Source organism: Myxine glutinosa, chromosome 1 (assembly GCF_964187855.1).
Source record: "Myxine glutinosa chromosome 1, kmMyxGlut1.1, whole genome shotgun sequence".
Lineage (NCBI taxonomy): Eukaryota > Metazoa > Chordata > Myxini > Myxiniformes > Myxinidae > Myxine > Myxine glutinosa.
Genome location: NC_136261.1, coordinates 414,594,522 through 414,716,417, shown reverse-complemented (window position 1 = coordinate 414,716,417; position 121,896 = coordinate 414,594,522). Strand labels below are relative to the sequence as shown.

Genomic DNA, 121,896 nt, shown 5'->3' with positions numbered 1-121,896 from the left:
TAAAATGTACAAAAATACCGAATTTAATGAAGAAATGCCGGTAACAGAATAATACACGGCAAAACTAAAATTCATAAATGGGATGTCCCCACACAGACTCGTATACCACACAAGGGGAAAAACAACTGGTGAAAATAAATGTGTGTGTGTGGGCACTTAGCTCTGAGCGTCTCCTGAACCCAGTCGGGAATCGTCCAGGCCCCAAGCACGGCACAGGCCCTGGCGGGAAGTAGGCCTCAGCGCGCTCTCGTTCACACACCGCCGCAGCACAGGGTGCCGAGTCCGCCGCTTCCCAAAGCACAAACGAGCCAATGGAAGGACAATGCGGCCACTCAGCCGATCGCCCGGACCAAGAAGAAAGAATGCACGAGCAGGGACCGTCTGCAGGAACTCAGTACACCCCTGGCGACAACCGTGACTGTTCACTATCAACGTCCCAACTCAAGACCTCGTCCCAATGCAAGAGGAGGGAAAATGTCGGAACACGACCATTCGACACCAAACTCACAGCCAAGAGCTCGTAACTTCGACCGTTCGTTGAGACTGTCCCACCGCAAGAGAACAAATATCGACTGTTCACTTCCAGATCCAGAAACCGAGAGAGAAAATGAGCCACCGTTCTCTATGGAATCCAGAACGAGAAGAGAATAATAAGCGACCTTTTGCTATAAAAACCAGGACGAGAAGAGAAAATGTCGGTCCTCTCACTCCTTTGTACTCAAGGCTCTGACGTCATCTTGCGCCGCCCGTGCCTGCTCCACCAATCCAATAGTCCCATATTAGCAGTCCTTGCTCGAACCAATTCTGGACCAATCCCTGCTCTTTGGGGGCGTGGCCCCACAGACCTGCCTGCTTGATGTGGCGATGTCGCGGCTGGCAGCACCCGCGGTATTGTTCCATCTCTTGCTTCCAGTTACTTTTATTCAGTGTTATTAATGCGTGATTTCTTAGCTTTGTGTGTGTGTGTGTGTGTGTGTGTGTGCATTGTCATAAAGAACAGAGGGAAAATAACAGAGGCAATTACATATAGGGGATTAATCACCCATAATCCCTAACTAATTAGCACAACTGCACCCCTCATGATGGGAACAAAGATACACATACATGACATACGGTCTACCGGATCTATACTTGTGGTACATGGTGGATATTCTTCTTTATCGTGACATTCGGAGCATGGTAATCTATACACTTCTACCTGGCTCTAAGGCCGTGAGTAGATAATAAATGTTGTTCCTGGGACACCCCCAAATCTCCATTCACTAACATGTAAATTTTCCTCTCACCCTCACTTTCCCTCATTTCCCCCTTAACACCTCTATTTCTGCCACCCTGATCTTTACAAACCTTTTGGCCTTTTGACATACCAGCTATAGCACCTATCCTTAATGTTGTTCATTAGACCACTCAAACAATGATCCTACGAATATTTGCTCCCTCTCACTCTCTTAATATCATTGATCTCTAGTGGACCACTCAAACATCGATCCTACAAATATTTGTTTATGTGTGGGAAATAATTTAATTCTCCTACAACTCTCATCACCATCTAATAAATTAACAAAATATATGTTTGAGTTTGGTTCTTTATCAAGATATTTTAACTGAGCTAAGATAAAATGGTAAACCTCCCTCAATGTTCTTGTTTGAGTGCCTCCAGTGCCACACACTTTTTGGTAGGCTCTGCCCACTTTTTGTTAAGCTCCGCCCACTTTTGCCAAACCCCACCCACTTTGTTAAGTCACACCCACTTTATAAACTCTCAACATTGTATCATTTCCAGTTAAGACATTACATCATTTCCAGTTAAGACACGCCCAGGTTTGCCCAGGGAATTTCCACAGGAAATGACACACACCCAGCCCTTTTTATAAAAGGCACCGACCACACAGGCTTTTTCAAACACGCTTTCTGCTTCACTTGAGAATGGACTACTGTGCTGAAATGGAATGGGATAACTTTGCCATTCCTTGGAGTCCTGCTACCTGTGTGGAGCTCAACCTTCAGATTGATGAACTGGACTCCAACCTCTTATCAATGGAGATGGAGTCTTATCAATGGAGTTTATTTATTACTTGCAAAATCGAAGATTTTTCAAGTATATTGGTCGGTTGTGTTTGTGACTCTGTTTGTTACTTGCAAAATCGAAGATTTTTCAAGTATATTGGTCGGTTGTGTTTGTGACTCTGTCTGTCTGTTTGTTTGTTTGCTTGTTACTTGCAAAATCGAAGATTTTACAAGTATATTGGTCGGTTGTGTTTGTGACTCTGTCTGTCTGTTTGTTTGCTTGTTTGTTTGTTTGTCACCGGCCTACAGGTCACAATTTTCAACCGATCTTCACCAAACTTCACCAAGTGGTAGAGTTGGTCAAATGCCAGAAGCCTATTGTTTTTGGGGTCAATAGGTCAAAAGGTCAACATAGGCCAAAGGTCACCAACTTTGCTAAATTTCTAAAATCCTCAATTTTCATCCGATTGACTTGAAATTTGAAGCCCACTTGCATATCTGGTCATTGAATTCAACCACCAAGAATTTTTGAGGTCAACGTAGGCCAAATGGTCAACATAGGCCAAATTTCTAAAATCCTCAATTTTCATCCAATTGACTTGAAATTTGGAGAGGACTTGCATATCTGGTCACTGAATTCAACCACTAAATAATTTTGAGGTCAACATAGGCCAAATGGTCAACATAGGCCAAATTTCTAAAATTCTCAATTTTCATCCAATTGACTTGAAATTTGGAGAGGACTTGCATTGAATTCAACCACCAAGTATTCTTGAGGTCAACATAGGCCAAATGGTCAACATAGGCCAAATTTCTAAAATCCTCAATTTTCATCCAATTGACTTGAAATTTGAAAAGGACTTGCATATCTCGTCACTGAATTCAACCACAAATTATATTTTAGGTGAACATCGGTCAAAAGGTCAACATAGGCCAAATTTCTAAAATCCTCAATTTTCATCCAATTAACTTGAAATTTGAAGAGGACTTGCATATCTCGTCACTGAATTCAACCACCTAGTATATTTGAGGTCAACATCAGAAGGTCAACATAGGCCACATTTCTAAAATCCTAAATTTTCATCTAATTGATGTGAAATTTGAAGAGGACTTGCATATCTGGTTACTGAATTCAACCACCAAGTATTTTTGAGGTCACCATAGGCCAAAAGGTCAACATAGGCCATCATGTATCATTGGAAAACTTTTGGGGGAGGGTGGATTTTGCAAGTATCGTGCTATGCATGACGTTTTCTTGTTTGTTTGTTTGTTTGTTTTTTCACCGGCCTACAGGTCACAATTTTCAACCGATCTTCACCAAACTTCACCAAGTGGTAGAGTTAGTCAAATGCCAGAAGTCTATTCTTTTTGGGGTCAATAGGTCAAAAGGTCAACATAGGCCAATGGTCACCAACTTTGCTAAATTTCTAAAATCCTCAATTTTCATCCGATTGACTTGAAATTTGAAGACCACTTGCATATCTGGTCATTGAATTCAACCACCAAGAATTTTTGAGGTCAACATAGGCCAAATGGTCAACATAGGCCAAATTTCTAAAATCCTCAATTTTCATCCAATTGACTTGAAATTTGAAGACCACTTGCATATCTGGTCACTGAATTCAACCACCAAGTATTTTTGAGGTCAACATAGGCCAAATGGTCAACATAGGCCAAATTTCTAAAATCCTCAATTTTCATCCTGCTGAACCGAGCTTTGATCAAGATTGTAAATTTAAATCTTCATGAAATGGACAATTTGCTGTATCAATGGTAAACTTTTGGGGGAGGGCGTATTTTGCAAGTATCGTGCTACGCATGACGTTTTCTTGTTTGTTTGTTTGTTTGTCACCGGCCTACAGGTCACAATTTTCAACCGATCTTCACCAAACTTCACCAAATGGTAGAGTTGGTCAAATGCCAGAAGCCTATTGTTTTAGGGTCAATAGGTCAAAAGGTCAACATAGGCCAAAGGTCACCAAATTTGCTAAATTTCTAAAATCCCCAATTTTCATCCGATTGACTTGACATTTGAAGACCACTTGCATATCTGGTCACTGAATTCAACCACTAAGTAATTTTGAGGTCAACATAGGCCAAATGGTCAACATAGGCCAAATTTCTAAAATTCTCAATTTTCATCCAATTGTCTTGAAATTTGGAGAGGACTTGCATTGAATTCAACCACCAAGTATTCTTGAGGTCAACATAGGCCAAATGGTCAACATAGGCCAAATTTCTAAAATCCTCAATTTTCATCCAATTGACTTGAAATTTGAAAAGGACTTGCATATCCCGTCACTGAATTCAACCACAAATTATATTTTAGGTGAACATAGGTCAAAAGGTCAACATAGGCCAAATTTCTAAAATCCTCAATTTTCATCCAATTGACTTGAAATTTGAAGAGGACTTGCATATCTGGTCACTGAATTCAACCACCAAGTATCTTTGAGGTCAACATAGGCCAAAAGGTCAACATAGACCAAATTTCTAAAATCCTCAATTTTCATCCAATTTACATGAAATTTGAAGAGGACTTGCATATCTGGTCACTGAATTCAAACACCAAGTATTTTTGAGGTCACCATAGGCCATCATGCCACATTGAAAGCTTTTGGGGGAGGGCGTATTTTGCAAGTATCGTGCTACGCATAACGTTTTCTTGTTTGTTTGTTACTTGCAAAATCGAAGATTTTACAAGTATATTGGTCGGTTGTGTTTGTGACTCTGTCTGTCTGTTTGTTTGTTTGCTTGTTACTTGCAAAATCGAAGATTTTACAAGTATATTGGTCGGTTGTGTTTGTGACTCTGTCTGTCTGTTTGTTTGCTTGTTTGTTTGTTTGTCACCGGCCTACAGGTCACAATTTTCAACCGATCTTCATCAAACTTCACCAAGTGGTAGAGTTGGTCAAATGCCAGAAGCCTATTGTTTTGGGGTCAATAGGTCAAAAGGTCAACATAGGCCAAAGGTCACCAACTTTGCTAAATTTCTAAAATCCTCAATTTTCATCCGATTGACTTGAAATTTGAAGACCACTTGCATATCTGGTCATTGAATTCAACCACCAAGAATTTTTGAGGTCAACGTAGGCCAAATGGTCAACATAGGCCAAATTTCTAAAATCCTCAATTTTCATCCAATTGACTTGAAATTTGGAGAGGACTTGCATATCTGGTCACTGAATTCAACCACTAAGAAATTTTGAGGTCAACATAGGCCAAATGGTCAACATAGGCCAAATTTCTAAAATCCTCAATTTTCATCCAATTGACTTGAAATTTGAAAAGGACTTGCATATCTCATCACTGAATTCAACCACTAATTATATTTTAGGTGAACATAGGTCAAAAGGTCAACATAGGCCAAATTTCTAAAATCCTCAATTTTCATCCAATTAACTTGAAATTTGAAGAGGACTTGCATATCTCGTCACTGAATTCAACCACCTAGTATATTTGAGGTCAACATCGGAAGGTCAACATAGGCCACATTTCTAAAATCCTAAATTTTCATCTAATTGATGTGAAATTTGAAGAGGACTTGCATATCTGGTTACTGAATTCAACCACCAAGTATTTTTGAGGTCACCATAGGCCAAAAGGTCAACATAGGCCATCATGTCACATTGAAAACTTTTGGGGGAGGGCGTATTTTGCAAGTATCGTGCTACGCATGATGTTTTCTTGTTTGTTTGTTTGTCACCGGCCTACAGGTCACAATTTTCAACCGATCTTCACCAAACTTCACCAAGTGGTAGAGTTGGTCAAATGCCAGAAGCCTATTGTTTTGGGATCAATAGGTCAAAAGGTCAACATAGGCCAAAGGTCACCAACTTTTCTAAATTTCTAAAATCCTCAATTTTCATCCGATTGACTTGAAATTTGAGGACCACCTGCATATCTGGTCACTGAATTCAACCACCAAGCATTTTTGAGGTCAACATAGGCCAAATGGTCAACATAGGCCAAATTTCTAAAATCCTAAATTTTCATCCAATTGACTTGAAATTTGGAGAGGACTTGCATTGAATTCAACCACCAAGTATTCTTGAGGTCAACATAGGCCAAATGGTCAACATAGGCCAAATTTCTAAAATCCTCAATTTTCATCCAATTGACTTGAAATTTGAAAAGGACTTGCATATCTCGTCACTGAATTCAACCACAAATTATATTTTAGGTGAACATAGGTCAAAAGGTCAACATCGGCCAAATTTCTAAAATCCTCAATTTTCATCCAATTGACTTGAAATTTGAAGAGGACTTGCATATCTGGTCACTGAATTCAACCACCAAGTATCTTTGAGGTCAACATAGGCCAAAAGGTCAACATAGGCCAAATTTCTAAACTCCTCAATTTTCATCCAATTGACATGAAATTTGAAGAGGACTTGCATATCTGGTCACTGAATTCAACCACCAAGTATTTTTGAGGTCACCATAAGCCATCATGTCACATTGAAAACTTTTGGGGGAGGGCGTATTTTGCAAGTATCGTGCTACGCATGACGTTTTCTTGTTTATTTATTTATTTAGTTATTTAATTTTTATTTTTATTTTTAAAATACGACTCGTGTAAGAGTTAGCAAAGTTTCTTTTAATATTCATAGAGCTTGATTTATACATGAAAAATATTGTATTAAATTAATACATTGTTATTTTCTCTCACAGGAAATTGTATCTGAGATACGAAATGAAAATACTGCTTTTAACACAACTTGGAATGAAGTTATTTTTTTGTTTGAAGACATTTTGAACAGCCAAGACACACAGAACGAGTTCTACCTTGATGACCCAGCCAAAGAGTTATACCTTGGAGATCCACAAAATCATGAAAAAGAGTTCTACCATGATGATACTTATTGTGAGTTATCAAAACAAAACCCACTGAACAAGTTCTACCTTGATGAGCCAGAATACAAGTTATACAATGGAGACCCACAAATTTATGAAAATTGGGAAAGGAGAGTTCTCCCTGATGGTCCACAGTTATACGATGTGAGACTCATCACAGAACCCCTAAAAAATTGGGAAAGGAGAGTTCTTCCTGATGGTCCGCAGTTATACTATGTGAGACTCATCACAGAAACCATAAAAAATTGGGAAAGGAGAGTTCTCCCTGATGGTCCACAGTTATACTATGTGAGACTCATCACAGAAAACCTAAAAAATTGGGAAATGGGAGTTCTCCCTGATGGTCCGCAGTTATACTATGTGAGACTCATCACAGAAACCCTAAAAAATTGGAAAAGGGAAGTTTTTCCTGATGGTCCGCAGTTATACTATGTGAGACTTATCACAGAAACCCCCAATATTTCTGAAAATTGTGGTTCCACCTTGGAGACTTGGAAAGATGGTTATATTTTTGGAGACTCAGAATGGGGGTTTTGTTTTGATGACTCGGAATGTGATACCTATCCTGGAGGCTCAACAGGATTGTGGTTATGCAATCTCCCTTGCTGGATTTGCTGGAAAGCAAATCCAATGGAAGGAAATCTCATTTCCTTTCACAAAGCCCGAAACAAGTGTGTGTCCACCCTCAGGAGAGCCAGGAAACAATATCTCTCCGTCCTCAGGACCGAACTCTCTTATCTGTCTCCCTCTTCCAAATCCTGGTGGCGTCTGGTAAAATCTGTTTCTGGTGTTTGTTCCCCCTCCATCCCCTCCCTCACCTTAAATGGCCACACGGCTGACTCCGCACGTGAAAAAGCTGAATGCCTCAACTCTGTGTTTGCCTCTAAATCTTGTGTCCCAAACCCATCCCTCTCTGTACCCACCGTACCCAGTCGTACCCAGCTGCTCCTGGACTCTGTGTCCTTTCCTCCTGACAAGGTGGAAAAGTTTCTGTCAACCCTCGACTCTGATTCTGCAACTGGACCTGACGGCATCAGCCCACGGGTCCTAAAATCATGTTCTTCCGCTCTTTCACTCCCTCTCTCTGTTCTCTTCACCCTCTCTTTTGCTCAAGGTCATCTTCCATCTGCTTGGAAATCTGCCAACATCACCGCTTTGCACAAAAAAAGATCCCAGCAACTACAGACCAATCAGCCTTCTCCCAATTATCAGCAAAGTCATGGAATCCATCATTGCTTCAGATATGAAATCTTTCCTCTTCTCCAATGGCTTGATCTCTGATCATCAATTTGGTTTCAGACCTGGACACTCCACTCTGGACATGCTGCTTCTGCTTTCTCAACAATGGATGGAGGTCCTCAATGCCAAACAGGAAATTAGAGCATTCTCCCTTGACATATCACGTGCCTTCGATACGGTCTGGCACCCCGCTCTGCTCACCAAACTCTCCTCTTTTGGTATCCATGGAAATCTCCATGCATGGCTGGCGGACTTCCTCTCTAGTCGTAGTCAACGTGTGGCCCTGAATGGGTTTCTCTCATCTCCTCTTCCTGTTCAGGCTGGAGTTCCCCAAGGCAGTGTTCTGGGCCCTGTGCTTTTTCTGGTCTTCATCAATGATCTCTCTGACTCTCTTGAAAATCCTCTCTATCTCTTTGCTGACGACTCTACTCTCTGTCGCTCCATTCTTCATCCCTCAGATCGGCAGTCTGCAGCCTCCTCACTCTCTGCAGACCTTGACAAAATCACAGACTGGGCAAACAAGTGGAACATGTCTTTCAATCCTGACAAATCTCACACTCTTACGATGTCTCTCCGAAAAGACCGACTGGACAACCCTCCCATCAACTTTCTGAATAATCCTCTCCAAGAAGTTCTGTCACTCAAGCTTTTGGGTCTCACTATCTGCCATGATCTTTCCTGGAAAAACCACATTTCAAATCTGGCCTCCAAAGCCAGTCGCCGACTGGGCATCCTCCGTGGTGCGAAGTCCTTCCTTGGCACACCTGAGCTCCTCACCACATACAAGGCTTTCATCCGCAGCTCAATGGAATACTGCTCTCCCCTCTGGGCTGGTGCTCCTGCCTCACACCTAGCTCGCCTTCACGCTGTTGAAAACAAAGCATTCAGAATCATTGGAATCTCCCGCGATGAAGCTAACTCCAAGGGCCTCTCACTCACTCACCGCAGGCAGGTTGGTGGTCTTTCCGTCTTCTACCGACTCCTCTCTGGCCTTGCCCCCCCAGCTCTCTCTGGGCTCTGTCCCACAAATATTCCTACAGGTCGCACAAGATCTGCCTGCAACCCTCTTTTGGTTAAACTGCCAAAATCAAGACTCTCTGCTCACCTTCACTCCTTCATTCCTCTTTTCTCCCGCCTCTGGAACAAACTCCCTCACTCTCTTCAATCCCACTCCACCCTCCAAGTGTTTAAAACAGCTGTTCACCACCATCTCTTATCTTCCCCCATCCAAAACCTTGATCCTTTCTACCCCCGCTAATTTCACCCCAATTCCACTTTTTGAAATACCAACTTCTGTCCTGGAAGTCCTTGGTGTCCTTGTGCTTTATACTTCTCCCTCCCCCCCCCCCCTCCCTTCCCATGCCTCCTCCCCCGGGGCCCTCTCCCTTCCACACATCTCCCTGCTCTCAGATGTTGTGTTTGTGTGCTTCCCCTTTTCTCCCCATCTTGTCTTCCGCTCCCTCTTTTTGTGTATTTTGTTTGTCTGGTCGATTTGTTTGTGAAGTAAATGTTAGCTCTTTCACGGGCCTCGATTCAGTATACAAAAAAAAAAAAAAAAAAAAAAAAAAAAAATTCCTTGGGAACTTGGAAAGTTGGTTTTATTTTGGAGACTCTACCTGTGGGGTCCATCTTGGAGACTCTTTGGATTCTAAAGCAATGAACAATGTTCATTGTTTAATGACGTCTGATTTAAGGTAAGTTCAGTTCATTAAAAATCAATTAAATTATATGTTATTTAATTCAATATTAGATAAGTAATATTATTTTTTAATTTTTTTACATATACAGTATTTCAGCAATATCAAGAAAATTCGGGGAAGAAAATGCTGGAAAATTCTTTTTTCCCATTTCTCCCTCTTCAAACTTGAAAACATTGCAAGACAGAATTGGGAGAAGAGGGAAAAAAAAAAGATTATGTTGGGGTTGGGATTTTGAATGTGAGGGTTAGGGATGGGTTAGGTTAGGGATGGGGTTGGGTTAGGGATGGGGTTGGGTTAGGGTTAGGGTTGGGTTAGGGATGGGGTTGGGTTAGGGTTGGGATTTTGAATGTGAGGGTTAGGGATGGGTTGGGTTAGGGATGGGGTTGGGTTAGGGTTGGGATTTTGAATGAGGGTTAGGGATGGGTTGGGTTAGGGATGGGGTTGGGTTTGGGTTCTGGATGTGAGGTGAATTTTTGAATGAATGCCATACCTCACAGACTCATTTATCTTATATTAATTATAATTGAATTGTTTCAAAAAAGTTGGAAAAAGATCAATATAATTGGAAGGTTAGACAAAGAGATGGAGATAAGAACCTTTTAAATGGTTGATGTAATGGATACAGTTGTTTAGACTTACAAATTTGGTGTTTTAATGTGGGGGTTAAGGGTTCAGTTGGGGTTAGGGTTGAGGTTGGGTTAGGATTCGTATATTATTATGACTCACTCACACACACACCAACAAACAAAATTGTGTGCAGAAGTTAAGCCCCAACTGAAAAGTTGAGGGATTCTGTGTTTGGGGTTCACAGATCTCAAGAACGTATCCCCATTACACACACACACACAAAAGTTAAGCCCCAACTGAAAAGTTGAGGGATTCTGTGTTTGGGGTTCACAGATCTCAAGAACGTATCCCCATTGCACACACACCCAAAAGTTAAGCCCCAACTGAAAAGTTGAGGGATTCTGTGTTTGGGGTTCACAGATCTCAAGAACGTATCCCCATTACACACACACAAAAGTTAAGCCCCAACTGAAAAGTTGAGGGATTCTGTGTTTGGGGTTCACAGATCGCATGAACGTATCCCCATTACATTTTATTATTTATTTATTGTTTTCAAGGGTATTATCTGCTTACTTGTATTTTTAGTAATAGTTAAGCCCCAACTGAGAAGTTGAGGGATTCTGTGTTTGGGGTTCACAGATCTCAAGAACGTATCCCCATTACACACACACACAAAAGTTAAGCCCCAACTGAAAAGTTGAGGGATTCTGTGTTTGGGGTTCACAGATCTCAAGAACGTATCCCCATTACACACACACACAAAAGTTAAGCCCCAAATGAAAAGTTGAGGGATTCTGTGTTTGGGGTTCACAGATGTGTAAAATGAACCCAAGATTTCTTCTCCATTTAAATCATATAATTTGTAGGTCCAAGGGACTGTATCCATTACATCAACGATTTTAAATAATTCATTCGTCCATTTTTTTGTATAACCTCTCAAAATGGCTTTTCCATCTGTATATTCTTGCAATATCACCAACTTTGAACTTGGGTTTTCTCAAATAAATCTCCTTTTCATATTCTAATTTTGTAAATGTTTCCGATGGTTTTGATTTTGTTGATGAATGAACTGTATTGTTGTAATTATTTGCAATATCCTGAATTAAATACACCCATTTTTGAGAACCGAGTTGTGTGAATTTTTTATATAGTCTCTCTTTCAAAGTACGATTAAAACACTCAATAACAACTGCCTTTCCTTCATTAAAGGTGCTGTATAATTTAATACCCTCCCCCTTAAGAAATTTCATAAATATTTTGTTATAGAACTCTGTTCCCTCATCAGTCCATAACTTCTTTGGTTTCCTTTTATCCCTATCAAATATTAGCTTAAAGGCTAACATTAAAGTATCACCCCTTATATTTTTTAAAGGAACAACCCAGGCAAATCTACTCCTCAAATCAATAACAGTTAAAGCATACCTGTATCCCTTATCATTACTTAGTTCGATTAAATCAGCGGACCATATGTGGTCGGTGTATTCAGAATAAACTTTCCTTCTTTTAAACTGTGATTATAGGTTTATGTAATTCATTAGCCAAAAGCTCCTCAGTCTTGTTTACATCATTAGAGCCGAATAGTTTTTTGAGGGTGAATAACCAAGACCAAGTTTCAATTTAGCACTTATCATTTTTTTTCACAATAAACCTATCAACTTTCTCTCTCAATGTAGGATTTCGTATCAAAGACAAATTATACAACATTTCTCTGTCTGCTTCATGTTTTTCATCCAATGTAATGGTATTCCCATAAGCAATATCACGCTTCATACACACTTCATCAACCCTATTTATAGGCTTAGACCAAGGTTTAGGAATCGTCAGCCTCATCTAATCTTTTATCCAGGTTTGTTCCAGGACCACATAAAGAATATCCAGGTAGATGTAGTTCCCGAGGAATTCCAGTTGTTGTAAATTTACTTCGTGACAGAAACTTTTGTATGTCTCCTCCACTTTTAGGAGAGATGATTTGGCACTTTTTAGAGCCACACACTTGACATATTCCTTTTTGATAAACTCTATTATTTTTAGCTTTAACATAAGAGATATTTTTAGATTTAGTTTTCTTTTTACATTTGAGACAATAACTCATATTTATTTATCAGAAAAATTCCGACAGAGTATCAAAACCTTTTTGGTTTTCAACACATACATTTCTATCTTAATTTTTAAAACATAAAGAATCCTTAGGAATGCCTTCACTCTCTCCTCAATTTATTTACAAATAAAAACTAACTAAAGTCAATAACACCAACATCATCAATCACATAATCTTTTCCTTCTTCTTCTTCTTCTTTATCCCCACTTTCTCGTTTAAATCTCCTCCCTGAAAGTGAAGACATTGACGTCGTTATTCTTGAAAACAATATCTTCCTAAGTCATTAATTCTTTATTTTCCTCTTCGGTGCGTTGAGATTGATTTATTTGACCTAATACCTTCAATCTTTCATTAATCTCAGGAATGGTCATATTTTTATATTTTTCCTCCCTCTCTCTTTCCTCCCTTTCCTCCTTCTCCCTTTCCTCCCTCTCCTCTTTCTCCTTTTTCTCCCTCTCCTCCTTCTCCCTCTCCTCCATCTCCCTCTCCTCCTTCTCCCTCTCCTCCTTCTCCCTCTCCTCCTTCTCCCTCTCCTCCTTCTCCCTCTCCTTTTTCTCCCTCTCCTCCTTCTCCTTTTCTCCCTTTCCTCGTTCTCCTTTTTCTCTCTTTCCTCGTTCTCTTCTTCAACTCCTTCCTCATCCCTCGCTACCCTTGAGTTTGAGCCCCAAAGAATATTATACATATACTCATCTGGATTTTGAGATATTCTTGTATCTATTATTATTTTTCTCATAATAGGATACAAATAAGATTTGTTGATGATTTCTAAAATAGTTTTATATTTCATAACTTTGAGAAGTTCATTTTTATTTAATATTTTAAACAAGTCTCTCTTTGTGGGTTTAACAATATCAGTACAAGGCCAGTTTTTAATGACAAAATTTCCATGTATATGCTCCAAATCATAAGGTATGTAATACTGAGCACCCTTTTGTTGTAGGTATCCCCGAATACAAAAATTATAATTCTCTTGTAGTTCTTCCTGTTCCTGCCTGCCATTGTTCTTCTGCCTGCCATTGCCATGTTCTTCCTGCCATTTATGTATCAGAAATATATGTGAGATTAATATTATGATTGGTAATACCACCCCATCTTCCCACTACCAAATCGGTTTGTATTCCTCGGCTTTCTATCCTTATCTCATTACCTTCCTTCTTTGTCATGCTAACCATCGCTATACTATCATATATTTTTCTTTTCTTAAAATCATGTATTTGTTGTTTACTAATTGTACTTCCACATAAATCCTTATCCGAACCAAGTGGATAATATTCTTCTTTACGAGACTGATTAAAATCATGTAGGTCTTCTAGGTTTATTGAAAAAGACCAATTATACCCTAAATCAGGCATATCATACCCCCATTTATTAATTCGCATATTAACTACATGTCCTTCTTTATAAAAATTCAATTGTAAGCAGATAGTTAAATTGAATGAGGAAAGGTGTATGGTCAGTATAACCAGGTGTTGTGGTTGTAAATTTTACTTGTTTAACAAAACGTGCTGTTTTATTTAAAGATATATATTGTGATAAACCACCGAATCTAATTAAGTCATTCGCATCTGTAGGGTTTGGATAATTGGTTAATTTATAGGTATTCTTCATATTAATATTTTTACTTACACTATATTTTTGTCGTTCAGCCTGTGCCTTTGTATAATAATTTGATAAATCAATATCCTGAGAGGATTCTCCAAAGATAGAACCATCTTTTCCGACATAAGTCATTTATATTAGATTAAAAATGACATCATAAAAATTTTCATTATTGTTGAGTTGAAATAATACATATAAACATAATTGGCCACAACATTTAGAATTAATTTCTTGAACTTGAAATGTTTGATAAACACCATTCTGTAAGAATTGTATTACTTCAACAGGTGGTGGCATACCATAACGATCAAAATAATATTTATCCTGACTATTATGAATACAAACCCAATGAGAACCATTCTGTGTCTAAATTCATAATAATATTATTTGTATTCTTGGACAACTTTGTTAATTCATCTCTCATACGGATTACCACATTATCAATTTTTAGTTTTTTACAATATTTAGCTAGTTCTATATTTGACGTTGTATTCTTTCCAAATTGTTTAAACTATTTATCCATTTATTTATGAGAAAGATACAATCCATTACCCCGTTTAGTTAGTTTAACACCCGCTTGAGCGATAGAGGAAAGCATATCTCCAACTAACAATCGAGCTTTATCAGGTAGGCTTTCAAGCTTTTCAGCAAAATCTACAATTACACCACTTCCACTAATTTGTTTCTCCAACTCCTTGTTATGTCTTTCCAATTCTTTTTGAGCTTTTAGCTGTGCCTTCCTTTCGTTAGCAGTTTTTACCGCTGCTGAAATACCACCAGTCAATGCTCCCGCCGCACTTAAACCATAAAATAAAGGAATTAGAAACGGGAAAATCCTCCACTCGTTTCCCTTGTTGAATATTTCTTCAACATAGGTTTTGTCATTTTAATTTTAAGTGATCCAACATCATTTAGTGTTTTCACCTGCTCTCTTGTGAGTAAAACATCAATTCTTACTGCTCCTTTTCTTTGAATTGTATTAACATTAATAAGACAAGGCTTTTGATTTTGAATACAAGATGTTAATTTATCAAGATTGATTTGATGAACATATACCGGTTCTTTCCTACTCATTTATTTATGAGAAAAAATCTATGTGATATTAATCATAACACCATTATCTGTATTAATCTGTAATTCTGTTTCTTCCAAAAGCAAACCATATGTATTAACCTCTTCACTCTCCCCTCTTTCAATGTATAGAGAAGTAACCACTCTATTAGACTTTAGTTTCTTTTTGAGAACTCAGGTCAATTGTGTAGATCATATAAAGTTTTTGAAAGGCAACCATATCCAAAATAGGATCATTATTACCACTGCTTTCACACACCTTTTGGTTAGACTTGTAGGCTTCCGCATAATCATTTTTTTCCCAATCAATTTCCAATCTATCTCGCGGATAAAATGTGCCATCAAGAGAAACCCGAAGTTGTTTCACATTAGCATTATCACTCAGCGCATTATTCTTATCAGTACCGTCCTCTCCATCTGGTTAAAAAAAAAAAAATGAGCCATAGGTATCGTGGCTTTCCTTGAAGAACACCCAAATTCCAAGTGTAGGTAGTGTCTTCCAGTTTAACGTGTTGACATCTTCTTTTAAGGTATGATACATTTAGCGGGGTCTTTGAGTTAAGTCTTTTATTTAACATCTCTTCCGTTTTAAGATGAGTATATTCACTGATATACCAACACAAATCATTAATAACAAATTTATTATTGTCGCCAAAAGCATTTTCAGCCCCAAAAAGCAATCTATTTACATTATCATTCCTTTGTAGATGAAATCAAATTTTAAGACCATACAAAACTTTGTCATAATCACAAAATCCAAATATACCTTTAAGAGGTACTGCTACGGTAAAACTATTCTCTGCTTTTGCATCATCATTATACATTGCCTTCCTTTGACTATAACCAGGGCCAGCGTTTGTACCCGTTGACATATCAGGAATAAAACCTTCAACAGCTCCCTTACCCATTCTATCACTAAACGAATATAGTGTAAATTTCATCATTTCAGATGTAGCAGAGACATAATCAACCGCTTCAACCTCTTGTGTTCCAATATACAGGCGGACACTATCAAACATTCTCCAGAAGAAATCATTTACGAGTGTGGCATTAGTATTATTCGCAGCCTTAGTGAATTTAAATTTACACAGCAAGAAACTATCAGCTAGATTCAAGTAAGTTTGTTGATTATTTATTTCAAAACTTTTTGTTCCGTTTGAATTCCAGTCTGTTCCTGTTATAGCATTTACCTTAAAATAGTCTTCCTTTTTAGTGGAGTTTGAAATGATAATCGTATCATCCAAATCATAGATACTATCAATCGCTTCCATACTTGTATTTGTATAGCATTAAAATCGTTGAAACCCTGACCCAAGTATTTGAATGATTTTTTGTCATTCTTGTGAAGATAGTTGAGTTCTACCTTTTTAAATTTCTTTGATTGATTGTAATTTATGAGAGTCTTTTGAGCATCTTTTATACTCTTAGTAGCACCTGCAACTGAGCCCACGGCAGAAGCAGTTGAACCACTTAGGTCTTTATGTTTAAGGATGGTTGAACCAATACCCATTAGAGTATCAATTATCCCATCTCCTTTATTTCTAACTTGATGTCCCACACCCCGTTGTCTCTTTGGTTTATAGTATCCTCTACCAAGAAACATACCTTCACCCTTTTAGTATGGTGAAAGGAACATCCCACCCCCTGTAATTATTTTATATTTTCCCAACTCGTGTTTTCTCACAATAACCATTATTTATTTATTGAAAAACTTCACGTCGGTGAATTCTGATGGATATAATTTCTTAATTAAAGGAGATCATATGATTATCTTGATCGGTTATCCTAAAATTTACCCTGTATATGGTTTTTCCTGACACAGGTAAATAGACAAGATTTTTTGGTTCCATATTAAATTTATAACCAATCGGGGTTGAGTATGCGCTGAATGAAAATATTGTATTTGTTCTTATTCCATCGTTATAAGCACCATCAATCAAATCACAATGAATTAATACTGAATTTATACCGGAGGATATTTGAATGACATTATCACTGTAAAACGTCCCGTTAGTCTCAATCTTTTTTGAAGAGAAACCCAATAGCTCTCTAAACGATTTTTCAATCGTGAAATCAACTTTATAATTATTTTTAAGTTTAATAGTTGATTTTGAAGTGTGTTTTTGAATATCTATTACAATATTTTTTGGTTCATCACCTTGTTCTTTCATAAGGCGAGAGACTTCAGAAGATATTTGAGAAATCTCGTAAGCTCCGGGTGAAACGGTTATAGTTTTATATCCACTTCCTGGATTATAACTAAACTTGTTGTTTTTCTCTGTGATATTAAACAAGGAATTATAAGTTTCCATCGACAATAAAGATGCCTCATATTCTTTTATGGGGTCAAGTTGTAGTGGGTAAGGGAATGATGCTGTGTAATCACTCGTTGTGAAATTAAAACTAAGAATTGTGCTTCTCATCTTATTTAATATCTAATAAAATATCTTTGTATTGACATTTATTAATTATTTTCATATTCATCAACTGGTCTAAAATGGCGGATGTTTCATTAAAACAATTGTTGTTTCCAGCCTTCTTACTACCTAACAACAATAATAGCCTATTAACTAATTGTGATGGGTCGTTTGGAAGAAAGTTAACACCCGAACCAAGCTTACTTAAAGCATCAATAATATGTTTCTCCTTCTCATTCTTCTTACTTTTACCAGCAACAGAAACTCCATAATCAAGTGCATTTAGCAACTCAATATACTCTCTATCTTCCTCTCTTTCCATATCAAGTGGTTCCTCAAAATATTTTGAACCGCTGAATCCGGAGATTGTTCGAAGAAACATTAATCTTGGAGTTAATTCAACATTTGGTTTAAATATCAATAACTTTTCTTTCACAAGATGGAACTGTGCTGGTTCTTCTGTTGGAATGAGACCTGCTCTGGTTTTTTAACCCGCCGAATATTCATTGTTTTGTAGAGCTTCCACAACATAATTAGGGGGTTGATTTACCTCCTCCAGTTTCCGAAATAATCCTTCATCATCATATTCTAATTCTCCAAGTTCTTGCTCTGTCATTTGACTAAAATCTTTGAGCATTTGAAGTTTTTTCGGAGTAAATTCTACCGTGGGAACTGTAGATGAAATCGTTTGTTGAGTTTTTAAAAGTGGTTTAAAAAATTTCTCTTGTTTTCTTTCAAAGGCTTCTTCACCGGTTAGTTTCTGTCTCCGTTTCTTCTTTATCTCTTCCTGTTGCTTTACAACTTTTGAAACCAACTCTTGATGTTCTTTAAACTTTCTTGCTCTTTCTTCGGTATTCATTTTCTGTATTTATTTATTGAAAAGTAGAATTTAATGAATTGTAAAGGTCAATGGGAAAATTTTCCTTTTCTTCGTCATTATAGTAAATGTGTTGAATTCTTTATTGGTATTAATACAAGTTGTTATTTCTTCTTCACTAATACTTGTATCTCTGCTTTTCATACATTTGCGTTGAGTCTCCTCATCGATATCAAAACCGAATGATAAAATCTTAACTCCGTCACCATGCAAATGTTTAATAATTTGTCTCATTCCTTCAGAATTAGTTTCTAAAATCCCAAGACTGTTAGATTTTACTTTATTTAACTCACTCTTACAATGTGCATATTTTGTAGAACCAAGAGAGACCACCTCAAATATTTGACCTTCGTTCCTCAATCGCATATGTTCCTCCATTGAAATGTAGTAATAATCTTTCCCTTCTACTTCTCCTGGTCGCATTGCTCTGGTTGTCGTACCTACAAAACGAATCATAGGGTTTTTAAAATAAAAAAACTTACAATCTTTTCATTTTTACTATTCAAGAGTTTAGATTTATGAAAGTTCTTTCCTGAAGCAGATTTACCCACAAGATTAATAATAATAGTTGTCATTTATGTGTGTAAAATATCAGTTAGTATCTCATCTTGTTTCACAACAATATATTTATATTTTCCAATCGTGTGTTTCATATAATTTTCAGATTCCTTCTTACTACATAATGTAGAACAATTATCTCTCCAAAAATTATTTGTATCCATTGAATTCAACTTAAATAAAATAAAAGTATTAGCATTGTTTCTTATTGAGCGCCGAGGGAGTTGAAAATATGACTGACTAAGATAAATACAATTACAAGAAGAATGTCTCCCTCTTGTATAGTAGCTATCCATTACTGTTTGGTTTCTCTCATTAACACAATCATCAAAGATAACGAGGTTCTTTTTTTATTTATCTCAATCTTGGGGTGAAGGTATATCATCCGTATTATCACTGAGAATACAAGTTATGGGTTTTGGTTTTGATTTTGATTTCTGTGTGTTACAAAATAATTGTATTATATCTTCAATATTATAATCATTTCGTTTGTTTTGAAGTTTAAATAAACCGATGATGTCTTCCTTTTTAAGACCCGCATTAAAACCCTGTGAGAGTACTTGATACTCGGGTTGAAAACTTGACTTCGTAAAAATTATTAAATTATCATAATCTAAAAAATTAGGACTAAGGAGCATCTTTAAAAGCAAACAGGTTTTTCCACATCTGCTTGAACAAACTATTAGACATCTCAATGAATTTGGAATATTTTTATGGTTATTAAATTTTATCTTATTTTCCCAAACGGGTAAAAAATCATTCATTTATATATTTGGAAAACAAGTCATCTAACTTTTTTGAGCTATTTTAGAAACTCTATATTTTATCCTGAGTTCAGGTTTAATTCCAAAATAATTCATTATTTTATTTATATAGTATCTTGTCTTAACATTTCCATTAAAATTATTTTGAATAATAAATATCATTAAACCCTTATACATTTCCTCAATACAAATAGTCTCTTCCCTTGAAGGAAATGGTGTATTATCATCACAATACTTAACATTCATCTCTCTTATTAATCTTGTAAAGTAATTCATTTTTGGTTATAATTTAAAAGAGTTATATATATTTTTATTTTTTTTATTATCATTAATGAAAATTAAATCACAGAAAATACATTGTTTATATGAACCCTCATTATTAAGCCCTATTCTATCACAATGGTGACAGATTTCTAAATTATCATATGGAGAGTCTGGAAATTCGAAATCTCCTTCTGCCATATTTAAACAGTAAATTTTTACTTAAACTAAACGCAAGTTTTTTTTAGCTAATAAATACAATGTTTCAAAGCACAAAAGACAAATTTCAAACAATCTCTACTTCGGTGGAAGATATAGAAAAATATGTCAAAGATGTTAAATTGAACAAAGATAAATATGGAAATTTTTGGGTAAAACAAGTTATGGAAAATAACATGAGCCCCTCTATTTCATTTAAAGGAAGAGCTCTAACTATACCTGGAAAGACATCCATTAAAGTAAATCTAACAAAAGTTTCTCCTCTACTCCTGGCAATTTATTCAAAGCTTGAAAAAGTGATCGATCGCGATACTTTGAAAAAGAATGATAAGACCATCAACAATACTCGTGGAGAAATTTGTATTTACTTTAATAATCCAAATGGTGTAGATCTAAGTAAAATGAATGATGTTAATATTTCTGGTGAAATGTCATTTCGTTCTATGATAGTCAGAGATTATTTAAAGATAACTTTTGATATTAAAAATGTGGAGATTGAATCCATTAATGAAAGAAAGTATATAGATATTGATGGGAATATTTTTCCTGCTAATTAAATGAGTGATAGTTCCTGCTCAGAAGTTTCCTCATATACTGAGAGTCTCTGTGATACAGAGAGTCTCTGATCCTGTGATACGGAGAGTCTTCAAAACTAAACTTCAGTAGATAGTTTTGATTCAGAGTCTTTGCTCTTGTGATAGTTGTGACAGTAGTTTTATTGATGACTCAGATGTCTCTGATTGTGAGATTGATTCTGAATATGACCCCAGTTCTGATATCGATTGGGAGATGTAAAGGTGTTTTACAGACTTGGCATTTAATATGGAATTTTTTTTTCTTGACTTGGGTTTACTTTCTTACTCAGTATATCACTCTGGTGAGTTTCTTTTACACTTTGGTGATTTATTTGTTAAAAGAACCATGTCACTGATTGTCTGTCGCAGCAAGAAGTCAACAACAGGATTATATCACAGGTGGCGTGGCAAAATGTACGGACAGGTGCATTTGATGATTGGCTTCACAGTCGGGTATACAAGGGTTGTTGTGTTCTGTATTAGTGGAAAACAACTGCTGCACGTCTCCAAAAGTTATTGCCACTTCCTCTGGAGATGGTCCGTCAACTCGACAATGCGGTTTGTCATGGAGTGGTGGCTTTACGAAATTACGGCATGAAACAGCGTGCTCCCGGCTGTTAAATGCTTCCAGCACGGAATACGGACGTTAATGTCCGGGCTTCAAGTAGTCCACGGGTAGGACAAAGAGAACTCAATAAACACCATTGTGTTTTAATCGGCCTCTAGGGGTAGGCACGATGATTTATTGGCTCGATCACAAAACCATGGATGGTAACAGAATGGAATACACCGCACAAAGCCTGCAGGAACTGTCGTCACCAGAAGCTCCAAACAGGACGCAGGTAATATCACTCACAGTTCCAATCTACGATCTCCGGGACTCGGATGGTAACAGAATGGAATACACCGCACAAGGCCTGCAGGAACTGTCGTCACCAGAAGCTCCAAACAGGACGCAGGTAATATCACTCACAGTTCCAATCTACGATCTCCGGGAATCACTCGTTCTCTTCCGGAGTTACTCACTCGTAAAATACAGAACTATAAACGATCAGCACAACTCGGCTGTCGTGAGGCTTAACGAAAGTCCCTCTTTCTATTTTCCTGCGTGAGGCCTCGACACCTTCGAGTCGCGTCCGTGCCATAAGATGGCGGCCGCGCTCTTTTACCCTCCACCAATCGCGTGCCGAATCGCCACCCAATCGCGTGAGGCTCAAAGGAGGTCACGTCACGTGGTGGGCGGGGCACTAATTTGGGTGAGAACAAGGTGGTTTCTCACAGTCCTCCCCACCTAAGTAAAAACCCGTCGGATAGACGGCGTTTTTGAAACCAGTATTTGTAGTAGGTGCAAATCACATGGCAATATGATGTCGCGTCGCGACCGGCAGTATGGCATCACTCAAGGTCAGGTGTCAAAGATCCTGAAACGCAATGCTCAGAGGGGTGTCCCTACTCCAATCCCGAGGCCAGGACGTCCCCGCAGAACCACAAGGAGGGATGATCGCCAGCTGCACCGGTTAGTCCGCAATGGCCGTACCAAGTCAGCTAATCGGCTTAGATCTGAGTGGCAGCAACTGACAAATGTGCCTGTATCCAGAAGGCTAGTCAACCAACGACTGGTTCAAGCAGGCTATCGTGCCAGGCGTCCCCTGAGAAAGCCACGCCTGACCAGACAACACCACCAGCGCCGATTGCAGTGGGCCAGAGAGCACCGTCAATGGCAGCCAGGACACTGGAATCACGTGATCTTCAGTGACGAGTCTAGATTTCTGGTCTATCGTCAAGATGGCCGCGTCCGAGTGTGCAGACAAGTGCATGAAACCGACAACAAAGATTGTATAGTGCCAAGTGTCCAAGCTGGAGGTGGTGGGGTGACCGTTTGGGCTGCTTTTCATGCAGGGGGCAAAACTGACCTGGTTGTTCTGAATGGAAACCTGAACCAGTTCAAGTACAGGGCCATTCTGGAAGAAACATTGCTTCCATTTGCTCGTGCAGCCTTTCGAGGAAACATTGTCTTCCAAGATGACAATGCACGGCCTCATCGTGCTCGCATGATCCAACACTTTCTTGCTGACAACATGATCCAACACTTTCTTTCTTGTGGTGTAGAGCATATGGAGTGGCCTGCCATGTCCCCGGATATGAATCCATTAGAGAACTTGTGGGCAGAATTAACGCGTCAAATCGACCACTTGGACCAGCAGCCTGCCTCTGTGCGTGAATTGCAGCAGGCTATTGTCACTGCATGGCAAGCGATTCCTGTCCAAACCTTGGCAAATCTCGTGAACAGCATGCCTCAACGTGTACGTGCTCTCCTGAATGCTCGTGGGGGTTACACGAAGTACTGAACTGTAATTTTACTATCCATAATCCCAGTCGTAATTTAACTTTTGTTTAAATTTTTTTTGGCTAATGTGCAAAATAAAGAGATACTTCTGGAAAACGTACAGAAGTTTAACACAGCACTGTCTGTGAATTGAGTTCGATATCAGTTTACATCACTTTCAAGGATCAATTTATTTGTTTTGAAATGTCAAATGTGGTTTTTGTTTCTTTTAAAGGTCACATTAACAAAATCTAGAATAATTTCAACATAATTCCAATGAACTTTTGGTTCTAAGACATCTTGAAAAGTAAGTTCGACCCCACAAAAAAAAAATTCCATATTAAATGCCAAGTCTGTAGTTTAAGTAAAGTTATATATATAAAAAGCCTGTAAAAAGGCAGTTTCTTCTCTATGTGTTTTACTTTAAGCACAGTTTCATCTTTTAAAAAGCCTCTAAAAAGGTGTTTTACTTTAAGTATAATTTTGCTCTATAAATATGACCAAAGCAACGTATTGCAACGTTTGTGAACAAGAATATAAACAATACAAAAGACATCTTAAAACTAACAAACACACATTTAATCTACTTCACCAACTAGCTCCTGTTCAGAAGGAAACAAAACACTGTTCTGTCTGTAATAAAAAATATCCTCAAGAAAGGCTTCGAAATACATCTTAAAACAAATCTACATTTATCAAATTTTATCACAACTAAAAACTCTGATGGCACATTCAAAGGACATATCAAAATAAGAGTCTTTAACTTCAAACCTCCTGAAGCAGAGCCTATAGTTGATGCTATAGAAATAGTTAAACCTGCTGTTCAAACATTGATTGAAAAAACACTAAAATAAATGAAACCACTTAAATTTTATGTGGGAGTAAAATTAGAAATGACAAAGGATGAAGGAGTTATAGATACACCATACATGAGAACTGAGCCACACTTTATATCTTCATATCAAGATTTTAAAACATCAGGAGTCTATGATGAACTTATTAAACAAGAGCAAGATGTGGATAATTCAATCGTTGGAAGTGGATTCAATATAGGAAAAATTATTTACATAGACATTCATATTCTTAAATCAGATCCTCTAAAAGCTTCTTCTTACATCGATTTACCCAGTGTTATCAAAAATAGAAAAGCAGTTATCAATATCAAAAATAAAGACTAAATGTTTTCTCTGGTCTATTCTAGCACACTTACATCCTCCACATTTTCATGATGAAAGAGTATCTCATTATAAAAAATATGAGAATACATTAAATACAAAAGATCTAAAGTTTCCGATGACTTTAAATGATATTCCTAAATTTGAAAAGTTAAATAATTTATCAGTTAATGTTTATGGTCTAACAGAAACAAACAACATTCAGGTTTTAAAGCTTTCTGACAATATTGTAAACAACTTCATATTAATCTTCTATATTTTAATTCAGAGGAAAATTCACATTATACATACATCAAAGATATTGCTAAATTAATAAAACCACAAATATGTAAAAGAACAAATAAAATATATGTTTGTTTGCATTGTCTTAACTTCTTCCATACACAAGAAAGATTAGATAAACATTCAAATTATTGTGGTGAACAAAAATCAACGGTAATCAATATGCCTAAAGAAGGCTCAAATATCTCATTCAAAGATGAAAAGAAAACAATAAAACCACCATTTGTTATATATGCTGATTTTGAAAGTATTCTAGAAAAAATTGACACCGTACAACCAAATCCAAAGAAGAAAGATGGTACAGGAAAATCATACACAAATAAATATCAAAAACATACTCCTTGTGGTTTTTGTTATTTTATCAAATCATCCGTTGGTGATGAATATAACAAGTTAGAGGTGTATAGAGGCTCAAATACCCCAGAGGAGTTTGTGAAACGACTAGAAAAAGACTGTGTTCGATTAACCAAGATAATGAGAGAAACCAATAAACCAATGTCCTTGACAAGTGAAGAGAAAAGGGAATTTAGAAAAAACAATGTTTGTCATATTTGTGAGGAAAAAATTGGTGAAGGTCTAAAGGTTAGAGATCATTGTCATCTCACTGGGAAATATAGAGGTCTGGCTCATCAAAGTTGTAATATTAATTATAAACTCCCCTCTTTCATTCCTGTCTTTCTTCATAACAACGCTCATTATGATACGCATCTATTTATTAATGAACTTTCAAAGACATCTGGACACATTTCAGCAATTCCTAACACGGATCAGAAATACATTTCATTCACAAAAACAATTCACACATCTCCTATTACTCATCAGATTTCTTGATACATTTAAATTCATGGCAAGTCCATTGAAAAAATTGGTTAATAATCTTAAAGAGTTTCCATGTCTTTCCGAATATTTTTCTGATAAAGATTTACTAACACAAAAGGGAATTTACCCCTATGATTATATGGATTCATTTGCGAGATTTAATGAAACACAACTTCCTTCAAAAGAAAATTTTTACAACAAATTAAACAATAAACATATATCTGACAAAAATTATTTACATGCTCAAAATGTTTGGAAAAAATACAACATCAAGAATCTTGGTGAGTATCATGATTTGTATCTCAAAACTGATGTGCTTTTATTGGCTGATGTATTTGAGACCTTTAGATCTGTTTGTCGCACTGGATATGGATTGGATCCTGCTCACTACTACACAGCACCTGGATTGGCTTGGAGTGCAATGTTGAAAATGTCCAAACAAGATTTGGATTTGATAACCGATGTTGATATGCTCTTGATGATTGAAAAGGCAAAAAGAGGTGGAATTTCACAAGTCTGCTCGAGTAGATACGCAAAAGCAAATAACAAATATCTTCGAAATTATGATTCAACGAAAGAGAGTTCTTACTTGATGTACTATGACGCAAACAACTTGTATGGCTGGGCAATGTCTCAAGCTCTTCCTTATGGTAAACTTAAATGGGTAAAGGAAAAGGACAATCATAAAAAGGTTTTACAAGATGTATGTATCTCTACACAAAAATAATTGGATGATTCAAAGGTTGGTTATTATTTTGAGGTCGATTTAAAATATCCTGAAGAACTTCATATCAAACAAAGATCTACCATTTGCTTCTGAGAAAGAAAGTCCAAAGAAAGAATGGCTGAGTGATTATCAACGATTGTTTGATATAAAAGGTGAATCAACAGAAAAATTACTTACTACAATATACAACAAGAAAAATTATGTTGTACACCAAAGAAATTTGCGACAATGTCTTTCAAAGGGTCTCCATGTTGAAAAGATACATAGGATTCTCAAGTTTAATCAGAGTCATTGGTTGAAAGAGTACATTGATTTTAACACACAATGCAGGATTGGATCAAAGAATGATTTTGAGATAGACTTTTAAAAGTTGATGATTAACTCTGTATTTGGAAAAACGATGGAGAACATGACGAAAAGACAAAATATCAGACTCAACATCTTGGGGACAAGCATCAAAATTGATTAATAGACCGAGTTTTTAAAGAGCTGAGGTCTTAACTGAGAACTTTTGTGCGATCCATTTGTTCAAAGAGTATTGAAATGGCCAAACCTATACTTTTTTTTTTTTTTTTTTTTTTTGTATACAAGATCGAGGCTCGTGAAAGAGCGAACATTAATCACACAGAAAGACAAACCGACACATAAAACATATAACATCGGGAGCGGTAGACAAGATGGGGAGAGAGGGGGAAGGACAAACACACTGGTTTCTTTAAAATGAGCCATAGGTATCGTGGCTTTCCTTCCAGAACACCTAAATTCCAAGTGTAGGTAGTGTGTTCCAGTTTAACATGTTGACATATACTTTTAAGGTATGACACATTCAGCGGTTTCTTTGAGTTAAGTCTTCTATCTTTCTTTCTCTCTCACTCTCATCTCTTTCGTTTTAATATTAGGAGTATATTCACTAATATACCAACCCATTTTATTACTAAAAAAATTATCATTACCACCAAAAGCATTAGCATCCCCAAATAGTAATCTATTTACATTTTCATTCCTTTGTAGTTGAAATCGAATTTTAAGTCCATACAAAACTTTATCACAATCACAAAATCCAAATATACCCTTAAGGGGAACTGCTACGGTAAAACTTTTCTCTGCTTTTGTATCATCGTTGTACATTGTCTTTCTTTGATTATAACCAGGGTCTGTGTTTGTTCCCATTGACATATCAGATATAAAACCTTCAACAGCCCAGTAGTAGGAGAATGGGGGTTCTGGCTCACATAAAATTTGACATTGAAGTCAATGGGAAAAATGAAGGAAATGAATTGACCCCTACCCCCTCTCTTGAAAAATTACACCCATTTCTACCTCTTTTTAAATTAACTCCCCCATTTTTTATTATGCTCATACAGAGACCCAACGAATATCTGATCATGTTTTATCTCCCTGATAAGATCCGTCCTTTTATCAGAGAAATCACCATCTAAAATATTGATAAATATGACATTAGAATTTAACTCTCGGTTTAGGTATCGCTGTTGAGCCAATATGAAATGATAAACTTATCTTAATGACCTCATCTGACCCCCTTCCGAACCACATATCATTTTGAGATTATAGAAAATTATTTTCCTATTTAGGACTCCAGTCCGCATACCTTGTCTTTATTTCTTGACAACCATCAAAGTTCTCAGTCCATTCAAGGATATTGCCTCTGAGAGCCTCTAACTTACCCGTATTTAAATTTATTCGTTTATTTGTTTCATCTGCTCTTGCCCCTGTTATTTTTTTCAATGAGACTTATTTGATATTTTTCACATTCATGATGTTTTCCATTTAAATGCCAAGGTTGTTGTTTTCTCCAATCTTTGGTTTGGTTATTGCTTGGTTCTATCATATATATATATTAGTAAAAAAGGCGGCGGCAACCCGTTAAAATTCCTTTCCCCTCACCCCCCTTTTTATCTCATCACTTGTACTTATCACTTATGTTTATCTTAATATAGTTTAACACTTATACTTATCACTTATATTTATATTAACACTGAACCCATTAAAATTCCTTACCCCTCACCCCCCTTTTTTATCTTATCACTTGTACTTATCACTTATGTTTATCTTAATATAGTTTAACACTTATACTTATCACTTATATTTATTTTAACACTTATAACCATAAGGGAGACTATCAATTCCATTTTCTAAAATAAACCTCTTATCATCAAAAGCTCCAAGAGCTTTCTTATGTACTTCTTCTGAATATAATTGATGTTTATAACTTTATATCGCATTCCTTTTTCTGAACAATTCACCAAACTTTGCCAAACTGCATCAAATTCATACAAGGGATCTGATCATCACTCTGTTGCTGACAGGCACACATTGATGTGCATCTCAACTCTAAATAGCGACATTTGCAGTGTCGAGTTGGCATGCAGCACTCACATTGCTTCTGGCATGCACAACAAATCATCTCGAGGCAACTTTCTGGGATTGGACTCGGTGACATCAGAATAGGCTCTCCTCCTGAATCACCACGTTTCCATCCCATTTCCACAGGTGCAGGAAGATCAGGGTTTTTTTTGGGGTTTTTTTTGTATACAAGATCGAGGCTCGTGAAAGAGCAAACATTCATCACACAAAAAGTCAAACTGACACAAAAAACACAAATTAAGGGGAGCGGTAAACAAGATGGGGAGAGAGGGGGAAGGACACAAACACAACGTTTGAGAGGAAGGAGATCGAGAGAACTGTGGGAGGGAGAGGGCTTGGGGTGAAGGTGGGAGGGATAAAATATATCGACACTGCAAGGACTTCCAGGAAGGAAGTTGGAATTTCAAAAAAGTGTATCTGGGGGTGGAAATTAGCGGGCGTAGAAAAGATCAAGGTTTTGGATGGGGGAAGATAAGAGATTGTGGTGAACAGCTGTTTTTAAGACCTGGAGGGAGGAGTGGGATTGAAGGGAGTGGTGGAGTTTGTTCCAGAGGTGGGAGAAAAGGGGAATGAAAGAGTGAAGGTGAGCAGAGAGCCTAGATTTTGGCAGTTTAACTATAAGAGGGTTGCTGGCAGATCTTGTGTGACCTGTAGGAATATTTGGGGGACAGAGCACAGAGAGAGCTGGGGGACCAAGGCCGGAGAGGAGTCGGTAGAAGACAGGAGGGCGACCAACCTGCCTGTCGTGAGTGAGTGAAAGGTCCTCGGAGTTAGCTTCATCGCAGGAGATTCCAATGATTCTGAAAGCTTTTGTTTCAACAGCGTGAAGCCGTATGGCAAAATGAGCATTTCTCCATACCATGGCTTGATAGTATACTCACATCAAATGGAAATTAAGAGCATCACTTGTCGGTGACAATGCTTCTGGTTTACCTGTCTTGGAGAACAACATATGTCTTGCTGAATCAACAGAGGTTGTTCTGTGCACATTATATATTCTGCAGACAAACGTTTCTGCAGATTTGATTGTCTCCTCTGTGAGTTCACCAATGAATGAATGAATGAATGATCGTTTTAAGGCCATTTTTCCCCGCCAGAGTGGGGGTTAGCCTTGCGGGCCCCACCATGTTTGAGGCAATGTTTTTATGGCCGGATGCCCTTCCTGACGCCAACCCTTGGACGCCTCTTACGATGCGCAGGAATAAGGTGGACCTATTCTAAACCAGGGTACACACCAGGATCATTCATCCCAGCAAGCTGGTACTCAATTTGCCGACCTCAGAAGGATGACAGGCTGAGTCAACCCCCCTGGCGTAAATTCAGCGATCGACTGGGATTCGAACCCAGGATCCTAGGATCCCAAGCCAGTACCCTAACCGCTAAGCCAACACCAGGCTAATATGTGAGTTCACCAATGCCCAAGTTATTCAGAAATTTATGGTGCACTTTGAAGACTTTCCATCATGTTTGTTTGGTGTGATTTGCAAAAAAGGAGGTGGTGTGACACCCAGTTAATGCGTGGAATGGTAGCAGTGCTGTGGACAAAGTTCTCGGTAGATTGTTTAGATTAGATTACCACATAGAGCTGCATGTATATACATGAGAAAAAATGCTTTACCCAAGAATGTGTCCAAAAATGGCAATTTGGCGGCTATTTTGTGTATGCTAATGAGAAGGTCAAAAACTCTAAATTCGGCTTGGGAAGCACGTTAATCGAATTCAACATACCCTTATTATGTTAAAAAGTGAGGTTTCCAACTTTTACCCAAAAGTGCACCGAACATTCACATTTCTCAGAAATCCGTCTAGTCTATTAGTAACTAGAACGCCACTCAGTAGAGCGCATACTCGCGCCGTGGGTGGCCGCTGCTGAGCCCCATCTTCCAATGGTAAAAAAATTCCTTCAAAAAATTCCTGGATCCGGAATAATATCCTGAGCTTCACCAAAAACTAATCAATTCTTCCTTATCCCAAGGGCAATCAGCCCACCAACTTTCATCCAAATCCGTTCAGAACTTTTCCAGATATCTTGTTCAGAAACACACACGGATGGACACGATCGAATGCATTAGTCCCTAGCGGGAGTAATTATCGAGCTGCCTGCTGCGAAGGTCTCTTATCTTGTATAATGAGGTTTAATAATCATGCACTTAGTAACATGGAGATCGCCCATTGGCCCAAGGGATGGAGGGGTGCAACTGTTGGACGTTTGTTATGTAATTACGTCGATCAAATATACAGATATCTCATGGTGTACAATGAACAATGTTCAATGAATGAACAATGAACGGAGCAAAGTACAGAGATATCCTTAATGAAAACCTGAAACAGAGCACTCAGCACCTCAGACTATGTCATGTCAAAGGAGACGAGATCAACGAAGACTTTCTGTTCTGCAAGCCTATTACAACAACGATGAAAGCAGCTGACGTGAAGAAGCTCATGGACGACTTCTTCAGAAGCAATGGCCTCTCGTGGGACATGGTGTCTGCAGTTTGCTCTGACGGAGCTGCAGCCATGCTGGGATGCAAATTCGGTTTTGGAGCACTGGTGAAGGCCGATGCACCACACATCGTCATGCACTGCGTCCTGCACAGACACGCACTGGCAGCAAAAACCCTGCCTCGAAAACTGGCCAATGTTCTGAAAATCGTCATTGAAACTGTGAATTAAGTGCGAAGCCATGTTCTGAATCATCGCATCTTCAAAGAGCTGTGCAATGAAATCGACTCTGAATTCGAAGTCCTTCTCTACCACTCTAACGTTCGACGGTTATCACGATGGAAGGTAGTCAGCCCTGTTTTTGCCTTGCGTGTAGAATTAGCCCTGTTTTTGCGAGAACACCAGCATTGCCATGCAACGCACTTCCAAGATTCAGAGTTCACCCTCACCTTGGCGTACTTGGCTGACATCTTCAACGCACTCAATCATCTCAATTGCCAGATGCAGGGTGGTGGAGTGAATGTCATCGAATCTGAAGAAAAGCTGAGCGCTTTCCGAAAGAAGTTACCGTTGCGGAGGCGGCAAACAGAGAACGACAACTTCGCGAACGTTTCGGTACTGGACGAGTGCGTGAACGGGATCGAAGATGAGTCTGAAGTTGGAGGCACTGCTGTACCGGGGGAGCTGAAGCAAGCGAATGCCACGCACTTGGATGAGCTGGGAAAGTCATTCGACGTCTACTTCCCCGACCATGAGCAATACCCAGCATGGGTGCAGCAGCCATTTACTTTTGACATGGCAATGGCAGTTGTCAATGACCAATACCTCGACGACCTCATCGAACTACAGCAGAGCCAGACTCAACAACAACTCTTCGGCACAACAATGCTCTCAATGTTTTGGTGCCACCAAATGGAAGAGTATCCTCACATCGCTAAAATTGCCCTTGAGATCCTCACTCCGTTCGTTACAACGTATCGCTGCGAGCATGCGTTTTCGAAATTGGTGGACATTAAAACAAAGATAAGGAGCAGGCTTGCATGCGAAAATGATTTGAGGGTGGCCCTTGCCAAAACAAAACCACGCATTTTCCAGATCACCTCCCGAAAAGAAGAACAGAAAACGCATTAAGATGTAATTTTTCTTTCTTTTTTTTTGTCAAATTTGAGGGTTTACGCGAGTGTTCGGTGGGTTTCGTTAGGGTTCGGCGCCTTTAAAAAGGTGAAGAACCACTGTCCTAGAACCTAACGGATGTCGTCACAAGACGAGGAGAAACACGAACTACACGAACATCGCCATTGTCCAAACTGTTTGTTCACGCATGCGCAGGCGCAACATAGCAATACATCACAAAGCTCGTTTTTCGCTCACCTACACTTTAGTCCGGTCGGTAAATGTATCGATCGAGCAGTGTCCATAGGTAAGTGAGGGAGTGGCAGAGAGTGTGTATGTATGTGTGTGTGTAAGTCAGTCAGAGTTGTGTGAGTCAGTCAGTGAGTTGTGTGTGTCATTCAGTGAGTTGTGTGTGTCAGTCAGTGAGTTGTGTGTGTCAGTCAGTGAGTTGTGTGTGTCAGTCAGTAAGTTGTGTGTGTGTGTCAGTCAGTGAGTTGTGTGTGTCAGTCAGTGAGTTGTGTGTGTCAGTCAGTGAGTTGTGTGTGTCAGTCAGTGAGTTGTGTGAGTCAGTCAGTGAGTTGTGTGAGTCAGTCTGAGTTGTGTGGGTCAGTCAGTGAGTTGTGTGTCAGTTAGGGAGTTGTGTGAGTCAGTCAGCGAGTCAGTCATTGAGTGAGTCATTGAGTCAATCAGTAAGTCAGTGAGTGATTGAGTGATTGTGTGTCAGTGAATGTGTGTGTGTATGTGACTGAGTAAGTCAGTCAGTCAATGAGTCATTCAGGGAGTGATGTGATGATGGATTCGATGACCTTGCTGATGATTGGGGTCAGTCAGGGAGTGATGTGATGATGGTTTCTATGACCTTGCTGATTATTAGGGGAAGTCAGCGAGTGATATGATGGATTCCATGACCTTGCTGATGATTGGGAGCAGGCTGATTGGTCTGTCGTTGCAGGGATCTGGTTTTGGATTTTTTTTTTTGAATAATTCTTCCCTCTTGGTCTGGCCAGTGGCCACATCGACTTCGACTTGAATCTCAACTTTGGGGTTTGTTGGAGAGGGGGGGGGGTGGGGGAGAGGTTCTTTCCCCTCTTCCTTTCTTTAGAAGTCTGTGTTCAAAGGTATTCCATCCATTAACAATGCATTACCATTGATGTTGAGACAAATGTGGTGGCAACAATCTGTGTGGCCTTTCTTCCACGTTAGGACCTGTATAACCGAGGTGCTTGGCAGCAATCAGTGATGTCATGAAGTGCAGTCATGCCATGATGGTAAATGTTGTGCAAGGTTTTCAACTGGTTAGATCAGGATTACTTCTGGGGATATGCGCACTCAAAACTCTTCATTGACTGATAATTGACCATAATGTTCCATTACATATTCACAAAAACACAGACGGTGCATTTGTGCTTTGAGGACCTCTCTTTATTGTGAAACTCTTCACAAATTCAAGTTTCATGAAAAACATAGGCAGGAGTCTTCTTCTGATAAACGATTTTACAACAAGGGTGTTCTGCTAATATCACACGTGGCAATGAAACATGTACTTCAGCTAAGATTGAGTAAAAATTGATGTTCAAACTGCCATGGCAAGATCCCATCGGAGCATAACCAAAAAGGGACAAAAAAAATCAACTAAATCAATGAGAAAACAAAATTCCTAAACATTGGTCACAATCAAAAAAGGACCAAAAAAAAAGAAAAAAAAAAGGAAGTTCACCCAGATCCTTTTTCAGTAAAAGATCATTCATTCATGAACTGGTTTGTGAAACTTCATTCTTATAGCTTTGTTCCAAGCGCTCGTTTTAGAATCCCCACTGAACCTCTGACAGCCTCCACTGTAGTTTGTTTGTTGTCATATTCCCTGGAATGCTTTATTAGTACTGTTAGGCTTTTCTTGATCATCCAGATTCCCTGTTGCTCCAAATATCACTGGTACATATTCAGGTTTCTACAATTCCGAAATCTTCTTCACCTAATTTTTCATATCCTGCTATTTCAGATTTCAGCTCTCCTGTGTGGATCTTCATATGTGATTTCAAGCTGACGTTATAGGAGAAACCTTTGTCGCATATCGAGCATTTATGTGGACGTTCTCCTGAATGGATCCTCATATGTGATTTCAAATTGCCTCTTTGAAAGAAACCTTTATCACATATCAAGCATTTGACAGGATGATCTCCTGTATGGATCGTCATATGTGATTTCAAGCTGACGTTATAGGAGAAACCTTTGTCGCATATCGAGCATTTATGTGGACGTTCTCCTGCATGGATCCTCATATGTGATTTCAATTCGCCACTTTGAGAGAAACCTTTATCACATATCGAGCATTTGTGAGGTCGCTCTCCTGTATGGATCCTCATATGTGATTTCAATTCGCCACTTTGAGAGAAACCTTTATCACATATCGAGCATTTATATGGACGTTCTCCTGTATGGATCCGCATATGTGATCTCAAATGGCCTTTTTTAAAGAAACCTTTATCACACATCGAGCATTTGTGAGGTCGCTCTCCTGTATGGATCCGCATATGTGATCTCAAATGGCCTTTTTGAAAGAAACCTTTATCGCATATCGAGCATTTGAGAGGATGCTCTCCTGTATGGATCGTCATATGTGATTTCAAGCTGACGTTATGAGAGAAACCTTTGTCGCATATCGAGCATTTATATGGACGTTCTCCTGTATGGACCCTCATATGTGATTTCAAATAGCCTTTTTGAGAGAAACCTTTATCACATATCGAGCATTTGTGAGGTTGATCTCCTGTGTGGATCCTCACATGTAATTTCAAATTGCCTTTGCGAGTGAAACCTTTGTCGCATATCGAGCATTTGTGGGGTCGCTCTCCTGTATGGATCGTCATATGTGATTTCAAGCTGATGTTCTGAGAGAAACCTTTGTCGCATATCGAGCATTTGTGTGGTCGCTCTCCTGTATGGATCCTCACATGTAATTTCAAACTGTTGCTATGAGAGAAACCTTTGTCACATATCGGGCATTTGTGAGGGCGCTCTCCTGTGTGTGTATCCTCATATGTTTATTCAAATTGCCTTTTTGAGAGAAACCTTTATCACATATCGAGCATTTGTGAGGGTGCTCTCCTGTATGGATCGTCATATGTGCTTTCAAATTGCCTTTTTGAAAGAAACCTTTATCACATATTGAGCATTTGTGAGGACGCTCTCTTGTATGGATCTTCATATGTTTATTCAAATTGATTTTTGTGAAGAAACCTTTATCACAGACAGAGCAATTGCGAGGGTGTTTTCCAGTGTGGATCCTCATGTGTATTTTGATGATACTCTTTGAAGCAAAATCCATTCTGCATACATTACACTTATAACGTATTCGCCTTTTTTGCACCTTTTTGTGTTTGTTTAATTTAATATTAATATTGGTGTTGCGAGGCCCAGACTTGTATTTTACAGGAAGTGAGTCTTGATTTCGTGATTGTTTCTTCAAAAAAGGCTTCTTTTCTGTCAAGCTGTGACTGGACCTCATTTGTCCCATTTCACTTCTGGATTGTTCTACAGAAACAAAGAACACATTTAATTTTTTGTCAAAATCAAAATGCAAAATATTTAACACTTTTCAGAAAATTTTAGATTTTCTCAACACAAAAGATTTGTTAATTTTTGTGAATTTTTTTACGTTTCCACTCACCAGTTGCAAAAGAGGAGGCACTTCTGTTTGTCATGTGAATATCATCTGAACCTTCCTTTGCTGAAGCACATTTTGAATCTTCTGTGACAGATGAATCGTTGTTGTGTTGTCTGCCTTCCGTATTTACAGGATGGACATCACCTGTGTACAAATCAGCATCAGTCTTTTGCAGGTAAATGAGATTGAAAACTATCTTTAGAGTTCATCGATCATGTTACGCCATGGAATGTGCACTTCAATTTAAATATAACAATGAAGTTAAACATTGTTAAAAACAAAAATTCCGGATGTGAAGCACCATTGAAACAGTCCGCTACATGACCCTGATACAGTGTATCAGTGATACACCACCCTATTTAACATGTCGAAGTACTGCTAAACTGGAGGATAGTGGAAGTAAAAATAAGGCGATTTGTGTTCAACAGTGTTTGTGTTTAATTCAATTTAAATAAAATAAAGATTGTAAAATTAATCAAAATAAATTTCTGGAATTTACTGGCGGTAAAAGTTTCTCAAAATATCCTTTCACACAGCTCGGAACAAGTGCGTATCGACCCTCAGCAGAGCCAGGAAATAATATCTCTCCACTCGCAAGACTGAACTCTCAAACTTGTCTCCCTCCTCCAAGTCCTGGTGGTATCTGGACAAATACGTTTCTCGTGTTAGTTCCCCTCCAATTCCCTCCATTTCCTGAAATTACTACACACTGGACACAGCACGTAAAAAAGCTGAATGTCTCAACTCTGTGTTTGCCTTAAAATCTTGTGTCCCAAAACCATCTCTCTCTGTACCCACGTTAACCAGTCGTACCCAGCTGCTCCTGGATTCTGTGTCCTTCTTTACCGACAAGGTAGAGAAGTTTCTGTCAAACCTCGACTCTGATTCCGCAACTGGACCAGGCAGCATCACCCCACAGGTCCCAAAATACTGCTCTGCCGTGCGGTCGCACCCTCTCTCTGTACTATTCACCCTCTCTTTTACTCAAGGTCATCTGCCATATACTGGGAAATCAGACAACATTACCGCTTTACACAATAAATGTGCAAAAACAGATTCCTGCAACTACAGACCAATCAGCCTACTCCCAATCCATATTCGCTTCTGATATTAAATCCTTCCTCTTTTCCAATGGCTTGATCTCTGATCATCATTTTGGATTCAGACCAGACCACTCTACCATGGACATGGACATGCTGCTTCTGCTGTCTCAACAATGGATGGAGGTCCTCAATGCTAAACAGGAATTAAGAGCCGTCTTCCCTTGACATATGTCGTGCCTTCAATGCAGTCAGGCACCCCGCCCTGCTGATGAAACTCTCCTCTTATGGTATCTATGAAAATCTTCACACATGGCGTGGATTTCCTCTCCAGTCAAAGTCAACGTCTCGCTATGAATGGAATTCTTTCATCTCCCCTTCCTGTCCAGGCTTGAATGCCTCGAGGAAGTGTGCTCGGCCTTGTGCATTTTCTTGTCTTCATTAATGATCTCTCCAACTCGCTGGAAAATCCTCTCTATCTTTTTGCTGATGACTCCACCCTCTGCCGCTCCATATTACAACCCTGAGATTGGCAAGCAGCAGCCTTTTCACTCTCTGCAGACTGGATAAAATCACAAACTGGTCAAACAAGTTGAACATGTCATTCAATCCTGACAAATCTCACACCCTCACTATTTCTCTTCGTAAAGATTGTTTGGAAAACCCGCTGTCACTCAAGCTTTTTGGTCTGACTATCTGCCATGATCTTTACTGGGAAAACCACATTTCCAAGCTGGCCTCCAAAGGCAGCCGCCGACTGTGCATCTTCTGTCGTGCGATGCCCTTTCTTGGCACTACTGAGCTTCTCACCACATACAAGGCGTTCATCTTCAGCTTAATGGAGTACTGCTCGCTCCTCTGGGCTGATGCTCCTGCCTCATACTTCATGCTGTAGAAAACAAAGCTTTTAGTATCATTGGTATCTCCCATGATGAAGCCGATTCTGAGGGATTTTCACTTTCGCACTGCATGCAGGTTGGTGGTCTTTCTGTCTTCTAATGGTTCCTCTCTGGCCTATCTCCCCCTACCCTGTCTGTACTCTGTCCCCCAAATATTCCTTGAGGAGGCACAAGATCTGCCAACAACCCTCTTCTGGTGAAACTTTCAAATGCAAGACTCTCTGCTCACCTTCACTTTTTAATTCCTCTTTTCTCACGCATTGGAACAAACAGTCAAACACCCACACTCTCTTCAATCCCACTCCTACCTCGAGGTCTTTAAAAGCAGCTGTTCACCACCATCCCTTGTTTTCCCCCATCCAAATCCTTGATCTTGTCTACCTCCGTTAATACACCCCAAATCCACCTTTTTCAAATTCTGACTTCTTTCCTGAAAGTCAGTCATGTCCATTTGTTTCATAGCATTTTATCCCCACTCCCCCACCCCTCCACAAATCTACCAATGTCACTGTTCTCTACTATTATTGTGCATATGTACTTTCCTCTCTCTCCCCCTCTCGTCTACCGCTCCCTTTATTATATATATTTTGTGTGTTAACTATTACACGAGCCTCAACTTTGTATTAAAAAAATAATGAAAAAAATAAAATTGAATGGCACTCAGCAGCGCATCCTTTTGACTTCAAATGTAGTTGGTGGTTGAATTCAGTTCGTTGATAGGAAAATCTTCTTCAAATTTCAAGTGAATTGGATGACAATTGAGGATTTTAGAAATTCGAATAGGTCGTGGACCTTATCGCCGATGCTGATCTGAAAAATAGTTGGCGGTTGATTTCAGTTCACCGATATGAAAATCCTATTCAAATTTCAAGTCAATCATATGAAAATTGAGGATTTTAGAAATTTGAAGAATATGGTTGACCTTTGGCATTTGTTGATCTTACGACGTATGTTGACATAAAAATAGTTGGAGGTTGAATTCATTCAGCAAATATGAAAATCCTCTTCAAATTTCAAGTCAATCAGATGAAAATTGAGGATTTTAGAAATTTGAATTGTTGACCTTTTGGCCGATGTTGATGTCAAACATTGTTGATGGTTGAATTCAGTTAGCTGATATGTGAATCCTATTCAAGGTTCAAGTCAATCAGATGAAAACTGAGGATTCTAGAAAATAAAAGTGGTTGACCTTTGGCCTATTTTGACCTTTTAACATCAAAAATAAAGACGATTCTGTCAGATCACCAACTCTACCGTTTGGTGGTTTCATGAAGATCGGTTTAAAACTTTGACCTGTAGACGAGTATAAGTGAGCAGACAGACAAACACACAAACTGGAGTGATCAATATACCTGTCAAAAAAGGATTTTTTGCCAAGTAACAAATAGACAGACAGACAAGGGTGACATGACATGTGACATTGTGACAAGGGTGACATTCGTGACATGCGCATTGGAGAGTCTGCGCATGTGCAAGATTGGAGGTCACGCCTCTTCAAAGCTGTCCATGCGCGCACGGTTTCGAAGTTAAGTAATTTTTCACAATTGTGTTTTTGTCAAAACTGTATCTTTATTTCGGTGAGTGTACCTATTGGCGTGTCTTTAATAGGATTCTCGGTGTTGGTTTTTCATACCTGTGTACAGAATCGTCGGTTAGTTCGTGTCGCATATTCTGAGGCCTAGTGTAGTAGGCTACCGTGTCCGATATTGGCTTGAGGCTTTGTTTTTGTCTTAGCGGTTCTTTGATTGCGCTGCAATTACTTTCGGTCTCTGTTTTTCCTGATCTTTTCACCCCCATACTTCCTTGTTTTAAAATCTCAACTCAAAAAAACAAACAAAAAAAAAAACAATTCCTTCTCTGTTCTTATCCGTTTGTTCGTTCTTATTTGTTCGTTCATTCTTCGACCACGTTGTTAAAAAAATGTTTAAACTGTCCCCTGAAGAACTGTATTCTGTCGTATACTATAACACCTTTTTCTTCTTCTTCTATAAAAGGATGCTTTCGACTTGCTCACCAAATCTATTCATTCCAAAAAAAAATTCCATCTCTTACAGTGCCTCTTTCATACATTCCCTAAACTCTCCAGCACTCCACCCATCCTTCAGCGTCCTCAAATGTATTTTTGACTCGAAGGTCTCAAGAAACTCATTTTGCAATAAATGTTCGTTTCCCATTAATCGTACACTTATCAAAATCCAATCTCACCCCTCCCCTCCAAATCTTCCCCATCACCCCTTCCCTCCAAAACTTCCCCATCACCCCTTCCCTCCAAAACTTCCCCATCACCCCTCCCCTCCAAATCTACCCCCTTGCCCCTCCCCTCCAAATCTTCCCCATCACCCACCTCTTTCAAATATTCCCCCTTGCCCCTCCCCTCCAAATCCTCCCCATCACCCATCCCTTTCAAATCTTCCCCCTTGCCCCTCCCCTCCAAGTCTTCCCCATCACCCCTTCCCTCCAAAACTTCCCCATCACCCCTCCCCTCCAAAACTTCCCCATCACCCCTCCCCTCCAAAACTTCCCCATCACTTCTCCCCTCTAAATCTACCCCCTTGCCCCTACCCTCCAAATCATCCCCATTACCCATCTCTTTCAAATCTTCCCCTTGCCCCTCCCCTCCACATCTTCCCCATCACCCATCCCTTTCAAATCTCCCCCCTTGCCCCTTGCCCCGTCCCTTCTAAACTCCCCCCACACCCCTCCCCTCCGAGACTCTCCCTCGCTCCTCCCCTCCTAGACTCCCCTCTCACCCCTCCTCCTCAAAGCATCCTCCCCACTTCTTCCCCCTTCCAACTTTCACCTTCATCTCCCTCAACCTTCTGCCTCACTCTTCCCCCTCCTCAAATAACACCTCACTGCGCCTCACCCAATCACCATCAAACCTTTTGTCCGCCCCATTCTTCCCTTTCTCCAAGCTATTCTGAAATCTGACACACCTTCAACAGCTCTCCCTACCTCTTCCTCTTCTTCCACATCTTTCCCTACCGCCCCCCCCCCCCCCGCTGTTCTGTATCCGATGCTCCCCCTTCCTCTTCTTTAACAGTATGGACCTCAAACATCCGGGGCCTTTGCTCAAACTTGACTGATCTCTCCATACAGGTTGCTTCTGACAAACCAGACATGATCTGCTTTACAGAAACTTTCCTCCTTCATGATGTCTCTGATTCCTTGGTATCTCTCCCAGGTTACTCCCTCCTCCGGTATGATAGACCTGAGCCTCGTCCTGGAGGTGGGGTTGCTATCTTTATAAAAAAACTCTCTTCCTCACTCGCCCTGCACTGCCCTCTCTCCACCTCACCCCCAGGAATACCTTTGGCTACGGCTTCCCCTTCGCTCCCACCTTTTGTTCATATGTGTGTTGTACCGTCTACCAAACAGTGATGACTCCATCTACATCTCGCTGTCTGATAATATGGACCAACTTCTATCTACCCATCCCAACTCTCTCTTCCTCATATGTGGTGATTTCAATTGTCACCATGCCAGTTGGCTGGGTGTGGGTACCTCTCTCACCAGCCATGGCTCTTCAGCAAAGGACTTCTGTGACTCACTGGGACTGACACAATCTGTCAATTTCCTAACCCGGATCTCAGTCAACGGAGCATCTTCTCTTCTGGACTTGGTTATGACTAACTTCCCTGAAAATGTCTGCTGCTCTTCTTCTGCTCCAATCGGCTCATCTGATCATGTGCTTGTTAAAGTGGACATCTCTCTGACCATTCTCAGAGAGCCTCCTCGGCATCGACGAGTCTGGCATTTCACTCAGGCCAACTGGCATGGTCTTCAAGCAGCCATCAATCATCTGGACTGGTCTCCCATCTCTACCGCCTCTGACATAAACTCATCCTGGGAATTCTTCCAAAGTAAATTGCTCTCTCTCATGCACAGATTTATCCCATCTCGTCTTCAGTTGTCATATCCTTACTCCCATCCATGGTACACGGAATCTTGTGGTGAGGCTATTGCCCAGAAACAACTTGCTTTCGTCTCCTGGAAAGCAAATCCAATGGAAGGAAATCTCATTTCCTTTCACAAAGCCCGAAACAAGTGTGTGTCCACCCTCAGGAGAGCCCGGAAACAATATCTCTCTGTTCTCAGGACCGAACTCTCTTATCTGTCTCCCTCTTCCAAATCCTGGTGGGGTCTGGTCAAATCTGTTTCGGGTGTTTGTTCCCCCCCCTCCCTCCCCTCCCTCACCTCAAATGGCCACACGGCTGACTCCGCATGTGAAAAAGCTGAATGCCTCAACTCTGTGTTTACCTCTAAATCTTGTGTCCCAAACCCATCCCTCTCTGTACCCACCATACCCAGTCGCACCCAGCTGCTCATGGACTCTGTGTCCTTTCCTCCTGACAAGGTGGAAAAGTTTCTGTCAACCCTCGACTCTGATTCTGCAACTGGACCTGACGGCATCAGCCCACGGGTCCTAAAATCCTGTTCTTCCGTTCTTTCACTCCCTCTCTCTGTTCTCTTCACCCTCTCCTTTGCTCAAGGTCATCTGCCATCTGCTTGGAAATCTTCCAACATCACCGCTTTGCACAAAAAAGGTGCAAAAACAGATCCCAGCAACTACAGACCAATCAGCCTTCTCCCAATTATCAGCAAAGTCATGGAATCCATCATTGCTTCAGATATGAAATCTTTCCTCTTCTCCAATGGCTTGATCTCTGATCATCAATTTGGTTTCAGACCTGGTCACTCTACTCTGGACATGCTGCTTCTGCTTTCTCAACAATGGATGGAGGTCCTCAATGCCAAACAGGAAATTAGAGCTGTCTCCCTTGACATATCACATGCCTTCGACACGGTCTGGCACCCCGGTCTGCTCACCAAACTCTCCTCTTTTGGTATCCATGGAAATCTCCACCATGGCTGGCGGACTTCCTCTCTAGTCGTAGTCAACGTGTGGCTCTGAATGGGTTTCTCTCATCTCCTCTTCCTGTTCAGGCTGGAATTCCACAAGGCAGTGTTCTGGGACCTGTGCTTTTTCTGGTCTTCATCAATGATATCTCTGACTCTCTTGAAAATCGCCTCTATCTCTTTGCTGATGACTCTACTATCTGTCGCTCCATTCTTCATCCCTCAGATCGACAGTCTGCAGCCTCCTCACTCTCGGCAGACCTGGACAAAATCACAGACTGGGCAAACAAGTGGAACATGTCTTTCAATCCTGACAAATCTCACACTCTTACGATGTCTCTCTGAAAAGACCGACTGGACAACCCTCCCATCCACTTTCTGAATAATCCTCTCCAAGAAGTTCTGTCACTCAAGCTTTTGGGTCTCACTATCTGCCATGATCTTTCCTGGGAAAACCACATTTCAAATCTGGTCTCCAAAGCCAGTCGTCGACTGGGCATCCTCCGTCGTGCGAAATCCTTCCTTGGCACACCTGAGCTCCTCACCACATACAAGGCTTTCATTCGCAGCTCAATGGAATACTGCTCTCCCCTCTGGGCTGGTGCTCCTACCTCACACCTCGCTCGTCTTCACGCTGTTGAAACCAAAGCATTCAGAATCATTGGAATCTCCCGCGATGAAGCTGATTCTGATGGCCTTTCACTCGCTCACCGCAGGCAGGTTGGTGGTCTTTCCATCTTCTACAGACTCCTCTCTGGCTTTGCTCCCCCTGCTCTGTCTGGGCTCTGTCCCGCAAATATTCCTACAGGTCGCACAAGATCTACCTGCAACCCTCGTATGGTTAAACTGCCAAAATCAAGACTCTCTGCTCACCTTCACTCCTTCATTCCTCTTTTCTCCCGCCTCTGGAACAAATTCCCTCTCTCTTCAATCCCACTCCACCCTCCAGGTCTTTAAAGCAGCTGTTCACCACCATCTCTTATCTTCCCCCATCCAAAACCTTGATCTTTTCTACCCCCGCTAATTTCACCCTAATGCCACTTTTTTGAAATACCAACTTCTGTCTCGGAAGTCCTTGGTGTCTTTGTGTTTTATACTTCTCCCACCCCCATCCCCCTTCCCATGCCTCCTCCCCCCAAGCCCGCTCCCTTCCACACATCTCCCTGCTCTCAAATGTTGTGTTTGTGTGCTTCCCCTTCTCTCCCCATCTTGTCTTCCGCTCCCTCTTTTTATAGATTTTGTTTGTCTGGTTCATTTGTTTGTGAAGTAAATGTTAGCTCTTTCACGAGCCTTGATTCAGTATACAAAAAAAAAAAAAAAGGGGAAAACAAAACCTCCATCAACATTTGGTGGAGGAAGTAAGGATACCTGTTTTCAGAAACTCGTTCAGGAACTCAAGTCAAAGCTGAGATGAACCGAGTCAGGTCATGTGACATGGCAAAGTTAAATGCACTGACACCATGAGGATCTGTGCTGTGAGAGAATCCATTTATCTATTTATTATACCGTTGAGCGGAACCATGAGTGCACGATGGCTAGTGGCATGAGCGATCGGTGAGGCAAAACATCCTGTCTATCTGTTAGCACACACTAAATCAAGCCATTTAAGGAAACTAAACAAAAACAGCCAGGATGGAAAACCACATACCAAAGAACAGGTACGTATTTAGAAGCACACAAGATTCAATAATAATGGGGCACAAATTTACAAGCACATCAAACAATAACCAAACATCAAGAAAGGCACAAAAGAGCAGATCTTATCTTACCCGTACCAATTATTTCCCACTAAGGCATTCTTACTTATTTATTTGTACAAAAGACATGGCTCCAACAGAACAATTAAGGAAAAAATATAGAGAGGAAGTAAAGAGCACAAAGAGGTTGAGCAAAGTATATGGTAGACCTCTGACTCATCCTCGGCGCGCGTCGATGGACATGTGCCAATCCCGCAATGGGAAGGCAAACAAGGAAAAAGGGAGGGGTAATGAGAGCAGAATGTGGTGAGTTTTAATGAGAACAGTGTGGGCAATGTAGCTTTAGTATTTAGAGGAAGATAGGGAAGAGCGAATGAATAGTTAATGTGACGTTGTTGTTATTGTTGTATCAAGGGTTTTATGGCCGGCCTTGTCAAAAAAAAAAACATAGGGAAAAGCCACAGGAGGCAATCACAAACGGGGGGAAACTAACTTTAATCCCTACCTAGTTAACATAGCTTCACCCCCCATGTGAAGACGCAAAAACAATCTTAAGCGCCTGTTTCCCTACTTAATACATTGGGGTGCCTCCTACGCATCCACGGTCCATGCTGCACCAATACAATTCTGCCTCTATGATGGTATTTCATCCCATACCCCCACAAACGTAACAATATCAACTCACTCTTCTCTGTGCACGTGCGGTCGTTAAAAATTCACAGCCAAAGAACTGTTTATTTACGGATTCATGTTCCGATTCGGGTTCAAAATATAATATATATATATAAAATAACCACCTTTAGAGGCCATTTTTCCCCGCAAAGCTGGGGTTGGCCTTTTTCGGGAACCGTGGTTGTTGTTGTTTTTCGGTCCCCTTTTTGAAGCAATGTTTTACGGCCGGATGTCTTTCCTGACGCCAACCCTTTTTGCCACCTTTAACGACAAACAGGGAATTACCAGTGAACTGGTACTCAATTAGCCGACCTCGGAAGGATGACAGGCTGAGTCAACCCCCCTGGCGTTAATTCAGCGATCGACCGGGATTCGAACCCAGGATCCTTGGATCCTAAGCCGGCACCCTAGCCGCTAGCCCAACACCAGGGGTTCAAAATATAATATTAAATTTAAATAAGTTGTCCACATTTGTAGACAGACAGACAGACGTGAACCAATTGCTTAACCCCACTTGTCACTTTCAGTTTGCGAGGTAATTAAACAGCTACCTGCAAGCACAACATAGGAATCCAAAAAGCCTTTTGCGTCCAAGACACAAGAAATGCCAATATTATGGACTGCGTGTTCCAATTTGCAGCAACCCTGGCTGACATCACAGTTAAACTGAGATTTTTGCCCATAACTTTCATCCCATCTGAAATTACCACAAACACTTGAGGATTCCAGAAAGAAAAAAAATTGTTGACCTTTGGCCAATTTTGACCTTCTAAAATAAACAAGTACAAAAAGTTTGAATTAAAACAAAAGCCGCGTCGATGTGACACAATGCCTAGATGCAGCTGTGCCTATAACGTCGATGTTATAGGCACAGGACATTCCTTTTGATTCGATTACTTGATGTTATTTTTGTGCAAAGTGAAAATATATCTCGGCAATTTCCCGTGTGTGGCGACGAATTTTTAATATATCTCGGCATTTTCCTGTCTGTTATTTCAGGCGGTGTATGACTGACCATGCCGCGATTTTTAAAAAATATATCTCGGCAATTTCCCGTGTGGAGCGACACGTGAACGAAGCTATGCTCCTCTCTCCACATTATTGTGACGACGTATAAATTAAATATTTCATCGTGACGATTGTCATCAAATGGACGAATTTTTAATATATCTCGGCATTTTCCCGTCTGTTATTTCAGGCGGTGTATGACTGACCATGCCGCGATTTAAAAAATATATATCTCGGCAATTTCCCGTATGTGGCGACACGTGAACGAAGCTATGCTCCTCTCTCCACATTATTGTGACGACGTATAAATTAAATATTTCATCGTGACGGTTGTCATCAAATGGACGCATTTTTAATATATCTCGGCATTTTCCCGTCTGTTATTTCGGGCGGTGTATGACTGACCATGCCGCGATTTAAACAAAATATATATATCTCGGCATTTTCCCGTCTGTTATTTCGGGTGGTGTATGACTGACCATGCCGCGATTTAAACAAAATATATATATCTCGGCATTTTCCCGTCTGTTATTTCGGGCGGTGTATGACTGACCATGCCGTGATTTAAAATATATATATATATCAATGGACTTGAAGTTACAGGCCTTTGAGAATTCATTTCGTTCTATAAAGGGCAACTTCCATCGGATTTTCTTCCCGTTTTTTTTCAACCGAGTCTAAAACTATGTTAGCGACTGTGAAAAATGAAATGATATATCGAATTTGATTTGAAATAAAACTGTGTGAGAGAGGAAGACACCACGGGCCTACAAAACAGGCCTCAAAGCTATGCGAGTTAATAAAATGGTGGATATTTGTTTATATGAAGCCTCTCCCACAATGGGTGGAGCTATGGTTCCCAGAATGGGTGGAGCTTTGAGGTTTTGTCTTCTCTGCAAGAACAAGACAAAGAAGAACAACAACAACAACAGCAGAGGGCACTCTATTAGCAGCGTCTGCAACGCGGCTAAAAATAAAGAGGATTCCGTCAGAACCTGTCAGAGCCAGGTTAGGTCAGCCCATCGCCACACCCACTTTCTGCCGGTACTCCATGGACCTCCAAGCCACCATCCCCCAAACAGCAAGTTGCCCAGCCCATTCCCATCTCCTTGAGATACTGATCAACCGACTGCAATCACAAGGCAGGTGGTCAGCCCTCGGGCTCGCACATCTCAGTGACAAAATGTGGAACCATTAATATCACTGCCAAGGTAAGTGAATCTCGATGTGACCTCAATATCCTCGCCACCGACAGGTACAGACCGGATAGTAGTATCCAAGATGTCATTGAAAGCCTGGATCATATATATAGTCCATGGGCCAGAGGGGCGGACCATGCACCCCACCTCCCCCATGATCCTCCCCAATGTGCATAATTATGATCAGTGATGTCTCCTTAGATGGGGTAAAAAATGTTAACATCAAAAAAATTTATTTTGGGAGACATGTCAAAATGTCCCTTATTTATTATATCGACCATTTCTTAAGGTATGCGAATTACTTGCACCTTCGTTATGTTGTATCTCAATAATTACAAGCTCAAATCTTACTGAATTTGGCATGTCATTGCTTTTGATTATGTTTAACAATCTGACAAAGTTTTACTAACGTCATGTTTAGATTTTATGTTTATGAAGTCATCTCAGCATACATTGAAATACATCATATCTGCCGCTATTCTCTCTCTCTCCACTGTGAATGAACACAGATAAATCAAATGAAAAATGTAGGAATGTGTTATATTTTGCTTTTATTAACATCCAGTCTTCAAATAACTGTTTGAAATATTAACATGATACACCAATATGCTAATTAACCCAGTTGCACATGTAAAAGTATCACAAACACATATTTCAGTTCATACAGATGTTGTTTGTGTAATTCTTGATGACATCACATGACGTCAGCATGCTGAAAAACATCATACATTCTGTAGTTAACCCACATAAAAGGGATTTATTTGTTTTTGTTCTCGTTAGAACAAGTATTGATGTTGCAGTCGGAAATAAATAGCATGCAGTATCAACAACACACATATAACAATGAATTTATTCATAAGCAAACATGCAAATCAACTTTATAACTAATACTCCATGTATTCCAAAAATAATTATCAAGTTGGTCGTGACATTACATTTGACTATTCACTTGTTTCAAAGAATTAAAGACAACCGTGATCATGTCTTCATAAAGAATACTGTCCTGTCCGTGGCCGATAAAGACCGGCCTCGGACGGATATCCGATCGAGCTTAACAATCCGGTGCGTTCAGTAAAAATATAGCGGAGAATACACGGGGAGGACAAAGAGCTCACCTTCACGTGTCCCACCGGACTCTTTCGAACCTGCGATGATTAATTCAAGCTGACACAGGATTTAAAATGTACAAAAATACCGAATTTAATGAAGAAATGTCGGTAACAGAATAATACATGGCAAAACTAAAATTCCTAAATGGGATGTCCCCATACAGACTCGTATACCGCACAAGGGGAAAAATAACTGGTGAAAATAAATGTGTGTGTGTGGGCACTTAGCTCTAAGCGTCTCTTGAACCCAGTCGGGAATCATCCAGGCCCCAAGCCCGGCACAGGCCCTGGCGGGAAGTAGGCCTCAGCGCGCTCTCGTTCACAAACCGCCGCAGCACAGGGTGCCGAGTCCGCCGCTCCCCAAAGCACAAACGAGCCAATGGAAGGACAATGCGGCCACTCAGCCAATCGCCCGGACCAAGAAGAAAGAATGCACGAGCAGTGACCGTCTGCAGGAACTCAACACAACCCTGGCGACAACTGTGACTGTTCACTATCAACGTCCCAACTCAAGACCTCATCCCAATGCAAGAGGAGGGAAAATGTCGGAACACGACCATTCGACACCAAACTCACAGCCAAGAGCTCGTGACTTCGACCGTTCGTTGAGACTGTCCCACCGCAAGAGAACAAATATCGACCGTTCACTTCCAGATCCAGAAACCGAGAGAGAAAATTAGCCACAGTTCTCTCTATGGAATCCAGAACGAGAAGAGAATAATAAGCGACCTTTTGCTATAAAAACCAGGACGAGAAGAGAAAATGTCGGTCCTCACACTCCTTTGTACTCAAGGCTCTGACGTCATCCTGCGCCACCCATGCCTGCTCCACCAATCCAATAGTCCCATATTAGCAGTCCTTGCTCGAACCAATTCCGGACCAATCCCTGCTCTTTGGGGCATGGCCCCACAGACCTGCCTGCTTGATGTGGCGATGTGGCGATGTGGCGATGCAGCGGCTGGCAGCACCTGCTGTATTGTTCCATCTCTTGCTTCCGGTTACTTTTATTCAGTTATTAATGCACGATTTCTTAGCTTTGTGTGTGTGTGTGTGTGTGTGTGTGTGTTTGTGTGTGTGTGTGCATCGTCATAAAGAACAGAGGAAAAATAACAGAGGCAATTACATATAGGGGATTAATCACCCATAATCCCAAACTAATTAGCAAAACTGCACCCCTCATGATGGGAAGAAAGATACACATACATGACATACGGTCTACCGGATCTATACTTGTGGTACATGGTGGATCTTCTTCTTTATCGTGACATTCGGAGCATGGTAATCTATACACTTCTACCTGGCTCTGAGGCCGTGGTTTCCAACTTCGGGGACATGGCCCCTTGTGGGGCCATGGTGTATTTCTCGGGGGGCCATGGGGTAATTTGAACCACACTAAAAATTAAATATTGTTTTTTTTCTTTTTCCTATTGCAGATTTGACATTATGGCTTCTGGGAGTAAAAAAAGGAAGTATCTTGACGAATACATAAAGCTTGGATTCACGTCCACTACCATGTCTGGCCAGGATAAACCACAATGTGTGCTGTGTCACAAGGTTTTGAGTACTGAATCCATGAGGCCATCCAAGTTGAAGTTGCACCTCGAGACGAATCACGCACAACATGCAAAGCAGGATCCCAAATTTTTCAAGCGGCTTGAAATAAATTTAAAGTGACAGAAGTTGGATGAGGGAGGAGTTTTTCAACAACAAAATGTAGCAACTGTCCAGGCTTCTTATGAAGTTTCTCTTGAAATGGCAGAAGAAAAAAAACCCCCACTCGATTGGGGAGACACTCATCAAGCCTTGTACCCTACTCATTGTCAAACAGGTTCTCGGCAAGGCAGAGGCTCGCAAGGTTGAACATGTGTCTTTATCAAATAACACAGTGCAGCGTAGTATCCGTGACATGTCGGAAGATGTGAAACAACAGATCATCAATGAGATTAAGGCGGCGCCTTTCGGCTTATTTTCTTTGCAACTGGATGAATCGACCGATGTTAGTTCCTGCTCCCAGCTACTGGCATTCGTACGCTATGTCAAGGGAGATGATATCAAGGAAGAATTCTTGCTCTGCAGTGCCCTGGAAACAACGACAAAAGCTAACAACATCATGGAAAAAATGAAGTTGTTCTTCGATGCGGGAGGAATTCAGTGGGAGAATTTATGCAGTGTCTGTACTGACGGTGCTCCTGCCATGCTTGGTTCCAAATCCGGATTCCAAGCAAAAGTGAAGATGCTGGCACCACAAGTGAAAGGAACCCACTGTATGATTCATCGCTATGCCCTGGCTTGTAAGACTCTCCCTCTCTCATTGAAGAAAGTTCTTGAAGTCGTAATCAAGATTGTTAACTACATCAAGGCAGGGGCTCTCAACATCCGAATGTTCAAGGAGCTGTGCAAAGACATGAATGCGGAACATGAAACGTTGCTGCACGATACTGCTGTATGCTGGCTTTCAAAAGGGAATGTTCTGAACCGCGTCTTTGAACTTCGTGCGGAAGTCAAACATTTCTTGAATCTTCAAGGGAAACATGACCTCCTGCAGCATTATGACGAAGAATTGTGGAAGGAACGACTTGCTTATCTTGCTGACATTTTCAAGCAGCAAAACCAGCTGAAGCTCAAGCTCCAAGGAAGAGCGACTAATATTATTATTTTCCACGATCATCTCAGAGGATTTGTTGCCAAGATCCAAAACTGGCGCAGGAAAGTGAACACAGGATACATTGCTATGTTCAAAAGAATGTCTGAATTGCAAGACAGCATGGGAAAAGAGCTGGATCCCGTACTGAAAAATGACATTCTTGAGCATCTGCAGTCACTGGAGCTAGAATTTCTCATAAGTATTTTCCTGATTTAGATTACAATGAGGCAAAAATTGTGAGGAATCCTTTTTCCATCAACCTTTGCGTGGAGAGCATGCCGGACGCAATGCAAGATGAATTCCTGGATCTCCAAAACGATTAATTTGCCAAAGACACATTCGAAGAGAAGAGCTTGATGGAGTTTTGAGTGGGAATGGGTCACCACTCTAATATCAGCCAGATAGCTATCCGGGTGCTTCTGCCATTCTCGTCTGCCTATCTCTGCGAAACAGTGTTTTCCACGTTGTTGAATATCAAATCCAAACAGCGTAATCGGCTCCACGTGGAAGATGACCTCCGCTGTGCCCTGACTGTGACTCAACCACGGATACCCCAATTGGTAGCTAAAATGCAATTTCAGCCATCCCACTGAGTTTTTAATTCACTTTTACGGCGCATGCGCTACGTCCCTAGTTTGGATTACCTGAGTTGTTGTCGAATTGAGTTTCTTTTTGTGAGATTATAGCACGCTGCGTTAAATACAGACACAACAGAGGTTTTTAGTTTTCACATATTCTTGACTTGGAACATTTTCATACTGTTTTCTTGTGTGACAGTTCTATTTTATGCTGTCCATAGTGTTGCTACTGATAATATTAAAATCTCATATCAAACATGCATCATTCGAGCGACGTTGCTTTGTTTGCTTCTTCCAAAAATGATGTAGTTGGGAGCCAGTAAGGAACAGAAAAAAATACTATGGAACTAAATGTTCAAGTTGGCTACTTGGAATTCCTCATTTTCTGTGTAATAATTTACCAACTCTCATACAAGCAAAATAGCCAATTAAAGGAAAAAAACACCTCTCAGAATGCACCACAGAGCATCTAGAAATCAAAGTTTTTCTGGGGGTCATGCCCCCAGACTCCCCGAGCCTGCTTACACGCGCTCCGCCGCTCTACCCTCACGAAAGGGAGGGGAGGGGGTGCTGGGGATGTGCTCTGGGAGCCAAGGGGGGCCAGAACACAAAAAGGTTGGGAACCCCTGCTCTAAGGTAATCATTGCCTAACCCCCACAAACGTAACAATACTTTTTAAAATGTGATATTATGGAGATCAGCAAAATCACTTTCATTATCAACTTCTGGAACATATTTTGTGGGGACAGATTGTCTGAGAGAGTATCAATATGTTTGGGATATTTGACTTATTTCCTGGACATTTCATGAAGACTCTGTTGATCTCTGACAAGTTTATCAATCCATGTGATGTTTTTATGAAAAGGCAGACGAAGATTTTTTTCAGTTTATGGTTATCACATCTAAAACAGTCTATGAGTAAACAATTCAATACAATTCATATATATTTCGGAAAATGGAGAAATTCAATGAGAGGAATACAATACACAAAGATATGGTGAATATAATGCAGTAATGGACAAATTGTTCTTTAAAAGCATGAATCTAAACATCCTAGGGGAAGAGTTGCACCTTCTACACATCATGATAAAGAAATAGTTAACTTGTAGAGTGTACACTGCTCATGAACGAAAACAAAAGATGAAAATGAACCCCCGCTACACCCCCTCCCCAAAGGGGAGGAGAAGAGGAAAACAAATATAAATATGGCAGCACATGTTCGTCTTCAAAAATTGTGCAGTTAACTTGCACCATCTGAGAATGCAATTTAAAACTGCATACAGAACTTGGCCCCTTAGCTCTAAAACAAAATAAAATATCAATATTGAACTCAAAGGAAAATGTCGTGCACCAGACCAAATGTGTAATCAAGATTATTTTTTGGGTTCCACAAAAAATATCTAATCATGCTTCAATTTCCAAGATGGATATACACGACCGGTCAAAAGTTTTGGAACACCTCAGTTTTTCTAGTTTTGTTGACATTTACGCAGTTTAATGTCTCAATGTACAGTACTCTGAAATTAAGCATAGAACAAACAAAGAATTGGAGATAAAAAAAAGAAATCATTGAATCATTTTGTTTAACAAAATTTAATTTAAATTTTTGACTCAGCAAAGTAGCCACCTTTTGCAGATATAACCGCCGAACACACTCGTGGCATTCTTTCTGAACATGCTAGGGGAAGAGTCAAAATCAAATATTGGAAATCAAATATTGTTCGGGAAGTTCTTCCCAACACTGTTGCACAAGTTCCCACAAATGTGTTGCACTTGTAGGTTGTTATGCTTTCACCCTTCTGTCCAGTTCATCCCAAACCAGCTCGATGAGGTTTAAGTCTGGAGACTGTGCTGACCATTCCATGATTTGAAGCCTACCGTCTTGTTCTTTTCCTCGAAGGTAGTTTTGACATAGCCTGGAGGTGTGTTTAGGGTCATTATCTTGCTGTCGGATGAACCGCTGACCAACTAGGCGTATACCAGAGGGTATTGCATGGCGCTGCAAAATGCTGTGGTCGCCCTTTTGGTTCAGGGTGCCAGTCACTCTATGCAATTCGCCGACTCTGGATCCAGCAAAAGAGCCCCAGACCATCACGCTTCCTCCTCCATGTTTGACAGTTGGTGTCACGCACTGAGAAACCATCGTTTCGCCGACTCGACGGTGTACAAAAACCCTGCGTGATGAACCAAAGATTTCAAATTTTGATTCACCGGTCCATAAGACCTTCTTCCAGTCTTCAGTAGTCCACCAGCGGTGCTTCATGGCCCAGGCAAGCCTCTCTTTCTTGTTTTGCCATCTTAGCAATGGCTTTCTTCCTGCCACTCAACCTGTCAAACCTGCAGCTCGAAGTCTTCTCTTCACAGTTGAAAATAAGACTTACAACACATATTATAACACCTTTTTCTTCTTCTTCTTTAAAAGGTTGCTTTCGACTTGCTCACCAAATCTATTCATCCCAAAAAAAAAATCCATCTCTTACAGTGCTTCTTTTCTGCATTCCCTAAACTCTCCTGCATTCCATCCTCCCTCCAGAGTCCTTAAACGTATTTTTGACTCGAAGGTCACAAGAAACTCATTTTGCAATAAATGTTCGTTTCCCATTAATCATACACTTTCGAAAATCCAATCTCACCCCTCCCCTCCAAATCTTCCCCATCACCCCTTCCCTCCAAATCTTCCCCATCACCCCTCCCCTCCAAATCTTCCCCATCACCCATCCCTTTCAAATCTCCCCCCTTGCCCCTTCCCTCCGAAACTCCCCCCCACACCCATCCCCTCTAAGGCTCCCCCTCGCCCCTCCCCTCCGAGACTCCCCCCTCCCCTCCAAATCTCCCCCATCTCCCATCCCTTTCAAATCCCTCCCCTTGTCCCTTCCCTCCTAAACTCCCCCCTAACCCCTCCCCTCATAAACTCCGCCCCTCTCCCCTCCCCTTCAAATCTCCCCATCCTCATTTCTTCTCCATTTCCCCCCTCTCACCCCTTCTCCTCAAAGCGCTTCCCCGCTTCTTCCCCCTTCCAACTCTCACCTCGATCTCCCCCAACATTCTGCCTCGCTCTTCCCCCTCCTCAAATAACACCTCATTGTGCCTCACCCAATCACCATCAAACCTTTTGTCTGCCCCATCCTTCCCTTTCTCCGAGCTATTCTGAAATCTCTGACACACCTTCAACAGCTCTCCCTACCTCTTCCACCTCTTCCACATCTTACCCTGCCCCTCCTCCCCCCTGTTCTGTATCCGATGCTCCCCCTTCCTCTTCATTAACGGTATGGACCTCAAACATCTGAGGCCTTCGTTCCAACTTAACTGATCTCTCCATACAGGTTGCTTCTGACAAACCAGACGTGATCTGCTTAACAGAAACTTTCGTCCTTCATGATGTCTCTGATTCCTTAGTTTCTCTCCCAGGTTACTCCGTCCTCCGGTATGATAAACCTGAGCCGCGTCCTGGAGGTGGGCTTGCTATCTTTATCAAAAACTCTCTTCCTCACTCGCCCTGCACTGCACTCTCTCGACCTCACCCCCAGGAATACCTCTGGCTACGGCTTCCCCTTCGCTCCCACCTCTTGTTCATATGTGTGTTGTACCGTCCACCAAACAGTGATGACTCCATCTACATCTCGCTGTCTGATAATATGGACCAACTTCTATCGACCGATCCCAACTCTCTCTTCCTCATATGTGGTGATTTCAATAATTGTCACCATGCCAGTTGGATGGGTGTGGGTACCTCTCTCACCAGCCATGGCTCCTCAGCAAAGGACTTCTGCGACTCACTTGGACTGACACAATCTGTCAATTTCCCGACTCTGATCTCAGTCAACGGAGCATCTTCTCTTCTGGACTTGGTTTTGACGAACTTCCCTGAAAATGTCTGCTGCTCTTCTTCTGCTCCAATCGGATCATCTGATCATGTCCTTGTTAAAGTGGACATCTCTCTGACCATTCTCAGGGAGCCTCCTCAGCATCGACGAGTCTGGCATTTCACTCAGGCCAACTGGCACGGTCTTCAAGCAGCGATCAATCATCTGGACTGATCTCCCATCTCTACCACCTCTGACATCAACTCATGCTGGGAATTCTTCCAAAGTAAATTGCTCTCTCTCATGCACAGATTTATCCCATCTCGTCTTCAGTTGTCATACCCTTCCTCCCGTCCATGGTACACGGAATCTTGTGGTGAGGCTGTTGCCCAGAAACAACTTGCCTTCGTCTCCTGGAAAGCAAATCCAACGGAAGGAAATCTCATTTCCTTTCACAAAGCCCAAAACAAGTGTGTGTCCACCCTCAGGAGAGCCAGGAAACAATATATCTCCGTTCTCAAGACCGAACTCTCTTATCTGTCTCCCTCTTCCAAATCCTGGTGGCATCTGGTCAAATCTGTTTCTGGTGTTTGTTCCCCCTCCATCCCCTCCCTTACCTCAAACGGCTACACAGCTGACTCCGCACATGAAAAAGCTGAATGCCTCAACTCTGTGTTTGCCTCTAAATCTTGTGTCCCAAGCCCATCCCTCTCTGTACCCACCATACCCCGTTGTACCCAGCTGCTCATGGACTCCGTGTCCTTTCCTCCTGACAAGGTGGAAAGGTTTCTGTCAACCCTCGACTCTGATTCTGCAACTGGACCTGACGGCATCAGGCCACGGGTCCTAAAATTTTGTTCTTCCGCTCTTTCACTTCCTCTCTCTGTTCTCTTCACCCTCTCTTTTGCTCAAGGTCAACTGCCATCTGCTTGGAAATCAGCCAACATCACCTTTTTACACAAAAAGGTGCAAAAACAGCTCCGGACAACTTCAGACCAATCAGCCTTCTCCCAATTATCAGAAAAGTCATGGAATCCATCATTGCTTCAGATATGAAATCTTTCCTCTTGTCCAATGGCTTGATCTCTGATCATCAATTTGGTTTCAGACCAGGTCACTCTACTCTGGACATGCTGCTTCTGCTGTCTCAACAATGGATGGAGGTCCTCAATGCCAAACAGGAAATTAGAGCTGTCTCCCTCGACATATCACGTGCCTTTGATACGGTCTGGCACCCCACTCTGCTCAACAAACTCTCCTCCTTTGGTATCCATGGAAATCTCCACGCATGGCTGGCAGACTTCCTCTCTAGTCGGAGTCAACGTGTGACCCTGAATGTGTTTCTCTCATCTCCTCTTCTTGTTCAGGCTGGAGTTCCCCAAGGCAGTGTTCTGGGCCCAGTGCTTTTTCTGGTCTTCATCAATGATCTCTCTGACTCTCTTGAAAATCCTCTCTAGCCCTTTGCTGATGACTCCACTCTCTGCCGCTCCATTACTCATCCCTCAGATCGGCAGCCTGCAGCCTCCTCACTCTCTGCAGACCTGGACAAAATCACAGACTGGGCAAACAAGTGGAACATGTCTTTCAATCCTGACAAATCTCACACTCTTACGATGTCTCTCTGAAAAGACCGACTGGACAACCCTCCCATCTACTTTCTGAATAATCCTCTCCAAGAAGTTCTGTCACTCAAGCTTTTGGGTCTCACTATCTGCCATGATCTTTCCTGGGAAAACCACATTTCCAAGCTGGCCTCCAAAGCCAGTCGCCGACCGGGCAACCTCCGTCGTGCGAAGTCCTTCCTTGGCACACCTGAGCTCCTCACCACATACAAGGCTTTCATCCGCAGCTCAATGGAGTACTGCTCTCCCCTCTGGGCTGGTGCTCCTGCCTCACACCTAGCTCGTATTCACGCTGTTGAAACCAAAGCGTTCAGAATCATTGGAATCTCCCGCGATGACGCTATCTCCGAAGGCCTTTCACTTACTCACCGCAGGCAGGTTGGTGGTCTTTCCGTCTTCTACCGACTCCTCTCCGGCCGAGCCCCCTCAGCCCTGTCTGTGCTCTGTCCCCCAAATATTCCTGCAGGTCGCACAAGATCTGCCTGCAACCCTCTTATGGTTAAACTGCCAAAATCAAAACTCTCTGCTCACCTTCACTCCTTCATTCCTCTTTTCTCCCACCTCTGGAACAAACTCCCTCACTCTCTTCAATCCCATTCCTCCCTCCAGGTCTTTAAAACAGCTGTTCACCACCATCTCTTATCTTCCCCAATCCAAAACCTTGATCTTTTCTACCCCCGCTAATTTCACCCCAAATCCACTTTTTTGAAATACCAACTTCTTTCCTGGAAGTCCTTGGTGTGCTTGCGTTTTATACCTATCCTGCCTCCCCCCAAGCCCTCTCCCTCCCACACATCTCCCGATGTCCCTGCTCTCAAATGTTGTGTTTGTGTGCTTCCTCCCCTTCTCTCCCCATCTTGTCTACCGCTCCCCTTTTTATATACTTTGGTTGCTTGTTTGTTTGATTTGTTTGTTTGATAAATGTTAGCTCTTTCACGTGGCTCGTTTCTGTATGCAAAAAAAAAGAAGAAAAAAAAGACTTGCTTATTTCGACCAGTGTTAGCTGTGCTTGAAGCTGTTGTCCTGTGAGCCGCCTAACCCACAAGCTGTTGACTCTCAGAAACTTGTCTTCCGATTCTGTTGTGGCTTTGGGTCTGCCAGACCTCTTCCTGTCAGAGTTTCCTCAAGTTTCCAATATACAACTTCCTGTAGTGCAATATTGTCCAAATAATACTTCAGAGGGTGTAATAACAGTGTGTTCCAATACTGCTTTTATACAGACAGGGGGTTTGTAATCAAGTAATCAGCAGAGGTTGGTACACCTGTAGGAATATTGTTTGCATCAACTTTCAAGGCTTAATTTACTTGCATTGCTGCACAACAGCTGTAAGTTGTTAACCCATTACTTGTTCCCTGAAGAAGGCCTTTTTTTACAATATAACTGTGCAATTTACATTATTTTCCCGTTTTTGCTGACCTAAACTTTTTTTTAACCTCGAGAAGTTTACTGGTTACCTTTGTACCATTTCAGGTTATTCACTGGACTTGAATTGCTTAAATTTCAAAAAAAACTGGAAAAATTGAGGTGTTCTAAAACTTTTTACCGGTAGTGTATGTGTCGCAACAAATTTATTGGGTTCATTGCTCTTTTAATGGCTTTATCTACACGGAATAAAATTAAAAAAAAAAAAAAAAAAAAAAAACTAAACGCAACATGTTTGTTCCCTGAAGAAGGCCTTTTTTTACAATATAACTGTGCAATTTACATTATTTTCCCGTTTTTGCTGACCTAAACTTTTTTATGTGCAATGGAACAAGTAATATAAACATTATTTTCCCGTTTTTGCTGACCTAAACGTTTTTGCTGACCTAAAAAAAAAAACTTCTAAAACTTTTTACCGGTAGTGTATGTGTCGCAACAAATTTATTGGGTTCATTGCTCTTTTAATGGCTTTATCTACACGGAATGTTGGAACTAAACACCAGGAAACGTTTAAACTTCATTTTGTCATCAAATTTGCCGAATGACAACTTACCCACATACAGTGCATTAAGAAAGTATTCAGACCCCTTCACTTTTTTCACATTTTGTTATTTTGTAGCCTTATGCTGAAATCGTTTAAATTCATTTTTTCCCTCATCAATCTACACTCAATACCCCATAATGACAATGAGAAAACAGGATTTTAGAAAGTTTTGCAAATTTATTAAAAAGAAAAATCTTTGATATATCACATTGACATAAGTATTCATACCCTTTGCTATGACACTTGAAATTTAGCTCAGGTGCCTCCCATTTCTCTTGATCATCTTTGAGATGTTTCTACACCTTGATTGGAGTCCACCTGTGGTAAATTCAATTGATTGATTGGACATGATTTGGAAAGGCACGCACCTGTCTATATAAGGTCTCACAGCTGACAATGCATATCAGAGCAAAAACGAAGCCATGAGGTCAAAGGAACTGCCTGCAGAGCTCGGAGACAGGATTGTGTTGAGGCACAGATCTGGGGAAGCCAACAAAAAAATCTCTGCTGCATTGAAGGTTCCCACAGTGGCCTCCATAATTCTTAAATGGAAGAAGTTTGGAACAACGAGGACTCTTCCAAGAGCTGGCCGCCCGGCCAAATTGAGCAATCGGGGGAGAAAGGCCTTGGCAAGAGAGGTGACCAAGAACCCGATGGCCAATCTGGCTGAGCTCCAGCGATCCTGCGTGGACATGGGAGAACCTTCCAGAAGGACAACCATCAATGCAACACTCCACCGATCTGGGCTTTATGGCAGAGTGGCCAGACAGAACACTCTCCTCAGTGAAAGACACATGAAAGCCCGCTTGGAGTTTGCAAAAAAGCACAGAAAGGACTCTCAGACTGTGAGAAACAAACAAGAGAAACAGACTGAAAACAAATATCTAACAGTGCAGCATTGCCGGGGCGCCTCAGGCGCCCAGCAATACCGCAGTGCAGCTCCCAGAGACTGCAAAAAATATTTTCTTAATCAATTGGCTGATAGCATAATTAAACCACCAGTGCTTCATCCGAAGATGTATCTTTTAGAAATTTAATGAAATAAGTCATTAAAAAAATTAAATAATTAATTGATGATTCAATAAATAATTAATCGATTAAATGATAAATCAAAAAATCAAAAATATCCTTTATAGCCACATCACTTGGTCACTGTCATGTCCAAATATTAGCTTCCAAGCTCAAAAGGTGCCTGAGATATTGCCCAGATGAGAAAGAAAATAAATGAATGATTAATAATGAAAATAAATAAATAATAATCATAAAAAAATGAAATAATTAATCAATTCGATAATATAACACATAAACCACCACCATTTCATCAGAATCTGTTACTAAAAAAAATAAAAAAAATAGTCATTAATCAAATACCGCCGTGTAGCTCATAGAGACAGTATTTGGAGGAAGAGGTGCACAATATTTGATTGATTAATTGCATAATTAAAATCAATAAAAGATTGTCATAAAACATTTTTTAATCAATTGGCTAATAGCATAACTAAACCACTAGTGCTTCATCCGAAGATGTCACTTTTAGGAATTTAAACAAATAAGTCATTAATAAAAAAATTAAATAATTTATTTATTAATCAATAAATAATTAATCGATTAATTGATTTATCAATAAATCAAAAATACCCTTTACAGACAAATCACTTGGTCATTGTCATGTCCAAATATCAGGTTCCTCTTTGAAAAGGTGCCTGAGATATTGGCCAGATGAGAAAGAAAATAAATAAATGATTAATCATGAAAATAAATAAATAATAATAGTAAAAAATTAAATAATTAATCAATTGCCTCATAGAACACATAGACCACCACCATTTCATCCGAATCTGTAACATAAAAAAATTAAAAATAATAAGTCATCAATCAAATAATTAGAAAATTCATCGATTAATTGATCAATCAATAAATCAAAAATGGCCTTGACAGCCAAATCACTTGGTCATTGTCATGTCCAAATATCAGCTTCCTAGCTCAAGAGGTGCCTGAGATAAAGCCCAGAAGATAAAGGAAATGTACAAGTACTTAATTAATCACTAATAATTAAATAACTAATTAGTTCATTGATTAATCAATAAATCAAAAACATATTTTACAGGCAAATCACTTGGTCATTGGCATGTCCAAATATCAGCTTCCTAACTCAAAAGGTGCCTGAGATCATGGCCAGAAGAGAAAGGAAATGTATAAGTACTTAATTAATCGCTAATAATTAAATAACTCATCAATTAATTGATTAATCAAAAAACAAAAAATACGATTTTTGACAAGTACTTGCTAACTATTGTGCCGAAATTTCAGCTTCCTGGCTCAAAGGATGGCTGAGATATTACCCGGACAAACAAACAAGAAAGAAAACAAGTGCAGATACATTCAAAGTACACCGCTCCCATGCCAAATAATTAAATATCCTCCAGCGCGGCAATGCCGGGGCGCCTCTGGAGCACGGCAATACCGCCGTGTAGCTCATAGAGACTGTATTTGGAGGAAGAAGTGCACAATATTTGATTGATTAATTGCATAATTAAAATCACGAAAAGATTTTCATAAAATATTTTCTTAATCAATTGGCTAATAGCATAACTAAACAACTAATGCTTCATCCAAAGATGTAACTTTTAGGAATTTCATTAAATAAGTCATTAATACAAAAATTAAATAATATATTTATTAATCAATAAATAATTAATCGATTAATTGATTAATCAATAAATCAAAAATACCCTTTACAGACAAATCAGTTGGTCAATGTCATGTCCAAATATCAGCTTCCTCGCTCAAAAGGTGCCTGAGATATTGGCCAGATGAGAAAGAAAATAAATAAATGATTAATAATTAAAATAAATAAATAATAATAATAAAAGAATGAAATAATTAATCAATTGCCTCATAGAACACATAAACCACCACCATTTCATCCGAATCTGTAACTAAAAAAAAAAAAAAAATAGTCATTAATCAAATAATTAAATAATTCATTGATTAATTGATGAATCAATACATCAAAAATACCCTTGGCAGCCAAAACACTTGGTCATTGTCATGTCCAAATAGCAGCTTCCGAGCTCAAAAGGTGCCTGAGATAATGGCCAGAAGAGAAAGGAAATGTATAAGTACTTAATTAATTGCTAATAATTAAATAACTAATCAATTAATTGCTTGATCAAAAAACAAAAAATACTGTTTTTGACAAAATTCTTGCTCGCTATTGTGCCGAAATTTCAGCTTCCTCGCTCAAAGGATGGCTGAGATATCGCCCGGACAAACAAAGAAGAAAGTAAACAAGAAAACAACCAGAGTGAAAACTGAGTACTCCCTTTCAGCGTGCGTCATTGCCGAGCCCCCTTCAGTGCCCGGCAATGACGTTATGCAGCGCCTGGAAATGGCAGAGTAAAGGTGCGGTGTCCAATTATGCTTGAAAAAAGAAAAAGAAAAAAAAACATTAAATAATTTTCATCTTGCTTTTGGGCGTATATGCAAGCTAAATAACTCATCAAGTTGTAAACTATGCTGCTACAGAATCTACATGCGGATCTTTTTTAGTAAATGAAGAACAGGCTCTCAAAATGACCCAAACAAGAATTGGATGTAAGAAAATGCTTTAAAATGGTGACTGCTTGATAATGTATGCATAATTATATGCATGTACATAATTATATGTATGACCAGTGTTTCTATGTAACCATGGGAACTATCATAATTAGTGTGCACGTAATTCGCAAAGCCCAATAAATGGTCGATATTTTGGAAAAGGGTCATTTTGTCATGTCTACCAAAATTTTTTTTTTTGATGTTAACATGTTTTTCCCATGTAAGTAGACATCACTGAACATAATTATGTACATTGGGGAGGATCAAGGGGTGGGGGGTAGGAGGGGAGGAGGGAGCACGTTAGGCCCCTCTGGTCCATGGACTATTGGACTATTAGTGTTGACCCTGGAGTCCCATAATCGCAGTGGCCCCGACTCCTCATTCATCACCTTGAGGGACCGACCCCATAAGGATGTCCAGAGTCTGCGCAAAGATGACTGGATCATCTGCAAAATAATAATCCACCTACCCAAATAACCCACCAAGTTTTGTGTCCATCCACAACGTTTTTTTAAATACCTTTTTTTCTTTTCTTTTTGTATAGAGAATCAAGGCTCGTGAAAGAGATAACATTTATCACAAAAAAAAAATCAAACAGACAAACATAATATATTGTTGTGGTTTTGAGAACCCCTCACTTGTAAATAATTATTGTAAATAATATCTCATCGTTTAAAAGGTTAAAGGTCACACCCATAGTTAGTCCACAAGCAACACGTAGGACACCATAGGAACTTCTCAGTTATTTCCTTAGTCTGTGTTTAGTTAAGGCTGTGTTCCCAATAGTTGACTCTGCGTTGCTTTAATTAAATAAGATAGGTCCTTTTCAATTTCATTCATTTTGCGGCTTAACTCCCGACAAATTGTTATGCGCCTTTGACTTAGTGCTCGCTCCAAACGCCATGACGCACACGGTCAAGCTTGGAGAAGAAGGGGGCGGAGCACCCAGAACGAGGCGTGGCCCTGTCAGTGTTCCATCAAGGGTGGAGTGGTGAGCCCTCGCCATCCAATCAGGGCTGAGGTGAGCTCACCGGTGGGTGGGGTGCGAGAATACGCGGCTTGATTTAAAAGCGCACTATATATGCGCAAGCGCGGCACCCTTGCACAGTTGAGTTGAGTTGAGTGGAGTGGAGCAGTTGCGCGAGGGGAAGCGACCGATGCGCGGAGAGAGCTCGTTTGTACCAGATGTGCGTGGAATCATTAAGTGGCGCTGAGCACCTGAGAAGCTGAGTAAGGAGGTCACGAGCAGAGAACGGCGCATACGGACTTGCGAAGGACTACCCCCCCCTCCCCTCCACCATATATAAGGTCCGATCGCGCGCCAACGGTACGCGCATGCTGCCTGCCCGGGTTTTCGCCCCGGTACGAGTCAACACCTGGAGCCGGACCTCAATGCTTGAACCATCTGCCTGGACCTTCCTCCCCTACCATCTGCCTGGACCTTCCTCTCCTACCACGACCATCCCGTGTGAGTCTGTCTGTTTGTCCGGGGTTAAGTTAAGACTGTATAGTTAAGGTTGCCCTGTGTCTGCTTCTTCTTCTTCTTGTATATTCTTTCTCTTTCGTTTCCTCTTTGGGTTTTTGTACATAATTAATAAATCATATTTGTTCTTTCTATACTTTGGTTTCCTCTTATTCGATCGCTTTCGTCTTTCCTCCATTGAGTACCTGTGGCACGATTTGGGAAACCGCTCAGGATCGGGTTTAGTCCTTTGTTAATGGCTCGGTCTTCGGATTGCTAAACCGCTCGGCAATTTCCATCTTGTCCACGGTCCGAGCGGGAGTTATCTCCTCGCTTTACGGTCAGGTTAGTAAGCAGGTATTTGGGACTCCATTGACCAATTACCCTGGCTAATACCGACCGGAAGTGACGTCATAGCTTCCAGGATCGAGGGACGGCCAGCTTTAAAGACAAGGGGATTAACCCCCCTTGATAAGGGGAGCGCCGACCCTGAATCCGTAACAATATAAAAAGGGGAGCGGTAGACAAGATGGGGAGAGAAGGGGAAGCACACAAACACAACATTTGAGAGCAGGGACATCGGGAGATGTGTGGGAGGGAGAGAGCTTGGGGGGAGGAGGCGTGGGAAAGGGGAGGGGGGTGGGAGAAGTATGAAACACAAGGACACCAAGGACTTCCAGGAAAGAAGTTGGTATTTCAAAAAAGTGGTTTTGGGGTGAAATTAGCGGGGGTAGAAAAGATGAAGGTTTTGGATGGGGGAAGATAAGAATTATTATCTATCCATCATTCATCATCCTTTTTATCTATCATCCTTTTATTTTATCTTTTTATTTATTTGATTTATCATCCTTATTATCTATCCATCATTCATCATTCAATTATCTATATCCATCATTTTGGCCCCATTTGTTTCCTCTTGATGGTGACCAATCACTTAAGAAATTCTCAGATCCGCATTCGAATGAATCACTTAAGAAATTCTCAGATCTTGGCTGAGAGCATGGATGTGCCACTAATGCAGCACCCCCTCAAGACACTAAGATTTTAAGCCAGCCAACTTAACCGCTAAGCCAACACTGGGCTTCTCTCAAAAATGAAGAATCACTTTAAAAAAACTGGAAAACATCTGAAAATGTAAAGCCCATCCACGTGCAATTTGCATTCGGACTTCTTCTTATTCGTCTTCCATATGCGAAACATGATGAAAAGCAGTATAAAGCTTGTCAAAAATGACGGTTGTAACAGTTTGTTTGATGGTGCAGCCGCGTGAGCATGCCAAAGTCTGAAGCCTGGGCCTAGTGTCATATGTGCATTTATCTTTATTTATTAGACATTCTACAGACGTAAATGAAAACTCGGTTTACTCTGCGCCTGTTGAACATTGCATGCAGCAAATTTCACCTCCCTGCACCTTTTATATACATTGTGATTATAAAAAAAATGCCTCTGTACACCGACCTTGAGGCTTGGTTTGTAAGCCACCATCTACAATTCCAATGTAAGAGACATAATTACTCTTCTTTTGGATATTTGGAGTCCTCAGCAGTCCTTTGGGTCCTCTAGGTCTTCTGGGTCTTCCGGTTCCTCGGGGTCTTTTGGGTCATTTGAGTCTTTGGGGTCCTTTGGTCTTTTCAGTCCTCTGGGTCTTTGAGATATTTTCGGGTATTTGGGGTCTTCATGGTGATTTCGTATTTTAGGGTATTGAGTTCTTTGGTGAATTTTGGGTCTTCAGGCACTTTTGGGTTTTTCTGGTCTTTGGGTATTTTCAATCTTTTTGGTCTTGAAGGTTTAATGGGTCTTCGGGTCTTTATGGGTCTTCGTTTATGGATCTAAGGGTCTTTTGGGTCTTTGGGGTATTTTGGGTTTTTAAGGGTATTGGGGCCTTTTCATTCTTTGAGGTATTTAGGGTCTTTGTGGCATCTTGGATCTTTAAGGGTATTGGGGTCTTTTGAGTCTTCGGGGACTTTTGAGTCCTCAGGATATCTTGGGTGTTTAGGGTCCATTGGGTCTTCAGGGACTTCGGAGTCTATTGGGTCCTCTTGGTCCAGGGTCATTGGGATATTTTGGATCCTTTAGGTCGTTGGGGTCTTTTGGATCCTTGTGGTATTTTGTGTTTTCTGAGTCTTTGGGGTATTCTGGGTCCTCAGAGTATTTTAGGTCTTTTAACAGATGGACAGTAGTGTGCAAAGATTGCCGGTTAAAACCCCACATAAAACCCCACTCCCTCCACTACTAAAGCACGACTCAAAGCCTTTAAAACCTACCCTTATGAAGAGGGACAGACACACAAATACACAAACACACATTGTGTTTTATATGGTAGATATCGAACAAAAAATACCAAAAAATTGACAATTTTAGGCGACCTTTAACTTTTGACCACAAAAGCAATGGGCTTCAGCAAACCAATATGCAAACCCTGCTCAATTTTCAAGTCAATCGTATGAGAATTAATGATTTTTTTTCCACCTTCACAGTTTGTTCTAAAAAAAACAAAAAAACAAAAAACAATCAGCTTCTAGCTATTGACTGGTGAGCCAATGCAGTGACCCAGCATGCAAATTCTTTAAATTCCATGTCAATTTCATGAAAATTGACGATTTTATGTGACACTGACCTTTGACCTTTTCACCAAATTATTAATTCGTCTTCTCCATATCCTCCAAATAACGTTATGTTGAAAACTTGATGACAAAGCTCAAATGGGACAAAAAAAGTTAGTGGACAGACACAGACAGACAAACCTCATCAATGAGCAAGGACATGGATACACCCTGATGTACACACACAAGATTGGCAACAAATTGGCTGGAACATAATCAAATTTTGAGTTACTAGGGCGTGCCCGTACGTGCGTGCAAAAAAAAAGCTTTGAAACCACGTGGCAGTAACGACCACAGAACCCCCCCCTCTATTTACATGAAATGGTTTGGTCCATTCGCAAAGCCAGTAACGACCACAGAACCCCCCCCCCCCCCCTCTATTTACATGAAATGGTTTGGTCCATTCGCAAAGGCAAAGCGAACGGCGAACGGCTAAATCGCCATAGCTCTGTAACTACTTGTCCGATTAATATGAAACCTTGAAAAGGCACATCCTCAGGTCCCCAGCAATATACCTGGCAAGTTTCAAGTATATCGGACCGGTAGTTGTCGAGAAACAGCGGTCACAGACAAACAAACACACACACACACACACACACACACACACAGACATACACACAGAGATTACTGGAATTATAGATAGACTAGGACGTGCCCGTACGTACGTGCTTGCCCGTACGTGCTTGCCCGTACATGCGTGCAAAAAAACATGCGTGCAAACAACAACAACAAAAAACAACTTTGAAACCACGTGGCAGTAACGACCACAGAACCCCCCCCCCTCTATTTACATGAAATGGTTTGGTCCATTCGCAAAGCCAGTAAGGACCACAGAACCCCCCCCCCCCCTCTATTTACATGAAATGGTTTGGTCCATTCGTAAAGCCAAAGCGAACGGCTTGCGAGTACGGTGACCATACCTTGGGAACCACTTGTCCGATTAATTTCAAACCTTGAAAAGGCACATCCTCGGGTCCCCAGCAATATACCTGGCAAGTTTCAAGTATATCGGACCGGTAGTTGTCGAGAAACAGCGGTCACAGACAAACACACACACACACACACACACAGACACACACACATACACACAGAGATTACTGGAATTAAAGATAGATTATACCCTTAAAGATCCAAGATGCCACAAAGACCCTAAGGACCCAAAATAATGAAAAGGCCCCAATACTCTTAAAAACCCAATGTTGAATGATCGACAAATGTGTTGAGTCGCCAGCTCTGTGATTGCTTCGGTGAGAAACTACTTCCGATGGGCCAAAGGAGGGTGTTTTCTGGGATGACTGTGGGTGAAGGTAAGAGCCTTCGACAAACCAAATGAGTGTTGGAAATAAAGGAAAAAACAAATTATGGGACAGACCACCGTGTGGTGTTAGCATGTGTTGCGGCACCGAGCTCACTTCAAAAAATAAAGCCTGCACCTCCTCCAGTGGGAAGAAAGACCAACTCCCAATGGGACAGAGATTTGCACCAAGCCAAGAGGCTCTGGAGGTGCTACCAATCTCAAAACAAAAAAAACCTCAAATTATGGGACAGACCACCGTGTGGTGTAAGCATGTGTTGCGGCACCGAGCTCACTTCGGGGACGATCTCGCGAGATCACGGCGAGGTCACGTCTTTTCGAAGCTGTTCCATGCACTCACGCTTTCGAAGCTAAGTGATCTTTCACAATTGTGTTTTTGTCGAGACTGTATCTATCTTTCGGTGTGTGTACCTTTAGCGTATCTCTTGGAAAATTCTCGGTGCTAATTTTTCGTACATGTATACACAATCGTCGGTTAATGCGTATCGAGTATTCTGAGGCCTAGTACTCGTAGGCTTAGGCGACCGTACCATCTCCGACCTTGTGGTTTTGTTTTTCTCTCAGCGATTCGTCGAATGCGCTGCATTTATTTTCGTTCTCTGTTTCGTCCCAGTCGTTCACCCCATACCTCCACGTTTAATATCTCTACTCAAAAAAAAAAAAAACCCAAATTTTTTTTTCCTTCTCAGGTCTTATTCGTTTATTTGTTGCTCTTATTTGTTCGTTCGTTCTTCGTTCACGTTGTTCGCGATCACGCGATCACGTGGTTAGAAATGTATAATCTCTCCCCTGAACAACTATTTTCTGTCATATATTATAACACCCTTTTCTTCTTCTCCTACAAAAGGATGCTTTCATCTTGCTCACCAAATCTATTCAACCAAATCTATCCCAAAAATATATATAATACCATCTCTTACAGTTCCTCCTTTCTACATTCCCTAAACTATCCAGAACTCCACCCCTCCTTCAGTGTCTTCAAACGTATTTTTGACTCGAAGGTCTCAAACTCATTTTGCAAAAAATGTTCATTTCCCATGAATCGGACACTTTTCAAAATCCAATCTCACCCCTCCCCTCCAAATCCTCCCCATCACCCATCCCTTTCAAATCTCCCCCCTTGCCCCTTCCCTCCCCTCCCTCCTAAACTCCCCCCACACCCCTCCCCTCCGAGGCTCTCCCTCGCTCCTCCCCTCCTAGACTCCCCTCTCACCCCTCCTCCTCAAAGCATCCTCCCTGCTTCTTCCCCCTTCCAACTTTCACCTTCATCTCCCCCAACCTTCTGCCTCGCTCTTCCCCTCCTCAAATAACACCTCACTGTGCCTCAACCAATCTCCATCAAACCTTTTGTCCGCCCCATTCTTCCCTTTCTCCAAGCCATTCTGAAATCTCTGAAATCTCTGACACACCTTCAACAGCTCTCCCTACCTCTTCCTCCTCTTCCACATCTTACCCTACCCCTCCCCCCCCCTGTTCTGTACCCGATGCTCCCCCTTCCTCTTCATTAACGGTATGGACCTCAAACATCCGGGGACTTCGCTCAAACTTCACTGATCTCTCCATACAGGTTGCTTCTGACAAACCAGATGTGATCTGCTTAACAGAAACTTTCCTCCTTCATGATGTCTCTGATGCCTTGGTATCTCTCCCAGGTTACTCCCTCCTCCGGTATGATAGACCTGAGCCTCGTCCTGGCGGTGGGGTTGCTATCTTTATTTAAAAACTCTCTTCCTCACTCGCCCTCCACTGCCCTCTCTCCACCTCACCCCCAGGAATACCTTTGGCTACGTCTTCCCCTTCGCTCCCACCTTTTGTTCATATGTGTGTTGTATCGTCCACCAAACAGCGACGACTCCATCTACATCTCGCTGTCTGATAATATGGACCAACTTCTATCTACCCATCCCAACTCTCTCTTCCTCATATGTGGTGATTTCAATTGTCACCATGCCAGTTGGCTGGGTGTGGGTACCTCTCTCACCAGCCATGGCTCTTCAGCAAAGGACTTCTGCGACTCACTGGGACTGACACAATCTGTCAATTTCCCGACCCGGATCTCAGTCAATGGAGCATCTTCTCTTCTGGATTTGGTTATGACTAACTTCCCTGAAAATGTCTGCTGCTCTTCTTCTGCTCCAATCAGCTCATCTGATCATGTGCTTGTCAAAGTGGACATCTCTCTGACCATTCTCAGAGAGCCTCTGCAGCGTCGACGAGTCTGGCATTTCACTCAGGCCAACTGGCACGGTCTTTAAGCAGCCATCAATCATCTGGACTGGTCTCCCATCTCTACCGCCTCTGACATAAACTCATCCTGGGAATTCTTTCAAAGTAAATTGCTCTCTCTCATGCACAGATTTATCCCATCTCGTCTTCAGTTGTCATACCCTTCCTCCTGTCCATGGTACACGGAATCTTGTGGTGAGGCTGTTGCCCTGAAACAACTTGCTTTCGTCTCCTGGAAAGCAAATCCAACGGAAGGAAATCTCATTTCCTTTCACAAAGCCCAAAACAAGTGTGTGTCCATCCACCCTCAGGAGAGCCAGGAAACAATATCTCACCGTTCTCAAGACCGAACTCTCTTATCTGTCTCCCTCTTCCAAATCCTGGTGGCGTCTGGTCAAATCTGTTTCTGGTGTTTGTTCCCTCTCCATCCCCTCCCTCACCTCAAATGGCCACACGGCTGACTCCGCATGTGAAAAAGCTGAATGCCTCAACTCTGTGTTTGCCTCTAAATCTTGTGTCCCAAACCCATCCCTCTCTGTACCCACCGTACCCAGTCGTACCCAACTGCTCCTGGACTCTGTGTCCTTTCCACCTGACAATGTGGAAAAGTTTCTGTCAACCCTCGACTCTGATTCTGCAACTGGTCCTGACGGCATCAGCCCACGGGTCCTAAAATCATGGGCTTCCGCAATTTCACTCCCTCTTTCTGTTCTCTTCACCCTCTCTTTTGCTCAAGGTCATCTTCCATCTGCTTGGAAATCAGCCAACATCACCGCTTTGCACAAAAAAGGTGCAAAAACAGATCCCAGCAACTACAGACCAATCAGCCTTCTCCCAATTATCAGCAAAGTCATTGAATCCATCATTGCTTCAGATATGAAATCTTTCCTCTTCTCCAATGGCTTGATCTCTGATCATCAATTTGGTTTCAGACCTGGTCACTCTACTCTGGACATGCTGCTTCTGCTTTCTCAACAATGGATGGAGGTCCTCAACGCCAAAGAGGAAATTAGAGCTGTCTCCCTTGACATTTCACGTGCCTTCGATACGGTCTGGCACCCTGCTCTGCTCACCAAACTCCCCTCCTTTGGTATCCATGGAAATCTCCACGCATGGCTGGCGGACTTCCTCTCTGGTCGTAGTCAACGTGTGGCCCTGAATGGGTTTCTCTCATCTCCTCTTCCAGTTCAGGCTGGAGTTCCCCAAGGTAGTGTTCTGGGCCCTGTGCTTTTTCTGGTCTTCATCAATGATCTCTCTTACTCTCTTGAAAATCCTCTCTATCTCTTTGCTGCCGACTCTACTCTCTGTCACTCCATTCCTCATCCCTCAGATCGGCAGTCTGCAGTCTCCTCACTCTCTGCAGACCTGGACAAAATCACAGACTGGGCAAACAAATGGAACATGTCTTTCAATCCTGATAAATCTCACACTCTTACGATGTCTCTCCGAAAAGACCGACTGGAAAACCCTCCCATCCACTTTCTGAATAATCCTCTCCAAGAAGTTCTGTCACTCAAGCTTTTGGGTCTCACTATTTGCCATGATCTTTCCTGGGAAAACCACATTTCAAATCTGGCCTCCAAAGCCAGTCGCCGACTGGGCATCCTCCGTCGTGCGAAGTCCTTCCTTGGCACACCTGAGCTCCTCACCACATACAAGGCTTTCATCCGCAGCTCTATGGAATATTGCTCTCCCCTCTGGTCTGGTGCTCCTGCCTCACACCTAGCCCGTCTTCACGCTGTTGAAACCAAAGCGTTCAGAATCATTGGAATCTCCCGCGATGAAGCTACCTCCAAGGGCCTTTCACTCACTCACCGCAGGCAGGTTGGTGGTCTTTCCGTCTTCTACCGACTCCTCTCTGGCCTTGCCCCCCCAGCCCTCTCTGGGCTCTGTCCCCCAAATATTCCTACAGGTCGCACAAGATCTGCCTGCAACCCTCTTATGGTTACACTGCCAAAATCAAGACTCTCTGCTCACCTTCACTCCTTCATTCCTCTTTTCTCCCGCCTCTGGAACAAACTCCCTCACTCTCTTCAATCCCACTCCACCCTCCAGGTCTTTAAAACAACTGTTCACCACCATCTCTTATCCTCCCCCATCCAAAACCTTGATCTTTTCTGCCCCCGCTAATTTCGGTCCCCTTGTGTTTTATACCTCTCCCCCCCCCCCCCCTCTCCCTCCCCTTCCCACGCCTCCTGCCCCCAAGCCCTCTCCCTCCCACACTTCTCCCTGCTCTCAAATGTTGTGGTTGTGTGCTTCCCCTTCTCTCCCTATCTTGTCTTCCGCTCCCTCTTTTTGTATATTTTGTTTGTCTGGTTGATTTGTTTGTGAAATAAATGTTAGCTCTTTCACGAGCCTCGATTCAGTATACAAAAAAAATAAAAAATAAAAATGTGAATGGTTCGGTGGATGTGTGGAGTATCGTTGAGAGAATGAATGAATGAATTGCATAAGATGATGGGAATAGAGCCTGTGATGGATGCTGTGAAGAGAAACAGGTTGAGATGGCTTGATCATGTGTTGAGGAAGGATGAAAGTGACTGGTTGAGAAGAGTGATGGAAATGAATGTAGAAGGAAGGAGAGAACGGGGAAGACCGAGAAAGACTTGGCTGAAGGTGGTGGAAGAAGAAATGCGGGCAAGGGGGTTAAGAATGGGAGATGTAGTAAATCGGGCAAAATGGAGAAGATTGTCATGGGCACCGCAAGGCTAACCCCCGCTCCAGCAGGGAAATGGCCCTAAAATGCCTGTTGTTGTTGTTGTGTTGTATCCAGTGCCATGTTTATCCAGGTCCTCAAAGATACCTGTGTGTAACCACCTCCAGAACGTTAATATGGATTATGGTCAAACAACCACTTCACATACTTTGTTCCGAACGATTCAATGTCATTCATGTGAATACTGTTCACGTTATAGATTTACCTTTTCAGGTGTTTTCACCAAAGTGAATTGTAGTCCTGTTTCAAAATGAAAATCAAATTTATCTTTTCCTTAACAAATTGAAAACGTCTTTCTTTATTACCCCGTGCACGCAAAGCCTCCATCTCCTAAACTAACTCAACTTCGTCTTATTGCATTGTATAAGGTGATATACAAGATTGCTTCAGTAACACTAAACACCTGGATATTTTAATGACGATCTTTAAAATCATAATTTTATTAAAATTGAAGAACGTAATTGAATCCCGCGTGGAGTATTGTGTTCTGTGAACTCTCTCGTATTTCATAAATAAACAGAAACATTCATTCATTCCAATATCTTGATCTCATTCTTTGTTTTCTTCCTTTTCAGGGTTCCAAAGACCTGCTAAAACGGTGAGACTGCATTGGTGTCGGCACATTATCAGCACATCCTGATGTTTTTGACCCAATCGTGTTTTAAACATTTAAAGTTATTTAATAAATAATAAACCAAGACAAAATAGAGGGAGACTTTGAGAAATGAGAGTTAGGGAAAGAATGAGGGTGAGGGAAAGAATGAGGATGAGGGAAAGAATGAGGATGAGGGAAAGAATGAGGGTGAGGGAAAGAATGAGGATGAGGGAAAGAATGAGGGTGAGGGAAAGAATGAGGGTGAGGGAAAGAATGAGGCTGAGGGAAAGAATGAGGGTGAGGGAAAAAATGAGGGTGAGGGAAAGAATGAGGGTGAGGGGAAAGAATGAGGGTTGGGGAAAGAATGAGGGTGAGGGAAAGAATGAGGATGAGGGAAAGAATGAGGATGAGGGAAAGAATGAGGATGAGGGAAAGAATGAGGATGAGGGAAAGAATGAGGATGAGGGAAAGAATGAGGGTGAGGGAAAGAATGAGGGTTGGGGAAAGAATGAGGGTTGGGGAAAGAATGAGGGTTGGGGAAAGAATGAGGGTTGGGGAAAGAATGAGGGTTGGGGAAAGAATGAGGGTGAGGGAAAGAATGACTATGAGGGAAAGAATGAGGGTGAGGGAAGGATACACGGTGTGAACAAGATGTTACGTATTCAGGTTACTCTGGTGTCCTTGTGTACTCCATTCTTTTCCTCCCTTGATTTCCTTCCCCATTTCTGATCTATAAATGAACGGTTTTGGGCTGACTAAGGGAGGAGGTCATTATGAAGTTATTTTGTGTTATTAATTGGACACAAACTCTAAAAGGTTCCTTTAATCCTCAATGATTTCTCATTTGAGTATACGTTTATAGTTCCTTCCTTTCTGTCCTTTTCTTCCTTCTCTCCCATCTTCCTCACTTTAAAACGATTCATTTCTAAATTGTCGAGATCGACTGTGTTCAATGATGAACTCAAAGTCTCGAACATCCTTGAATATTCTGTTCTGCTAATTTCTCGTGTTCCACCTGGTCTTATTGCTTCTTCTCTCCATGTCCATCTGTGCTCTCTGCTCACCTTCTTCTCTCCATGTCCATCTGTGCTCTCTGCTCACCTTCTTCTCTCCATGTCCATCCGTGATCTCTGCTCACCTTCTTCTCTCCATGTCCATCCGTGATCTCTGCTCACCTTCTTCTCTCCATGTCCATCCGTGATCTCTGCTCACCTTCCTCTCTCCATGTCCATCCATGATCTCTGCTCACCTTCTTCTCTCCATGTCCATCCGTGATCTCTGCTCACCTTCTTCTCTCCATGTCCATCTGTGCTCTCTGCTCACCTTCTCTCCATGTCCATCTGTGATCTCTGCTCACCTTCTTCTCTCCATGTCCATCCGTGATCTCTGCTCACCTTCTTCTCTCCATGTCCATCTGTGATCTCTGCTCACCTACTTCTCTCCATGTCCATCCGTGATCTCTGCTCACCTTCTTCTCCAACTCCTCTTTCTAATTATTCCTCATTCCCTTCCAAATCATTTCAAAAGAGAATTCATGGAATACCTCACCCCACACTGTCTTGAGAAAAAGTACATGGAAGGGTCTTTTCAACTCTTGGTTTACTTTCCAATCACCATCTAAATATTTCTTTATCTGATTCTCAATATTTTCCAAGGCTGAAAGCGTGAGGGGTAAATTTGATTGGTCAAGATAGTGGAAATTTGCGTTTGTCCCAATGCTGCTAAAGTGGGTTTTTTTGGAATTTCCAACAAGGTGATTTGTATTCTTCAGTGTCAAAATATGAAACGCAAGCTGAAGTACCCGGTGTTGCCCTGGGAAATTCAATGCAATATGTATCTTGAAATATTAAGGGGTACCAATTTGATTGATGCGGCTGCATGAAGAAGTAAATTTATTTTATTTGCCAGATGTAGGGTGCCCCTTTATATGAACTTTTCTAGAGCATTAATTACTTGGTTCCTCCAAAGAACACAAGGGTAGACCAGCATGCACACGAGATTTTTTTTCAATGTCCTTTCTTGTCTGTTGTTTGTCACATAGCACATACCATCTAAATGGCCCTTTTCTATGCCCTTGGCATTTTTCCCAAGAATGCTTGTTGTCTTTCCACTCTCATCAACTTTCACAATTAACACCTTTCCAAACAAATGTTCGAGTCAGAGAAAATAAACAATTTCTTACATAGGTATGCAAGTCTTATCCATGCATGGAACACAATACACCATCTAACAGTACAGGACAAATGCATAAGTACATTGTGTACATCAACATGAATTACAAAGACATTGATGAACAATGGACAAAGACATGGTTTATAACATTTGAACCTGGATTCATGAATTACAAGGAGATTGATGGACAATGGACAAAGAATGGTTTATAGCATTTGTACCTGGATTCTATGCATCTTGTTCATGGAGCTCAGATGGGAACACTGACAGGTCAACAGTAACAAGCATTATTTGTGAGAATGGTGTTTGTTGTCCCACGTCCCACCGCAAACACCTTGTTTGATTATTCTCACCCAGGTGTAAACAACTACAGACAGGCGGTTTTCTATCCCATCACTTCTGAATATGTCCTTTCTTCTGTCCATCTCCTGTCAGAAAGCTGAGTGCAGGACCAACTGACTCCCTCACCGACACTCTCTTTCCAGACTGTCCATAGTTTTTTTTTCTACCTGTTTACTTTATACTCATTTATTTGGCTCCTCTAAAATCTAGACTTCTGAATAAAAATACAAATGTATATAAAAATTTACTCTAACTATTTTCTATTTTTAAATTATTTACCACTCTTTTACAGAGAACTTGTTTTGGTATGTAAAAGTGTATTATTTTAACAATATTCTCTACATAAATTTCTAAAACTGATGTTTTTCCTTTTTATTCCAAGGCTCGAGACCATGTCAGACTTTAAATCCGTGAAGAGGACACCGCTCCCAGTTCTGGACTTCTCGAAGGAGGAGAAGAATTTGGATGGGCTCATCATGCTCAATAAGAACTTCCTGGAGAAGATACAGAGTGAGTGACACAAACTGGACGTTTCATCCAAAAAATAATAAGGGAACACAAAACGTGGCACAAATATGGAAGGGAAGCAGGAAAAGAAAATTCTAGAAAATGAACAAATGACAATGGTTTTTTTTTTGTAACAAATCATGGCTCAGGAAGAGTGAGGTTATCGAGGGCAAAAAGGTAACATGGTTTCAGTGGGGAAACAGGTGTACACAACAGGTGGATGCAACAAGCAAGGTAACCAATGAACAGGAGAAAACTAAAGATGGGAGGGGAGGAAATATGCTTATCTGAAACCAGGAGGCTTGGGTGAGGTAGGGTTCACAAGGGCAGAAATATATACAGGTAGCGATGGAGATATCATTTTATTGTTTCTGTTATGTTTGTGGGGGTAGGGATGAAATACCTGAAGAAAGGTAGGATGGTTTCGTTTAGCATGGACCGCATGACGCGTAGAAAGCCCATTTCTATGTATGTAAGCACGGTAAACCTTGGGCTAAAGAGTGTTTACTTGTCACCACACGGAGGGTGGTTTTGTGTTAATTAGTTATAGGGTGCAAGATTATTAATTCCCAGTATGTAATAGACTCCTGTTATTTTTCCTTCTGTTTTTACAAGTAATCGGCCGGCCCTGCAAACGAGCGCTCCATTCACCCACAACACCGTCATGCCGACAGAGACCCAAACACTTGCCGAACAGCGAGTAAACCCCGCCCAGCCGAAAATTCCCGAAGGAGACTAAACTATGCCTTCAAGGATCGTAACTGGCAGGCCATGCCCCGAATGTCGTCATTCAGCATCGAGCAGGCCATGTAGTATGGTCGTTTGAAGTCAAAATCATGGGCTACCGGGAAAAAATTGTTACCTAAGCATATATGGTATCAATCAAAGCGTATTTTTGTGCTCTTTAACATGGTGAAAACTCCTCTTCAATCCTCCTTGGGGGAAAAAAAGTTATAGTCGTTTTAGTGAAGGACCCTTTTTCAGTCAAATTTCAATGGCTTCCCATGTCAGAAACCACGATATAAGCATACATGATTTGTGCCGAGATGCATTATCAAAGTTCTTTAATCCAACGCCTTTCATATATTTTAACAGTAGGTCATGTGACTTAATTTAATTAGCGTATTTACTAAAATGTTTATTTTAAACTTTGGGTTTATTTAATGTTTTTTGGTGGATTTTGATATTTATTACATCAATTGATTAATATATTATGGTAGTTTTATTATTCCAGTCCTTGAATATGTCAAACAACCCTTGAAGGATCGAGATCATTGGTTCAAAATATCCGATTTTGTGATCGCGATTTCGGTTATTTCTTGTAAACAAACATTCTTGACAACAGTTCGTGCATGCGTGAAATATTTGCGAACGACGTATGTGACACGAGGTTGTTCACCTGCAGCTTATTAGTGAGTGAATAGTGTAATTAACTTCACGTACAGCGGGCGGGGAATTCCAGCGGGCTTTCGAAGGGTCGAGGTAAATGCTTGATGTCGGGGTGGCCTAAGCTACGTAGAGTTAGGGTTTTTATCATTGTCAGTGGCGGAGATTCTGGGGGTGGTAGGGGGCATGCCCCCTACGAAAATCCCACTCGGTTGTTTCAGACTGAGTCGGTCAATTTGCGGCAACCTAAGAAGAGAAGTGAATGAAGAATCTTGGAAATGGTTACAGACAAAATATGAAAAAACGACATTATCACGTATACCAGTCCCAAATGTCTATAAGGCGTAATAAGTCTATAAGTCCCAAATGTCTATAATTCGCTGTTGAAACCAAAGCGTTCAGAATCATTGGAATGTCCCGCGATGACGCTATCTCCGAGGGCCTTTCACTTACTCACCGCAGGCAGGTTGGTGGTCTTTCCGTCTTCTACCGACTCCTCTCCGGCCTTGCTCCCCCAGCTCTCTCTGGGCTCTATCCCCCAAATATTCCTGCAGGTCGCACAAGATCTGCCTGCAACCCTCATATGGTTAAACTGCCAAAATCAAGACTCTCTGCTCACCTTCACTCCTTCATTCCTCTTTTCTCCCGCCTCTGGAACAAACTCCCTCACTCTCTTCAATCCCACTCCTCCCTCCAGGTCTTTAAAACGGCTGTTCACCACCATCTCTTATCTTCCCCAATCCAAAACCTTGATCTTTTCTACCCCCGCTAATTTCACCCCAAATCCACTTTTTTGAGGTGACTTTTGTCTTCTTTCCTGGAAGTCCTTGGTGTCCTTGCGTTTTATACCTATCCTCCCTCCCCCCAGGCCCTCTGCCTCCCACACATCCCTGCCCTCAAATGTTGTGTTTGTGTGCTTCCTCCCCTTCTCTCCCCATCTTGTCGACCGCTCCCCTTTTTATATACTTTGTTTGCTTGTTTGTTTGATTTGTTTGTTTGATAAATAATGTTAGCTCTTTCACGAGCCTCGACTCTATACAAAAAAAAAAAAAGAAAAAAAAAAAGGCGAGCCGATATATTTGCTACCGTCAAATTCTGCGCTATACAGGGTTGATTAAAACGATATATATTTTGTACAATTAGTCTTCCATAATCGATTAAATAAGCCCCACAAATGTGTACACCAGGGCCCCTAGGCAGCCCCGGGCCCCCAGCCCATTGATAGTAATATTTTTATGCTGCATATTTTTATCAACGATTCATATTTTTCTATATATTCTATAGTAAGTCCTGTTAAGTGTTTTTGATGTGGTTTTAGATGTATTTTATACGCAAGGAGGTCTATTTGTTTATTTTCCCTTTCCAGGTAACAAAATGGACATGGCTCCCAGCGAAGAAAGCCTTGTCTTCAATGAAAACAGCTGTGTTATATGTCGAAATGGCTTCCAGGCACCGGGTGATGCGGTACAGGTCACTAGGGGTCTGCCAAATCTGATCATCTTCAGTGAGATACGTGGCCAACTTGATCTTCGCGATTATCTTCACCAGCGAAGTAGCACTACACCTTGTGGAAAAGTTCTTGTTCATGGGGAATGCCGACGCAGCTTCGTTGACAAGAAGAGGTTGAAGCGCCCAAGTGAGGAAAAGGAAACATTGAGTTCAAAGAAACAGAACTTGCGATCCGGCAGAGAACCATTCCAGTGGAGGGAGAACTGTTTCTTTTGCAACAGTGAAGTGAAAGTTGATAAACGACACCCAGACCGCGATGAATCTAGAGTTGTGCGCACGATTTCTTTTCGTGAAGAAATGCTTGCAAAATGTCAGAAAAGGCAAGACACTTGGGCTAAGGATGTGCGCATGCGCCTTCAGGACTGCATTGACCTTGTTTCAGCTGAGGCAGTGTATCACAAATCTTGCTACTCTCGATTTTACTCTGACAAAGACCAAGCCTCTCCCAAAGGAGCTTCGAAAGCTGCTGGCCGCCCTGAAAGCCAATACATGTTTGAGCCATTCAACAAGTTGTGTGAATGGCTTGAGAGAGAAGCTGAACTGTACACTCTTCCAGAACTGTATTCAAAAATGATCGAGATTGCTGGCAGCAGTGATGTGTATTCTGTAAAGAGAATAAAACAGAAATTGCAGGATCGATACAAGGACTTCATTTTCTTTGCTGAAGTTGATGGAAGAAAAAACGTTGTGTGCTTCCGGAATATGGCCAACTTCAACATTAACGAGAAGTGGTAGAAGAAAAAAAGACTGAACATTGAGGACGAAGCAGACAGGATCGTTCTCGCTGTGGCAAAGATAATCAAGGCCCAAATCCGGGCAATGTCGTATTCCAAGGATAAGTATCCAACCACTGACGATATTCGAAAGGGCCTAGAGTGGCTGCCACATAGCCTGCGGATTTTTATGGGGAACATTTTTTCTTCCGACACCAAGCAAGCTTCAATAGGACAGTGTATCGTCCATGCGGCAAGACCTCGCTCTATCATCCCCCCTTTGGTATTTGGCTTTGGTGTTGAGCTTGACCATGCATACGGTTCCAAATGGCTCATCAATGAACTAGCCAGATTAGGGTATTCAATATCCTATGATGAGGTGACGAGGTTCATGCAGTCAGTGGTTCATACTGAGAACTTCGATGATCGAATTCCTGCTTATCCTGGAAGTTTTACCCAGTGGGTTGGTGATAATATTGACCACAACGTTGCAACTCTGTACGGTCGTGGAACATTTCATGGAATGGGTGTGATTGCAGTGTCGACGTTTGGCAGACCTGTTCCTCAAGTGACACCTCAGGCTATCGAGCGACGCAAGATAATGCAAGTTAAGACAGTTGTGGCAAACAAGGGAATTCTCATCCAATTGTTTGACGAGCCAGACACTCCTGGCCTTTCTTCAACGGTCTACAAGCCTCTCATTGAGCTGCAATTCCCTTACGTTCTGCCACCTTCTGTAAACTCAGAATTGCTTTGGCACTCCGGTTGGTACTTTAGCAACTCCACAAGCCCATGGCCTAACTGGTCAGGATTCATGCAGGACGTCTCAACTGGTAGACATCCACCACAATCTCGTGTGCAGATGTTGCCAATAATCGACTTAAACCCTGCTGATGAAACCTGTATCTATTCTACATTGCTGTACCTGCAAAGCCAAGCTGAGAAGTTGAACATTCCTACACCGTGCATCACGTTTGACCAGCCACTCTGGAGAAAAGCTGTCGAAATCATCGATGCCAAGTCACTGAACATAGTCTGCAGGTTAGGAGGCTTTCATACCATGATGAGCTTTCTCGGCAGCATCGGCAACTTGATGGAAGGTTCAGGCTTGTCGGACTTGCTTGAAACTGTTTATGGTGTGAATGCTGTGACACACATGATGTCGGGGAAGGCTGTTTCAAGAGCTCTAAGAGGACACTTTTTAGTTGAAGCAGCATTTATGGCCAGACTCATAGAAGCGGTGCTTCCGAGGAAATCATGCCAGGACAACGACGGTGATCCTGTCGTGATGCATCACAGGACAACCGTGGAGACGGGTGATGAAGATAGGGGGGAATTCACTTTTGAGGACGAAAGTGAGGAAGCTTCCAGTGACGCTGACTCAGAATGTCACGAGGAGTTTGGCATCACTTTGGATGAACTTGACTGCGATTTAGAGGAGTCCACCAAGAGGCTGAATGAGACTGAAGTAGAAGAGCTACGTTGGTAGTACGAACAGCTTAGAAATCACGAAATCGATGTTGAGAGTATTGGCGAGTCACCTGCCCTCCTGAAGCTGAAAGACATCATGGAAGCCATTAAGTGTGAGCAAAAGAAGTGTTCAAGAACGGCAAAATTGTGGCTGACTTACATGGAGTACATCGACACTTTAAAGCTGTTCATTCGTGCAGAGAGGACTGGTAGTTGGAATATGCATATCATCGCAGTTAGTCGTATGCTGAACCTATTTGCTGCCACTGGCCACTTCAACTATGCCAAAAGTGCTCGCCTGTATCTCCAGTGGATGTTAGAGCTGCCTTCTAGCCACCCCTGGTTGTATGCACAATTTTCAGTGCATGGGTATCACACAGTGCGCCGCAGCGATCGGTTTTGGGCCGGCTTGTGGACAGATCTCAAAATTGAGCAAGTAATGATGTGATCTATAAAGAGCCGAGGAGGGTTAACTAGAGGACGAGGGATCACAGACACGGTGAGATTATTATGGATATACAGTATGCATAAGTGTGCCGAGGTGCACGAGGCCATGACCGATGTCACAGGACTTGTCCACAGAACCAGTGAGCAGCATGTGGAGCTGGGGGGTGCCTGCTGTAATCGTGATTTTGAGGATTTTAATAGAATCTTCAACTGGCTTGCTCAGCATGATCCCTTTGATGTTCAGAAGCACGAATTGAGATCGCTATCAGGTTTAACTGCTACCGATGGTGACGGCGTCAATTGTGACGAGGTCGAAGAAGTTGGTTTGTCGCTCCAAGAAAAACTTGATAATGTCAAGGTTCACGAAGCATCGATGAAACGCAGTCAGAACGTCCGCACTTTGATTCATTTGGAAAAAGGAATGAAGATCAATCAGCAGACGGTGCATGTTGATCCACTTATTCTGTTTTCAAGACTGCTGGTCCTTCTAGAACGATGCGAAGACACAGCACCCTACTTTCAGTACGAGCTTACTCCATTCCCGACATCTCTGTTCAAAGACTTTTCCATGCGTAAGCCGAATAAGGCCGTTTTGGCCAACAGATTGACTAGTGGCTTAAGCATGGTGAGCGCATTACAAAACACGACGTATGTTTTAGATGGAGGGGCCTTGCTTCATCGAGTGTGATGGCTGGCTGGAAAGACGTACAAAGAAGTGATGATGCAGTACCTTTTGTATGTCCGTTCCAAGTATGGAATATGTAGCATCGTTTTTGACGGTTATGAAAGTGGACCCTCAGTGAAAGACCACGAGCACCAGAGAAGGGCTGGAAAAGCTTCAGCAGATGTTCAGATCAGCGAAGAAATGCACGCTCACAGAAATCAACAGCTCTTTCTCGCGAACGAAAAAAACAAGACCCAGTTCATCAATTTACTCAGCCACTATCTCAGGTTGGATGGTCATGAAGTGGTTCAGAGTGAGAGCGATGCTGATAGCCAGAGCATTTCTGCAGCCCTTGACCTAGTGTCAGCTGGCCAGCATGCCACAGTGGTAGCTGATGACACTGACGTCCTTGTTCTTCTGCTCTTTCACTGGAACACAGACATGGCTGATATTCACTTACGATCAGAACCCAGGAAAGCACAGAAGAGACCTTTGAAGCTCATTAATATCAAAGAAGCTGTAGGACACTTAGAGCAGACTGTTCTTCATCACCTTCTAGTAATTCACGCATGGGGTGGCTGCGATACAACCTCTGCTGTTTTTGGTCACGGAAAATGCAGGATCCTCAAGCTTGTCCAGAATTCGCAAGAAGTGCGACAATGGTGTGCAGTAGTTGCGCAGGAGGATGCGACCCAGGATGCTGTCGGAGAAGCCGTTGCACGGATTTTCATCAAGATGTATGGCGGAAAGCCAGACGACTCCATTGGCCAAATTACGACATGCTTGCTCCAGGGAGCTTGCATCAACAACCTCTTCCACGATGCGACCAGAGCGACTTCCCCCGACGGAATGAGCTGCATTCCAACATAGCCTCAGAGTGCATCTGCAGGTTATGATATGGAAAAGTCTGAATGTATCTCAAATAGAACCGTGTGAATGGGGGTGGATGGTGGAGAATGGTAGATTGGCGCCTGTCATGACCGACATGGAACCTGCCCCCGATGATCTTCTGAAGTATGTGCGCTGCAAATGTAAGGCATCGTCACGAAATCCCTGCAGCACCAATCTTTGTTCCTGTCGGAAAAGTGGGCTCAGTTGTGTAACTGCTTGTCATGACTGTCGAGGTGAAGAGTGTCAGAATGCTGCTCCAGTGCAACCGGAAGAAGACGAAATGCCTGTGGACGCGAACATCTTTGAGATACTACTTTAGATTTATTTCCTACATAGTACATATGATTTACATCTTCCGTAGAAAGTAAGCCATTCCAGTTTGTTCCCTGTTATTTTTTTGCAATGTTGCTTGGTAATGGCCTGACAATACGCCGGATGCATAATATTTTTTTCCCATGATGGTACAGGGCAATTATACTATACTATTGAAGGAGCTGGGGCTCCCACGTCGATCGGAAGAATGGACGCGACAAAAAGCTGGAATTCATCCGAGTTGCTTTAATCAAACCAAACACTCAGGCACTCTGAAAAGCCCGTTTATCGGGCAGCAATATATATACATATTATCCCGGAGCGTTTGCCCAGGAAAGGCGAGAGGGGGCGTGGCCCAGCGTCCTGGCTGCGGCCTGGCAAGTTGAGCGCGGGCCTGCCCGGGCGTCCTGGACGAGCCCGGCATGGTGATCGCTCCGCGTCCTTGATAGGTGCAAGGCGATTGTGAAAACCCAGCGGTAGCCGCTACACACGTCCCCCCAGAATCGACTTGCACCGGCAGGGTCAATTTGAGGGGGGTCCTGATGACCCGGCCGAAGCGACCCCTGGTGGGTCATGGGAGGGGGTCCGGTGTGGTGGTGGGTGGTCGAGTGGGGGGCACCGTGGACGGGGGGCGACCTCGCCGCGGCGGAAGGGCCACCCGTGGTGGGTGGTCGACGTCCACGTGCGCCGGCTTGAGGCGGTCCACCGCAATCCGGTCCGACCTGCCGCCGATGTCGATGACGAACGACTTGTCGTCCCGTTGCAGCACCCGGAAGGGCCCGTCGTACGGCGGCCGGAGTAGCCCCCGATGTGCGTCGTGACGCACAAAAACATACTCCGCTGTGCGAAGTGCTGGGGGGATGTGGGACTGGGGGTCACCATGGTGGGATGTTGGCACGGGGGCAAACCATCGGGCGGCCTCCTGGAGGTCCGAGCGCTGGTGAGCTGCGGACCAGGGACTGGTAGCGTCGGGCACGAATTCGCCCGGGACGCGTAGCGCCTGGCCATAGACCAGCTCGGCGGTGGATGCCTGGAGGTCCTCCTTGGGGGCCGTGCGGAGGCCCAAAAGGACCCATGGCAGCCGGTCGGCCCAACTGCCGTCTTGAAGGCCGGCCATGAGCGCGGCCTTCATGGAACGGTGGAATCGCTCACACAACCCATTTGCTTGGGGGTGGTAGGCCGAAGTACGGTGGAGCTTGACCCCCAGGTTGCAGGCGACCGCGCCCCACAGCTCGGAGGTGAACTGTGGTCCGCGCTCTGATGAGATGTCCGCCGGTGCGCCGAAGCGGGCGACCCAGGTGGCGATGAAAGCCTGCGCCACGTTGGCGGTGGTGGTGGAGATGAGGGGAACGGCCTCCGGCCACCTGGTGGTCCTGTCCACCATGGTGAGCAGGTGTGTGAACCCCCGTGATGGGGGGAGGGGGCCCACCAGATCCACGTTGACGTGGTCGAAACGTCGTTTGGGCATGGTGAAAGGTGCCAGCGGGGCCTGGGTGTGTCGGTGGACCTTGGCCCGTTGGCAGGCCGTGCAGGTGCTGGTCCAATCGCGAACGTCCCGACGAAGGCCGTGCCAGACGAATCGCGCCGACACCAGCTTCTGGGAAGCTTTCCGGCCCGGGTGGGAAAGGCCGTGGAGGGAGGCGAAGATGCGGCGTTGCCAGGTGACGGGCACGATGGGGCGAGGCTGGCCTTGGGAGACGTCGCAGAGCAGGACAGTGTCCGCGAAGGGGATGTCGGCCAGGCGGAGGCCCGTGTCCGCCGCCCGGAGGGCTTGCACCGTGGTGTCGGTGGTTTGGTCTGCCGCCATAAGCGCAAAGTCCACGCCCAGGTGGACCGCGTTCGCGCTGGCCCGGGAAAGACAGTCGGCCACGGCGTTGTTTTTGCCGCCGACGTGCCGGATGTCCGTGGTAAACTCCGACACGGCGGAGAGGTGGCGCTGTTGGCGGGCCGACCACGGCTCCGTGACCTTGGCCATGGCGTAAACCAACGGCTTGTGGTCGACGAACGCCGTGAAAGGTCGGCCCTCCAGGAGGTGGCGGAAATGGCGGACGGCCAGGTGTAGACCGAGGAGCTCCCGGTCAAACGTGCTGTATTTGAGCTCGTTCGGCCGGAGCTGCCGGCTGAAAAAAGCGAGTGGCTGCCAAACCCCGTTCACCCATTGCTCATGTATGGCGCCCACCGCGTAGTCGGAGGCATCCGTGGTGAGGGCGATGGGAGCGTTGAGCACCGGGTGAGCGAGCAGTGTTGCGTCGGCGAGGGCCCGCTTTGAGCTTTGGAAGGCCGCATCCATTGCTGCGGACCAGGCGATGTCGTGCTTGGCCGGCTTGCCCCGGAGGGCTTCGTAGAGGGGCCGCATGAGTTGAGCAGCGCGGGGCACGAAGCGGTGATAAAAATTCACCATTCCCAGGAATTCCTGCAGGGCCTTTATGGTGCGGGGACGCGGGAACATGGTGATGGCCTCGACCTTGGTTGGCAGCGGCACGGCCCCATTCTTGGTGATGTGGTGGCCCAAAAAATCAACGGCCGTCGTGCCGAAGTGGCATTTGGCCGGGTTGACGATGAGGCCGTGCTCGCTGAGGCGCCCGAACAGTGTTCGGAGGTGGAGGAGGTGCTCGGCCCGGGACGTGCTGGCGACGAGGATGTCGTCCAGGTAAACGAAAAGGAACGGCAGGTCACGCAGCATGCCGTCCATCAAGCGCTGGAACGCCTGAGCCGCGTTCCTGAGACCAAACGGCATCCGCAAGAATTCGAATAAGCCGAACGGCGTGATGAGTGCCGTTTTAGGGACGTCGGCCGCCCTGACAGGTACCTGGTGATATCCCCGTATGAGATCAATTTTCGAAAAAATGACCCGTCCCGCCAGACGGGCGGAGAAGTCTTGGATATGCGGGATCGGGTACCTGTCGGGGGTGGTAGCGTCATTGAGACGGCGGTAGTCGCCACACGGGCGCCATCCACCCCCCGGCTTTGGCACGATGTGCAGTGGCGAGGCCCACGCGCTATCGGAGCGCCGCACGATGCCGAGGTGCTCCAACGCGTCGAATTTGGCCTTCGCCACAGCGAGCTTGGCTGGGTCGAGGCGGCGGGCCCTGGCGTAGACCGGCGGGCCCGTGGTTGGTATGTGGTGCTCGATCCCATGCCGTACTGCGACGGCCGAAAACATCGGCCGCGTGAGGGCCGGGAACTCCGTGAGCAGGCGAGGAAACTCGTTCGCCGCCGGGACGGCGCATGCCAGCTCGGTCGGTGCGGAGCTGCTCAATGTGCATACCAGGGAGCTGAAGGTTTCGGCGTTGATTAAACGACGCCGTTGGACGTCCACCAGCAGTCCGTGTGCGCAGAGGAAGTCGGCGCCTAGCAGAGCCATGGGCACGTTTGCGGTTACAAACGTCCAAGCAAAGCGTTGGCCGCCGAAGCAGAGGGTGACGTTGCGCGGGCCGAAGGTGCGGATGGTCGATCCGTTGGCCGCAACCAAGGAGGGGCCGCAAACCGCGGACTGCCTGTCCTGGTCAGAGGCGGGTATGACGCTCAGTTGGGCGCCGGTGTCGCACTGGAAGCGCCGTCCGGACGCTTTATCCATGATGAACAGTAAGTTGCCCGTGTGGCCGGCGCTCATGGCTGGTAATGAACGCCGGCCCGGCCGTTTCCCGGCCTGCCGAAGGTGCACGGGGGTCGGCATGTCCGGGCCTTCTGTCCGAACCTGGCATGATAGTAACACCGCGCTTGGTCAGGTGGAGGCCCCGGTCGTCGTGCTGGAGGTGGTCGGCTTGGTGTAGTGGCCGCCAATTGCGTCGGCAGTTCGGTCGTCGACCGTGCCGGGTGCTCGGGCGCCATGGGTGTTGCGTCGGACGGCGGTGGGTCCCATGTCGCCGCTGCGATGCGCTGACCTGCGGCGGAGATCTTGTCGGCTTCTCTGGCAAGGGCCCGGGGATCTGTGATCGTCGTGCTTGCCAGGGCGAGGCGTACCGGGTTAGGCAGCTGACGGAGGAACAGCTCCCGGAACAGGAATGCCGGAGAGTGCTCGCCGAGCAGTGAAAGCATGTAGTCCATTCGCTCGGAAGGGCGCGTGTCGCCGAGCTCGGGCAGGTCGAGCAGGCGCCATGCGCGTTCCGCCGATGGGAGGGCGAAAGCATCGAGGAGAAGCTTCTTAATCGCGCCGTATTTGTCAGCGGCTCGCGGGCTCTCGAGGAGGCTCAGGGCGTGGGCCGCGGTGGCCGAACCGAGCGCTGCTACCACATGGTGGAAGCGGGTGTCGTCGGCTGTGATGCCTCGCAGGGCGAACAGGGAATCCGCCTGTGCGAACCAAACCGCCGCGTGAGCCTCCCAGAAGGTAGGCAGTTTAAGGGCGACTGCCGTGTCCATGTCGGTAGGTCACCAATGAAGGAGCTGGGGCTCCCACGTCGATCGGAAGAATGGACGCGACAAAAAGCTGGAATTCATCCGAGTTGCTTTAATCAAACCAAACACTCAGGCACTCTGAAAAGCCCGTTTATCGGGCAGCAATATATATACATATTATCCCGGAGCGTTTGCCCAGGAAAGGCGAGAGGGGGCGTGGCCCAGCGTCCTGGCTGTGGCCTGGCAAGTTGAGGGCGAGCCTGCCCGGGCATGCCCGGGTGTCCCGACCGAGGCCTGGCAAGTTGAGCGCGGGCCTGCCCGGGCGTCCTGGACGAGCCCGGCATGGTGATCGCTCCGCGTCCTTGATAGGTGCAAGGCGATTGTGAAAACCCAGCTGTAGCCGCTACACTATACTATATTTTAATGACAATTGCCCTGTACCATCATGGGGAAAAATTTCGCACCCCGGACACAAGGCTGTTACCATGCTGGATAAATCGTGCTGTAAAAAGTTTTCCCCAAAGAGGATCAAAGAGGAGTTTTCACCATCTTGTAGAGCATTAAATTGCGCTTCTTTTGATGCCATGTATGCTTTGGAAACAATTTTTTCCCGGTACATCAATGAAACGACCAGACTAAAACCATTTTCTTTTCTGTTATTTATCTTTTCCCCTGTCCTGTAATTGTCTGATTGGAGGTGCCTGAAGTAGGAAATAGGTTTACCTCAGCATTCATTTTCTTTTTATTGTCGTTTCATATAATTTCATTAAACCCATATTTGTTGCATTTTACTTTGGTGTCGTGTTTGTTTACTTGGTTGTGGGTTTGAGGCATAAACCCCGTGGCGGCCGTCCGTTCAGGTAAGTCCTTGGGTCCTTTCCGCGGGTGTGAAAAAGATAATCCCACCAAGTTCGGGTATACGTCTCGGAGTAACAACGTTCGGCTAGTCGTCTGAGGCCGGTGTTCATCTGTCACGGACTTGACATTACGCTTGTGGGGGTTGAGGACAATTTACCAGAGTGGAGGCAGGATTGTATAAACCAGCATGGACCACGTGCGAGTCGGAAGCCTAATTCGATGTTTGTAAGTTGAAATACTGTGAGCTTAAGGTTGTTAATGTGTTCTTCACAGGGGGCGTGAAGACATGTAAATTAGCCCAAGGGTTAAAGATTAATCTCCACGGTATGTGATTACCTCCTGTGATTTCCCCTATGTTCTTACAATTATGACAAGCTGGCCATAAAAACACACATCTTTACAATTACAATAACAATAGAGGTGTTTTTCAATTATTATTATTTTATTTTTTTAATATACAGAATTGAGGCTTGTGTTAGAGCACACACATTGAAAATGAAAACATGTACAGACACATAAAACATACAATAAAGGGAGCAGAAGACAAGAGGAGGGGGGAGAGGGAAGCACACAATCACAACAACAGTAAAGAACAAGGACGTCGGTAGATTTGTGGAAGGGGGAGGGATGGGGAGGAAGGAGGGGTACACAGTATAAAGCAATTGAACACGACAAGGAATTTCAGGAAAGAAGTTGGGGATTTAAAGAGGCGGATTTAGGGTGTTTTAACGGGGGTAGAAAAGATCAAGGTTTTGGATGGGGGAAGATAATAGGTGGTGGTGAACAGCTGTTTTAAAGACCTGGAGGAGAGGGATTGAAGAGAGTGTGGGAGTTTGTTGTAGAGGCGGGAGAAAAGAGGAATGAAAGAGTGAAGGTGAGCAGAGAGTCTTGATTTTGGCAGTTTCACCAGAAGGGGGTTGCTGGGAGTTCTTGTGCATCCTGCAGGAATATTTGGGGGACAGAGCACAGACAGAGCAGGGGGAGCAAGGCTGGAGAGGAGTTTGTAGACGACAGAAAGACCACCTACCTGCCTGCAGTGAGAGGGAAAAAGCCGCGCGCTTAATAAGCTTAATCACGGGAGATTCCAATGATTCTGAATGCTTTGGTTTCAACCGCGTGAAACCGAGCTAGGTGTGAGGCAGGAGCTCCAGCCCAGAGGGGAGAGCAATATTCCATTGAGCTGTGGATGAAAGCTTTGTATGTGGTCAGGAGCTCAGAAGTGCCCAGAAAGGACTTCACAGGACGGAGGATGCCCAGTCGACTGGCTTTCGAGGCCAGCTTGGAAATGTGGTTTTGCCAGGAAAGACCATAGCAGATAGTGAGACCCAAAAGCTTGAGTGACAGAACTTCTTCAAGAGCATTGTTCAGAAAGTATATGGGAGGGTTGTCCAGATGGTCTTTTCGGAGAGACAAAGTGAGAGTGTGTGATTTGTCTGGATTGAAAGACATGTTCCACTTGTTTGACCAGTTTGTGATTTTGTCCAGATCTGCAGAGAGTGAAGAGGCTGTTGCCTGCCAATCTGAGGGTTGAGAAATGTGTGGTCTCCTTGGTTACCATGAGAGGAGAGTTTGGCGAACAGGGCAGGGTGCCAGACCGTATCAAAGGCACGTGATATGTCAAGGGAGACTGCTCTGATTTCTTGTTTGGCATTGAGGACCTCCATCCATTATTGAGAGAGCAGAAGCAGGAGGTCCAGAGTAGAATGACCTTGTCTGAATCCAAATTAATGATCCGAGATCAAGCCATTGGAGAAGAGGAATGATTTGATGTCAGAAACGATGAATGATTCTATGACCTTGCTGATTATTGGGAGCAGGCTGATTGGTCTGTAGTTGCAAAGATCTGTTTTAGCATCTTTTTTGTGTGAAGTGGTAATGTCGGCTGATTTCCAAGCAGATGGCAGATTACCTTAAGCAAAAAAGAGGGTGAAGAGAACAGAGAGAGGTTGAGACAGAGTGGCAGAGCAGGGTTTTAGGACCCGTGGGCTGATGCCGTCTGGTCCAGTTGCAGAATCAGAGTCAAGGTTTGACAGAAAGCTCTCCACCTTGTCAGGAGAGAAGGACACAGAGTCCTGGGGCAGCTGGGTTCGACTGGGAAAGGTGGGCACAGAGAGAGATGGGTTTGGGACACAACATTTTGAGGCAAACACAGAGTTGAGGCATTCGCCTTTTTCACGTGCGGAGTCAGCTGTGTAGCTTTTTGAGGTAAGGGAGGGGATGGAAGAGGAACAAACACCAGAAACAGATTTGACCAAACACCACCAGGATTTGGAGGAGGGAGACATGTTTGATGTCATTCAGTCTTGATAGTGGAGAGATATTGTTTCTTGACTCTCCGGAGGGTGGACACACACTTGTTTCGAGCTTTGTGAAAGGAACTGAGATTGCCTTCAGTTGGATTAGCCTTCCATGAGGCAAAGGCAGGTTGTTTCATGGCAACTGCTTCACCACAAGCTTCAGTGTACCATGGATTGGAGGAAGGGTACGATAACTGAAGATGAGAAAGGATAAATCTGTGCATGAGAGAGCAGTATGCAACCCTACCACCAGGATGAGGCTCACATCTATCGTACCAGGAAGAGTTATTAACTAGGAAGAGATATTAAGGAGGGAGTAACCAGGAAGAGATATTAAGGAATCAGAGACATCTTGAAGGAGGAAAGTTTCTGTTCAGCAGATTACGTCTCATTTGTCAGAAGCAACCTCTATGGAGAGATCAATCGGGTTTGAGTGAAGGCCCCGGATGTTTGAGGTCCATACCATTAAGGAAGAGGGGGGGGGGGCATCGGGTACAGAACAAGGGAGGGGTACACTAAGATGAGGGGTGAAAGGGGGAGGTAGGGAGGGCTGTTGATAGTATGTCAGAGATTGCAAAAGAGCTGGGAGAAACGGAAGGATGAGGAGGACAAAGGGTTTGATGGTGATGCAATGAGACACAGTGAGGTGTTGTTTGAGGGGGGTGGGGGGGGGGATCAAAGTATAAGGTTTGAGGAGGTGTGAGATGGAAGGGAGAGGAAGTGGGGAGGAGGCAGCTTTAGGAGGGGGACGGGGGGAGTGGGGTAGTTTTGAAGGGGAGGGGGGAGGGGTGAGGGGGGAGTTTAGGAGTGGAGGTGGGAGAGGGGAGTTTCGGAGGGGAGGGGAACGGGGGGCAAATTGAAAGGGAGGGGTGACGGGAGTTTTGGAGGGGAGGGGTGACATGGGAGTTTTGGAGGGGAGGGGTGAGGGGGGAGTTCAGAAAGTGGGCGAATAATGACAAACTAACACTTATTACAAGCTGGTTTTATTTTGATTTTGAAGTCAGAGATCCGTTTGAAAACGATAGAGGAGGGGTGGAACGAAGGTGAGTTCCGAGAATGTAGAAAGGAAGACTGTAGAGATTGAATATATATTTTTAATGGAATGAATTGAAGAGGAATTGTAAAAAAAAGCCTTTTAAGTTGGCAGAAAAACAGCGTGATGTAATATACCACTGAACAAAATTGCAGGGGAAAGTTTAAACATATTTGAATAATATTTAAAAAAACCATGAAAAAACGATATGGGAAAAGTCCCTGAATTGAGGGCGTGGATCGGAGAAAGGAGAAAGGGTTAAATGAGATGGAGGAAACTATAATTGGAAAGGTGAGTATCGGCTGGAGATGGAAGGAAGAGGTGGAAGAAAAGGCGATAAAGGGGGCAGGGCGAGACAACAGCACATGTGGGCTGGGCCTGCGAGGAGAGAAGGAAATATATAGTTTTTGTTTGTGTTTGTTTGTATTTAAAACGTTAGACAAAGGGTAAGATGTTCAGGTGAGTTAGGCGCAGAAAAGAAAATCAAAGAAAAAGCAATGCAGCGAAGGAAAGAACTTATATTCACAAAACACCGACGTGGGGAGGGAAGCCTCGAGGGACTAGGCCGTGCACGCGGTACCAACAGAAAACAATTAATTACACACAAGTTTGCACGATTTACAAACCAAGACTAACGAGAAACACACAGTAACATGTACACAATAAATTAACGAGTGGAAATTTGACAAAGACACAAATGGGAAAATACTTAACTTTGATGACATGGAGAGCTCGAAGGATGCTTCTTCGCTGGAGGAACCAGAAGCGAAAGCGATAATGAGCGCAAACAACAACAACGAGCCCTCCATTAAACCACAACTACCAGCATAAATGCCTACAGTACGTGGACATTACGATCTACAAGTAAACCCCGCCTCCAAGGAATCATAAGAGACAATTAATCCCGCCCTACCACTCGACTAAGGAAAAAAGCCCTGCCCAGTCGAGGTGGAGAATCGGTGGGCGGTCAAGAGGGCCGTGAGTCCCCACCCCCGTAGTGCATGAATTGTCAGGCTGACGTCATCAAGAGACTTTGAGAATGGAGGAGGAAGAATTGCTCTCTCTGGTCCTGGGTTTGTGGCGCGCAGTCACTTTTCTCGTGTGTGCTTGTGGGGAGAACTGTTCGGAGCCCAGAGAACCTGGCAGCGTTGGAGTCAGGGTTGTTGTTTGACTCTGTGCACTCCGGGGGAGCTGGGGACCATGTTGTGCTGGCTGGCCCAGGATCGAGTTGGAGACGTTTGGCTGCCTGATACACGGCTTGGTGTGCTGGCGTGATTGAACGGCACATTGTTTGGGCGCTTCGACGCACAGTCCTCTCTTCGACCGATCCCACCAGAGTGCTTGTTCGTGTGGTTTCCTGCACCAACACAAGTGCGAAAAGTGGTTTTTCAACACTAACACAAGTGCGAAAAGTGGTTTTTCAACACTATCACAAATGCAAAAAGTGTTTTTTCCACACTAATACAAGTGCAAAAGTGGTTTCCTGCACCAACACAAGTGTGAAAAGTGGTTTTTCAACACTTTGGTTTCACCATTGTTTGGGCACTTCGACGCGCAGTCCTCTCTTCGACCGATCCCACCAGAGTGCTTGTTGAGACCAGAGCTGTGTGCCGGCAGAAAAGGGGGGATTTTCTTTTATTTCGTTCAATCATTCCCGTAGCTGTTTTTGTGTCCGAGTGGAGACATCTCAAGTTAGGATATTAGTTTTTACCTCGCCGTTAATTTTTGGTTCTTTGATTTACTTCATTAAATTCCTTACTGAGCATTTTCTTTGTTGTTTTGCTTGCATGGTGTTGGGTTCGAGGAATAAAACTCGTGTGGTGGCCATCTAAGTTAAGCACTTTGGTTCCGTCTCACGCGCGCCAAAAAGTACCGCCAATTTTCAGCTTGATTGCCTCGGAGTAAAGACTGACCGGCTATCCCTCCAAGGCTGGTTTTCATCGGTCACGGACTTGACAATATGCTGGTGTAACACGTACTTCAGGTCCCTGGAAGGAAAATTTGGATTGAATCATCTCCCGAAAGCAGTTCCACAAATCGGATAAAAGACCGGATATTTGTGGTAAGTAGAGGTTTTGGGAGTTTGATTAGAAGGAGTTACTGCAAGAAGAGATTCATCCTCGATAAATTAGAGATGGTTGGAGATCTAATAGAGCAGAGGGATCAATAATGGAGGAAATGGTAAATAACAGAGGGTCCAGCAAACTTGTTTGTCTGTGAGCTGGGTATCTCAAAAAGTTGTGGATGGATTCGGACGGAATTTTGTGGATAGGTTGGGTGTGTGACATCGACGATTTCATACGATTTTGGTGAGGATCCGAATCCAGATCTGGAGCAGATAATTTTTAATTGATTCCTCATCATTGAGAGTGCGGCCAAAAACGATATACTGTACACCACGATATTTCAAAAAGTTGTGAATGTCTTATGACAAAATTTGGTGAATGAGTTGGTTGGGTGACGATAACAAGCTGATTCGACTTTGATTCAGGTCTGGATCCAGATCCGGTCTTTCAGTAGATACAAAACATAACCTGTTCATCCTGGCAGAGCTATGCTCTCTACCGGATGATGTTGTAGTTAATTTTGTTGCGATAACGAAATATTATGGACCAGAAATACAAGACTAACAGTATTTTAATGATTTTTCATCGATTGAAAACTTTATAACATGAAATCCACAAAATTCTAATCTGGAATTGCAGCCCGCGAGGAAGAGAAAACTTATTTTGTGCCGAGAACAAACATTTTACAGGTGAATGAGGTCATGAGTTCAGATTGTGAAGAATCGGGACAATAACTCTGTGTTTGTGCAAAACCTAATATCCAAGTCGATGTTACGGATCATTCATTCACTGTTTTATTCTTCTCATGAACTGTAATGGTAATAGTTTGTCAAAGTGGAGAATCTTTGTGTAAAAGTTGTTAAAATGAATTCTGTACTGTGAAGTGTTCACGGAACATCACAAACGAATCAGAAACTTTTCGTTAATATTTCCAGGTGTTGTACATAAAACACTCACACTGATTACACAGTGATGCGTCACGTGGAAACATGTCAGGTGAATGAGTTGTTCTCACTTCCATCTTCAAATAATTTTTTCATGGTTTTGATAAAAACAATTCGTCAATGAACATTATGAAAGGCTGGACAAAATAATTCAGTCATTTCCATTTCGGATCGATAAATCATTGGGTCAATCCAGGGAGACATAAAAAAAAAAATCCGTGAGTCCAGAAGCTCACCTGGATCAGGAGCAACAGTCGCTCAACCCCCCCTAGACCCCCTCAGATCCTGATATTTTTAATGCAGTGAACAAACATTGGTACATCATGGGCGATGAAGGTTGTGATCAAGTTTCATCAAAATTGCGTGTGTAGTTTTTGAGAAGAGAGCAAATACCTATTTGGGGGGGGGGGGGCAGAAACCCCCGTAGTTCCCCTTAATGAGCGTAGATTTTGATGCTGTCAATACACCTTCATTCGGCATCAGATGAAGCTTATGGCGAAGTTTCATCAAAGTTTTGTTTGCTTCAAGCGATAATGACTGAAGTGTTTACAGACTTACTTACTCACTCACTCATTTACCTACGGAAACTGCTCAATTGCATAAGCTCACCGTACTAAAGTCCAGGTGAGCTAAAAATACTGAGTTGGTAAAATTGAATTTTTAAATCTATAATTTTTTCACTGGTACGTACGTTGTACGTAGTGGTTTTCACAGGTAGTTTCTATAAGTTTTTCACATCTATCACGGAGCGATGAACAGATTAATTTCACCAAGGAAGATTCCACATCAACAAAAATCATTCACATGTTCCCCTAAATCATTCACATGCACATTGAATCATTCACATGTACCTTAAATAATTCACATGTTCCTTGAATCATTCATGTGTACCTTGAATCAATTGCATGCACATTGAATCATTCGCATGCACATTGAATCATTCGCATGTACCTTGAATTGTTCACATGTTCCTGGAATCATTCACGTGTACCTTGAATCATTCACTTATTCCTGGAATCGTATGATGTTCAATTCCAGTGAAGAACGAAAGATTCATTCTATCTTGTGGAGAAAACGAATTAGCGATCACTCAATTTTAGTTCATTGGAGGGAAGTGTAAGAACAATGTTGTGAAATTTACTCAATGAATCAATGAAAATTATATATATTTTGATACAAAATGGAGGTCCATTTTCTCTTCACCCATGTTTATTGTATTTCGATTTTTGGTAAAAAGATTTTTTTAATCTTCATAAACTTAAAAATAAGAGAATTTCGCATCTTGTAATTTTTGTTCATCTTTAATCATTTCCACAGGACTGGTGGAGCATCCGGAGGAGGTTGAGCTGGATCAGAACAACCTGAGAAGACTTTGGAAGTGAAGGGAAATGGGTAGGGCTGGCTTCTACCTCCCCTCCATTTACAGATTATTTAAAATTCCATATTTCCTCATTTTCATTCTTTCCTTTTTCTTCTGTTTTATTTCCCTGTTTATATTTTCCTTCAATCTATTCCACGTAGTTATTTTCCAACACGATTTTCCCTCTTGTCAAGTGTCACAAGACCCAAAGTTTGTTTCATTGAACGATGTCCAACCAGGAGGAGGGGAGAGTCCAAACTTGTGTTTGCTGATTAAAGGCCTTTCTTCATCCCCCCCCCCTCCTCCCTCCTTACCCATCCTCCTCCTCTCTCTCTCCCTCCCACTACGTCCATCTCTCTCTCTCTCTCTCTCTCTCTCTCTCTCGCTCTCGCTCTCTCCCCTCGCTCTCTCCCCTCGCTCTTTCTCTTTCTCTCTTTCTCTTTCTCTCTCTCACACTAACGATGTAATCAGAACTAGATCTTTCTTCATAAATACTGATTCGTTCTGAAACATAAGCCGGTATAAATTGCTCGTTCATCCCAGATAAAATTTACAATCCTGAAGGAACTTGTAAGATATTTCCAGATCTCTCATATAAAAATCTTACATCAACAAACATTGTGGAATCATATCTCTTATTATAATAGAGCAAACATAGGGTTATGTCGGAATGTCGTTATGTATTGTCGCGCGGACCCTTCCGGTTAAGACCAGGGACCACGGATGGACCAGAACGGATTTACTGGAGGCGACGACCAAACACAGATTCAGCTATAAAATGCGGGAGGAAGAAGAGAAGTGGAAGCTGTGGCAAAAGCGCTTATCTTCAGCGAACCGACGGCAGCTGCAGGGAAATTAATGTACTCGACACTGAATTAGAATGTACAAAAATAAACACGTTTATTCCGGAACCCGAGACAATGAAAAGCGACGGTAATCAATTAAAGAGCCTAAGTTGGGATCCCACACACCTCGCTTCAGAAACAAGACACAGGAAAATGAATAACCAAAAGAAAAATGTTCGTTATGTAATGTAAAATGTGGTGCGTCCTAACTGTCCGTCGTCTTGTCCCCACGCGGCTCCGAGCTCCGCTGCACACCACGAGGTCCCTCGCTCCAGCACCACAGCACCGCGAAGGCCCAAGCCAACGCCCTCCCCGTTCACAGCACCAAGCCCCGCTCCTGCACAAGCACCGAGCACTGCTCCAAGCACAAGCACCGAGCACCGCTCCAAGCAGCACGCAGATGGCGAGCCAACGACCACCAGGACCTCTCAAGACCAAGAATAAGCGCAACAGCTTCAAACACGTCGAGACAGCCAGAGAGCACAAGGGCTAGAGCTGCGCAAGAGGCTTCAAGCACGCCAAGACAGCCAGAGAGCGCAAGGGTTCGAGCTGCGCAAGAGGGAAAATGTCGTTCGGTGCGCCCTTTATATAAACTGGGTTACGACATCAGCCTTGGCGCGCCACCCAATCAGCGCCTTCCAATCACAACCTCCTGGGCATGACGCTATGCAAGTTCGTGATGCGACCGGCGGCAGCCATCATCGGCGGTGTCCTGGCCTGGTTTCCTGTCCGTTTTCTTCCAAAGTCATTGTCAGGGAAGGGCATTTAAATAATGTGTGCACGACAGGGCCTGTCTAAGTGTTTATATGGGTATGCATTGCCATAAGGGAAAAAGGTTTGATTACCAGGTGTGACACACAGGGGCTGTTATCTCCAATACCTATCACTACCTAGCACACGAACATCCTGGTATGTTCACAGGTATACTCTTACCCGACAACCCGCCTAGAACACACAACTTATTACAGGGTTGATTCACTAACGTGACAGACGAAGCATGTTACCTATTCAGATCTACCTGACTCTAGATATTCCTCTACCCTACTGACATAACACAGCCCCCACCCAACCCTCCCTCCCCCACCCCCCCCCCCCCCCCTGGAACCATAGCTCCTGTTAGGTTCACTGCAGTCGCTACCATTGCAGTCTTAACACTCTGTCTCACACTTACTTAGCCGACGAAATAAAGCAGGAGGGCTGTGGGAAGTGAGTCGGAATTCCTACCTGTTCTCCTTAACATGCTAATCCCCTTAACAATCATGCAATCAAATATGTACATTTCAAATATTCGTTGTTCCTGCGGAGGGAGGAAACAAACATCACATAAAATCTACTTCACCACAACCCTTAGCCTTATTCAAAAATTCAAAACTCTATAAAACATTTGTACATACCCTGGTCTGTAGACCGCATCCCCCGGTGGATGCCACAAGACACAACCTGACCTGCGGGGCCATCCCAATGCACCCCTAAATTTCCGTGGGCCCTGTTCAGGTGTTACAGGTAAGTGACATGGCTCGGTGGATTTCGCCCACATTCATTCAACACAAACCCCTTAACCACTCATTATCATTCCATAAATCATCATCCAAAATCATTACAAAGCACACACTGATTACATTCCCCCCCCCCACCCCCCCCCCCGCCCAGCAGGACCATGGTATTGATGTCATATTCATGTGTGCATTTCTCTCTAGGCAGCGGGGAGGTACCGCACAACTAAGATCGTGGGGGCGCTTCAGGCTGTGGTGCCCGCAGTCCCAAACACAAGTCAACCGACTTACAAGTTAATTGCCCCCCCCCCCCCATTTACCTCTTGGCCCCGTGGCAGCCCAACAGCCCTTTCCGCCGTTACCCCGCCAGTGAGGGTCTCCACATACCAGGCTCCATTGCCTACTGCTGCTGCTGCGCAGCTCCACGGGTCGCCGGGGGTCTCCTTTACCCCACGGCGCCCAACCAGACCCTCCACCGACGAGCCCCAATTTCCAGATACCACTGGCTGCCAGGGGTAATTGTCGCAGAGGCGGGGTGGCGCAGGCATCGCTCCTCAGAGCCTGATCTGTACCTGCGGACACACACACACCTTCCCCACCCACAAGATCCCAAAACACATCTCCTCCCCCGCTGCCATTCAATTCTCACATATTTCCATGGATTGCATTACAAAAAGTTGCCATGACCTGCCATTGAGAAATCCCATTCACATTTAACCAATACATCTCCATTTCCAACACAATAATCACCACTCATTCTCAGTTTCCATTTCCAAACTCACGACCACATGAAAACACATCACCACAACACTAACACAAACGCCATGCACAAGACTGTGTGGCACACATTCCATCCCCCTCACCGGCCATGTCATCACTCTCACCCGCCTCCCAACTCCAAATTACCTGTCCCCAATTTCCATAAGCAGGTCCTGAAGCCTGGGACAGTAAACATCAAGGCCTTACCTCTACCTTGATTTGCAGGTAACTACCGGTTGGTCAGGTCCAAAGTGCCATCCACCCACAAAATCCCAAAATTTCACATTGGACCAATCAAATTCTTCCAAATTTCTCTTTTGTCCCCACTTTCCTGGCAGGCATGTGGATCCGCATCCAACGGTGATTATCACTACACAACTGCATGTGGCTACGACAGCTCCACACCTCTACTGTGCAAGGGTCATCGGGACAAGGTGAGCAGTCAAAACGCCAACATGGCCCATGAGTGTCCACAAGGGTGCGCCCCACCATCCATCCTTCGGCCCCCCTGCAAGGAACACAGCTGCATAAGCTCCAGCTGGCCAATGTGGTGAGCACCTGCTGCCACAAACACTACCGCACGCACAACCTCGGCCCTGGGGGAGACGGTCGCAGTGCGGCGCCACCCTCACCCCCCAGTCCATAGAACTGCAGCCCTCCAGTGCCCACCCACACTTGACCACACCAAGGTCCAGTCGACAGCCATGCTCCACCAGGAAACCCACCCAGAAGACATGGTCCACACACCTCGGACACCCATAGCATCACGTTGACTCCCAGACCCCCAACTCCATACCCATGATCCCGTGTCCCAAATATCGGCACAGTTGCCCCCGCAACCAGTTGAAAGCTGTGTCCTGCTACCCTGTCAATTTTATCACAGCCTCCAACACTTTGGTCTACACACCTGGATCAATAATGGTGTCACAACTGTCAGTGACCACCATGACATTTCAAAATTCACCCTTAAATTTGCATCTAACCCACAGATTACCCATGTCTAACATTTTTCACAATTCACTCATTTCACCAAAGAACGATGCTTTGCCATACACATGCCAGCCGAGCATGGCCCATATGCTCGGCTCGTTACACATTCCCGATCACATTAACCCCATGGCTCTCTTCCCAAACCGAGAGTCCATAAATCATAACGGAACATCTGTGGAAGGTCACTCTAACACCATCACGTTCCACAGATGCCCCAATAGTTGGCCGGTGGGCTATCTCATTCCTGTCCATTCGGTTCGACCCACGTCCATAGCACAGCATGGCAGGTCACCACATGCTGGCTGTCCTAGAGTCTCAGGAGGAGGGTGTCAGGCCGCATGCCCGGGTGTTCACTACATCAGGCCCAAGTTGGCCGTCCATTATGCCACCACCAAAGCGCGACCCACAACACCTCCCCCTAGTGGTCCTCAATAAATGCCATCCCAGGCTTGAGAAACCACCTCGGACACCCCCTGAAGGTCTTAACCCCCACCAGGGTCCGGTGACCCTGTCGGCCCGAGCCATCAGCTCGGGCGGCGCCCCGATGGACAAGGGACGCCACACTCCACCAGACCACCCGTGGGGCCCAGGTCGTACCTCGACACCCAAGGCTGGACCCCACGTCCAAATCTCGCCAGCACAGCCCCCCAGCTGGCTGGCATACCCAAATTTTGAAAGGGGCAACTTTTGCCCGAGGCCATCCACAATGACCTCTCCTGGTCCAAATCCCGCAGCCCGGGGACCAACTCCAACCAAGGCTGCTCCAAATGAATTTCCCATTTAAATGTAATTTTCTTTTTTCTTTTAAAATTTCTCACCACCTGTGCCAAACCACAGTTGCAGGTAACGACTCCCTCAGGTTGTTCTGCCCCTCCCTGCAGCTGGTCCACATTCCTTACGGGGACCAAATTGTCGGAGGCACTATCTCCCGATCCCTCTCTGTCCGAATTCAGCCCGGAGCCAACAAACTCGCCCAACTGGTTCTGTAATTTTGGAGCCTCCATTACCAAATCGTAGTGTACGGTGAGGGTCCCCTCGGTCACTTCAACCACATCCTCGGACCGACTCACCTCATCCCCCAAACTCCTTTCGGCCTGGTCAACCTTGTCCTCCATGGGACTGTCCCATGTCCCCAGCCGCTGATCACATCATGCTCATCATCCCCATCAATAATGTGTGGCCCTGACAGGTCTTCCCCAATAAATACCCAGTCCGGCTCTATTAGCCGGACCCCCGATAATGATACCCCCTCTCGCTCTGCACCACCGCCCTGGTGCTGCACCATTCCAAATTAATCCCCCGGTTGGGGTGTTGTGACATCCACCCGGCCCTGATAAACCTCCAGGCCACGATGTGGGCAACATCCTCCCTTACAATTTAATTCTCCATTCACCTCTTCACATTCCACATCTACCTGTACGCATTCCCCATTCACCTGTGGGCACTCCCCATTTACTTCCATTGCCATTCCCAGTGCAATTCCCAATTTGGCTTCCCCCCATTCCGATTGAATTTCCGCCACTCTTGGCTTCTCCTGGGCCCCAACGGCACCATTCTTTCGTTCCTCCTCCAACTCACTCGTCCTGGCATCCATTTTGTTTATCATTCGCTTTAAGTCTCCCTTCAATTCCCCTTTCATTCCCTTCATGTCATTGTCTATTCCCTTTAATTCATTTTTCATTTCTCCGATCTCTCCTTTTAATTCATTTTTCATTTCCCCCATCTCTCTACTCATTCCCCTCATCTCTCCCTTCAATTCCGCACTGGTTCGCTCACTGCTACTATTTATTAACTCCGACATAAATTTCATTAAGGCCTGGCTGTCCATGGGGGCCGTCCCTCCGGCGGGGGAAGTTCCACCACTACGCTCCACCACAGCTACGTCCGACTCACCCCCAATGCTTCCCGCATCTTCCATTCTCCTTTCCTCCATACTGCTCACCTCTTCCATCCGAGGAGAGGAGGTCGCTTTCCCGCGCGGCTTCTACCTCAGATGTCGATCTAAATTTAATGACGCACCTTTCGCGTCGTGCAAGCCCAATCGACTATACAATTTATCGCTTCGGACTACGATAATTTTTCGTCCAAATGTCGGGCGCGATGTACGCCCGACCGTGTCGATGTCTCGCCGCGGACAATAAAATTTGTCTGACGGGCCCAGATCCTCTCTTGACACCAAATTTACTACAGGATTCAATCCCACTCCTGACTACCAGTTGTCACGCGGACCCTTCCGGTTTAGACCAGGGACCGCGGATGGACCAGAACGGATTTACTGGAGGCGACGACCAAACACGGATTCGGCTATAAAACGCGGGAGGAAGAAGGGAAGTGGAAGCTGTGGCAAAAGCGCTTATCTTCAGTGAACTGACGGCAGCTGCAGGGAAATTAATGTACTCGACACCGAATTATAATTTACAAAAATAAACACGTTTATTCCGGAACCCGAGACAATGAAACGTGACGGTAATCAAATAAAGAGCCTAAGTTGGGATCTCACACACCTCACTTCAAAAACAAGACACAGGAAAATGAATAACCAAAAGAAAAACGTTCGTTATGTAATGTAAAATGTGGTGCGTCCTAACTGTCCGTTGTCTTGTCCCCATGCGGCTCCAAGCTCCGCTGCACACCACGAGGTTCCTCGCTCCAGCACCACATCCCCGCAAAGGCCCAAGCCAACGCCCTCTCCATTCGCACACAAGGTCCTGCCCGTTCACAGCACCGAGCCCCGCTCCTGCACAAGCACCGAGCACCGCTCCAAGGACAAGCATCGAGCACCGCTCCAAGCACCATGCAGATGGCAAGCCAACGACCACCAGGACCTCTCAAGACCAAGAATAAGCACAAGAGCTTCAAACACGCCGAGACAGCCAGAGAGCGCAAGGGTTCTAGCTGCGCAAGAGGGAAAATGTCGTTCGGCGCACCCTTATATAACCTGGGTTACGACGTCAGCCTTGGCGCACCACCCAATCAGCGCCTTCCAATCACAACCTCCTGGGCATGTTTGCTATGCAAGTTCATGATGCGACTGGCGGCAGCCATCATCGGCGGTGTCCTGGCCTGGTTTCCTGTCCGTTTTCTTCCAAAGTCATTGTCAGGGAAGGGAATTTAATTAACTAGGGCATGCCCGTACTATATATATATGCCCGTACTTCTATATATATATGCCCGTACATGCCCGTACTTCCTAGGGCATGCCCGTACTATATATATATCTAAAATTATATCCCCCCCCTCTATTTACATGAAATGGTTTGGTCCATTCGCAAAGCCAGTAACGACCACAGAACCCCCCCCCCCCCTCTATTTACATGAAATGATTTGGTCCATTCGCTAGCGCCAAAGTGAACGGCGAACGGCTAAATCGCCATAGCTCGGTAACTACTTGTCCGATTAATATGAAACCTTGAAAAGGCACATCCTCGGGTCCCCAGCAATATACCTGGCAAGTTTAAAGTATATCGGACCCGTGGTTGTCGAGAAACAGCGGTCACAGACACACAGACCCACAGACATACAGACATACAGACATACAGAGATTACTGGAATTATAGATAGATTAATGTGTGCACTACAGGGCCTGTCTCAGTGTTTATATGGGTATGCATTGCCATAAGGGACAAAGGTTTGATTACCAGGTGTGACACACAGGGGCTGTTATCTCTAATCCCTATCACTACCGAGCACACGAACATCCTGGTATGTTCACAGGTATATTCTTACCCGACAACCCGCTTATGAACTTATTACAGCGTTGATTCCCTGCCGCGACAGACGAAGCATGTTACCTATTCAGATCTACCTGACTCTAGATATTCCTCGACCCTACCGACATAACAGTATGTTTGTTTATATGTGACGAAAACTTCTTCTTCAAATAAAATTAACACCTTCTTAATTAACCCTCTTAATTACATTTAGACTGCTGAGACCCCTCAGACATTTGACGAGCCTTTAATGCCCCCAAGACCCGTGAAGACCCAAAACACCCCAAAGACCCAAAATACCCTTGAAGGCCCTGAGGCTCAAATTACCCTGAAGACCCAAATGGCTCTGAAGACCCAAAAGACCCCGAAGACTCAAAAGACCCCGAAGACCCAAAAGACTCCGAAGACCCCAAAAAAACCAAATACCCTTAAAGACGAGAGGAACCAAAAGACCATTAAGACCCAAAATTCCCTGAAGACACTGAAGACCCAAAAGACCCAAAGACCTTTCAAGGCCAGAGGAACCAAAAGACAATTATGACCAAAAATCCCCTGAAGACACCGAAGACCCAAAAGACACCGAAGACCCAAAAGACACCGAAGACCCAAAAGACACCGAAGACCCAAAAGACACCGAAGACCCAAAAGACACCGGAGACCCAAAAGACACCGGAGACCCAAAAGACACCGGAGACCCAAAAGACACCGGAGACCCAAAAGACACCGGAGACCCAAAAGACACCGGAGACCCAAAAGACACTGGAGACCCAAAAGACACCGGAGACCCAAAAGACACCGGAGACCCAAAAGACTCCGAAGACCCAAATGAGTGTGCGTGTGTGTTTGTGCGTGTGCGTTTGTGTTTTTGTGTGTGTGTTTTTCTCGGAAACCGCTGAATGGAAAAATTTGAAACTTGGCACGTTGTCAACTACTCCCAATGGGGAACAAAAGCATGAAAATGGTGACATCATGGGTGAAGTGGTATACCAGCCAAAAATGTTTTAATCGAATTCCTTTTCCTAAAAATCTGAAATTGCATGCACATGATCTATGACCCACTCGTATTGAAATATTACATTTATGACATCATAGGTCACATGGTTTGGCAACCATATTGGATTGAAGGAAAATATTAAATAATTATATTTCTGAAACCGCTCACCCTATCGATGCAAAATTTTACAATTATCTAACAGCACTGTTGCATATAGTTTGAAAATGGTGATGTTGTAGGTCACGTGGTTTGGCAGCCATACTGGATAGAAAAAGGAACCTTATCCGATTAACACGAAACTTCACAAACGTGATCCCCTACCCATACATATGCAGACCCATACATGTACATTTTTTAAGGTCATATGTCATGTGATATGGCAACCATATTGGCTTGAAAGCTGATATTAAAAAAAAATACCGTCTCTGAAACTGCTTCACCGATCGATGTGAAACCCGTCATGTCGGGTAGAAATGTGATACTTGAAAACAGCTGAAGGGATTTAAATCAAATTTGTTTATTGTTAGGACAGCGAACGATGGCATCTACCCATTGCGGGGCTATGCGGAGGCATATTGGCGACACAGTCGCATTGTTCTAGTTTATTAAAAACTAGCAGAAGTACCCGGCATTGCCGGGCGGGGGAGGGGAGGAGAGGGGGAAGGGGAGGGGAGGGGAATGGGGGGAGGGGAGGAGAGGGGGGAGGGGGAGGGGGAGGGGGGGAGTGGGAGGGAGAACGGGGGAGGGGGAGGGGGAGGGGGAAGGGGGAGAGAATGGGAGGGCCAGTCAACAATGACGTTGCAGTTCTCATGGTCAGAGAGCAGCACAACAATCGCAACATCGTCCTGCATCTTCGCAACAGCACGAAGCGGATTTTGGAGACTCACCGATCCTGTGACGCCCTCCAGTACTGGCGATGTCAGGCGGGGGAAGGGAGACCCGTACATTCCCAACCCGTACATTCGCCCTCTCGACTCAAGCTCACTCGGACAAAAGCCTCGCACAAATTACACCGTGAAGGCCCAATGGCCATGTCTATGCCACAAATCAAGTACGTGAGCGAGTCGGGCGCACTGAATTGAAAATATATAGAATGCTCATACTCCGTGAAAAGTGAAGCCGCGTGTCGCCATCTTAGTTAGCACGACTCGACCAACTCGCTTCGCAGATCTCGTTTGTTTTGAACGTGTGAATTACGTGTGAACGCGTAACTGTGAGTTTATGGCGGCAAGGAGCATCACGTGATCGCTCTGAGCGAATCAGCGCGCTGCTCTGCCACCTGATCAGATTCCGTGTATAATATTCCTCGCTGAAATGCGCTGAGGTAAATATGAATAAAAAATATGGATCTCGTAAAGATGAAAGAAAAAAAAACCTATGTGGTGTGAATGGCAATGTTCCTCGCTGAAATGTGAAAAAACGCAATCGCTTTTCGCTCTGAAATACGTGCGAACGCGTAACTGAGTTAATGGCGGCAAGGAACATCACGTGATCGCTCTGAGCGAATCAGCGCGCTGTTCTGCCACCGGTCAGATTCCGTGCATAATATTCCTCACTGAAATGTGCTGACGTAAAAATATTGTAAAAAAAATATTATGAAATAATTTTTTTTAGGTCGGCCATGTTCTTCCCAGGCTCAATGGCCATGACTATGCCAAATATCAAGCACGTGAGCCTCTCCGTTTAGGAGTCCATCGGTAACATTACACACACACAAACTGTTTTTTATATATATAGATAATTTATGGGTACATGCGTGTCAAAACTGCAAATGCCAACACGTGACTTTGGTTATCCCTGCACGGAGAGAAGGATCTCCCAGGAATCCTTTTTTTTCTTCCCCCATAGCTTAGCCATCGCAGCAAAGATTGGTATTTCTGTCAGCGAAGCGACAGGTCGAGTATTATAGTCAACATAAAACATATGGACGCTCACCTGGTGGAATAATCAAGAGAATACACTGACTAAATGTGTTTTAAACCAATTTCAATGGTTGCTCGAAGACAGGGCAGCATGTAGAATCATACTATCATAATCATAAGGCTTTAAACAAACAAACAAACAAAAAATACTTATTTTGGGAGGCAAACCCCCCCTCTCCCCACCGTTTTTTGAATGCCGTGAACAAATTTTGGTACATCATGGGTGATGAAGGTTGTGGTGACGTTTCATCATCAAAATAGTGTGTGTCGATTCAGAGGCAAAGGCGATTTGGTGGGTCAAACCTGGATCCACTTTGGATTGGATGTTTTTAATGCTGTGAACAAATTTTAGTCACAACATAACAAATATCATTTGTGCCAAATTTGGTCACAATCCCATCAGCGGTTTCGGAGAAGAAATTGCAAATGTTTTTACAGACGGATTGATGGACGCGCCGTCGCATCAGCTTACCTGAACTTCATTCCATCTGAGCTAAAAACAACAAATTTGATTTTCCCCGTGTTTGTGGCAACATACACCGCCCAGATCTTCTTTAAACTCACGAGAAACTTTATTTAAACTTGGAAAATATGACAGAGAAACAATCTGCTTCTGATAATTCTTCTTCTTCAAACTCCCCCCTGCACATGCCTTTGTTGGGGTCTGCGGCAATGTGCAGTGCCTCGGGCGGTGCCTCACCTGCTATAAATGTCTTATTTCCCCCCTTTTCGTGCGATCTGCTTTCATTGTATTAGTATAGTTATAATTATTATATCAATAAAAAAATATACATGTAAAACAACGAACGCGTCAAGTGCTGAAGCCACTTGGTTTCCATGGTGATACGGTGGCTCGCTGCTCCATGGGGATATCTCCGGAATTGGATGGAAGGCAAAATAAATTGGAGAATTAAAGCAACGGGACAAGCACGATGCCCGAGAGGTATCCACACTCGCTCTAAGGTGTCTAACCTGGGTTTGAATCCCGACCGAGCTATAGACTCTCATCCTGGTGTTTCACCAATGTGCGCATCGTCCCGTTAAACGGCGTCACATCTGCCGGATATTCATCCTTCCCTCCTCATCCTCTCTCCTCACTCTCACACACCTCCTCCCTCGTCTTCTCTCCTCCCGATCCTCCCCCTCGAAGTTGTTGGTGGTAAAGTAAATAAATAAATTAAGGTGTTGGAAGTGAAGTAAATAAATTAAAACAATTGAAATAAAAGTTGTTTTTTTGTGATAAATGTGATTCCCAAAGTTTATAAAAAGAGACATGTATTTGTATTTTTGTCCATTTGTCTAACACTGTGTCGTGTCCTCAGATGGACGGACCCCAAGTCTGGACCCAAACTCTGCACATCCAGAGATCAAGATCTCCGGGGATCTCAGGACAGCGACTCTCACCAGGACTGAGATTCAGTACCCGGAACATCCTGATCGGTTTGATTATTGGTCACAAGTTGTTTCCCGTGAGAGTTTCTCCTCGGGTCGTCATTACTGGGAGGTCGATGTGAGGACGAGTCGTTGGTGGGGAATGGGAATCTGTTTAAACTCAATGGTGAGAAAAGGAGAAGAGAGCATGTTGGGACTGAATCCTGAGTCTTGGTGTATATATAAATATAATAACAAATACTCCGCATGTCACAACGATCAACGTACCGACCTGTCCGTGCCGGGGGATCCTGAACGGTTTGGGTTCTTCTTAGATTGCGAGGCGGGAGAGTTGGCGTGTTTTGGGGACTCGCGGGTCCTGCACGTGTTCAGGGGGAACTTCATGGACCCCGTTAAACCCGCTCTTGGGGTTTGGGTTGATTCCGTTCATTTTGTACATTTAGTGAAATAAACTTTCATCCCGAACTGATCTGGTTATTTTGGTTCAAATCAATCAAATCATTTACCTGTTCATGACGATGTTATTACTGATTAATGTTTATATTAAAATAAAGTTTATATAATTAGATAAGTTCATTGTTTATCTCATTTAAAGTGAAATTAACATTAACCCGAACTCTTCACTCTCCTCACCATACAATTTGGATTCTTCTTCAAATGTTCGTTTCATTCAAAGATAACTTTTAAAACTCGAGTTTAGTAGTGGTAGTTGAATATAATATTTTATTAATATCTACCTGGGGACCGCAGGACTAACCCCCACTCTTGCAGGGAAAATGGCCTTAAAATGCCTGTTGTTGTTTGTTGTATTAATATGTACCTGAATCCCATGTGGAGGGTTTTTAAAAAAATTAATTCCAATAAATCACCTCTTTCCCCTCCCCCCCGTACCCCCATCCTCCTGCCCCCGATGTTGGGAGACCCGACTACCAGTGTACCTCATAATACTGAACTATTTGTTGTATTTATTGAAAATTCCCTTTTTATCTGAATTTTTTTTTCTTGAAATTGATCCCCAGGTGAATCCGTCAGGTAAACGGCACAAACCTTGGGATAACAAGACGAGGAACATCAAAGGGAATTTGAATGTAACTACTCAGATCGATCAGATATAAATCAGGATCTTACAAACTCTTTTATATAAATTAACACGGAATATTAATCGATATCTTTCGAGATATGAAATATTTTGAACCTGACGTGTGAGTTTACCTTTGGGGTCAGAAGTGGGACTCAAACCGGCATCTAAAACCGAAATATCAAACCGGCATCGTCCATCTTGGAAACGACGATAAGTGAAGGAAATGGATCAGAGAGGGTGATCAATAAAAACAAATAATTGTCAATCAACCACAGGTACAACCGATGTGAAGATCTATTCTATCAATCACATGTACAATCAATGTGAAGATTATCATACCCATCACAGGTACAACCAATGTGAAGATCTATTCTACCAATCACAGGTACAATCAATGTGAAGATCTATTCTATCGATCACAGGTACAATCAATGTGAAGATCTATTCCATCGATCACAGGTACAACCAATGTGAAGATCTATTGTATCGATCACAGGTACAACCAATATGAAGATATATTGTATCTATCACAGGTACAACCAATATGAAGATCTTTGTATCGATCACAGGTACAACCAACGTGAAGATCTATTGTATCGATCACAGGTACAACGTTCCGTTCTCAGGACCGAACTATCTTATCTGTCTCTCTCTTCCAAATCCTGGTGGCGTCTGGTCAAATCTGTTTCTGGTGTTTGTTCCCCCTCCATCCCCTCCCTCACCTCAAATGGCCACACGGCTGACTCTGCACGTGAAAAAGCTGAATGCCTCAACTCTGTGTTTGCCTCTAAATCTTGTGTCCCAAACCCATCCCTCTCTGTACCCAGTCATACCCAGCTGCTCCTGGACTCCGTGTCCTTTCCTCCTGACAAGGTGGAAAAGTTTCTGTCAACCCTCGACTCTGATTCTGCAACTGGACCTGACGGCATCAGCCCACGGGTCCTAAAATCCTGTTCTTCCGCTCTTTCACTCTCTCTGTTCTCTTCACCCTCTCTTTTGCTCAAGGTCATCTTCCATCTGCTTGGATATCTGCCAACATCACCGCTTTGCACAAAAAAGGTGCAAAAACAGATCCCAGCAACTACAGACCAATCAGCCTTCTCCCAATTATCAGCAAAGTCATGGAATCCATCATTGCTTCAGATATGAAATCTTTCCTCTTCTCCAATGGCTTGATCTCTGATCATCAATTTGGTTTCAGACCTGGTCACTCCACTCTGGACATGCTGCTTCTTCTTTCTCAACAATGGATGGAGGTCCTCAATGCCAAACAGGAAATTAGAGCTGTCTCCCTTGACATATCACGTGCCTTCGATACGGTCTGGCACCCCGCTCTGCTCACCAAACTCTCCTCCTTTGGTATCCATGGAAATCTCCACGCATGGCTGGCGGACTTCCTCTCTAGTCGTAGTCAACGTGTGGCCCTGAATGGGTTTCTATCATCTCCTCTTCCTGTTCAGGCTGGAGTTCCCCAAGGCAGTGTTCTGGGCCCTGTGCTTTTTCTGGTCTTCATCCTTCATCAATGATCTCTCTGACTCTCTTGAAAATCCTCTCTATCTCTTTGCTGATGACTCTACTCTCTGTCGCTCCATTCTTCATCCCTCAGATCGGCAGTCTGCAGCATCTTCACTCTCTGCAGACCTGGACAAAATCACAGACTGTTCAAACAAGTGGAACATGTCTTTCAATCCTGACAAATCCCACACTCTTACGATGTCTCTCCGAAAAGACCGACTGGACAACCCTCCCATCCACTTTCTGAATAATCCTCTCCAAGAAGTTCTGTCACTCAAGCTTTTGGGTCTCACTATCTGCCATGATCTTTCCTGGGAAAACCACATTTCAAATCTGGCCTCCAAAGCCAGTCACAGACTGGGCATCCTCTGTCGTGCGAAGTCCTTCCTTGGCACACCTAAGCTCCTCACCACATACAAGGCTTTCATCCGCAGCTCAATGGAATACTGCTCTCCCCTCTGGGCTGGTGCTCCTGCCTCACACCTAGCTCGTCTTCACGCTGTTGTAACCAAAGCATTCAGAATCATTGGAATCTCCCGTGATGAAGCTAACTCCAAGGGCCTCTCACTCACTCACCGCAGGCAGGTTGGTGGTCTTTCCGTCTTCTACCGACTCCTCTCTGGCCTTGCCCCCCCCAGCTCTCTCTGGGCTCTGTCCCGCAAATATTCCTACAGGTTGCACAAGATCTGCCTGCAACCCTCTTATGGTTAAACTGCCAAAATCAAGACTCTCTGCTCACCTTCACTCCTTCATTCCTCTTTTATCCCGCCTCTGGAACAAACTCCTTCACTCTCTTCAATCCCACTCCACCCTCCAGGTCTTTAAAACAGCTGTTCACCACCATCTCATATCTTCCCCCATGCAAAACCTTGAACTTTTCTACCCTCGCTAATTTCACCCCAATTCCACTTTTTTGAAATACCAACTTCTGTCCTGGAAGTCTTTGGTGTCCTTGTGTTTTATACTTCTCCCTCCCCCCCCCCCCCTTCCCACGCCTCCTCCCCCCAAGCCCTTTCCCTTCCACACATCTCCCTGCTCTAAAATGTTGTGTTTGTGTGCTTCCCCTTCTCTCCCCATCTTGTCTTCCGCTCCCTCTTTTTATATATTTTGTTTGGTTGATTTGTTTGTGAAGTAAATGTTAGCTCTTTCACGAGCCTCAATTCAGTATACCAAAAAAAAAACAAAAAAAAAAAAACAATGTTAAAATCTATTGTATTGATCACAGGTACAACCAATATGAAGATCTATTGTATCGATCACAGGTACAACCAATGTTTATCAAGTGATCATGATGGAGATTGAAGGGAGAAATGTACAGGCAGTTCCAGCAGATCACGTGAACGGGACTAATGTCGTCAAACAAACTCCAAATTCGGGGTACAAATACATCTTTGTGTGGGGGTTAATATTGAAGATGTGGGGGATAACATGGACGCGGCCTCACTGGGGGGGATGGTATGGGGGCTGGGGGGGGGGGAGGGGTACCATCATGTCATCCTCTCTATGTAAATGTGTACCATGTAGCGCCACCACCTGGTGGTGGCGACAGAGGGTATTACAAGTCCTTTTTTTCACCTGAGGCGCGTGCGATTTGCACTTCTGGAAGCAGAAGAGCTCTCTTCCGGTCGTTCGATTTGAACGCTTCTCTTCTCGGAAGCTCTTCTGCCTCTTCCCATTATCCAGCAGAAGAGGCGGTTAGAAGAGGAAGAGGAAGAAGAGGCGGAAGAGAAGAGGTTATACTTACGCAGCAAAACTTGCAAGTGAAAACACAATCTGGATATTTGCATCAACTTGTGATGTCGTGCCATCTTTGTCTAATTCTTCCATCATGAGCGTGAGTAATACATGTTTGGCCGCCATCTTGCTTCTCTTTTGCCTATTCGGCGCAAAGCAATCTTCCGGAAGAGGCTTCTGTCTTCGGAAGAGACCAAATCGCACGCGCCTCAGGGCATAGTTGAGGTTAAAACACTCTTCCCCCAGGATAACTTTGTCCTCCTGCCCCCCATCCCCCTGCCGTTTTCCCCCTCCTCCCTATTAACGAGTATTAATCGTGAAGGTAAGAGTGGGTTTGGATTGGATCACAGGTAGAATGTGGAACCATGGATGGAATTAATAGAACGTTCATCTGATATCACACAGCGGGAAATATGGCCAGGTGACCTTTATGATCTCTTTTTCTCCGATGAAGGGTTCACACCCAAAACGTCAGGTTCTCATCGTTTCCCATGGAGGTTTTAATCCTCAATCTTCGTGGAAATCTCTTCCATCCAATGCAAACACAGCTAGAACATCGCCATTTAATAACGTGCGTGATGACTTACCGGAGGACTCACAGGTAGTTTCTTTTTGAGAATGGAGCACCTGTATAAAGTGGTATTCACTATACCAGGTACGGACAACCAGCACCTGTATTTGTGGTGAAGTGAACTCAGAAAGATGATAATGTTCGGATCTTCAGATAAGTTACCATCTTTGTAAAAGGTGAACCACTGCAGAGCATCATCATGTACTGGATCACAGGTGTGTTTCATCTGCAGGTGAGACTTTGTCATATTTGAACACAAACAGGACTTGTGGTACCTGAAGTCATCATCAATCATGTCAACACAATTGTGACGACATACCTGGATACGATGTCACAAAGTTAAAGGATCGTCATCACGTGAGGAAGGAATCCCCAGACGGCAGCGAATAAATTGTAACGTCAGTCATGTTGCAACAACCGCCAAACGAAATGGAACATGTCCTTCAATCATGGAGAATCTCGGTCTCACCCAATTTCTCCTGAACGATTGTCAAACTCACTCACCTATCGATGACCATGGCCATCCATTGTAAGAGGTTCAATGTCTTGAACTTCTCAGCCTCGCAATAAGCCTTGTGCTTTCCTGGGATGACCAAGGAGCAAAGCTGGTCCCAGAAACTGCAAATTGGGAATGCTCCGTCGATCCAAGTCTTTCCTTGGTAAATCAGAGCTAATCACAGTGAACGCGACCTTTGTCCATAGATTAATGGAGTTCTGCTCTCAGATATTGGTTGCTGACCACACACGTCCCTCCCATCACCTTCTAACTTCACATTTGTCTCCTCTGGATTCCATGGAATCTCAAACTCTCGAAATTATTGGAATCTTCCTGATGATGTCGAAGCAAGATGTCTGCTGCTCTCGCACCGCAGGCCGGTCGGTGTCTATTCCGTTTTCTCCGGTATATTCTCCATATATTCTCCTATATATCCTATTACTGAATGGAGAAGGTGGATCAGACTCGGCAACGGTTGCTCGAGTGAGAAGTGCATGGAAGAAGTTTCAGGAACTGAGTGGCATGCTGATGAGGAGGGGAGTGTCGTTGAAGCTGAAGGGAAAGGTGTATGCTGCATGTGTGAGAAGTGTTATGATTTATGGGAGCGAGACATGGGTAATGATCGTAGAGCAGCAACGAAGGTTGGAAAGGGTGGAAATGCGAATGGTTCAATGGATGTGCGGAGTATCGTTGAGAGAGAGGAAGACAAATGATGAATTGCGAAAAATGATGGGAATAGAGCCTGTGATTGATGCTGTGAAGAGGAACAGGTTGAGATGGTTTGGTCATGTGTTGAGGAAGGATGAAAGTGACTGGTTGAGAAGAGTGATGGAAATGAATGTCGAAGGAAGTAGAGGACGGGGAAGACCGAGAAAGACTTGGCTAAAGATGGTGGAAGAAGAAATGCGGGCAAGGGGGTTAACAAGGAGAGATGCAGAAAATAGGGCAAGATGGAGAAGATTGTCATGGGGACCGCAAGGCTAACCCCCGCTCTAGCAGGGAAAATGGCCTTAAAATGCATGTTGTTTGTATTCTCCAACATGGCTACCTCTGCTCTCTCAATCCTCCGCTCCTCCCCAGAAACTCCAGGACGCACATGTTCTTCCAGTCAGTTCCAGTAAGTCCCTCTTGGTTAATCTTCCAAAATCCAGACTGACTGCACACCTCACCTCTTATATTCCTCACTTCTCCCATCTATGGAAACTCCTTCCAGAGGATGTTCTTCTTTATTCTCTTCCCTCCAGGTGTTCAAGCTCGCAGTGCACCTCCATCATTTATCATCACAAATTCTCACCCATGATATTGTTATGAATTTGGTAGAGCAACATCTAGAGCTAGGTAGATCTGAATAGGTAGGTATTCGGCTGTCGTGACAGGGACTCTACATGTAATAAGTTCTTGATGTTTAGGCGTTTGTCGGGGTAAGATGTATGATTGTGGATCTACCTGGAGGTTCGAGTGTTAAATAGTGAGGGATTAAAGGTAACGCCCCTGTGAGTTTCACCTAGTAGTCAAACCTTTGTCCATTATGGCACTGCAAACCACATAAACGTTAGATAGGTCCTTAGCGCAACATTAAATAATTCCTTTCCCTGACAATGACTTCGGAACACATGGACAGGAAACCAGGCCAAAAACACCGCCACAATTGACCGCCACCGTTTACACCTCCAAGGCCTACAAACCTCGCCTGCCACGTGTTATGCCACCAGGACCGCGGGGTTGGGAACGGGGGAGTGGAGCGATGTCGCCAGAGGGCGTGACCTGGGCGAGCCGGCGAGTTGGGAGGCTATGATTGGCTGAGGAGTGCGCCAATGTGACGTCATCGGGGAGAGATATATGCGTCGGTCGGACGCCATTTTAAGAGAGTCCCAGTTCGGTACCGGAGTCGCAGTTGAGAGAAGTGAGAGCTCGTGGCAGTTGACGGTTCGTGCCATTTTCTACAGTTCGTGACCACAGCTCGTTGCAGTTGGCAGTTGGCACTTGGTTTTGGTTGCTTCGTGCAGCCCTGCGTTGGACCGTTGGAGCAAAGGAGCTCGTGGTGTGTGTGGGCCGTTGGACCGACGAGGCCTGGTGGCGCTTGGAGGCGGACGCAGAGGGCCGTGGAACTTGGAGCGAGGTGTGCGATCGGGCCGAAAGGAGCGGTGTTGGACGGCAGCCACAAAGACGACGAAAGACCAGATAAGCCCGCATCCGCGTACATTTTGAACGACGTGACGTGTTCTTTTCGTAATTCATCTCCCTCGTTTTGTGTTTGATATCAGTCGTGTGGGGACGTCCCGATTTAGGATATTAGATTTACCGGCACGTGCTTTTTCCTGTCTTGCTTTTATAAATAATAAATCCTTATATTATTTTCTGTATATATCTGAACGCAGTTTTCCTGGGTGTTTCATTGTAATAGATAAGGCTGTGGAGCTCGTTGCGTCTGGCCTTCCGCGCGTTTAACTTTGTGTTGAGCTTGAATCCGCCATTGAGTTTTCGCCTCGGGAGTTAAAGTCTCGCAATCGGTCATCCGTGTTACCCTGCGGTGTTCACCAAGGGTAGTCACGTAACAAGTGGTGTCAGGAGTGTAGGATTCGAACCCGTCGGACAATTTTTTTTGTCCGCGGCGAGACATCGACACGGTCGGACAAATTTTTTTGTCCGCGGGGAGACATCGACACGGTCGGGCGTACATTGCGCCCGACGTTCGAACGCCAAATTTTTATAGGCGAGGCGGAGAAATTTAGTCATCAATTGGGCATACGGAGCGCGATATCGCGTCTTCGTCAAATTTAAATTGTGTTTCAGGAATTATTAAAATAAATACGCGCGCGGGAAACAATCTTCCGGAAAGCGGATGTCGGAAATCGACGAAATGGAAGTACGCAGCGAGGCCTCCGTCAGCGTCGGGAGTGAGCCGGAAATAGGGGAATTAAATGTCGAGGTGAGCCTTGGAACCTCCCCCGTCCCGAGCACCAACTTATCCCCCTCCCCTACCGGGGAGTCGGGAACAAGTGGGTCGGCCCCTAGAGACGACCAGGCTTTAATGAAAATTTTCAAGGAATTAATGGAAAAGAACGGTGAGCGATTGGGAAAGCAGATGGGGGACATGAACGCACAGAGTGAGCGAGCCAGTCGGGAATTGAATGATAAAATTGACGGGCTGGAAAATAAAATGAGTAATGATATGGGAGAAATGAAAAACAAAATGGAGTCCCAGGGGAAGGAATGTAGGGAAGGAATGAAGGGAATGAGTGATCGATTGGAGGAACAAATTGAAGGGATGGAAAATAAAATGGAGTCGCAGGGGAAGGAATGGAGGGAAGGACTGAAGGACATGAGTGACCAAATTAATGGATTGAAAAGGGAATGTTTCCCACATTCTGGCCTGGTTGTTTATCGGGACCGTGTGGATGTCACAACACCCCAACCGGGGGATGAATTTGGAATTGTGCAGCACCAGGGCGGTGGTGCGGAGCAAGAGGGGGTAGAGTTTTTGGGGGTCCGTGCAATGGAGCCGGACCGGGTATTTATTGGGGATATTGATCAAAGCCTGGCGGGGCCAGGAATGATTTGTAATGATGATGATGATGAGGATGATTTGATCCAGCGGCTGCAGACCTGTGACAGTCCCATGGAGGTAGAGCTTGTTCAGGCCCAAAGGAGCCTGGGGGATGAGGTGAGTTGGTCCAAGGAGGTGGTTGGAATGACCGAGGGGACGCTCACTGAACACTGCTATTTGGAAACAGAGGCTCCAAAATTGGACAACCAGTTGGGGGAGTGTGTTGGCTCCGGGCTGGATTTGGATCTTGGAGGATCGGGAGATAGAGCTTCTGGAGATTTGGTCCCTGTAGGGAATTTGGATCAACTGCAGGGAGGGGCAGAACAACCGGTGATAGAGGTTGTTCCCTGCAGCTGCGGAATGGCAGTGGGAATGAAAATTTGTAAAAGAAAATTTAAAATAAAATTACAATGGGAAATTGATTTGGAGCAGCCATGGTGGGGATTGGTCCCCGGGCTGCGGGATCTGGACATGGAGAGGTCATGGGTGATGGCCTCGGGCAAAATTTGCCCCTTTCAAAATTTGGGTATGCCAGCCAGCTGGGGGGCTGTGATGGCGAGATTTGGACGTGGGGTCCAGCCTTGGGTGTCGAGGTACGACCTGGGTCCCACGGGGGGTCTGGTGGAGTGTGGCGTCCCTTGTCCGTCGGGGCGCCATCCGAGCCGGCGGCTCGGGCCGGCAGGGTCACCGGACCCTGGTGGGGGTTAAGACCTCCAGGGAGGTCCGAGGTGGTTTCTCAAGCCTGGGATGGCAAATATTGAGGACCACTAGGGGGAGGTGTTGTGGGTCGCGCTTTGGTGGTGGCACTGCGGACGGCCAACTTGGGACTGATGTGGTGACCACCCGGGCATGCGGCCTGGCACCCTCCTCCAGGGACTCTGGGACAACCAGCATGTGGTGACCTGGCATGGTGGTTGGTCTATGGACGCGGGTCAAACCGAATGGACAGGGATGGAGATATCCTGCCGGACAACCATTGGGGCATCTGTGGAACGTGATGGTGTGAGTGACCTTCCACAGATGCTCCATTATGATTTATGGACTCTGGGGTTGGGAAGAGAGCCATGGGGATGTGAATCGGGAGATGTGTAACGAGCCGAGCATATGGGCCATGCTCGGCTGGCATGTGTATGGCAAAGCATCCTTCTTTGGTGAGGTTAGTGAAATGTGACAAATGGTTGGCATGGGTAATCTGTGGGTTAGATGCAAATTTAAGGGTGGATTTTGAAATGTCATGGTGGACACTGTACAGTGACGCCATTATTGATCCGGGTGTGCAGACCAAAGTGTTGGAGGCTGTGATGAAATTAATAGGGTAGCAAGACAGCTTTCAACTGGTTGCGGGGGCAACTGTGCTGATATTTGGGACGCGGGGTTATGGGGATGTAGTTGTGTGGTCTTTGGGTCAACGTGGTGCTGTGCGTGTCCGAGGTGTGTGGACCATGTCTTCTGGGGGGTCTCCTGGTGGAGCATGGCTGTTGACTGGACCTTGGTGTGGTCAAGTGTGGGTGAGCACTGGGGGGGCTGCAGTTCTGTAGTCGGACTGGGGGATGATGGGGAGGTGCAGGGGACGTGGCTGTAGGGATGCCACGCACTGCGACCGTGCCCCCCAGGGCCGAGGTTGTGTGTGCGGTAGTGTGTGTTGTGGCAGCAAGTGCTCACCACATTGGCCAGCTGGGGCTGCTGCAGCTGTGTTCCTCGCAGGGGGGCCGAAGGATGGATGGTGGGTCGCACCCTTATGGACACTCATGGGCCATGTTGGCGTTTTGACTGCTCACCTTGTCCCGATGACCCTTGCACGGTCGAGGTGCAGAGCTGTCGTGGCCATAGGTAGTGTGTAGCGATGATCACCGTTGGATGCGGATCCACATACCTGCCAGTGTAGTGGGGACAAAAGTGAAATTTGGAAGTATTTGGTAGGCCCAATGTGAAATTTTGGGAATTGTATGGGTGGATTGCACTTTGGACCTGACCAACCTGCAACTACCTGCACTTGAGGTGAGTGTTTTGAGGAGTACTGTCCCAGGCTTCAGGACTTGCTTCGGGAAATTGGGGACATGTAATTTGGAGTTGGGAGGCGGGTGAGAGTGATGACATGGCCGGTGAGGGGATGGAATGGGAGCCACAGTGTCTTGTGGGTGGCGTATGTTTTTGTATTGTGGTTAGGTGTTTTGATGTGGTCGTGAGAGTGGAACCTGGAGAGGGAGTGATGATTATTGGAGATAATGGGGGGCGATACTTGTGCTTTTGGAAATGTGCTTTTGGAAATGTGTGATGGTTTAAATGTGAACTGGGGGATTTCACATGTAGCAGGCCATGGCAAGCCTTGTAACACCTTTTACACCATCTATGGAATTGTACTGAATTGTGCTGAGTTGTGTGGAAAATTTAATGGCAGTGGGGGAGGAAGTGTGTTTTGGGGTCTTGTGGGTGGGGAAGGTGTGTGTGTCCGCAGGTACAGAGCAAGCTCTGAGGAGCGATGCCTGCGGGCCCCCCCTCTGCGGCAATTACCCCTGGCAGCCGGTGGTAACTAGAAATTGGAGCTCGTCGGTGGAGGGTCTGGTTGGGCGCCGCGGGGTGAGGAAGTCCCCCGGTGACCCGTGTTGCTGCGCGAAAGCAGGAGGCAAAGGAGCCTGGTGTGTGTGGAGACCCTCACCGGCGAGGTAACGGCGGAAAGGGGCTGTTGGGCTGTCACGGGGCCAAGAGGTAAAGGGGGGGGGGGCAATGAACTTGTAAGTCGGTTGACTTGTTTTTGGGACTGCGGGCACCACAGCCTGATGCGCCCCCACCATCTTTTTGTGCGGTACCTCCCCGCTGCCTAGTTGAGGAATGCACACACACGTGAATGACATCAATGCCATGGTCCTGCAGGGGGGTGTATTGAGAAGAACCTTAATTGATTTTTGAAATGCCTTGATGACCGATGGAATGAGAATGAGTGGTTAAGGGGTCTGTGTTGCATGAATGAGGGCGAAATCCACCGAGCCGTGTCACTCACCTGTAACATCTGGACAGGGCCCGTGGAAATTTAGGGGGATGCATTGGGGATGGCCCCGCAGGTAAGGTTGTGTCTTGTGGCATCCACCGGGGGACGCGGTCTGTAGACCGGGGTATGTACAAAGGCTAGGGTTTTGAGTTTTTGGAAAGATGGTTAAGTTTTGTGGTTAAGTTAGTGTTGTGTGTTGTTTGTTTCCTCCCTCCACAGGAACAAGGAAGAAAATGTACATACTTGCATGATGGTTAAGGGGTTTAGCATGTTAAGGAAGTGTAGGTAGGTAGTCCGACTCACTTCCCACAGCCCTTCCTGATTTATTTCATAGGTTAATTAAGCGTGTGACAGTAAGTGTTAAGGCTGGAATGGTAGCGCCTGCGGTGAACCTTGCAGGAGCTACGGTTCCAGGGGGGGGGCTGTGTTATGAATTTGGTAGAGCAACATCTAGAGCTAGGTAGATCTGAATAGGTAGGTATTCGGCTGTCGTGACAGGGACTCTACATGTAATAAGTTCTTGATGTTTAGGCGTTTGTCGGGGTAAGATGTATGATTGTGGATCTACCTGGAGGTTCGAGTGTTAAATAGTGAGGGATTAAAGGTAACGCCCCTGTGAGTTTCACCTAGTAGTCAAACCTTTGTCCATTATGGCACTGCAAACCACATAAACGTTAGATAGGTCCTTAGCGCAACATTAAATAATTCCTTTCCCTGACAATGACTTCGGAACACATGGACAGGAAACCAGGCCAAAAACACCGCCACAATTGACCGCCACCGTTTACACCTCCAAGGCCTACAAACCTCGCCTGCCACGTGTTATGCCACCAGGACCGCGGGGTTGGGAACGGGGGAGTGGAGCGATGTCGCCAGAGGGCGTGACCTGGGCGAGCCGGCAAGTTGGGAGGCTATGATTGGCTGAGGAGTGCGCCAATGTGACGTCATCGGGGAGAGATATATGCGTCGGTCGGACGCCATTTTAAGAGAGTCCCAGTTCGGTACCGGAGTCGCAGTTGAGAGAAGTGAGAGCTCGTGGCAGTTGATGGTTCGTGCCATTTTCTACAGTTCGTGACCACAGCTCGTTGCAGTTGGCAGTTGGCACTTGGTTTTGGTTGCTTCGTGCAGCCCTGCGTTGGACCGTTGGAGCAAAGGAGCTTGTGGTGTGTGTGGGCCGTTGGACCGACGAGGCCTGGTG

At 43.9% G+C, this 121,896-nt stretch overlaps 1 protein-coding gene across 1 annotated transcript; it reads right to left on the bottom strand.

The window, feature by feature from the left end:
* Positions 1-428: 428 nt before the first annotated feature.
* On the bottom strand, positions 429-50,774 carry LOC144894077 (uncharacterized). The gene is made up of 3 exons (XM_078785928.1): positions 50,703-50,774; positions 34,222-35,110; positions 429-622 (listed from the first exon to the last, which is right to left on the bottom strand). Exons 1-3 carry the CDS (start codon positions 50,772-50,774, stop codon positions 429-431), a joined length of 1,155 nt encoding a protein of 384 aa, XP_078642054.1.
* Between the last annotated feature and the right edge of the window lie 71,122 nt (positions 50,775-121,896).

Excerpts from the sequence above, each read along its gene's own strand:
- LOC144894077 (XM_078785928.1), bottom strand. The coding sequence starts at position 50,774 with ATGCTGCAGGAGGTCATGTTTCCCTTGAAGATTCAAGAAATGTTTGAC. Across the intron at positions 35,111-50,702 it reads GCACGAAGTTCAAAGACGCG|GATACACACACAGGAGAGCG; the intron begins GTTCAGAACATT and ends TAAACATATGAG. Across the intron at positions 623-34,221 it reads ATGCTTGATATGTGATAAAG|AGAACGGTGGCTCATTTTCT; the intron begins GTTTCTTTCAAA and ends TGGATTCCATAG.